This window comes from Sinohyriopsis cumingii, chromosome 9 (assembly GCF_028554795.1).
Source record: "Sinohyriopsis cumingii isolate HCF-2022 chromosome 9, ASM2855479v2, whole genome shotgun sequence".
Taxonomy (NCBI): Eukaryota; Metazoa; Mollusca; class Bivalvia; order Unionida; family Unionidae; genus Sinohyriopsis; species Sinohyriopsis cumingii.
In genome coordinates this window covers 23,315,940-23,460,118 of record NC_142969.1, presented here as the reverse complement: position 1 = coordinate 23,460,118, position 144,179 = coordinate 23,315,940, and the positions used below count along the sequence as shown (strand labels likewise).

At 37.6% G+C, this 144,179-nt stretch overlaps 2 protein-coding genes and 1 long non-coding RNA gene across 3 annotated transcripts; 1 reads left to right on the top strand and 2 right to left on the bottom strand.

The window, feature by feature from the left end:
- Positions 1-7,234: 7,234 nt before the first annotated feature.
- LOC149791394 (uncharacterized) lies at positions 7,235-31,107 on the bottom strand. The gene is made up of 8 exons (XM_089969943.1): positions 30,992-31,107; positions 23,713-23,792; positions 23,136-23,323; positions 21,011-21,175; positions 18,890-19,118; positions 13,644-13,810; positions 11,988-12,104; positions 7,235-11,786 (listed from the first exon to the last, which is right to left on the bottom strand). The coding sequence occupies exons 1-8, from the start codon at positions 31,085-31,087 to the stop codon at positions 11,716-11,718; spliced, it is 1,113 nt and encodes a 370-aa protein (XP_089826069.1). The 5' UTR covers positions 31,088-31,107; the 3' UTR covers positions 7,235-11,715.
- Positions 31,108-82,104: 50,997 nt separating this feature from the next.
- LOC149791393 (uncharacterized) lies at positions 82,105-86,294 on the bottom strand. The gene is made up of 2 exons (XR_016423350.1): positions 85,130-86,294; positions 82,105-84,086 (listed from the first exon to the last, which is right to left on the bottom strand). It is a non-coding gene; the product is annotated as an uncharacterized LOC149791393 (long non-coding RNA).
- Positions 86,295-94,987: 8,693 nt separating this feature from the next.
- LOC149791392 (metal cation symporter ZIP14-like) lies at positions 94,988-139,717 on the top strand. The gene is made up of 9 exons (XM_089969942.1): positions 94,988-95,166; positions 103,210-103,891; positions 104,531-104,729; positions 106,010-106,179; positions 112,271-112,468; positions 117,567-117,669; positions 123,534-123,860; positions 127,244-127,431; positions 128,540-139,717. The coding sequence occupies exons 2-9, from the start codon at positions 103,235-103,237 to the stop codon at positions 128,684-128,686; spliced, it is 1,989 nt and encodes a 662-aa protein (XP_089826068.1). The 5' UTR covers positions 94,988-95,166; positions 103,210-103,234; the 3' UTR covers positions 128,687-139,717.
- Positions 139,718-144,179: the final 4,462 nt, after the last annotated feature.

The window sequence follows — 144,179 nt, the reverse complement described above, 5'->3', positions numbered from 1 at the left end:
TGGGAGCCAAAGTCTCTCAGATAGGCCAGAAGCGACTTTGCGACGACCGGGTTGGAGACCACTACCACATAACAGGTGAATACCGTAGGACCGCAGACGCCAAACGTAACCTCCAGCTGCGTATCTCCTCGGAAAAGACTAAGACCCCATGATCCTCCAAAATCGGCGAGGCTACGACAGTCATTTGTTGCTGGAAGCCATTTACACCACCTCCAAGGCTGATACTAACATCATAAGCAACATTATGAAGAAACACATTTCCTTCTGGCGCAGTCTTTCTGCTAGTACCAGAGACCGTGGTCATGCAAGAGAACTGTCTCTCTGAGTACTAGACAGGCTTGTTGAAAAAGATGGTCCGGTGCAACACCAGTTGTATGGAGCTTGGAACCAATTTGAGTGGTACATATTTCATTACAGAGCTATCAACCTCTTACAGTACCGTGGCATGAGGGTCACCATAGTCCACAAAATGCTAGAGCTAGATCTTATTCACTAGATGACGTCCTCCATCCAAAAGAACACAAACCTGGGAGCCAAGTCCGCAAGCAAGGTTGACAAGCTGCTGAATAACTCAAGAGATTGGCAAGACTATTGAAAGCCAGCGGAAGCACATCATCATCGAACTGGCCCGGCCAGAGGGCCAAGAGGACAGGCTTCGATGCTTGATCGACGATCCAGCCTTCCAGATACGAAGGTGTTTGAGGGTAACTTCGTGGCCGTCGACTTCACCAAATTCCATCTCAAGCTCAACCGCCCTGTCTACACGGGCCAGGTCGTGTTGAACCATTCGATATATCTGAGGTATTACTTCTATTATTACATGTTATAGGCAAGTTACGGAACTAATGATGAGGTCCTGTGCGCAGACACAGACAGCCTGCTACTCCAGATTGTAAAGGATGACATCCACAAGAACATAGCTGAGATGGCCGATCTGAACGACATGAGCGTCTTCCTGAAATATCGATGCCAACATAAAGACGGCTGCAAATTCAGAGGCGAGCACATTGGCACCCACATGGCCGAACTTTTAGGAGTTGGACCCCAGATGAACTCCACCTTGCGAGCCGATCACATAGAGTTCCAACAAGTCAAGGCTATGGGAAAAACCAGTTAAGTCTGACCTGCACCACAAGCTTTCTCTTCATAGCTTGTAGTAAGACCGTGAGTTCCGTTACAGGTGCAACACTATCCGCAGCATAAGTAAACTAGATAGCTGCGCACAATGCGACAAAAGCCAGCCTCTCAGTGCTGGACATGAAACAATGGATCATGGCACTGCGACCAAAACTTATGACCATGCCCGGAGATACAAAAAGGCTAACAACGAGTATAATTTGTTATAGACCTATTCATTTAAGGTTACAGCCATGTCTGACAGCCATCTGACCCTCGAACCTCAAGGCCTCGCTTCATCACCTGGGTGTACTGAAATGAAACAATGGATCATGGCACTGCGACCAAAACTTAATGGATCATGGCACTGCGACCAAAACTTATGACCATGCCCGGAGATACAAAAAGGCTAACAACGAGTATAATTTGTTATAGACCTACTCATTTAAGGTTACAGCCATGTCTGACAGCCATCTGACCCTCGAACATCAAGGCCTCGCTTCATCACCTGGGTGTACTGAAATTAAACAATGGATAATGGCACTGCGACCAAAACTTATGACCATGCCCGGAGATACAAAAAGGCTAACGACGAGTATAATTTGTTATAGACCTACTCATTTAAGGTTACAGCCATGTCTGACAGCCATCTGACCCTCGAACCTCAAGGCCTCGCTTCATCACCTGGGTGTACTGATGGCCAAGCTGCCCCTCTGACAGGGTTCTGTTAAATCGCTCCAACATGTCCACCGTCTGGTGGAATCTGGCTTCATCCTGGTGAAAGCAAACATTGTGTGTCTTCAGCAGCCATGTCAGGTCTCCCACGAACTTCTTTTCTGTGTCAACCTGAAGCAGCTCGGCCTCTTGAGCAGGACCGTATTGTAGACGAGACCCACATCCCATGGAAACCTCTAATGCCCTCATGCTGGTCAGGGATTCGGCCATTTTAAAGCGGATAGCACATATTTGTACGTGCACCTTCCTGTCGTGTGGTAAAATAAAGCTGATGTCAACCTGATAAACATCGTTGGTGAACATCCACGTCAAAGCGAGACATAAAGACTGACTGGTAAATTTGCTACACACTTTGCCTTTAAAAAAAATGTTCAGCATCATCGCATGAGAACCTGGCAGCCTCGGCTATTCTGGCCATTGCCTGGGCCCCTTTCCAATAGCCTCGTGGGCTGTAGGTGATGGTTGGTAGTTGACGCTTACAGCTATCGTGGCCCGCGCACAAGTCTAACACAGCCTGCGAGAAAAATGCTCACATCCTGATAGGACAACTCAAGGCCTTCTTTGCGCTTGTGCTGATAGACTGTGTTTTTTTTGCAAGGCCTCCATGGCCTTGTCATGATGGGTTCTCTCTCTATCCTCCCCCATTTGTCAATTTGTGAGAAGTCGCAGATGGAGCTGAGAAAGGTGAGGGCATTAACCAGGGTGCCCCAGACCATCGTATTTAATGACAGCCCTCAGGTAACTCGAATAATATTAACAGGGACGACCCCCTGTATAATTAGCATATAGTAAGTTGACAGGAGTTAAAGGTAAGCCCTTTAGATCCACAACACAACCCCGAAAACCCAAAGAATTGTTCCTTTCTGCATGAAATAGAAGCAGAGAATCCTGGATACAATTTTGCTGGCTGGGCCTAGTTACCTCAACACTGCAGTCATAGAGGGGATGGCTGGTTCAATCAGTTTCTGATGGAAGAACTCACAATCAGTGGTCATAAAATCACAAACCTGTTTGTCACCATTGCTGGCTCAGAAGCGATCACAATGAGCTATCTTAAATGAGTCTTAAGAGTAACTGGTGGCAAGCTACTGTCTACTGGAAATATTAATATGATGATGGTGGCCTTTCCAGCTAACAAGCTGATCGAAACTGCAAAATCCATAGTTTAAACATGATGATGAATTAGGACTCTGGAAAATGGCTGTCTGCAGGCACCCCAGCCTCTGCAGCCAAGTGGCAGTTTATGCTTATTGATATGCTGGGCCCTTTCCTGCTTAACTTTTGTGCTTCCTATTCATATGCTGGGCCCTGGACATTCTTATTGATATGCTGGGCCCTGGACATGCTTACCTTTTGTGCTTCCTATTCATATGCTGGGCCCTGGACATTCTTATTGATATGCTGGGCCCTGGACATGCTTATTGATATGCTGGGCCCTGGACATGCTTACCTTTTGTGCTTCCTATTCATATGCTGGGCCCTGGACATTCTTATTGATATGCTGGGCCCTGGACATTCTTATTGATATGCTGGGCCCTGGACATGCTTATTGATATGCTGGGCCCTGGACATGCTTATTGATATGCTGGACCCTGGACATGAGACTTTAAGGTTACATACATAGAACTATTATGAGTTGAAGGAAGATGCTGGCCATACAATCCCATCATGCCCAAGCCATGCAATAGATCTACAACTTGGATCTTGTTCAGGCGAAAACTACGACCTTGCTGGCAACCAAAAGGGTTAAGTCTTTAGACGGCAGTTTTTCTTTATATCTGCCCTAGTCGTCTCCACTCACAGCTATGTTGACTTTATCCACATTGCACAAACAGCTGTAACGAGCAAGATCTATGTTAATGCCAATCTGCCTATTCAGGTAATTACATAGTTTAAATGCATGTAACTTGTTTCACATGACAATGCCTTGAGGTTGCTTTTCATTTTTTGAATGAGATCAACATGCTAGACTGTTGGAGGGTCCATTTGTTACTGTTCTAAATCGACCCTGTTGTTGCCTCCTTTTGTCTTACAAATGCTATGCAGTGATATGGGCACTAACATGCCAATTGGTGCATCTCATGGTAACCATGAGCACCTGATTCCAGGTGCATGGCTGGCATGTCCCAAGATGCCATGGATTCCCAGTTACCTTTGTTTTGGGGGAAAAAGGCATTGTTTTTCGTTTCACATGTGCATGTGGAATTGTGGCCTTTTACAAAAAGGGTTGGTTGAGATGGTGACATATCAGCACAGTTGAAAACTGTCATTTGTCACAAGAGAGCCTTCCTGCATGGATGCATTCTGCGACACCACAAGGCACTAAACAGTTCTGATCGTTGGCAAGTGTCATCTCAGTTCAAATTGGCCTGTATAATATTGCTTGTTTTGTATGTGATACTGATATTGGCAGTCAGATAGGTGATGAACATCGGGCTTGAAAAATTCAACCAGCTGTCTGTGTACTGTTAAGTCTGTTGATACTCACACCTTTGCTGCCAATGATATTGAAGAGCAGTTACATAGGTATTGACACATGTTAGGGTTTGAGTGAAATACAGCAAGATATTAAATAGATATTGGAATTCCCTACCAATTAAAATAGTTTAAAAAATACAATTGTTCTGCTGAAAGCTTTACTTGCTCCTGATTCACAATAAATCCAAATTATTTTCAAGAAAAAGAAATTTATAAATTTAACATTAATGTTTAATTCTATAGAGCAGTGAATTGCAAGAACACATTTAATGGAAGTATTGCTGATTTTTCTCTTTGCTGCTGTAGGGAAATAGAAAGTGCTGAAAAGTTTCTAATGTACTGTCAACTTTATCCTAAATCAGAGCCAGGGTGACCAAGTGGTCTAAAGTGCTCACCTTTACTGATCATTGCCCTCTCACATCTGTCTGCATGGGTTTGCTCAGCTATTGTGGGTATGTGAGAAAGCAGCTTCCTGTGAGTTGGTGGTTCTTACCAAGGTTTTCCTGGGTTCTTCTATCAGTTATACTGGCCCCCATATATAGCCTATCTTGCACAAAAAAATGGTATTAAACCCCAAAACAACATTATCCTAACATGGGCATAATGGGTCAGGAAATCTAAATCTTTGCAGTTTGTTAGGTGTAAGCAGTAGAACAAATAATATAGACCCTGATCTGCTGGTGCATAATGCTATGGCAGATCTGGATCTGGATCTCTGATATTTGCAGTTTGACTTAACTTATAAATAAGTATATATGCTACATTTATAATATGAATCCTATAATCCCAATAAAATTATAATAACTTTGTAAATTTTATAATTGTTTACAAATTCTTTCACTAATATGTATTTACTTTTCTTGAATGGATACAGTAATATGCACTTCTCTATTCATACTACATGTTACTTTATAATATACTCGTGTTTTGCTTCATTAACTTAACATTGTCAGAATTGTGCAGTATTTTTCCATACAGCACTGCTTCATACTGCATGACATGCGAGGCTAACACTATCATTATGTGTTATGAACTACTTTTTACTGTAAACAAGTAATGTAGGCTCATGTAGCAAATGCTGGAGCTATCAATTTATTAGATTTGTCTACTAAGCAAGCTGTTTTATCTATATGAAAGTATAGATGATAAATTTAATGATGTGGATGAGTTCAAAGAATCAAAAAAAGAAACTCACCACCATACACATAATATCTGCTATTTCTTGCAGTGGCATTATGATAATGAATACAATAACATGCAATATTGAAAATATTATGATCATGCAAACACTTAGTTAGGAGAAATGCTCACAATGACTGGCAAACTGAATAGTTTTGACTATGACTAATTGCTGAAATTGAAAACAAAATAATTAGTTGCATGATACTGATAATTCCTAAAAAAAACTTTCCAAATTCAATGTTATAGTATGCACTTTGAAATTTTTGAAATAAATATGGTTTAAACGTAAACTGAAGATAAAGGATAAACCATTTGAAAAGGAATGTTCATTTATTAATGTAAGAAAATGTATGTTCTTGATTCATAGAGAGACATTAAAATCGACTGAAACATGGTCAATGTTCATATGTGGGAGTACATGTAGCTTGATTTATCTAGTTTTGAAACAAGATTTTAACAGAAATTATTTTTACAATGCATAACATGTTGAATGAAAAATGACATGAATGAACAGAAATACTAGAAAGTACAGATATCCAACTTAGCAATAAAAGTATTACTTGAATTTTATGAATGGCATTTTTTTCTCTCAAGACAGTAGAGTTATATATCATTACATTCAACTGCACATTTCTACAGAGTAAAACTTGATTAAAACTGAAGATGTTTAGAAGAAAAATGTAAAATTGTTTATATTTGTATCCATAAAATCAATTTTTCCTTGTTACAGAACTTAGAAAGCAGGAGATTGCCACTGAAGAAGAAAGCAGCATAGTCTAAGGAACAGTTGGGATTCTTATAGCATACCCATCAATTTATCAAAAGATGACAGCAAAAGTTTAGACGAGATGTATGACATGACTACACTACCATGTTATTCACAAGAGTCATTTGGAATTAGACACCAAATCTTTGAATAGAAGGAAAAAGCCTGCAACAAAATGCAGAAAGAATAAAATGGGGCACTATTCAAATGTCAGCCACTTAACAATATCCATCGAGAGCTAGATGGACCATGCAAAGGTATGACCAAAAGTAAGACCACAATTAATATTACTTGTAAACTTATTATGTCAGGTTTATGGATAAAAAGAAACAACCTTTACAGGGAAATGAATTTGTTTTCAGAAAATCAATTATGGAACTCATCCACACATCACTCCCCCATACAATGCATGTATTATGTATACTACTTACTTGTCAGTTCTTCCTTTTACCTTTTGATAAAAATCATATCCTTCTGTGATAGAGAAAAGGTTCAGAAATCTCCAAGAATAATTTGGCCATCTTGTGATGGACAAAACTGATCCTAGATCAATTGAAATGAATATCTGTAAACAAGTGGTTCCAATGAAAATATCTGGATACAAATGATTCCAATGAAAATATCTGGATACAACTGGTTCCAATGAAAATATATGGATACAAGTGGTTCCGATGAAAATATATGGATACAAGTGGTTCCAATGAAAATATCTGGATACAAATGGTTCCAATGAAAATATCTGGATACAAGTGGTTCCAATGAAAATATCTGGATACAAGTGGATCCAATGAAAATATCTGGATACAAGTGGTTCCAATGAAAATATCTGGATACAAGTGATTCCAGTGAAAATATCTGGATACAAGTGATTCCAATGAAAATATCTGGATACAAGTGGATCTAATGAAAATATCTTCTGAGCAATTATTCCAAGTAGAAAAAAACACGGAGCCCTCAACATTTTTACATTTATTTATTGTATCTTTCATACAAGTGTGTAATGTATATTAATATAAAATGACATTTCACACAAAATCAGCTTCGTATACATATATATATATATATATATATATATATATATATATATATATATATATATATATATATATATATATGTGTGTGTGTGTGTGTGAACGCGCAGTGGCAGAACATACATACATCATACCTGTCAACTTTTCAAGAGCCAAGTTGGGAGACTGAATAAAAAAATAGGGAGATTGGGACCTAAAACTGGGAGGTTTTGCACTGCATTTTTTAAAGTTCTTGTTTCATTAAATATTGACTGATCTTCCATGTCCAGTATATGTGAAATTCTCAAAGCACCATTTCTCCCTGTGACATGCCTTATTTTCCCTTAGGATGTGCCCTCTTTTCATGTACTGGTCAGCTGTAGCCAAACTGGACAATAGTTAAAGGTTATCCTTAAGTAAACAAGCAAGAAAGTCAGTTTGACTAATTAACAGTTAATTCTTATCATTGTAATTATCTTGTGAAAAGGACTGGCCCTCCAACATAATTCAAAGAAACCATGTTCTACAGTGTGTGTGATATAAGAACTAGCAAATGATTGGCAAATAAACTATGCCCTATTTTGTTGTAACTAGTGATGCCTAAATATGCAGTCTTAAGCTACCATACATGTGGCAGCCATTTTTTCCCATTTTTATATCACACCTTGTTTTTTTATTGTCAACTTGGAAGGCATTTAACATTGTTTACTGAATAACATATTTATTCTGAATTAGTTTTTTGAGGGCACATAAGCTGCATGGCATGTTTCTTCATTTCTTCTTTTAATTTAATGATTAATATTTGTATATATGGTACAGTACTGACAGGTGTTCACTTGTGAAGTTTCTTTGGTGGGAATGGAGATTCTACAGCATTCACAGTGTAAATTCTGATCATTCTTGGGATTAAAACTAATTGCTGAAAATTTTACTGTTGTGGTTTATTTTAAGTTGTGGTTTATTTTCTGATTTTAGTATTGTTGTAGGGTTAAATTCATAAATTGACATGAATAATGTTTACACTTAACATTCCATTTATTGAAGACAAAAATTCTTTGTAGTGTGATAGTTATTTTGTCACAACAGTATTCACAGGTGATAAAACAGAACTTAGATTCTGTGGATTGCATAAGATATATCTATTTCTGTAGGATTGTTTTTTAGGAGAAATGAAAAAAGACAATTTTATAATCAGGAGTTCTCTGCAAAAATCAGGAGATATTATCAAATTGGGAGGTAGGTGTGGAGTTTCTCTGCAAAAATCACAAGATATTATGAAATTGGGAGGTAGGCATGGAGTTTCTTTCTCCTCGCATGAGAGCTGACAGCCATTACATACTTGCATGAATGCATGCATGCATACATACATACAGGGCCTTCCATTAGATTTAAAGTTGGAGGGTGAGTTGCCAAAGTTAGTGGGGGGTTTAGGGGACCTCTTTCAACAATTATACATTATTTTTTTTAAGTAGCCAGGTGTAAAGGAAAAGTAGCATGGTAAACCATCCAGCTCCCAACTGATAAAGAAAGCCCTCACACACACACACACACATATGTACAAAAGCAAAATACTTTATATAAAATAAAACAATTTGAAATGCATCCTATTCAAGCATATAATGTATGCAAAGGTAATATAAAGATATAAAGCAGTCTTTAAAAACAGTACCCATACCTCACCTATTAATGTGTGAATTAAACTTGTGATGAGTACTTATTCCAATATTAGGATACAGAAATATCAGTCAAGTAGTAAAATTGGGAGTTTTTTCTCCTGGTAAGAGAGTTCATAGGTATGCATACATGCATGCATGCATGCATATGTACATATATACAGGGCCTTCCATTAGATATTTAAAGTTGGAGGGTGAGTGGCTAAAGTAGGCAGGGGGGTTTAGGGGACCTCCTCCAACAGGGGTACAGGTATTTTTAAAAAGTAGCAAGGTGTAAAGTAAAAGTAGCAAGGTAAATCATCGAGCTCCCAGCTGATAAAGAAAGTTCTGACATGCATGCATACACACAAACATACATACATACATACATACATACATACATACATACATGTGTACAAAAAGCAAAAACTTTATAAAATAAAACCAGTAATTTGAAATGCATCCTATTCAAGCATATACTATACAAAAAGTTCATAAAAATATAAACATTTTAGTCTTGAAAAAAACAGTACCCATACCTCATGAATTAAACTTGCAATGGGTACATATTCTAATGTTAAAGTACATAAATATCACAGTCAAGTAGTCAAGGTCAACATAAAAAAAGCATTGACTGGTATTATCTTCAGTTTATAAGCATGGACTGGTATTATCTTTAATTTATATGCTTGGACTGGTATTATCTCCACATTATAAGCATGGACTGGTATTATCTTCACATTATAAGCATGGACTGTATTATTTTCACATTATAAGCATGAACTGATATTATCTTTACTTTCTAAACATGGACAGGTATTATCTTTACTTCATAGGCATTGACTGGTACTATCATTACTTTTTAAGCATGGATTGGTATTATCTTCACCTTTTAAGCATGGACTGGTATTATCTTTAATTTATAAGCTTGGACTTGTATTATCTCCATATTATAAGAATGGACTGGTATTATCTTCACATTATAAGCATGAACTGTATTATCTTTACATTATAAGCATGAACTGGTATTATCTTTACTTCATAAACAGTGACTGGTACTATCATTACTTTATAAGCATGGACTGGTATTATCTTCACTTTCTAAGCATGAACTTGTACTATCATTACTTTATAAGCATGGACTGGTATTATCTTCACTTTATAAGTGATATACAGCCAAAGCTTCTCCAAGGTCACCTCTATTAAGCAATGACCTTTCACATCATATTTGCATGATCCTTTACGTAAACTCATTACAGAAATAAACCTCATTTAATTGACCAGATCCATTATTCTTTTCATTTTTCTCACTTCTCAGAGGTGGATGGACATTCAGACAAAAGCTCATAGAAACAAGAAAATGTTTCATGCACACCAATTACCTTGGGTGCAAATGTCTGTTGAGGAAAACTGTGGAATTTCTTTCACCGATTTTTTTTTTACATAGTCTTACAAATTAATTAGTCACTGAATTTCCATCACAAACAGTATTTGACTTTGTACACCTATTGAAAATGAAACAATGAATACAGTACAGCAGTGGTTCCCACCCCCCAGGTCCCAACCCAAATCAGGGTCATGAAGACATTCTGGAGGGTCACAAGGATTTTTTTTAGGGTTGCAACGAAATATATATTTTTTAGGTTATGTTCCAAGAAGGTTGGGAACCACTGCAATACAGAATAATCATCATGCCTGAGGTATTCAGATGTGACAAAACTTTATAGCATATATTGTTTGTTGCCAGACTTGCACATCCTGCTATCTGGAAGCAAAATTATGTGATTCTTTCTAAAGAACTTCATTTCATTTAAGAGAGAATCAAACTAGCACAAATAAAAAATATATACTCGTAATTACATTTGACAGCCTTCCTCAGTGCTAAAACAATTCAAAAAAAGGACAAAATCGAACATAAACAGCAGTAAAGGACAAAATATATACTCAGACACTGAAGATCTACAAGAGATGGAATCATTATGACATGGATTAATTTTAAATTTATTAAGAGACATTTGGCAAAAGGAAATGTCTGCTTGATGGGTGCATACTCTATCACTGCAATGGTTTTCATAGAATAAAAGATTCCAAGTATCAAGTCAAATGCATAAACAAATCTAATATTTTTAACATAGCTCACAAAAATAAGGTTAAAATGTATAGTTTTATATTTTGTATAACATCAAAAATCTCACTGAAAATAAAATTGGGTTATGAAAGACATTTCTTATGGGAGTCTTGGGAGATGTGATCATGATTTGTGTTCCCTGTTATCTTACAGATTTCAGCTTATGTTTGTACTTTTGCCATAAAAATATAAGCTATCAAGTCAAATTAAAGAGCTAGGATTAAAAACATAATGCCACTGAAATTTGTTCAAAGTCATTCACAAGAAAAGTTGAAAAATTGCCATCCAAATGTGAAAACACAAATACTCAAGACTAATATCAAAATGGATTAAAATTGTGAACATAGAAATTTGCAAATTTTTAAATGCATAAAAATGGTATTGTGAACATGCCTATGAAACAATCTCATCTTACAATAAAATAATTCCTATTTATACTTATCAATTTGTCTATGGGACCAAAAACACTACAAACTCAAAACATTTTATCAAACTGATGAATAAAATGACTCATAAAATATTTCAAGACATTTCTTAAAATAGTGGTGAATGAGAATTGAAAAATAAAATCAAAAGATATTTAGTCAATTTTAAATCATAAATGCTTGTGCAATAACAAACAGCAGAATGCATCTTCCACAGGATGTCTTAATAGATCTCATGAACTTTGTTGTATGGTGGTGGTGGTGAAGCTGGTACCCTCAGTGGCTGGATGTTCTCTGTAAATAATATTAATAATAATAATAATAATAACAAACATGATGACAATGAAGATGACACTGATGGTAATGACATAAAATACAGTGATGACAATGATGATGGCAGTGATGATGATGATGATGATGATGATGCCAAAATCTGATTTGATCTGTTTTCTTTTTCACATTAGCAGGTATAACCAATATGCCAGAAGTACATACCATTAGTTGCTGAAGCCTGTTCATAAGTGGGAGGTTCTAGAATTTCCATTGGAAGGCTGTAGTCTCCTGGTGGACAGATTGTACTAGGGCCAGCCATGTTGTATGGAGAGTCCACAGCTTTAAAATAAATGTTAGTTATTCTCAAAATAATATCTTATTTTGTCTAAACATTTCCCCCATCTGTTTTTATTTTATTATTTTCTTGCTTGCTTGCTTTCTTTTTTATAAATTGTTATCTGCCAAATACACTGTTTAATCACAGTTACCATCACCTGTGCCAACCAGTCAGAATACTAGTAATTTAATTAAGCGGCCCTTGTACAGACTTGGACTTTATCCTATAGATCATTTGACTTTAGTGGTGAATAAAATATGTAAAAGTCCATGTTTTTGTTAGTATTTACTTATGCTTTAAGATGTTTTCATTTACTTCATTGAGATTTCGTAAAATTCAGTAACAATTTAAATACAGAATTTGACATTACAGCAAGTAAAAGACAGGAATAAAGATTCTTCAAGGTAAGTTATTTGTTAGCATTGCATGCAAACTGATTGCAACATATCTTATCATAAAAAATTATGCAAACAATTAATCATCTATTACTATAAACTGCTATTAAAATGATTTAGCACAGTATCCAACCTGGATATGGTTTAGGATCAAACACATGCATGCACTTACTTTTAATTTTGTATTTTCTTATTTCAATTTCATAATTATTCTTCTTTGTCTTTGTGCTTATATGGGTATTTTTTTTTTAAATTAAGTTCTGTGATACACAGTCAGATTTATAGTGACTGATTAAATAGACAATTGTTATATATACAACAAAATCAGACAAATGATGATACATGTACAGGTGTATTATCATGGCCACCAATCTCAGTCTCCCTCTCTCTCTCTCTCTCTCTCTCTCTCTGTGATCCACAAAATTATATAATGAAAACACAGTGAGACCTCACAGGTGTCTGGACTGGATCTAGAATGTAGGTGTCTGGACTGGATCTAACATTTAGACTTTCAACTAAACAACATATTCTCTTCACATTTGTAATCTTTGAAGATCTGAGAATGTCATTTGACATTTTAATCACTTTTCAACAAAATGTGCTAAATAGGTTTGATGTCAATATTTTTCTTTAAGTGAAATCATATCTTAGTGAACATGCATGAGTAATAACATGTCTGTCTATTTAATACCTCAACATGCATGAGTAATAACATGTCTGTCTATTTAATACCTCAACATGCAAGAGTAATAACATGTCTGTCTATTTAATACCTCAGCATTCATGCATTTCGGATCAGATGTCAATTAACTGTATCGGCATCAAAACTGTAGATTTAACAACCAGTTTCAGAGACCACATATTTAGATTCATGAACAAGTGGAACACATCATTAGATATTTGAAACTTGATATGAATAAAGCAAGATGGACATCTAAATATTTCATCTTGTTTTTAGATCCCACTCATGCATAAGTGCAGGGTCCCACTCAGGATTTTCTCATAATGTCAGCTGCAATGCAAGAGAGATTAGTGGCATTATATTTTGCTGGAGTTAAGCATATTTGTTATCATATATGTAAAATATATTGATTTCTGTTGTATGTACAAACATAAAACCTTTCTAAGGGTGGCATAAATGCTTACCAGAACCCTTGTAGAATATCTGGACATTTGCATTTGGTTCTGTGAGGCTGGCCATGACGTGAAGGGGGTACATCCGTCTATCAATGTTCTCAAAAGCGATTCCCCAAAAACATTCATCTGTACCAAAGGAGAGTTTGCCACTATCACAGTCCACATACATCAGAAACCTATAAAAACATTATTTCTATTATAATTTTTAGCACAGATATAGTTTTCTTTGTTTCAGAATTAATCATATTCACAACAACATTTTTAATTTCATTTCATTGAGAATAAACATTGTATATCTCCATATGTGAATAATATCTTTTTAGCTTTAGTAGCTGAATTCATGAAAATCTTTTTGAGACTGGGAGTTTTCAGGCAAAATAAAGAATTCATCCATCAATTTTATCATCAAAGATGTTCATGAAAGTTTTACCATATCTTACTTCTAACTAGCTAAAAATTAAATCATTGACCAATCCAATGTTTAAAAATTAAATCACTGACCAATCAGATATTTGAATATTAAATCAGTGACCAATCAGATGTTTAAATATTAAATCAATGACCAATCAGATTTTAGAATATTATGTTCATTCTGAGTCAATGTAAATTTTCTTTGAGAGTATCCCCTTTATTAGATTTGCTTTGTTAGATGCAGATATTTTTTAGCTGTTTTTTTTTATTTTCTTGAAGTTGAAAACTAATTTCTTGTTGAACTGTTTTTCTCAGCTTCATAAAAGAAAACTTCATTCTAGTAGGAGGATGGTGTAGAAAGAACAGTGTGCCCAACAATACTGGACTGTCTTTCCCATCTTCAGTCATGGGAAAGTTAGACAGAGACATAAGAAGGGTGTATCTGTCACTCAGGATTAAAGTTAGACAAAGACATAAGAAGGGTGTATCTGTCACTCAGGATTAAAGTTAGACAAAGACATAAGACGGGTGTATCTGTCACTCAGGATTAAAGTTAGACAAAGACATAAGAAGGGTGTATCTGTCACTCAGGATTAAAGTTAGACAAAGACATAAGAAGGGTGTATCTGTCACTCAGGATTAAAGTTAGACAAAGACATAAGAAGGGTGTATCTGTCACTCAGGATTAAAGGTAGACAAAGACATAAGAAGGGTGTATCTGTCACTCAGGATTAAAGTTAGACAAAGACATAAGAAGGGTGTATCTGTCACTCAGGATTAAAGTTAGACAAAGACATAAGAAGGGTGTATCTGTCACTCAGGTGTAAAGTTAGACAAAGACATAAGAAGGGTGTATCTGTCACTCAGGAGTAAAGAAAATAGTGTACACAATAAGAATAAATTTGTATCGATAATATCATGTCCCACTTCTGATTCCTGTGCATGGATAGTGGGTGGGGTCAATATAATTATGAATAACAGCAGTTTTCAAACAAAAAGCATGATATAAGAAGAAGGTACCAATAATTTCCTTAAAATAATTAATTTGATCTGCTATTTGAACATCTTTCTTAAGTCTGACATATATTTGATACTATCTGTACAAATGCATCAGACAGTGGTAGGGTTTATTTGGTGGTCTACTCAAAACAGATTTGTTCCAGTTTTATTTTATTAATGTTAGTGGAGACACTTAAGTTTTCAAACATACTCTGATTAGATACATCCATAACTACTTTGGCATGGTACAACAGACACTCTTTGGCATGGTACAACATAAACTCTTTGGCATGGTACAACAGACACTCTCTGGCATGGTACAACAGAAACTCTTTGGCATGGTACAACAGACACTCTCTGGCATGGTACAACAGAAACTCTTTGGCATGGTATGACAAACTCTTTGGCATGGTACAAAAGAAACTCTTTGGCATGGTACAACAGACACTCTTTGACATGGTACAACAGACACTCTTTGGCATGGTACAACAGACACTCTTTGGCATGGTACAACATACACTCTTTGGCATGGTACAACAGACACTCTCTGGCATGGTACAACAGACACTCTTTGGCATGGTACAACATACACTCTTTGGCATGGTACAACAGACACTCTCTGGCATGGTACAACAGAAACTCTTTGGCATTGTACGACAGACAATCCTTTTTGGCCAAATAGCTCAATTTCTCAGACAATGTCACATCTATGATCGTGAAATCTGATGCATGCATTCACTAAATCACCAAACACCAACAAAAAGCAAATTATGGCAATAATAACCTACTTTTCTTAATAAACTACCTATGCTAAGTTTGTGGATTATTTACAATACCTGCAAATTAGGTCAAACATAGCACTCTAAAAAAGTTACTGTTGGTTTATTCTAAGAACAGACCTTCAAAATTTATATCCATTCATAAACATGACAGAAAAGAAAAATCTGTAATTTTGATTGGTTTTATACATGGTAAACACATAAAAACTCCATTTCATGCAATATTTCACTTGAATTCTCTTTTTTAATAACTTTTCTAAGATACCAGATTTATTCTAGTAACATTCAAGATCGCACACTGAAATGTGTACACTGAAAATTACTTTGAACATTACATAGTAAAAAGAAATATTAACTTTTGTCTTTTTTACTTATATGTACATCTTGATCACACCTAAGTTACAAAGCTTTTACAAATTTTAGTTTACTTGAAAACAGATAAACTATTGATAAAAAATACCAACTTAAATTTCTTTCCCTGCATCCTGAATTCACTGATATTGTAAAACTTTTATAACTTATTATTGAACTTGAAAATATCAGTTCTAACATATTAACATAAATTGCAAGGCTGTTGATGAAAATTTTGAGTAACGTGGACACTTACATCTAGGTTTTATTTCAATTTCAGAATATTCTCCAGTAAATTTCATTAGTATTAGTATCAGTAAATTTCATTAGTATTAGTATCAGTAAATTTCATTAGTATTAGTATCAGTAAATTTCATTAGTATTAGAATCAGTAAATTTCATTAGTACTAGTATCAGTAAATTTCATTAGTATTAGTATCAGTAAATTTCATTAGTATTAGTATCAGTAAATTTCATTAGTATTAGTATCAGTAAATTTCATTAGTATTAGTATCAGTAAATTTCGTTAGTATTAGTATCAGTAAATTTCATTAGTATTAGTATAAGTAAATTTCATTAGTATTAGTATCAGTAAATTTCATTAGTATTAGTATCAGTAAATTTCGTTAGTATTAGTATCAGTAAATTTCATTAGTATTAGTATCAGTAAATTTCATTAGTATTAGTATCAGTAAATTTCGTTAGTATTAGTATCAGTAAATTTCATTAGTATTAGTATCAGTAAATTTCATTAGTATTAGTATAAGTAAGTTTCATTAGTATTAGTATAAGTAAGTTTCATTAGTATTAGTATCAGTAAATTTCATTAGTATTAGTATCAGTAAATTTCATTAGTATTAGTATCAGTATATTTCATTAGTATTAGTATCAGTAAATTTCATTAGTATTAGTATAAGTAAGTTTCATTAGTATTAGTATCAGTAAATTTCATTAGTATTAGTATCAGTAAATTTCATTAGTATTAGTATCAGTAAATTTCATTAGTATTAGAATCAGTAAATTTCATTAGTATTAGTATCAGTAAATTTCATTAGTATTAGTATCAGTAAATTTCATTAGTATTAGTATCAGTAAATTTCATTAGTATTAGTATCAGTAAATTTCATTAGTATTAGTATCAGTATATTTCATTAGTATTAGTATCAGTAAATTTCATTAGTATTAGTATAAGTAAGTTTCATTAGTATTAGTATCAGTAAATTTCATTAGTATTAGTATCAGTAAATTTCATTAGCATTAGTATCAGTATATTTCATTAGTATTAGTATCAGTAAATTTCATTAGTATTAGTATAAGTAAGTTATTCCCATCTTCACTTTCGAATCTTACATCAGCAAATGAAAGTTCAACACATCACATAATTTTGAGAGAATCAGTTATACTTCTACGACCATTTTATGTGTTAATAAGAAACCTTATGACAGCAAAACAACAACTTCAAAACTGTGTTATCCTGCAAAACACTGCTAGTTAATGTTTATGGTCTGGAAGCACATATAATCTTCAACATTGTGGCATCTTGCAATTAACCTGCCAGTTTGGCAACTGAGAGCATGTTCAAATGAATAAATAACTTTTCATATATTTTATTTGTGTTGTGTGCTTTATCTTTGTCCATAATTGAGGGTAAAGCAGTTTTGGACTGCATGATTTATGACATATTAACAAGCTATAAGTAAGCTGTTTACTAATATCTGAGTTTAAGTCCAAGCCATGATTATGACTTAGAAGGTTCTGGAGTGAACTTGTTTATAGTCTGGTGTATTTTTCCATTTAGATGACTGAATTTTTTCAGAAAATCCTACTGAGACATGGGACAGGTGGGGATGCATATAAAAGAAGGTCTTGTCAAAGGTTCATTTTGGTTTTTATTGCCAGTCATTAGAATATATAGTCAAAATTTTAAGCTGTGTTCAGATATAATTCGAGGGAGCAATTTATTTAAAAATGATTCATTATTCATTGGAATTACAAAGTACTCATTGACATCTGACTATTTAGGGATTATTGTGAGTTTATTCAAAGATATTCTGGACTATATAATTGTGATACATCAATCATGTTGGCCCACCACATGCAAACTTTGGACATACATAACTTGTGTGTCTGTCACATGCAAAGTTCAGACATACTCGAGTGTCTGTCATATGCAGAGTTCAGACATACTCGAGTGTCTGTCATATGCAAAGTTCAGACATACTTGTGTGTCTGTCATATGCAGAGTTTGGACATACATAACTTGTGTGTATGTCATATGCAAAGTTTGGACACAGGTTACTCAATGTCTGTCATATGCAAAGTTCAGACATACTCTGATCAGCACAAGCAAAATTTGCACATACATTATTCATATGTCTGTCACATGCAAAGTTCAGACATACTCGAGTGTCTGTCATATGCAAAGTTCAGACATACTTGTGTGTCTGTCATATGCAAAGTTTGGACATACATAACTTGTGTGTCTGTCATATGCAAAGTTTGGACACAGGTTACTCATGTGTCTGTTATATGCAAACTTTGGACATACATTAATCGTGTGACTGTCATATCCGAACTTTGGAAATATTGGTTCATTACTCAGTTTGCAACAGCTAATTTTACACATATACAATTCACCTGTCTGGCAAAAGAAAAATCTAGACATTCATAAGTCGACTGTCTTGCAGATGCTAAAATTAGACATGTATTGCTTACTTTTCTGGCACAAGGAAAAAAGTTGGATATGTTTTCTTTGGCTCTCCATTGTAGATGATCCTCTTTCGCACAATGTCCAATCCCACTGAAGTCTCAGTCATTCCAATAAGCGAGGTTTTGGGCTTTCGATGTAGTGGAGTGTGCAAGGACCCTACACCTATTGTGGCATATGTGCCCCTGGATGTGTCAGGCCACACAATTTCAAACACATGCTTCCCAAGCTCGAGTCCTACAGAAATATTCATAAATATTCAATTTTTTTAAAAGTAAGATTATTCAAAAACTTCATCAGATATTTAGAAGGTATTTCACAAATACTCACCTACAGTTTTAAAACTTAGATGTTGGAAGTAGATTAAGAATCTTAATGGCTCTCAACAGAATATCTGGTTTAAGAGTCCCGGCCTCTTGACTCCCAGAACATGGCAGCAGTCCCCCACCATTTACCAAGAATCTGAACATCAAGCTTGAAGGCCCTCACTCGATGTCAAGATTGAAGGCCTTTACTCGATGTCAAGATTGAAGGCCCTCACTCGATGTCAAGATTAAAGGCCCTCACTCGATGTCAAGATTGAAGGTCCCACTCAACATCAATATTGAAGAATTCCATCTTCACTCATGCCTTCTTGTTAACCCTTTATGATTTTTTTAATATTATTTTCTTATTTTGTACTGTGTTATTTACTTATTATTAATTTATGATAAATATGTAGACAGAAATATGCAGAACAATAGGTATTCTAGAAGAAGGGTCAATCTCACACATTAAAGCAATATAAACTTGATAGTTTAAGAGTTGTAAAGATAATTTGTCAGTAATTTAATGTTATATACACGTCCAAAATATTTGTTACTTTCATGATCGGTATAACTCACCTTTTTTAATATATTTGTGCATTTGGTTAAAATATAAATTCAAGTTATTTCCCATGCACAACAAAATCCTTTTTTAACAGGATGTTTTTACCTCACAAAGACAAAACAAACAGTACAATTTTTGATGGTGAACTCTCAAAGTTTTTTTTTTGTTGAACAACCATGCTCAGAAACGGAAATTAACTCACTATGTTTGCATACATTTCTTTCAAAATCTGAGGAAATCCACATCAAAATGTTCATTTTTTTTAAAGATAGAAAGTGAAGTTTTACTTTAATGAAATATACTAATCATAAAGTGTGTGTGTGTGTGTGTGTGTGTGTGTGATTTGGATTTTTAACGTAGCTTTAACAATTTTTCAGTCATATCGCTACGATGTCTGCACTGTGACAATTTAAAGTGATCTCTAGCACTGGGGCATCATGCCGCAGACATGTAGAATGATGTCCCGCCCAGTCACATTATCCTGACACCAGGCCGACCAGTCCTAACACTAACCTCTTAATGCTGAGTGCCAAGCAAGGCAGCTGTTAGTACCATTTTTGTAAGTCTTTGGTATGACTCGGCCGGGGATCAAACCCACGACCTCTCGCATCCGAGGCAGACGCTCTAACCACTAGGCCACCGGAGCAGTTTTCCGAATTGGCTTTCTATGATATTGGAACTCAGAAATGCCTTTTCCTGATTTCAGAGCTCAGAAGTGCCATTTATGTTAGAACTCGGAAGTGCCTTTCTTTGATGTTATAGTTCAGAAGTAAATTTTATGATGTTACACATGAGCTCTGAGGTGATGTCTCATGATGTTGGAGTTCAGAAATGTCTTTTTGATGTCTGAACTCAGAAGTGCCTTTTTGGCAAATAAGGAAACTTTATAGCAAATTATGTTTCTCCGTTACATTAACATTAGGAACTGCTTCTGCTCCAGCCAAAATACATCCATCCGATGGACAAAGGGAAACAACTCTTACAACTTACCTCCCCTTATCCCCCCCCCCCCTTCATGATCTACTATTTTAAGATTGAAATAATGTTAGAAGTTCAAGTTATATTTAGGAAAATTAAACCATAAATTCTGTTACTTTTAATAACTTGTCAAATCTTTGCACCCATCATACCAGAAGGACATATAACCTATAGGAGTTAACTCAAAAAATTGGGCTAAAAATGTTGCAAAGATAGACCACTGGTTTCTTGGGAGAGTAATCAGTGAAATAACGTTTATTTATTTTAACTGGAAAACCTACCAACTGACCAACGTGCACCGTCAGCTTCCTGGTTTCCTTCACGGAAGCGCATGACACTGTTAGGACCTGTGATAATGATGCCATCAGAGCATGCGCTAAAACCATGTACTTCCATGTTGCGATCAGATTGAATTGTTTGTACCCAGAGGGGGGTTGGTACTGGTACTGTGGAAAAGAAGGTGTTGATATGTCATGAATAAACAAGATAACTAAAACTGTTCCTTCAAATATAAACTAGCAACATTCATGGTGTGAAAACTAATAATATACTTATAGAAATATACAAGTATACCAACATCTTTGGTTCTCCGACAATGTGTCAAATAAAACTGCACTATTGGGCAGGTACCAGAGACCAAAGGCAAACACAGACCTGTCCCAAACCCCAATCCCACCCCATAAAGTTTACATTCCCTGTTTGTAACTTCTCATAGCTAGACACGTAAATCTCTGTAAATGGCCCATTGAAATTAAAAGTCTTTTCAAATTAAATTGACATAATTATTGTTGAAAAGTGTCACTAAGATTATTGAAAAGTGTCACTAAGATTATTGAAAAGTGTCACTATTATCGCAAATGACATTAAGAAAATAAGAGCTGGGTATGACGATGCCATTTTCTAACTAGTGGTCTTGTCTCCTATTATATATATATATATATATATATATATATATATATATATATATATATATATATATATATATATATATATATATATATATATATGAGTTTGACACATTTCATTATCAAGCTTGCATATGGTACCTATGATTACATATATGGATATATGGACTTCTATTATTTACAAATTAAATACTTTGCAATGCTTGTATCTTACTTTGTCTTGTTTCCTTTCATTTCATTTTCGTTTAGTTCAGTTTTGCAATGCCATTTTGCAAATTAAAAATAAAATCGGACACAAAGTTTTGATAATCCTTAGTTTGATAAGTTTTTTTAAGGTTCATATATTTCACATGAGTATATAAAAAAATGGTACAGAAACAGGTGCAGAATTCAGGTGAAAATTAAATTATTTAAAATGTAACATAAAGTTGTAAGAACTTGAAATGAAATTTGGTTGGAGATTTTGTTTTATTTTTAAATTTGTACTAACTTTCTCTTGGAACAATCATAAAACCCTTGAAACGAATATCATAATAGTAACTGACATTTAATTACATTCGATTATAAAATATTATATATAAAAAAATTAACGTTACACTTTAATGCATATGATTGCTAAAGAGGTTAGAAATACAATATCTGCTGAAATATTTAGTGTCTGTAAATACATTTCGTCCATTTCTTCTTCAGTGTAAGTTATGACTCCATTAGATTCTTAATATGGCAAGATTACATATGGAGTGACGAACATTTGCTACACTTAGAGAAAAAGATTTTCCACTGCAAACCTATTTTCTTTAATGTTTTTCGTCCCTCAAGATTTATCTCATTATTATTCTCTCCTCTTGTTTCTCTAAATACTTTGTACTGTCATGTTTTCATTAAAATAAAATGATACATGTTTTCATTATTTCCATGTACCTCTACTTTCGCAGATGTGAGGATGCTCTCTTCTTTGAGAATGGAAAAAGGGACTAAAAATTCATGCGAGATACTTTATGAAAGAACAAACACCTACATCTATATATATATATATATATATATATATATATATATATATATATATATATATATATATATATATATATATATATATATATAAGCCGCAATAGCACAATTGGTACACCGTTGAACTCATAATCCAAGGGTCACAGGTTCGATATCTGCTACACAGACCAAGCCTGGGTCGGCTGCCTCACGCACGTTTTATCAATAAAGTACGGCGAAATCTCTGACAACATGAAATCATCTTATCGGTAATATAAAAGATTACTTATATAACCGATAAGGTCAGAGATTTCGCCGTACTTTATTGATAAAAGGCCAGACTCCTGTGTCTCAACATGTCCTTGGAAAAAGCACAGCTCCCTATTCTTGAGCAGCTAATAATATGTTAAAAGTGTATGTTTTTATGCTTATATGTATGTATTATCTCTCTCTCTCTCTCTCTCTCTCTCTCTCTCTCTCTCTCTCTCTCTCTCATCCCATCAAAGTGTACCACCTGCTGGAGTGTTCCTCGGAAATATTCCATTCTTCCTGTCCCGTCGTTGCTTACACCAACAGATTAGGAAGGCACATAAACTGAAGATACCGGCGCACACAACGAAGACAACAATCAAAATCACGTACCAAAGCCCGGAAACTACTGATACTGCCACGACAACGTCGCTATTGCTGTCACCATCATCGCTGTCAAAATTACAAAATTAAATGTATCTATTGCATGGAATTAGTGACATTTAGAAAGACCAAAGGACAGATAAGCAAGAAAGAACAGATGCGTACATAAATTGAGATGAACAGAGGAAAGATAGCGGTGTACGCTAATGTATGATGTTACACTTGTGACACATTTATTTTCCAGATCATGTAAAATTCGAGGTTTTATAGTTAAACTGTTATTAAAACACTGGCACATTCTCATATTTATCATACGAGTATTTTATCAACTTATAGGGTACTACGAAATATCCTTTTCTCTGCCTGCCCCTGCCCCCCCCCCCATATCCCTCTCTCTCTCTCTCTCTCTCTCTCTCTCTCTCTCTCTCAAACGCACATACACACACAAAAACATGTACATATCTTGTTCCTGAATCTTCCATGATAATATAACCGTAATAGCACTCAACTGGAGGATGGTCTGCTTACCAAAGAACTCCTGAAATAATAATAATAATAATAATAATAATAATAATAATAATAATAATAATCATAATAATAAAACAAAGAAGAATCACCATCTGCTATGTTTATCATTATTGTTATCATCGCCATCCAAATACTAATCTTCCTCATCATAATCATCATCATTACAGCCACGAAGAACATCAAAAGCATCGTTGTCATTGTCGTCATCATTGCTTTTGAGTGACAGCAGATGTTGCGATAGATTCGCGTTAAGTCACTAAAATCTACCCTTTTCAATATTTTCTTCACAAATTAAACCGACGTTCAAAATGTAGAATTTCTTCAACGGAGGCGAAAAGAAGACAAATGAACGCAATTTCAGTCTACCCAGATGAACTAGATCTCTAAAGATCACGCTCGTGAGCGAGTGATGATGCAAATACAGCGCAAAACTAATATAAACTAGCCTTTTTTTCTGATAGACCTTAGAGAGAGAAGAGATTTTTGATCAAACTACAAAAAAAAAAAAACACAATAAAATGACGATACTATCGATAATGCAGCATAAAAGTTCAAACAAGTTCGAAATATCTGCTCAGATTATTTACTTTCACTAATAAGACAGGACTAATTTTAGCAATGTAGTTAATTCGTCTTTAATTTAGTTCCTAATTTCTTTAATTTTGACATTGTTATTGATTTCGTTAGCTTTGCGTCTCTCTGTTATGCTGTAAATATCTTTTGTCTGAAGATTGACTCTACTTTTTTGTGTGTGGGGGCCCCGGGTGGCCGAGCGTAAACCCACCCCCACCCCCAAAAAAGACGCTTGCCTTTACTGATCAATGCCATGCCACGTCTGTCCGTGTCAGTTCGAGTGTCGGGCTCGGCCTATGTGAGTATGCGAGAAAGCTTGACAGTAGCTTCCCGTGGGTCGGTGGCTTTTACCTGGTTTTTACTGGGATCTTCCTCCACCAGGTTTATTAGCCGCCATGTATTGCCTATAATGTGCTGATAAATGGCGTTAAGCCCACAGCAACAACTTGTGTGTGTGTGTGTGTTCTTTATTGTCATCTGATGGAAAACTTTGCTTAGTTCGAAAGTATAGGTAAACTTTGTTTTTCACCCAGAACCGTTTTCGAAATTTATGTCATACATACATACATACATACATACATGCATACATACATATTGTGTTTGCGTTTTCCTCATTGAAATTATAATTAGCATCACTTCCCATACATGCAGAAATATAGGGCATTTTTGTCAAGTTTAAATTTGTCAAAGTTGTGGTCCATTCCTGTTCAAGCATTATAAACGGAATTAGAATCACTCCTGGAGAATTTATTAAAGAAAATTCTCTCCCAGGCGACATAGTAAAGCATAATGCATTTATTGAATATTTCTTTAAACATGATAAGAAAGATCAGCGGCATAACATTTTACAGAATAAAGGAAAAGGTCGCTTTTGCGTATAATAGTTTACATGCTGTATACAAGTCTATTTATTTATGAGGCTACATTTGGAAGTTTGCCAAAAATAACGCGATTTTGATCCTTTGCTCGAGTGTATGAATTACATGTTTAATACGGACAATGGGAGATTCACCTTAATTTACGATGTCTTATATTGAACAGGTCGACACGTAGATAAAATAGATTTCAAACGTGCGGATTCGTCACATGTTGTTCGCTTGGATCAGATCACATGATCCTGTATTCACGTCATTTGACAAAATCAGGAATTTCCGACCATTATACTAATGTACTAGATTACGACGTGACTTTTACAGGCGTCTTATTAAAAAAATAAAAGACGACGTGCCAATAGATCATAAACTCATTTACAATCCGCTCCTCTATATACTTCAACACAGAGATCAATTTCGTACAATTATTTTGCAATGATGATATAGTATTCCCTAGGTGCTGAATCACTTTTTTCCATCTACTAGTACCTCGTTCTACAGTGCCAGCATAAAAGTGGTGATAAATGTCCTTAGGGCAGGCGTGCGACCACTCCGGTGGCCTAGTGGTTAAAGCGGCCGCCCCTTCGTGGGTTCGAACCCAGGCCGAGTCATACCAAAGACTTCTAAAAAATGGTACTAACAACTGTCTCGCTAGGCGCACAGCATTAAGAGGTTAGAGTTAGGACTGGTCGGCCTGGTGTCAGGATAATGTGACTGGGTGGGACATCATTTTACATGTCTGCGGCATAATGCCCCAGTGATAGACATCACTTTAAACTGCCACACTGCAGACATTGTAGCGATATGACTGGAAAATTGTTAAAGCTACGTTAAAAATCTAAATCACACACACACTCGCACAGGGCAGACGTGTCCAAACCGCGGCTTGCACGCGGCCCAGTCCTTCATGGTGTGGACCAGCGACCATGTAAGTTGTTCTTTTAAAAACACGCATATTAATTACCGGCAAGATACACAATTAGTGATAAGGAACTGTTCTTGTTCATGCGGTCCACGGCATGAAGCATTTGATCTGGTTTGGCCCTCAGCGAAAAACGGTTGGACGTTCCTGTCTTAGGGCATTCAAGATACCGTATGCTGTGTCTCTTTTAATATTAATAAAAAAAAATAATATTAGAAAGTTCTAAGAGGACACGAGAGAAATATTGCTTGAAACGGAATTTTTTAAAACCGTCTTATGAAATCAATCCAAATTAAAGACTTTTTCTTCATTCCCGCCTAAAATCTGATCCACGTTTAAACGTCCATGCTAAGAATAAACCGACGGGAAATTCTGCATAATTTATGTCTCTCTGCTTCAAGGTGCATGATCCATGTTACTGGAAGGGGTGCTAGCATATGTGATAACCGTGAATGCACAAATTAGAGTTCCACATTTTATGTCGATGTGGAACTAAATGGTCCTTATTTCTGCCTGTTGTGATTTTAAAGCCGAGCAAATTAATGATGATACAAAAAAGCGTCTGTGTTCACTTGACTTTGAAAAGGAGCTCACTGTTACTTGCTTTTGCCGATAGTACTATTTAGTGCAAATTCGATACAGTTGATTCACTCGGAATTCAAACATGCGATTCAAATCAGTCCCATGTATCTACTTTACAAAACTGAACAAGTGATGATACAGAATTGCAGTAACAATAAAAAAAATATACAATTTGTTGCCCAAAACTCTCAAAAGCTATACCACCATCTTCTTCATTATATTTAGTCCGATGAGAATTTATCCAGACGTTTCAGCTCGTTACGGTCATCTTCAGAATTACATAGCGTTACTGTAACTACAACCTGTCTCTGGTCCATTATGAATTGTACCCCATCCTCTGTCTTCGAAGCCATTAACCTGGCACAATTACAGTCTAGCTGATGATTATTTAATCCTAACAAATCCTACAAATTCAAAACCAAACCTTATCCAGTCAGCGTAAGCGTTTTTAATTTTGAGAATTGTTCGCTGCGAGAGCAGTGTTAAAGAAATGCCATGTTTAGAAGACGGAATCGTCCAATGTACTTCAATCAATGTACATTAACACTGCATTTACGTTTGTTTGTGTGCGTTTTTGTTTAGCCTGGATCGGGGGCCCGGACACCCTGGATGAGCCGGCCCCCCCCCCCCCCCCCATCCGACCCTGACGCGCTCGTTGTTTAAGACCCAAGGCCATACATTTTTTTTTCTTCCTCTTTCTTTTATAATTATTGAGCACATTTTTAAGTTTACATTCAAAATATTATTAATAAAGACTTGTTGAAAAAAAGCGATGCAGATGTCAGTTTAATGCAAGTGTATAATTTTTAATTTCTCTGTGTGCTACGCTGTATTTTCTTTGTACTCTACATGATTTGTGTAGGACTTTTTGCCGTCTCCCTACTTAATTGCATCTCCATGTTTCCCAAATAAACTCGCATTGTTGATATGGTACACCTCACATCCAAATAACTTCATAGGAGCAAAAAAAAAAAAAAAAAATGACCCTAAGGGAATATCTAGGCGTCTGAATACAACATGGTTCATCGAACGTGGGTGTGTCAAATGTACTCGAATCTCCACAATGCTGGTATCAGATATCCAAAGTTTACTAAAGGAAACTAAATGTTTTGTTCACTTAGACGTTCCATACGCCCCCCAAACTTGATGCTGACATCGATAAATTCTCTTTTATACCTGTTAAATAAACGGTGTAAGTGTTGTATAACATATGTGTTGCCCGTTTAAAATCTCTTTGACAGAAATGTTACGTACGTGTTTCTTATGGAATGTTAGCTTACGACATGTTATCACCAATAGGAAATAGAAATTGCTTCAGTGATTTTTTCCGTGTCGGCCTGAAACCTTCCCTTCTTTTCGAATCTCATTCTATGTGTGTTTTTCAATCATGTATTCGAAGGCAGCCGGCCTATATTTGCAAGCCAGAATCATATGCCGGCATATAACAAATCTCAATAGCATAATATTTGTCCTTTTCCATGAAGTTCAGAAAGAAACCTCAGATGTAATTCGCAGACATTGAGAACTACATTCGGAGCCACCTTTGTTCACGTGGCACAATATGATGGTGGCGGGAAACAAAGTCACGCCTAACACAAGCAGCCTTTTCTTTCGCAACACATGTGGAGCACTCCGCTAGAGGCACAATCACCAGAATCCATCAAATGTATGTGTATTCCTACAATTGCACCGGAGGTTATTCGTCGACTTGACGGAAATGGAAAAAGTACGGGCATTCATGGGCTCCCGATAAATCACCCTCCCCCCAAAAAAATCTGTGTTGATATTGACGGACAATATGTAGGTCTGATGTCACCTGTTGATTAAAATGCGCAATGTTGCTGCATGCAAATCATTCGGGAACAATCTGGTGTACACTTTAGACACATGCCGGTAATTGGTAACACATATCTAGCACGAAATTTAAAATGGCCACAGGACAAATGGTTGTGCCTTTCCACATGGGTTTACAAGTCACCAAACACATAATTTGCTCAGGAAAAATAATGTACATGTCATCAAAATAACCTTTCAGCCAACGGTAGCTCCACAGCCACGAGAAATACCGGTAAGTGTATAAAATGTACACCGATGCGTGCAGACAAAAGTGTCTGCGAATAATTGAAGCTTTCAGTGAATAGCAGGCCAATAAATCAGCTCCTCACCCGTGATGATGTTGATTTTCGGGTTATGGGCTGATATCATCTGCTCATTGAAAGCTGCAATCATTCGCAGCCACTTTTGTCTGTACACATGGGTGCACATTTTCTACATTTGCCGGTATTTCTCGTGGCTGTGGAGCTACCATCGGCTGAAGGGTTCTTATGGTAGCATGCACTTTATATTTCCAAAGCAAATGCTGTTTGGTGACTTGTAAATTCACGTGGAATAGTACAATCATATGTCCTGTGGCCATCTTAAATTTCAAGCTAGATACGGCTGTTAAAATACCAATTACCGGTATGTAACTAAACTGTACGCAGAATTGTTTTGGAATGATTTGCATTCAGCAAAATTACACATTTTAATGAACAGATGACATCAGACCAACATATCGTCCGTCAGTATCAACACAGATTTGGGGGTTGGGGTTGATTTATTGGACTAAGTGGATAGGTGATATCAGTCCCTAACCCGAAAATCAACACCATCACGGGTAAGGGCTGAATTATCGGTATAGGAGGGAACTTGCCTCCCCCTCCCTGCCCCGGATTTCACCTCTAAACAAATTTTGGCCTATATCCGTCAAACTTAATTGCTGACCACTACATGTTTGTCACACCCCAATAATTCTGCGAGTGCCCCTATGGACACTTAGTACTCTAAAGATGGGGGTGAGTGGAGGTGTGATTGTTATATGCTTATTCACCAGCACCGCCAAGTGTGATGCAGTTGTCAGCGAAAAGAATTTACTCAGGCCCGGTCCTAGGGAAAGGCGAACGAGGCAACCACCTTGGGCACAGTGCTTTCAGAAAATCAACTCCGCAATGCAATTTTGTTTTGCTTGGGGCCCCGCGTTCGTCGCTTGCTGCCTTGGGCCCCGCACATTCTAGGGCCGGGCCTGAATTTACTGGCATGCATTTTCAAATGTTTACATAGGTGATGCAGGAGATTTAAAAGTTTAAAATGTCACATGCTTAGTTAGTTACCTACCTACTCAAGAATGCTTTGCGCGTGGCGTTTTCATTTATTTTATTTTTTTAAATTTTATTTTCTGTGATAAAAGGTTATTCGGAAGAACAAAACTCAAATAATATCAGAACGTAATTCTTACATCTGTGAGTACAGAAGTGATTCGGCTGTCATATGGTTTATGAATAGTATACAAGTGTAAGCGTCAGTGTTGTGCAAAAAAAACCAAAAAACAATGAATCGATGAATAAGTTTAATTTATACTGTGGGATGTTTACATCAAATTATCGCTAAATGTTCCACTTTTATGACGGAAGGCAATGATTCAGAAATTCTGACGTTTCCTAAAATCATCGCAAATATCACATGTTGTTTAGTGACATTTAATCCGCTCACTACATGTTTCTCGTGTTTTAAAACAACACGTTAGACCATCTCTGCTAGCCAGGATTCTGATATGTTAAGCTGTAGACAGATTAACATGTCCGATCCTTGGCTAGCGAAGATGGTGCATGATGTTGACTGTATCAGACGGACGTTGACTAAAATGATAATCAGGTGATGTACCATGTGGTAATTAAACCCTGATTTCCAATTAAGGCAGTACAAATATAACGATATATATATATATATATATATATATATATATATATATATATATATATATATATATATATATATATATATAGAAAACAAAATTAACATAAAAATTCTGTAAAGATATTAATCATTTCATTTTCATTTCGTGAAAGAAATATGCACTTTCAGCAGTTCCTAAATTCCGTTGAGATACTAAATTTTAAAATTGTTAAACATCTTAACAGCTTTGCATACAATTTGTTCAGTCAATAATAAACAACTTTTTGTTCATTTTCAAATCAACAGCATTTACATAGGTAGCTCTATATATGGATATTGGTAACGCTCAAGTAAGCACATAATAATCAAGAGGTAATTGAATGTTTGTCTGGTATGACCTATATACATTATGCTGAATGAGTTTATGAGTGTATCGATTATATTTGTTTTTTTCTGTCAATATAACTATCCCACAAGATTTTGTGAAAAGATGAAATGTCCACTGCTTGAAAACAGACACATAACTGATAATATAAAAAGCTCACTTACCCGGTAAATATGAGAGAAATGCCAGAAAAAGAAGTAATACATGTTCCCTAGAAACGAGACGCCAACTCGAAGTAGCCATCTTAGAATCAGTTTCATGTCAAGGGAGGCAATCCCGGGTAAATTTCGTCTTGGTGTTGTTGTAATGGGTTGAAGGCCATTTTGCAGCACATGATACGTGGTGGCTAAAATATTTATTGGAAGAAGAACCAGGGAGAACCACAGGTCCACTGGAAGCTACTATCAAGCTTTCTCACAGAGACAGACTCCAACCCACGGGGACAGAGGTGACATAAAGTCGAGCGCCCTAGACCAATGGCCACACTGGGGCCCTTCACCTTCGTGCGTGTGTGTGTGCGCGTCATGTATATATATATATATATATATATATATATATATATATATATATATATATATATATATCAGCTGTGGTTCGTTTTTCATTTATATAATGAATCATCTACGGATTAAAAAATGACCCCTTTGAAAACTTACTCTCTATCATTACAGCTGTACCATCATACACAACAGAAGTCAATACATCTCAGATTATCAGTAGTCGCAATATATACATAAAAGAAAAAAATGTACCCATTATCATTATATTTATGTAAAACAAAATACGGTAAATTGTGGATTCTGAGATCGCGAGTTCGAGTCCCTAGGGCGCCACTTTTGTTTCGTCTTTTTTTTTCTTCAGCTGCATGTCGGGCATAAATATTATTGCTTAGCCTCGTCCTTGGGATAGGAACGAATACCAGGCAATCCCGTGTATCAGAGTCTATCCTCCGAGCACGTTAAAGAAACTTCAGAATCCTTTTGATAGTAATACTGTAGAAGGGTAATCCCAGATTTGTATAGGTGGACCCTTCCCCTTTGTCTGGGGCAAGTGTAGATAGCCTAAATATTTTGTTGCTGAGACGTAAAACGGCAGTTTAATTGCTTGAAACGAGATACATCCCTTTTTTAAAATTTAAATTGTATATTTCTTCCTTATGGATGCAACAGTACGCAGTTTCACGAGAAATATGTTTTAAATTGTTTTCAGCTCATCCAAAAAGCATTAGACTGACACAATCCCAAATGAATTTGAACACAAATAAACGAATCCCTATTACTACAATATAATAGTCCAGTCTGTTCATCCTAGCTTTATCTCACTTGGCAGGATAGAGACAAGAACAATCTGATTAAAATCAGATCTCCACTGTTATACATAAAGATCTGACAACGATCGCTTAGGGGTCATGTTTTGGTAACCTATGTTATTACCATAATCATTTATTTTATCAGCCAATCAGATGAAGTCTTATAGCTTCTTATTTGGAGACAGAGTAGTGTGGAAGAAGAGCATAAATGTGTACCGCGCGATCTGACTCACTTTCAGAGTTTTGTAAGCTGCATTTCCATTGGCTAATTCTAAGGTCACCAGGACATGATCCCTAAATATCTAACGTCAGATCTTCACGTAGGACGGCTGAGATCTGATTTTGAAAGACTTCTGGCGCCCGTTCCGCAGCCCCGTTTGTACTCTGCAGCCACTTGTTAATTTTGACAGTGTTAACACATAAGTGTATTTTGTGACAGAAAGCCAAGCCATTGTGTGCAATTTTAAGCCTTTTAAAGATAACAAAACGAAATCGAAAATATTTTAGTAGTTACGTCGCATTGTTGCGACAGAGAGACCAGTGCAGTCTTTTATAGGGACACTTAAAATAAAATGTACGGTTTTAGACGCCTTGAGAACTTTATTGCTGTTTTCAAGAGCCAATTTTAACGGCTAATTTTTAAACATAATGATAATTCTGTGACAACCAATGTTGACAAGTGTAACAACATTGTACGCTACAAGTAAACATAACAATTTGCAATAAATGAGGAGTCAAATACCCAATTATCAATTAAAACCATCGTTCGTTTCATTTTCTATTGTTAGGCTTATCTAGGAAACTATATCTGTGCAGAAACAGGAAACTATTTTGTTTTCTAAATAAATATGGACAACATAAACTAACGAATAAAAATACAATTATCTAACTAATGTCATTTGTTTTAGATATTGATAAAAGATACAAAATATTTTTAAAGATACATATTTAAACAATTACTACAATTTCCAAAGTTTTATGACCAAGATATATCTTGGAAACATGTATAGACTCACAATTTTTTCTTTCTTCTTCAGATTAAGCCACAAAAATTTATGGATTAAAAATTAAATATTAAAATTCTTCAAGTTCTGTTTATTTTAAGCTTAATATACACATGTAGCCGTAACGGAAGGTGTACGCATTCAGATGGATAAACTATCGAAATCAGCGTTAGGGAAAGTTACTGTAAGGTCTTATATTGTATCTACTTAAGATGGCGGTTGATACTGAAAAGCCGCCGACAATTACTTAAAGGATGAGAATCTAATCTAATTCATAAATATCATAATTAGCGATTAATGGGACAGAATTTGAATAAAACCAATGACTTCCGACAATTTTACTCAACGGTCTTCACTAAAATAGCAACAAATATAAAACCAGGGACGTCTTTTCTATAAAACCGAAGTAGAAGAACCGTACTTTTAACATTTAGATGGTCAAAGATCAATACAATGTTCCTGACCCAAGCAATCTGGAGTAACCACAACAGATAGTCATGTCGAATGCAGGTTGACAATACAGTTTATATTATTGTTTCACCGTCCTGCAACTCAAATGTTGCCTCTATCAACAGCGCATAAATGGTGAGAAAGTTATTAAAAAAAGTAAACCTACTCGCTAGTCAAGTCAGAAAACCCCATTAATTCAAAGTGAACAGTTGACAAATAAGTTTTTTTTCTTCTTTCTATTGACTGTTATGTACGTTGTTAAGGCACCGCACACAGTAATATTTGTTAATTAAACTCTCTTGTATTTCACTAACCCCAAACGTCACAGAGAAGTTTTGTTCAAACTCGGGACAGAGTTCGAAAAATGTGCACTATCAAAGATCAGAATGAGATTGTTAGCAGTGACAACTAAAAAGCAACAATTCAAATACTTCTCAGTAGCAGTCTTGTAAATGACAGGCAATTTGAATGTGACATCTTGTAAATGACAAGCAATTTGAATGTAACATCTTGTAAATGACAAGCAATTTGAATGTGACATCTTGTAAATGACAGGCAATTTGAATGTGACATCTTGTAAATGACAAGCAATTTGAATGTGACATCTTGTAAATGACAGGCAATTTGAATGTAACATCTTGTAAATGACAGGCAATTTGAATGTAACATCTTGTAAATAATAATCAAGGATTTGTACAATAAACTGATAACAATTGCAATAATGGCAATCATTTCAAGTAAAGATACAGTCAAACAACCCATGCAAGATTACCAACTGTACACGTGATATTGTCGGTTTTAACGGTAAATATAAATAAGTATTACACATTTGCAATTGACATTACAAACAAGCAGATTTTATTTCAAATCGATTTAGTTTGGTTAGAATTGCAATGCATTTCCAAAATTTATATCACACATGACTCTAGGAATTAATGAATGGGGTCTTACATCTAAGGTATCTTAGGACAGCAACCTCAAAGGGAGATGAGACTGATGAAATTCGCCTCAGACATGCCGTTACGGGGAATCGAACCGACGCTAGTTTGTTGCTCTAGAACTCAATACCTTATCCACTGAGTTAGCGAGGCCGCAACATGACGCTAGGGCAATTCTGCCATTACTTTCAAATACGGTCAAAACTGTTCTTCATGATAAATGTGCTTAACAAATGCGTAGATGGGGAGGGTTTCGTGGATTATGGTGTAGAGGATCGCAGATGAGAGAACGGTGTGGGGATGTGCAGTGATTTGGGATGAGCATATATTGTGCTTAAAATTATTAAACGTAGAAATGCCTTTAAAAAGAACATATTAAAAAGAAAATGGTAGAAACAAATCTTGACATTAGCGGGTGTTGAGATCAATTGATATTTTTAAAAATCCTCTCATATGACATCAAGTATTTAATCGAATGATAATGCTGTAATAAATATAGGGTATGCGCCATTTGTATTTACGTCTCCATTTTATAGAATTATTAGATTATAGTGATTAGTTGTTTGATTCGGGGAAGTCGGTATTGGGAGTAGTGAATGGGGGCACCCTACGGACAATGGGAATTAGCATTAAAAAACCCCTTGGGCAAATCTACGGACAATGGAAATTTAACATGGAGAAAAATCGTGGGCAAATCTACGGACAAGGGGAATTAACATGGGAATAAATCGTGGGCCACTTTACGGACAAGGGGAATTTAACATGGTGATAAATCGTGGGTCACTCTACGGACAAGGGGAATTGAACATGGGATTTTTTTTTAAAAATTTTTTTAAAAAAAGGGGTAGGCAATTCAAAGACTATCTCTTTTCGAGAAATATGGCTGGCCCTGAAAAGGGCCTTTGGGTTTTATGTTAATGTATTCATTAACATAAATGGCACCGCATTGGTCTTCTTCTTGTCCTTAGGCTGCGTCTTACTGTTGGTCCGTACATCAGCACTCTTTTCAGGCATCCTTGTCTTTCGACGTAGATCCTACGTATCCACAGGCTGGTGTTTGTCCTGTGGACAACGGTCCACTTCGATCGGACATACATGAGCAAGTCTGTCCGAAACATCATGGAAGACACAAGGGTGGATGACTCAACTGTAGTCCACATCTTGAAGCGACGAGAACAGGTGAATCAATGCATTGAACGGCGCTTATTTATAGGCGGAGGAAGGATTGAAACGGATTGAGTTCATTTACCAATCCGAACACGCGTTACAGAATTCAGTCAGCTCGCATCCAATCCGAAGAGAGCAGTCTGTGACGTCACGTAGTCAATATAGATTCGCTAGCACTTGTGTGCAGTCAATCTATGCGACAGTGATTCAACATGACGGAAACTCAGAAAACGATCCAGTGGGGTGCACCAGCAGGGGAGACTGCCCAAGGGAACCCGGACTTACTTTCAGAAGAGGTGAATTGGGATTTTGTGGATTTTCTCTCCTCGCAAGAATTTGTTCCGGAACCTTCGTTACTTTCTTCATTACCGCAAGTGGAGAATTTTAGACAGAGACAGAAAGAAGAATTGGAGAAATTTATACAACGACAAAAGGAAGCGGAACAGGCTTTTCTCCTACAGCAACAGCAACAAGAAGAAGAGGTAAGAAAAAAACAACAGCAACAACAGCAAGAAGAAGTAGCAGCAAAGAAACAAGAGGGTGAAAATCAAACGGTCACGGTACTGTTGGACATTTTAGCGGAGTTAAGAAGTCTGAAACAAATGTATCAGACTTCTTTATCACGACCGAAGAGAATACGACCTTCCCGAGCCAAACATGTCAACCCTGTGACTAAGCCTACCGTACCACCCTTAGTGATTTCAACCCAATCATTATCATCATCATCAACATTACGCAGTCCAGAAGTAGGCCTTGGCCGTGGCAAAGGCTTAAGGCAGTTAAAATTGATTGCTTAAACTCACCCCTACACCATGAAGAAAAAAGGCCCTTTTCAGGGCCACCCACATTTCTCGAAAAGAAATACAATTTCAATTTGCCAATAACTCAAAAAAAAAAAAAACTCACCCATGTTACCCTTTTAGTACGTGTCTGTGTATGAGTGCGTGAGTGTAGCTTCTTATTTTAAAATCACAACTCAAAGACACTTACCTTATATCATTCATTTATTCTTTTCTCCATTTTTTACAATCCAATTCACAATTTATAACACAACACTTTAATAAAAAGTTCATTAATTTCTTCTTTTCTCCTTTTTTAGTCTCTCTGTTTTTTGAATTTCTTCACCGTCACACTCTTTTCCTCTTCTTCCTCCTCGCTTTCTTCCCTTCTTCTTTTTTTCTCCTGTTTCTTTTTCTTCACCTGTCTTCTTTCTTCCTCAGAAGAATCCCTCTCTTCCTCTGAAGAATCCCTCTCTTCTTCTGAAGAATTCCTCTTTTCTTCTGACTCCTCTTGTTTCTTTTTTGGGCAATCTGGAGACCAATGTCCTTTTTCTTTACAATAATAACAGGTATCTTGACTTTTGTCTTTTTTATCCCCTGTTTTTTTTCTTTTTTGACGGTCTGGACACTCTGAAGACCAATGCCCTTTCTTCTGACAGATATAGCAAGTATCTTGACTTTTATCTCGAAAGGAAGGAGAGTAGTCCGTAGGCTGGTCTGAAGAGAATTTTCTAATGACCCCTCGCAAAGCTCTGACGAAACGTTCCATCTGGTCAGTCTCTTCCATCGTTGTGCTCGGCTTGAGAGTGAAATGAATAGTGAAAGGACAAGACACACACCCTTTTATATACGCTGGTCTGCTATGACTATAAAGTAGTTTATGGTGTTTGAACTTGAGTCATTTGACTTTTTGCTTTCAAGATGAAACGATCCCATTCATTCGAGAAGAAAGAAGAAGAAGAAAGTAAGAGGCAGAAACGTGATCTATCGCCTCGTACCAGGGCTGAAATCTTGGCACAAATTCATGCCAGTGATTTTGAAGAGGACATGAGTGAACCAGAATCCGAACCCTCTAAACCAAGTTCACCACCCTTAGTCAACCCTGAAAAGTACTATTCCATTCGAGAGACCGAAAAGCGCTCCTCTAGAAAATTTAGAACCACGGCTTACAAATACACGGTGAAGTTTAAAGATTTCAAGGCTGAAGTGCCGTTAGAGAAAGCAGAAGTGTTCATCACCGAGGTGTGGGATTCTTTGCTCACTGCACTCAAGCGACAATGTCAACCCAAAGAAGACGATCGCTTGAGACTTTCCATACAACACGACGGTTTGAAATCCCCTGTTTGGATCGAGTTTAGCACCCCTGCAGAATTAACTGCTTCCAAAGTCATGGACAAGATTCAACACGTACAACAATCTAATGATCAGTTTGACATCACCGATGGTAAAGCCACACTGGACATGACCCACGTCTCTCCTCCTCAAGGGACAGGACGCAAAAAGATGTTATTGGTGGACTACCTTCGCAACACCAAAACAAGTCTCGTCCGAATTGACAACCTTCATGACCAGATGTGCTTAGCCCGTGCCATCGTGGTGGGGCGAACCTATGCCAACAAGAACGACACGGTAGAATGGAAAAGAACCTGGGACACTATTCAACGTTCCGACCGAGCCAAACAACGAAATGAAGCAGAACTCCTGTTACAACAAGCCGGACTGCCCAAAGACACACCCTGCGGCATTCCTGAGATGCAAAAATTGCAAGATGTCCTAGCTCCACGATACACCTTGAAAGTGCACCCTCAAGAAGTGCGCGGACCTCTATTGTTTCGAGGGCAAGACTTTAAGGACGGAAAATACATTCATGTCTATTATCACGATGACCATTTCGATACGATTACCACTATCACTGGATTCCTGGGATACAGTTATTACTGTGAGAAATGTGACCATGGTTATAACAATCGAGAGCAACACAAGCATTGTGGATCGAAATGCACAGGATGTTTGGCCTCTTCACCCTGTCTGAGCGAAGGACCAGTGCCTTGTTCCACTTGTCTGCGCACGTTTGTCAGCCCTACCTGTTACCAACAACATTTGAAGACGCAAGGTTCACAGAAGAAATGCGCTTGTCAACTGCTGAGATTGTGCCCCGCGTGTGGACAAGGCATACGTACCAATAGTGTCAAGGCACACGTATGTTCAGGAAAGAAAAAATGTCTCATTTGTCACCACATCGTGGACTTGGAACACCAATGTTACGTGCAAAAATACCAACCCCCACCAGAGAAAGAGGACGGTCACAAGAAGAAAGGCAATTTCATCTTTTTCGATTTCGAATGCATGCAGGAGACTGGCATTCACATTCCTAATTTCTGCGTGGCTCATCGAGCGTGCGAGAAGTGTATTCAAGAACCTATCTTCAGTTATTGCCCTCACTGCAGCAAAATTCCTGGAGGGCGTGAAAAAATCTTTCAGGGACCGAACACGTTAGCCGATTTTGCCCAATGGGTCTTAGACCCCGTCGAAAAGACGTGGAGCCAAGAGGACATCGAACGTTACGGAGATTGTCATCGTCATGCCACGGTGATGGCTCACAATTTCTCCGGATACGATGGACAGTTTCTTCTCAGATACTATACGGAACAAGGCACCGAGCGTCCTAAAGTGACTTTGAACGGAGCCAAAATCATTTTCATGCAAGTGGGACAAGTGCAGTTTAAAGATTCGATGAGCTATTTGGCCATGCCTTTGAGTCGAATGCCTAAAACGTTTGGAATGACAGAAATGGCTAAAGGGTACTTTCCACACTTTTTCAATACGGAAGCCAATCAACACGCCGTTCTACCCCATTTACCTGAGGCTCACTATTACGACCCCGACAACATGCGTACCGAACAACGGAAAGCTTTCTACGCTTGGTACCAGGCTCACGCCTCGGACCCTTTCGACTTTCAGGAAGAAATGCTAAAGTATTGTCGTTCCGACGTGGACATTTTACGGCGTTGCTGTGGAAAATTTCGAGAACTGTTCATGGAACACGGAGGGGTCGATCCTTTGAAAGAAGCTTGCACCATTGCCAAAGCGTGTTCCTTAGTGTATCGACAACGATTCATGCCTGAAAAGACCGTGGCTGTCATCAGTCCTCAAACGACCCACTTTGTCAAACGTCAATACTCGGTCAAAGCCCTACGTTGGTTACATTACTTGTGCGACAAGGAAGACAAGTGGATTCAGCATGCCCGCAACGGAGGAGGCGAAAAGACCATCGGAACGTATTCGGTCGATGGCTGGGACTTAGAAAACCCCAAGATCGTGTACGAGTTTAACGGTTGTTTATTTCACGGATGTCCCGTCTGTTACCCTGACCGTGGCACTAAAAATCAGTTTTTGCAACGAACCATGGAAGACTTGTACCAGGACACTTGTCAGCGACGCCTAAAGTTAGAACAGCAAGGATACCAAGTGGTGGAAATGTGGGAACACGAGTACGATCACCGTATGAAAACCGATCCCGAGTTTAAACGCCTCGTGGAAAGTTACCAGTTCGTGGACCCGCTGAACCCGAGGGATAGTTTGTACGGAGGAAGGACCAATGCCACCTGTTTGTTGTACCAAGCCGACGAAGAGAAAGGAGAAGAAATCAAATACTTGGACGTGTGTTCGCTGTATCCCTACGTGTGCAAATATTGTCGCTTTCCCGTAGGGCACCCGCAATTGCTGACGGAACACATCGACCTGAAAAACATTCGACAATACGAAGGCTTGATCAAGTGTAAAGTTTTGCCTCCCACGAACCTCTACCATCCCGTCTTACCTCACCATTGTCAAGGCAAACTGATGTTTCCCTTGTGCCGTACTTGTGCCGAAACGTGCAACCAAGACCAAGCTTGTCAGCACACCCAGGAAGAACGGGCCTTGACGGGAACCTGGGTCAGCGTGGAATTGTTCAAAGCTCTGGACATGGGATACCAACTGTTAGAAGTGTACGAAATTTGCCACTTTCCCAAGACACAACAATACCACAAGGGTGATCCCAGTCAGAAAGGCATTTTCGCTGACTACGTGGATGCCTTTTTGAAACTGAAACAAGAAGCCAGCGGCTATCCGTCCTGGTGTCACACTCCCGAAGACCAAATACAATTCAAAGAGAAATACTACGAACAAGAAGGCATCTCTTTAGACCACATCGAGAAAAACGAAGGCAGGCGATCGTTTGCCAAAGTGATGTTAAATTGCTTGTGGGGTAAAATGGCACAACGACCGTGTTTACCCAAGACGGAATATTTGACAGAACCTTCCCGCTACTTCCAGATGATTCACGACAAAACCAAATACATGAAACACGTGGACGTCGTTCGAGAGAATTTGATCTTGGTCAATTACGAAGAAGATCTGGACTTTGTGCAAGACGACCCTTTTGGAAATGTCATCATTGCGGCTTACGTGACAGCTCATGCTCGCTTAAAATTGTACGAAGCTTTAGAACTGTTAGAAGAACGCGTCCTGTACTTTGACACGGACAGTTGCATTTACATCCATCACCCGATTCAACATCACCCTAACATCGAAGGAGACCGTTTAGGAGCCTGGACAGACGAGCATCCCGACGACAAGATTCTAAGTTTTGTCAGTGGCGGTCCCAAAAATTACGGCTACGAATACCGGGACAAACAAGGAGAAGTGCACACGACGTGCAAAGTGAAAGGACTGACTCTGAATTATCGTACCAGTCGAGTGGTCAACTTTTGGGTATTGAAAGAAGCCTTGCAATCGGGAGAGGATGGAAACTTTAAAGTGACCACTCACCAACCAAACAAGATTGTACGTTTACCCACTCACCACATCGTCAGTCGACCTTTGGAAAAAGTCTATCAAATCGTGTACCAGAAGCGAGTGAGACTTCCCAATCATTTCACCTTACCGTACGGTCACGTCGGTATTGGTCTGTATATAAAAAAGGAACCCTAGGCAAGATCTATAGTTCATTGTGACTACCAAGACCGAGCGAACAAGATGAATACTTTGAAAGAGACATCGTTCCAGTTTGGGGATTGTAAAAAAGTTGTATCTTCCTCTAGTGTGACTAATATTGGATGGATAAGACCCATGCATTGCGACGGGAAACTGCGATTGTCCATGTGGTTACCATTGTAATTGCGTAACGGAGTTTGCAGACGAGTGCGATTGTGAGCCTTGCGATGGGACCGATGCTGTACCTTGTGACCTGAGCGATGCCGTAAAGCATCATGGGAACTTTAGTGCCCCTACCCCTGTCATGGAAAGTGATGCTGTGCGTGTCAAACCTGTGGGATGCGAAAGCGATGCTGCTCGTCCTCTTGGACATTTTACTGGGTTTCGTTTTAAAGGGGAATGTCGACCTTCACGTTTACCTCCCTACGGATGTCATCCAGCCCTGAGCAAACTCCTACCCATTTCACTCAACCCTCATCGAAACGAACCTGTGAAAAACGAATATTCGTTTCCTGTGCGTTCGTCGGAATACTGCGACTTTGAAAATCGTCTTCAATCGTTCAAAGGAAAATGGCCAAAGTATCTGGGAGGACCGACCCCCGAAGAATTAGCCAGAGCCGGATTTTTCTACTTGGGCGAAGGAGATAAAGTCAAGTGCTTCAGTTGCGGTGTGTCACTTCACCACTGGGAACCGCAAGATTCGGCCTACGTAGAACATGCTCGATGGTCACCGAATTGTCATTACTTACCTTTAGTGGGACCGAGACATTGAAGTAACTTCTTACCATAATCATCTGTTCATGGATACTTTACAAGAGAACATTTGTGCTTTGCCTGTGGAGTTGAGAGAACGCATTTACCGAGAGCTGGTCAAAATACAAGTGAAACGTAAAGAACAATTGCATCCGATACGTCACCGGTGTTTGAACCACTGGTACCTGAAGGCTATACAAGGACTGATTCAATTGAAAGTGTTCCATTGGACAGACATTGATCAACGACCTCCTGGTTATAAAAAGGAATGGTTTGGTATTGACGATTCTATCTACTACATTGTAAACGTATTGCATCGAATTCCAGAGGAAGAGTTAACGAATTACCAACATCTTTCACACAATGTCAACTTGGTGAAAGAGGAAACTTCTGAACGAATTGTCATGTGTAGATTAGTGACTCAACGATTTAAATTCGACACTGAAGTGAAACCATGTTTGTGCAAAGAGTACATTTCTTGTGTCAGACCAAAGAGGATTTAGTATGACCTATTCATGGATACTTTACAAGAGAACATTCGTGCTTTGCCTGTGGAGTTGAGAGAACGCATTTACCGAGAGCTGGTGAAAATACAAGTGAAACGTAAAGAACAATTGCATCCGATACGTCACCAGATCTTTAACCACTGGTACTTGAATGGTATAAGAGAACTGATTCGTCAGAAATTCTTTCAATGGTCAGACATTGTTCAAAACTTTGAGGTCGCTAATGATCGACATGTTCATGATTATGGTTACTTCGAGATTCACCTACAGCAATACATTGAGGAAGACAAGTTAAAGGATTACCAACATATTTTACGTGGAATCTACTTAGAGGAAGAGGAAACACCTAAACGAACTCTGACGTTTCGGTTACAGTATGCAAGATTTAGATTCCCTACTGGAGAACGAAGATCTCTGGCTAGAAAGTACGTCTATTGCATCCGAAAAAAAGAGAATATAAAAACAGGCTGCCATGCCACGGTTTATGTCACATGTCATCCAACAGATTCCGTGGAAGGAACTCAATGACCATATTCAAACCGTGGATCATTACCATCAATTATTACAAGAACTGTATCCATTCAATTTTGGACGACAAGTGGTGTGTGTCTTAGTGACTTGTTTTCTGGGATTTCGTTTACCAGCCGATTCTTTGTGGACTCTTTACGATCAGTACTTACCACCTCCATGGCCTTAAATGGTCACGAAAAACTCCTTTTGCTCAAAACCTTGCGTTTTCATCTGGATACTTCTCGACCTCAACAGGAAAAAAAGATTCGTCAACTTTTAGCGACCCAAGACGTGTATGACGATGTGTGTGTAGCTTGTGACTTACACCCTCATTGGACAGATGTTCGTGATTGGAAAAAGGGGGGTTTTGAGGCTTGGACCCAAGAAGTGGCCCAGTATGCACAAGAGTTGTTCAAGGAAAAAAGTTACTTTTCAACCCGTGTTAGTGACGGTGCCAGAAGAACCCGTCACCGAGAACAACCACTCGCTTCAGGACAGGACTGTCATGGACATGCCTGAAAGGTCATTCCGGGAGGACACTTGTGTGACAATACCTCATGTAGAGACTGTAAGAACATTACACACTGTCCCTAGGACATCTTGGTTAACCAAAACATGTTGTACAGACACTTGTTTATATTCCACTTTGATCGCTTTGCTGTGTTTTATATTCCTGTACATCACTATTTGGGTTGTATGTATTTTTGTCTTTCGTGTTCATATTTGAAACATTCAATAAACGTGTTCTGAAAAAGTATATAAACTCTTGTCTTGTTTGTTTTTTCGTGTCACAAGTGACATTTCTCATACCATGGCTACCTCTGCTGTCTCTGCTCCCTCTTCCTCTACTGTCAAAGTCATCGACGAACACTTAGATCGTGCCAGTTGGGAGGCTTTGTATCTTCGCCATCCCTTTAACATGCTCATTGCTGGACCTAGCGGTTCAGGCAAAACCGAATTCGTCAAACGTTTGATCGAACATAAACATCATTTGATCGATCGGCCCCCTCAACGGATCGTGTGGTGTTACAAAGAGTGGCATCGGCGTACGCCTTGAGGAAAGTCAAGGCGATTCCCATCGTGTTGTGGAGGCTTTACAAACTACGTATGCGCATTGAACTGATGGGCTTGTCTCTGACTTCGTTAAACAAATTTGGTCATTTTCGACGGACATGCTTACGGTGAAGAAATTAAATTGTGGTTTACGCGCAAAGGGCATCACCGTAATGCCAGTGTCGTTTACATCACCCAAAATTTGTTTCAACAAAGTAAAGCCCATCGCACCATCAGTCTCAATGCGCATTACGTAGTCTTGTTTAAAAGCCCTCGAGATAAATCGCAAGTGCAAGTCTTAGCCAAACAGTTAGGAACGCCTTGGCTGACTCAGGCGTACGACGATGCCACTCAAACGCCACACGCCTATTTACTCGTCGATTTGAAACCTACGACCCCCGAGGATTTGCGATTTCGTACCCACTTGTTTCACCACTGGTGCCAAGACGGAGGACCTGTCCTGTACACGTCTCCGTCCTCGACTTCATTTCACTCCTCCCATGAAAAAAATCTATAAAAACCTCAGACCCTTTTTCGTCTGTCTCACACAGTGTGAACATGACGTCCCTTCAGTCACATCTTCCCGTCAAATTGATTCGTGCCTTGTATGGCATCAGCCGAGAAAAAGATCCACAAACACGAGCCCGTGTCTTAGAAGCTAGTCTCAAAGAAGTCTTACGATGGTTCACGGTGACGGCACGTCAATTACTCCAAGGAATCATTCAGATTCCTCATCAAACCCAACGCTTTTTCGATCGAAACAAAGTCGCTTTGGTCCAACTGGCCGATCCCCGCATCGACACTCAAACCAAAAAACAAATCATTTTGAAACCTGGAGGGAGCGGTACTCTAGGAGGGGTCATCATTCGCTCACTCTTAAGATGGGATCCTAATGCCCCCAAAGTTATCCCCAAGACAAAAGTTCAACGAATCCCCAAGAAGAAAAAGAAAAAGACCAAGTCCCCAAGAAGAATAACTTCTCCAGTGGCGGGACCCTCCTCTTACCAGACACCACCCCGGAAAAAGAAAAGAAGCCCCCAGAAAAAGAAACAGAGAAAAAGTCCTCAGAAAAAGAAAAGTCCACAGAAGAAAACTAGTCGCAAGAGAGGCACTTCGGCCAGGACGCAACCTTACACTCGCAAACCACGACCTGCCACATCGTCTCCGGCAGCCTCACGTTTGTCCACTTCTCCGTTGATGTCACCAGGAACTGAAGAGTACTTGGAGACGTTGATCACGCCAAGAACTTCTCCGTTGATGACCCCCAAAAGAACTTCCCCAGTGGCAGGACCTTCCAATTTAGCGGCAGTGGCTGCTGCTCACAAAGTACCTTCTCCCAAAATCAAAGTCCATGAAAGATCGGGCATGTTACAAAGTTTACTGGATTTGTCCAAGCAAGAACTGGCTCGATTTAGTCCGTTACGTACCCCTGCACGACGTGTCATGCCTGTCCTCAAACTGATAAAACGTAAAGACAATCAGTGGCGACGCGTTCCAGTATAAAAAAGGCCTGTGACCAAGTAGGGTATCAGTGTTTTTTAGGTGCTCCTAAAGACTCAAAGATGTCACCCTCCAGAAAACCCCAAGGAAAGAAAAGAAAAGGACTGCCACCACGTTTAGCCAAACATGGGGACCTGTTATCTGTCCTGTCCAAAGCTTCTCCACCCCTACGAAAAAAACTCATTCAAACAGCCTCCAAAGAGGTCATCGATACCGTGTGCGAATGTTGTTTGAACGTTTTGAAAGGCACGATCCCTTTGTCCAAACACCAGAAACAATGCTTAGGCAAACATCGTCACGTTCTTCGGAAAATGGTTCAAAAGAAAATTCCCATTCGTCAAAAAAAGAAGATGTTGGTCCAACGTGGAGGCATTTTACCTCTCTTGTTAGGCCCCATACTGAAAGGAGTCTTGGGAACCATGTTGGGAGGACTGATGGGAGCAAGATAAAAAGGCCTTCGGAAGTCCCAAGATCTCAGAATTCACCCCTGACAACCCCATGGAAGGACGAAAACTAGCTTTAGTGCCTTACAAACGATGGATGGAATACCATCGGTGGCAAGAACAACGCACCCCGCATTTACCTCCCAATCCCAATTTGAGCGAGATGTCCCAGTTACAACACGAATTGCAATCCTTGCTGGATCGCCAAGATTTGTCCGAAACAGAAAAATCGCAAAAGTACGGTCAACTCTTGCAACGACTGCAACTCTTTCACCAGAAAGCTTTAGACGAAACAGCTCTACCCACTTTGAAAGATTTTAAGACCTTGATGAAAAGTCCAGCACCATCACCAGTACCAGTACCAGTACCACCAGTACCCGTGACCAAGACAGAAAAAGGAAAAGAAGAAGAAGAAGAAGGGTTTCAAACTCCACCAGAAAAAGTACGCAAGTTAACAACACCACCTACCTCCAGAATTGGATGGATTAAAAAGATGATGGCCACCCCTTCTTCCTCACAAGAGAAAAAGAAAGTGAAGACAGAAGTGAAGACAGAAGTGAAACAAGAACCGATATCCCCCGCTCAGACATCCTCCTCTTCGACACCTATTGCTGGCCGCACACGCAAAGCCTTGCAATCCAAGAAAATACCCCAAGAGAAAAAGAGTAGCCTCTTCCAAGAGTGGGTGCCTTATTAACACACCAATCAACACAAAAAATGGAAAAAGTCTTAGCCAGCATTTACTACGATCCCTCCCATCCTGCAGGTTACGCAGGAGTTCAAAAATTGTTTCGTGCTGCCAAAACGCGACTGAAAAGTCTCCGTTTACCTCAAGTGCAACGATGGTTACAAGAACAAGTTACCTACACTTTACACAAACCCATTCGACGCAAGTTTGCCAGAAGTCGCACCCGAGTGGAAGGCATCGATCATCAATGGCAAGCCGATTTAGCCGATGTCTCTCATTTGGCCAGCTACAATCGTGGCTACAAATATTTGTTTTGTGTCATCGACGTCTTTTCCAAATTTGCCTGGGTCGTACCCTTGACTTCCAAATCGAGCAGTGAGTTAGTGCGAGCCCTGCAACGGGTGTTGAAACAAAGCGGTCGTCACCCTCTTCGATGGCAAACGGACAAAGGCACCGAATTTCTGAACCAAGCTTTCCAAAAAGAATTAAAGAAACGTGACATTCATTTTTTTACCACCGAGAATCCAGAAACCAAAGCCAGCATCGTGGAACGTTTTCAACGCACTTTGAAAGAACGCATGTGGAAATATTTTACGCATCACCACACTCTGAAGTACATCGACATCTTACCGCATCTGGTGCAAGCGTACAACCAATCTTACCATCGAAGCATCGGACGTGCCCCGCAAGACGTGACTCCCGACAACGAAGTGCTGGTGTTCGAGCGCCTGTTCGGTACGTCCCCGACGAGGGCTGTCCCCAAGAAAAGTGGAGAGTTGACCGTAGGAGATTGGGTGCGCATTGGCAAAACCAAACGCACTTTCGACAAAGGTTACTTACCTAACTGGACGACCGAACTGTTTCGCGTCACTGGACGAGTACATGGCCGTCATCCTGCCGTCTATAAATTGGAAGACATGAACGGAGAAGTACTCAAAGGAACGTTTTATTTGCCCGAGTTACAACGTGTCACCAAAAAAGAAGACGACGTGTACGACATCGAAAGCATTCTCGAACGCAGAACCCGTAAAGTGGGCAAACGACGTGTCAAAGAAGTCAAAGTACGTTGGAAAGGATATCCACCCAGTTTCGATTCTTGGATCGACGCTTCGCAAGTCATCGACTATAAAAAGAAGAAGTGACCATCATGCCCTTTCACACATCAGACGCAGCTACGTCGACCAGTCCTTCTTCCCCTAGTTCTTCTGTGCAAGATTTACAAAAACAACCCTTGTGGGTGTGGTGTGGAGAACGTGTGCCTAAAACGCAAATCGTCTTTTTCTGCCAAATCTTCGTGGTGTATTGTGTCATCGGGGCAGCCATCGCCAATTTGAGTTTGCAACAAGGAGACAAACAATTGTGGACCATTTTATTGAGCAGTTGCATCGGTTACCTACTTCCCAATCCCTCCCTGAAATTCTCCTCGAACGGGAACGTTGTGTCCAGTGCCAGTGCCAGTCACCACTCCAACAACAACCACAACCAGAACCCCATTTTGGGCGGAGACACGCCTCTGACATCCAGTAATATCCCCTCGGACAGCCACAGAACTCTGGAATTATGAGTCACCAAAACCAATTTTACTTAACCTTACCCAGTGACAGTTCCATGGAGGTGTTTCCCAACAACACGTTGTGCTGTTACACGGCCAAATTACCTCAAGCCATCCCCTTAGATCACGAAGCCCATTGGGAAGTGGCTTTAGTGGAAATGATTCACCCGACTCAAGTCCACAATGTCATTCCCAATCAAAATTATTTTAAGGTGGAAGTTCATGACAAACAATTGCAAGAGGAGTTGGATAAGATTGGCACATATACCAATAGAACCTATGATGAGAAAACTAAAACGTGGACCTACAACTTGTCCATTCTCCCAGGCTATTATTTCAGTGGTCATCATTTGGTCAGCGCCATAGCCTCCAGGTTTAATGGCGTGTTCCATAAAGCTTTGAGTAATGTCCAAAAAAGTGTCACCCTGGAATACCACAAAATAGCTCGTCGCTTTCTGATGAAATTTTCTGAGGGGTCCAAAAAATTCATGACTTTCTTATTTTGTCCTGAATTGTTTGACATATTGGGCGGTGACACGGAGCTGAGGAAGATAGGAGAACAAAAAAAAAGCCCCGAATTACCAGTCATTCATGACAACGACTCTTTTGCGAGGTATTTTCGTTTCCCGGTAGAACTGAACCAGGGACTGAATTTGATCTTCGTGTACTCCGATGTGGTGGAATACAACGTGGTGGGACACACCTCCGTGCCGTTACTGCGTGTCATTCCTTTCAAAGTGGATTCTGCCACAAACGCTGACGAGGAAGGTGGAAACACTTATCACGTCCACCGCGAATTTGTCCATCCTCACTATTTGCCGGTCAGCAAGTCGTACTTGGACACGGTCAACATTACTATAAAAGGAGATTTGGGACAAAATATTCCATTCACCAAAGGAAAAGTCACGGTGAAACTCCATTTTCGAAAACGGTTCTCTCACGACTCGTAAGTCATGTATCCAGTGTACCGAGGGGTGGCTCGACAGCGAGGACACGGTTTAGGAGACATGTTAAAATCGGCCTTTCGTTCGGTGGCCCCAGTGTTGAAACCGATGGTGACACGCGGATTGCACGCCTTGAAAGATGCGGCACTGACACAAGGCAAAGAATTTCTCCAAAATGTCATCATCGACAAACAAAACCCTAAAGAAGCCTTCATGAGGGCTGGCAAAAATGTCTTGCTGCAAACGGGCAAAGACATTTTAGGCCGACGAGACACACCTATAAATGCCCTGCACGCTACCGAGTCAAGCATTCAGCAAGGACAAGGCAGAAAGAGACGACGAAGAAAACACCCTTTCACCAGACTTCAAGCGAGAAAGGCCAAGAAAAGAAGAACCGTTCGAGACTTAGACGTTTTCGATTATTGAAACACAAAACAAAATGATGCACCGAGAGTCTTGCGCCTGTTCCAAGACGGAACTGGATCTGTTTGCCATGCCCCCCACCATGATGACCATGCAAGAATCCCAATGGGTGGAATTTCATCCCGTCTCCTCATTGACCGATTCCGCTCCCATCGAGTTTGAAATCAAAGGACAGCCCGAAGATTACATCGATCTGAATAGCAGTTACTTGTACTTGAAAGTCCAAGTTCTAAAAAAAGATGATAAAGGAGTAGAAGACGATGATAATATAGCTCCCGTCAACAATTTCATGCATTCCTTGTTCAGCTCAGTGGATTTGTACTTGAATAACAAACTGGTCAGCAGCAGCATGGATACATACCCTTACCGTGCCTACCTGGAAAATCTCTTGACGTACGGAACAGATGCCAAGACAAGTCATCTCAATGCCTGTGTGCTGTGGGTAGATGACACACCGGACAAGTTCGACGAAATAGATCCAAGCAATTCCGGCTTTGAGGCAAGAGAAAGCAAAATCTTAGACAAGAAAAGTTTAGAACTGATGGATCGTTTGCATTTGGACATGTGGTTGCAAGAGAAATATTTGCTGAACGGAGTCAATGTCCGCTTGAGACTGAATCGCAGCAGTACCACTTTCCATTTGCAGGCTGCTGATCTTACTAAGGCTCCTAAAAGCACAATTTTAGAGGCCAAACTCTACGTACGACGCGTGGAAGTGTTACCCAAAGTAGGTAACGACATCAGTCAAACGTTGAGCAGAACAACCGCCAAGTATCCCATAAGACGTGTGGAAGTGAAAACGTTCACCATTCCCGCTGGACAGCATTCCATGATCGAAGATCATCTGTTTCAAGGACAGCTACCCAAGCGTTTAATCCTTGGTATGGTCGAGAATTCAGCCTTCAACGGAGCTATCGCTAAAAATCCTTTTAACTTTCAACACTTCAACGTGAAGAAAATCGAAGTCAGTCGCGATGGCAAGACCTTGTGTACCCGACCTTTCGAACCTGACTTTACCAACAAAAATTACTTGAGATCGTACTTGTCCCTGTACGAAGCCACCGGCCAGTTAGGAACCAACACCAGTCACGGCATTGAGTACGACGAATATGACGGAGGCTATGCTTTGTGGGCTTTCGATTTCACTCCAGACCAAGGCAGCGACGAGGGACATTTCCACCCTATAAAATCTGGCCAGATTCGTGTGGAACTTCAGTTTGCAGCAGAACTGAAACAGACAGTGAACGTCATCCTGTATGCAGAATTCGATAATACCATAGAAATCAACAGTTTGAGAGAAGTCATTCTAGATTATTAGAAAGCCATGGAAGACTGTTATCCCTCTTTACCTAGTGGAGAAACTTTGGAGATGGAATGTAAGGAGACCGTGGAAGGAGAAGAATCTCAAGACAAAGACGAAGAAGATATCATGATGAAGTCGAGATGGCCAGAACAAGAAGCCCATTTAGTCTGCTGTTTTGCCAAACACTTGGTCGACAAAATGACGGAATTGATCAAGAAAAATTGCTATGGATGTCAAAACGATCATCCCAGTCAAATTCAACACGATAAATGCCTGATGTTAAGTCAAGAAGAAAAATTGGACGAGTATCTGGACGAAGCTTGGAGTCTCATCTCGAATAAAGACGTGTTGCACCAGTGGTATAAAGACTTGCGTGAACATTCTTGTCCAGCATTAACCACTCAAGAGATCCATCGTATCGAAGCTCTCCTGAATCAGAGTGAGGAAACAGAACGAATAACCGTTTATTCGTCAGACATTTTCAAGCAAAAAGTCAGGATCGAATTGACGACGTATTATTACCTGTGAAGAAGAAAACAAACACAAAAACAATGGATACCTGGGAACTTTATTACCTTTTGAACCACAGTTCGTATACGTCTTCTTGGAATCCTGTCGTCTGTGCTAAAGATGAACTCCCTCATCGCAAACCTAAAGACCATCAAGCTTACGTGATCAACACGGACGATAGTCATCTCCCAGGAACCCACTGGGTAGCCGTTTACTTTCCTCAAGAAGACTGTGTGGAATATTTCGATTCGTACGGATTGCCCCCTTTGGAAGACGATATCATCGACTTTATGAGAAGAAATGCTCAGACCACCCGATTCAATAACGTGAAATTACAAGGCACAGATTCCTTGGTGTGTGGACAATATTGTGTGTATTTTCTGCATCATCGCAGCCTGGGCTATTCCTTAGAACATTTAGTGACTCATTTTGATCCTCGTTCTTCTGCTAGAAACGATGTGAAAGTAGATAGATGGTTTTGTGACCATTATGCTTATCTTTTGTCTCAAGCTAGGAAACGTAGTGTCCATCAATGGCCTAATGATTTCCAACAGTGGAAATCACAATTTCATTCACAACGTTGTCAGCCTTGTTTAAAGTAGATTGTAATTGAAGAAAAAAATGTTTGTGATTTGAAAAAAAATTGTTTGATGTTATAGTGTTGGATTATTGTTAAAAATGTTGTTGTTTAGTGTTAAGTGATTTTTTGAATAAAAAATGTTGTGTTTAGAAAAAAATGCCTTTGTCTTTTGTTTAGCTATAAGAATGTTGGATTGATGCTCTTTCATTTCTTACTATCCCTCTCATGAACGTTGCGGCTCGAAAACCGTGTGGGGGATGTTTTCCTTCACGTCCGCGCTTTAACTTTAAGAACCGGGTTGTTCCCAGTCTAGCCATCCATTGTCGACTCATCCTCCTAAGAAGATGTGCTCCAAACTAGCTAAGCTCAACGAAGCCTACGTGAATTTGCATAGGGTCAGACACAGTCTGATACCGAAACCAGAAGAAATAGAGAATGTGAGAATGTTAAAAATCACTGAAGACCTGATAGAAGAGCTCTTCAGAGAAGAAATGAACAGGGAGAAAGAAGAATGGAAGAAGAATGGACAGAGAAGTACAGACTTCAGAGACAGCAGCAACAGCAGCAACAGCAGCAACAACAGCAACAGCAGCAACCTGAAGCTGACAGAGGCTTTGTCGATTGTCGTATCGACACCAAAGAATTCTTCTTCTCTTTCCGAAGAAGCAGACCTATCGCCAGAAAGTCTATCCTCAGAGGACATCGCATTCTTAGAAACTAAAAAGAATGCCATAACAAAAAAACAAAAAAAACAGCCCTTTTCAGGGCTACCCAATACTCTAGAAAAGAAATAACGATCGATTTGCCAATGTGTGAAGGTAGAGTAGTGTGAAAATAAACACTAACTCTTTCTTAAAAAATGTGAGGGTATGTGTTTGTGTGTTTGTGTGTTTGTGTTTGTGTTTGTAAGTGATAAAGTAGGTTGGTGTGGATAGTAGATTAAAATTATGTCTTTTTTTGGTGTTTGAGGTGTATATTTGGGGTTAGATTGGATTGCTTTGCTTATGTGGATAGTCTATTGAAGTGATTTATAAAAAATTTTAAAATAGTGATGGGTAGCATAAAAAAGTGAGTGAGTGTTTGTTTTAGGTCCGCGCGTTGTTGTTGTTTTTTTTTTTGGTCATGATCTAGGTAAGATGAATTTTATGTTTTAGGGGATGTTTTCCTTCACGTCCGCGCTTTCAGTATAAATTGAAACTCGCTGGGCAGTCCAGCTACCCTTGTTGATTGATCAACACCAAAAAATGAACACGAGACTTGAGAAACTGTTGGAGCTTCATGTGCATCTGGAATATGCCAGGCGCATATTAAATGAACTTGCCGCGGAAGCCATTGTCGAGGAGGGAAGGATAAGAGAGGAGGAAAGAAGAAACAAAGAAGAGGAGGAGAAAAGATATAAAGAAGAAGAAAGAAGATATAAAGAGGAAAGAAGAAACAAAGAAGAGGAGGAGGAAAAGGAGAGAAGAAATTTCAAAATCCCAGAGAGCGAAAATTGGGATTCTGAAGCAACATATCCTGCCTCTGCTCTCTCCCCCCAAAAGGTAAAAAGTAACTGGGGGATAAGATGTGTATGTGGCGCCAGGCCTGGAAGGTGCCACCATTAACCAGGTGTCCATGAAGTTCCAAACAAAACAGCCCTTTTCAGGGCTACCCAATACTCTAGAAAAGAAATAACCATCAATTTGCCAATGTGTGTAGGTAGAGTAGTGTGAATATAAACACTAACTCTTTATTAATAGTGGAAGTGTATGTGATTGTGTGTTTGTGTTTGTGTTTGTAAGTGATAAGGTAAGTTTGTGTGAATAGTAGATTATGGGTTTCTTTATTGTTTCTTAGCGTATGTGGAGAGTATAGTTTGGGTTTGATTATATGAAATGAGAAAGTTGGGGATGTTTTCCTTCACGTGCGCGCGATGTTGGGTCATCATCTAGGTAAGATCCATTTTATTTTTTAGGGGATGTTTTCCTTCACGTCCGCGCTTTTCGTATAAGAACCCACAGTATTCGTCGTTCAAACCATTCTGCACAGAATAAAAAAGAAGATGGCTTCGAACCACCTTGACAAAATGGAAAAATTGCAAAACGTCCTCGACAATTTAGGAATGATGGAGCAAATGTTGGTTAACCTAAACGAGGATCACTATTCATATAGTCCCCATCGAGTGAAGATGGAGATAAACAATTTACGAAAAATGAAGGTAATCATCAGTGATCTGTTGAAAGAAATAAAGGAGGAGAAGGAGGATGAAGAGGAAAAGATAAGAATAAGAACATGGAACGAAAAAATTGAAAAAGAAGAGGAAAATGAGAAGAGGAAGAAAGAAGAAGAGGAGGAAGAGAAGAAAGAAGAGAAGGAGAAAAAAAGAAGAGAAAGAGTGTTGGAGATAAAATAAGAAGTTGGTGGAGGAAAAGAAGAAATTAGAAGAAGAAGAAAACCCAAAGGCCCTTTTCAGGGCCCCATATTTCTCGAAAAGAGATAGTCTTTGAATTGCCTACCCCTTTTTTTAAAAAAATTTTTAAAAAAAAATCCCATGTTCAATTCCCCTTGTCCGTAGAGTGACCCACGATTTATCACCATGTTAAATTCCCCTTGTCCGTAAAGTGGCCCACGATTTATTCCCATGTTAATTCCCCTTGTCCGTAGATTTGCCCACGATTTTTCTCCATGTTAAATTTCCATTGTCCGTAGATTTGCCCAAGGGGTTTTTTAATGCTAATTCCCATTGTCCGTAGGGTGCCCCCATTCACTACTATTGGGAAATATTCCTTAGCCCGAGTAATTAGCAAATTTCATGAGGCAAAGGTCACATAGTACAATATTGATAATATTGATGATACTTTATATTGTCATTGGCATGGTATAGTTTCGTAGTTGAGTATAGGTCGGAGCCGGATAAATGGGCATTAAGCCAAGTCGTTCTATTTAAAGAGACAAAATGAGATCAGTTTCCATTATTTAGCACTCAGCTTGATATATCTTGATGAAAGGTCTAAAACCATTTCATGATAGATAGAGCAAAACAGAAAATTCTGAAGATTTTTCTATAAAAAAAAAGAATTATATTGAGTCATAAGGTTTTCTGAAACCAATAAGAACTAAAAGTGCCAGGATGTCATCTTCCTGTGTTTTTCAGTGAAATCAAAATAAGGCGTGTACAGTCACCATTACATCAACCATTTAAAAAAAAACTGATTGGTTTCACTATTATCTGTGGTAAAGCCTTCTTTATTCTTTGAGCAAGAGGCGATGATGCAAATTTTAGATCAATAGTCAAGAGACATGGGTTGCGACTTGTTTTAGATAAAATTTAGATTTTCCTTCTTTAGAAATATGTGTAATAACTTCTAGCTTTTGTGTAACTGAGAGAATATTGTTTACCTATGTATAATTTTGGGCTCTAACGAAACAAGAACCCAGGTGAATCCACAAAATAGAACTCAGCAGTAAAATCATGGAAGCTAGATGACTTGCCATTCTTCATGTTTTTTTTTTTGTGTGAGTATATACATTCTTGCAGTGATAGAGGCCCTTCAAGTGCTTCTTTCTCATCTGTAGAGAGTTTGCAAATAAAGGGATTTGTAAGTCAAAATCGGTATTAAAATGAGAGTTACTGACTTGGTGATTTCTAGTGGAATAATGGCTTTTGTAGCAGTTTTTCTGTTCGATCAAAATTTTATTCCGATCTGTTAATTCATTTGGAATCATCATCGAGGATGAGCTTTGGTGTCAGTTTTTTCAGTGTAATGCTTGTTTATCAAGGGTAAAAAAGAATTTTGAGTTTCTTCACCCCACCCCACCCTCAAATTTCCATTTTACTCTGCTCTTAAGATCATACCTTTTTTCTCTCTCGGAGAATTTTCAAAAAATGTGCCATTTTTGTTGAAATTTGTTGCATCATCAGTATTATTAACAGTATACTTACTGTATCGGTCAACAGTAGCATTTTTAAGGATATCTACAAATTCAGGATCACTTAGAAAGCTATTATTAAATTTCCACATATCGTTTCCGCTTATTTTGCCACTAAATGTAAAGGTGATGGAAACGTAAGAATGATCAGATTTGTAACTGATGTCAGTATTAAAAATATTGTCAGATATGTTCTAACGTCTGGCGATTTCAGAAAGTAATCCAGCTCCGCCTGTTTTTTTTCTTTCTTTCAAAAGGGCCTTTAAAGCTATATTTTCCTGGAATGGGGTTCTTCTATCTCCAGACGTCTGTAACGTAAAATTCTTTCATAACTGAGTATATTTGTTTGTGTGCGTTCTTGTCATTATTATTTAAACAGTTAATTTTGTCTAATTAATCTACTTAATTTGTGTCTATAGCATAGTATAGTGACAAAATCCAATTTCCTCCAATTAGTGTTGATGAATTATCTGATTTATCCATATGTGTAAAGAGATTGGTTTTTTAAAACAATTCTGAATTGTCCTCATTTGGTCCATAAATTGCTGGAAATATTATTCTTTGATCTTCAGAACAGCATCACAAAAAGTAATTTCCCACTTGGTCCTTTATTTCTTTCAATATTTCATATCTGCATGTAATGTTGAACGACATGGTCACTTCCCTGCTACTGCTTGAGTGACAGCGAAATTTTGCTTCAAAGCCCCATTCACTTCTCTAGAAATGTTCTATAATTTTTGTAGAATGAGTATATGCCAATAAGGTCATATTGTACTTGTCCCTGTATCTTGAGAAAATATCTCCAGAAATGTTCTATAATTTTGTAGAATGAGTATATGCCAATAAGGTCATATTGTACTTGTCCCTGCATCTTGAGAAAATATCTCCATAAATGTTCTATAATTTTGTAGAATGAGTATATTCCAATAAGGTCATATCGTACTTGTCCCTGCATCTTGAGAAAATATCTCCAGAAATGTTCTATAATTTTTGTAGAATGAGTATATTCCAATAAGGTCATATCGTACTTGTCCCTGCATCTTGAGAAAATATCCCCAGAAATGTTCTATAATTTTGTAGAATGAGTATATTCCAATAAGGTCATATCGTACTTGTCCCTGCATCTTGAGAAAATATCTCCAGAAATGTTCTGTAATTTTGTAGAATGAGTATATTCCAATAAGTTCATATCGTACTTGTCCCTGCAGCTTGAGAAAATGTCTCTTTTAATCTTGTTTGTAAACAGTCATCGACAATGAAGTCTTCCAATAACTAAATTACCCATAGATATGAGGGTGAAATCCAAAGATTACAGAAATATTTCCGAGCACCTCATCTAATTTGAAATTGTTAAGAAGGTTGACAATTATATTATCAAAATGTTGTTCCCCTTTAAACCCATTTCCTGAAATACAAAACCAAAATGGAAAATAACAAACTCAACCCAATATTTACAATTATGTCTCATGTGTCTGGCTCTAAAGAGCTTGAATCACAGAACAAATCTTGGCGACGTGCTGGAATTTGTTTTTATTGTTGTAGGGTTAAACACCATTTTTTTTAGCACACGATAGGTTATATATGGCGGCCAGTATTAAAGGTGGAGGAAGAACCCGGGAAAAACCCTGGAAAGAACTACCGACCACGAGAAGCTACTGGAAAGCTTTCTCACATACCAACGTTGGCTGAACCCGAGACTCGTACCCACGCATACAGAGGTGAGATGGCAGTGATCCGTAACGGAGAGCGTTTTAGACCACTCGGCCACTCGGGGCCGTGCTGGAATTTCTTAAAGGAATAATCATGATATTATTTATAATAGCTGCTATTCTAGTCATTACTGCTATCATTATTTATAACATGAAGAATGTTCTTACTTTCTAACATTAGATGAAGAAAAGGGAAGATTAAGCAATATTGGTGAAAAGATAGAGAGCGTTTCAGACTCGTCAGTCCCCTTGCATAGCTAAACTTTCGTCATTATTGGGCCTTGTTTATGACTGATATCAGACTTTTGGTCAGACCTAAATCATTGAGTACAATGATATATACCTACTGAATACTCGCAACATATGATCTGAGATCCGTACATCAGCCATAGAACCTCAAATGGGCCAAAGGACATCCCTAAATAGACATATGGTTTCCTGAGGTTACAGACCCGAAGGACAGAAATATCCGTTCGATCCGCCAAGGTGTAGTGTAAACACATCGGAACCTTGGTTTGCGAAGATGGACTATAGCCCGTCAACGAAATGTAGCAGAGGAAACATATTTTATGTTTGATTCTGTCTCGAACGAGCCAGTGAAGGTTACAGAGCGGAGGTGTGGTCGTGGGTGGGTGGGGGAGAGGTGTTCTCAGTTCTTCGAGCTCTTAAAATGAAGTTTCTGTAGTGATACTGATAGGAACCAGACAGAAGTGAATTATGATAGTCCAGTCTTGAAACTACTAAGGAATCCACAAGTGTTTTAGTGACATCAACCGAAAGAAAATTGCTAATCGAGCTGATGAGTCTCAGCTCCAGATATGCAGCCTTGCATATGTTCATGACATGTTAGTGTAATGAGAGTGCACTGTTAAGAATGACACCTAGGTTTCATACTGACTGTGCAAGTTTAATATTGTCATTGATGATACTCATTGTTTGAGGTAAAGGATATGAATGAGAAAGTGTTTGTGTGGTGATCACGATGGCTTCCGTGTTATCATCATTCATCTGCAGCTTTTTGCATGTCATCTATGACTTCACATCGACAGTGCACCTTTCTACGCCTTGTATGGTAGCCTCAGCTTCCGTTGGGCAGCACGATTTGTTTATTTAAGGCGTAAAAATGATGAGACACCGGATGCTGCTCTATGACAATTGAGGAAGGCTGAGTGGGGAGAATCAAGAGAGAACGATGCATTGTGGGTTCCAAAACAGATCAGTGAGATAGTGTGTTTTCCACTGACAGACACAATTTGTGTCCTGTTGACTAATTAGGACTTATACCATAGTAAAGCTGTATCGTTTGTGCCAAATACATGCTGGAGACGGTGAAGTAATATTATGGTCTATTGTGCCAATTCTTTTGCTCATGACCAAGTGTGTGTGTGTGTGGTGAGAGAGAGAGAGAGAGAGAGAGAGAGAGAGAAGCAATAAGAATGTCGGATCCATACCGATAAGTAAAACTGGAAGGGTCGGAAACTTTTTGTGGCTCTGCTTTGCATCTTTACAGGTGTTAATAGCTGGAGTTTGGATATTATATATTGTTATATATCTGTCTTGCGTTACTCTTATAACTTTAAACGTATATTAACATGTATATGCGTGTTGTATATCGTCAGCATCCGGTGAGACGGGTTACCATAGGTACTCCGTCTTTTTTTTTTAAATCAAATTATAAACGAACGGTTCCATTGCGGGCCTCACCATTGGTGCCATCAGACATTGTTTATTTGAGGTACAAGAGTTTGAAAATAAACTTCATACACAGAAATCGCTATGGTACATATTTATAACGACTCATCTTTAATTTCCATGTAATTTAATATAAAATTAAAAAACTAGGTAAATAAATGCAAGAATATGGCAAGATTACACAAACTAATCTAGAACTGTTACCTGATTATAAATTATACAGGAGCTTAAGGGATAACTGCCACTTATTTAAAAACAAAATGACGAGAAAATATTGAGTTCTAATTGGGTATGCCACAGTGATGATGTCGATTTTAAGATCATTGGTAGGGGAAGCATTGCGCTCTGGAACAAATACATTTGAAGAAATCTTTAAAAAAAAAATGCATTTTCATACCCTCCATTCTGGAGACCCGTTTGATATGTAATGAGAATCCAGTACTAGTTCACTCAACGTCTTGACAGTAAATGTATCAAAACTGATACATTCCCGGTCGGTGAAGTAATGAAGCCTTGCTTTATAAGTTCATATCGAACGAGTAACTCACACGCTGTAAAATTTACTGCTATTGTACTCTCTCTTTCTCTCTCTGTCTGTCTGTCTCTCTCTCTCTCTTAAATTGGTTGAAATATAAGTAGTGAATGGGGATACCCTAGCGACAATGGGAATTAGCATTACAGAGACCCCTGGGACACTCTGGCGACAATGGAAAATTAACACGGAGAAAAATCGTGGGACACTCTGGCGACAAGGGAAATTAACATGGAGAAAAAATTGTGGGACTGTTGAGCGACAAGGGGAAATTAACATGGGAAATAGATTTTGGGACTGTTGAGCGACAAGGGGAATTGAACATGGGAATAAATCGTGGGACTGTCTAGCGTCAAGGGAAATTGAATATGGGATTTTTTTTTTTTTTTAAATTTCAAAATAAAATTTTTTTTTTAAAAAAGGGGTAGGCAATTGAAAGTCATTCTCTTTTCGAGAAATATGGGTGGCCCTGAAAAGGGCCTTTGGGTTTATGTTAATGTATCCATTAACATAAAGGGCATCTGCGGCATCTTCTTGTCCTCAAGCTGCGTCTTACTCGAGGGCCATAAATCAGTGTCCTCTTGAGGCAACCTTGTCTTTCTACGTACACTCTTCGTATCCACAGACTGGTGTCTGACTTGTCGACAACGGTCCACTTGGACCGGACATACATGAGCATGTCCGTCCTAAACATCATTGAAGACACAAGGGTGGATGATTCGACTGTGGTCCACATCTTGAAGCGACGAGAACAGGTGAATCAATGCAGTGAACTGCGCTTATTTATAGGTAGAGGAAGGCTTGAAACGGATTGAGTTCATTCACCAATCCAAACACGCGTTACAAAATTCAGTCAGCCCGCATCCAATCCGAAGACAGCAGTCTGTGACGTCACGTGGTCTATATAGATTCGCTAGCGCTTGTGTGCAGTCAATCTATGCGACAGTGATTCAACATGACGGAAACTCAGAAAACGATCCATTGGGGTGCACCAGCAGGGGAGACCGCCCAAGGGAACCCGGACTTACTTTCAGAAGAGGTGAATTGGGATTTGTGGATTTTCTTACCTCGCAAGAATTTGTTCCGGAACCTTCGTTACCTTCTTCATTACCGCAAGTGGAGAATTTTAGAAAGAGACAGAAAGAAGAACTGGAGAAATTTATACAACGACAAAAGGAAGCGGAACAAGCTTTTCAGCAGCAAGAAGAAGAGGTAAGAAAAAAACAACAGCAACAACAGCAAGAAGAAGTAGCAGCAAAGAAAGAAGAGGGTGAAAATCAAACGGTCACGGTACTGTTGGACATTTTAGCGGAGTTAAGAAGTCTGAAACAAATGTATCAGACTTCTTTATTACGACCGAAGAGAATACGTCCTTCCCGAGCTAAACACGTCAACCCTGTGACTAAGCCTACCGTACCACCCTTAGTGATTTCAACCCAATCATCATCATCATCATCAACATTACGCAGTCCAGAAGTAGGCCTTGGCCGTGGCAAAGGCTTAAGGCAGTTAAAGTTGATTGCTTGAACTCACCCCTACACCAAAAAAAGGCCCTTTTCAGGGCCACCCACATTTCTCGAAAAGAGATAGCCTTTCAATTTGCCAATAACTCAAAAAAAATAAAAACCCATTTTACCCCCTATAGTACGTGTCTGTGTATAAGTGCGTGAGTGTACGTTATTATTTTAAAATCAAAACTCAAAGACACTTACCTTATATAATTAATTTATTCTTTTATCCATTGTTACAATCCAATTCACAATTCACAACAAAACACTTTAATAAAATGTTCATTGACTTCTTCTTTCTCCTTTTTAGTCTCTCTGTTTTTTGAATTTCTTCACCGTCACACTCTTTTTCTCTTCTTCCACCTCGCTTTCTTCTCTTCTTCTTTTCTTCTCCTGTTTCTTTTTCTTCACCTGTCCGCTTTCTTCCTCTGAAGAATCCCTCTCTTCTTCTGAAGAATTCCTCTTTTCTTCTGACTCCTCTTGTTTCTTTTTTGGGCAATCTGGAGACCAATGTCCTTTTTCTTGACAATAATAACAGGTATCTTTATTTTTGTCTTTTTTAGCCCCTGTTTTTTTTCTTTTTTGACGGTCTGGACACTCTGAAGACCAATCCCTTTCTTCTGACAGATATAGCAAGTATCTTGACTTTTATCTCGAAAGGAAGGAGAGTAGTCCGTGGGCTGGTCTGAAGAGAATTTTCTAATGACCCCTCGCAAAGCTCTGACGAAACGTTCGATTTGGCTAGTCTCTTCCATCGTTGTGCTCGGCTTGAGAGTGAAATGAATAGTGAAAGGACAAGACACACACCCTTTTATATACGCTGGTCTGCCATGACTATAAATTAGTCTATGGTGTTTAAACTTGAGTCATTTGACGTTTTTCACTCAAGATGAAACGATCCTATTCATTCGAGAAGAAAGAAGAAGAAAGTAAGAGGCAGAAACGTGATCTATCGCCTCGTACCAGGGCTGAAATCTTGGCACAAATTCATGCCAGTGATTTTGAAGAGGACATGAGTGAACCAGAATCCGAACCCTCTAAACCAAGTTCACCACCCTTAGTCAACCCTGAAAAATACTATTCCATTCGAGAGACGGAAAAGCGCTCCTCTAGAAAATTTAGAACCACGGCTTACAAATACACAGTGAAGTTTAAAGATTTCAAGGCTGAAGTGCCGTTAGAGAAAGCAGAAGTGTTTATCACTGGGGTGTGGGATTCTTTGCTCACCGCACTCAAGCGACAATGTCAACCCAAAGAAGACGATCGCTTGAGACTTTCCATACAACACGACGGTTTGAAATCCACTGTTTGGATCGAGTTTAGCACCCCAGCAGAATTGACCGCTTCCAAAGTCATGGACAAGATTCAACACGTACAACAATCTAATGATCAGTTTGACATCACCGATGGTAAAGCCACACTGAACATGACCCACGTCTCTCCTCCTCAAGGGACTGGACGCAAAAAGATGTTATTGGTGGACGACCTTCGCAACACCAAAACAAGTCTCGTCCGAATTAACAACCCTCAAGACCAGATGTGTCTAGCCCGTGCCATCGTGGTGGGACGAACCTATGCCAACAAGAACGACACGGTAGAATGGAAAAGAACCTGGTCCGATCGAGCCAAACAACGAAATGAAGCAGAACTCCTGTTACAACAAGCCGGACTGTCCAAAGACACACCCTGTGGCATTCCTGAGATGCAAATATTGCAAGATGCCCTAGCTCCACGATACACCTTGAAAGTGCACCCTCAAGAAATGCGCGGACCTCTGTTGTTTCGAGGCCAAGACTTTAAGGACGGAAAATACATTCATGTCTATTATCACGATGAACATTTCGATACCATTACCAGTATCACTGCATTCCTGAGATACGTTTATTACTGTGAGAAATGTGATTATGGTTATAATAATCGAGAGCAACACAAGCATTGTGGATGGAAATGCTCAGGATGTTTGGCCTCTCCACCCTGTCTGAGCGAAGAACCAGTGCCTTGTTCAACTTGTCTGCGTACGTTTGTCAGCCCTGCCTGTTACCAACAACATCTGAAGACGCAAGGTTCACAGCAGAAATGTGCTTGTCAACTCCTGAAATTGTGCCCTACGTGTAGACAAGGCATACGTACCAATAGTACCAATGCACACGTATGTCGAGGAAAGAAAAAATGTCACATTTGTCACCACATCGTGGACTTGGAACACCAATGCTACGTGCAAAAATACCAACCCCCACCAGAGAAAGAGGACGGTCACAAGAAGAAAGGCAATTTCATCTTTTTCGATTTCGAATGCATGCAAGAGACCGGCATTCACATTCCTAATTTCTGCGTGGCTCATCGAGCGTGCGAGAAGTGCATTCAAGAACCTATTTTCAGTCATTGCCCTCACTGCAGCAAGATTCCCGGAGGGCGTGAAAAAATCTTTCGGGGACCGAACACGTTAGCCGATTTTGCCCAATGGGTCTTAGACCCCATCGACAAGACGTGGAGCCAAGAGGACATCGAACGTTACGGAGATTGTCATCGTCATGCCACGGTGATGGCTCACAATTTCTCCGGATACGATGGACAGTTTCTTTTGAGATACTATACGGAACAAAGCACCGAGCGTCCTAAAGTCACTTTGAACGGAGCCGGAATCATTTTCATGCAAGTGGGACAAGTACAGTTTAAAGATTCGATGAGCTATTTGGCCATGCCTTTGAGCCGAATGCCTAAAACATTTGGAATGACAGAAATGGCTAAAGGGTACTTTCCACACTTTTTCAATACGGAAGCCAATCAACACGCCGTTCTACCCCATTTACCTGAGGCTCACTATTACGACCCCGACAACATGCGTACCGAACAACGAGAAGCTTTCTAAGCTTGGTACCAGGCTCACGCCTTCGACCCTTTCGACTTTCAGGAAGAAATGCTAAAGTATTGTCGTTCCGACGTGGACATTTTACGGCGTTGCTGTGGAAAATTTCGAGAACTGTTCATGGAACACGGAGGGGTCGATCCTTTGAAAGAAGCTTGCACCATTGCCAAAGCGTGTTCCTTAGTGTATCGACAACGATTCATGCCTGAAAACACCGTAGCTGTCATCAGCCCTCAAACGACCCACTATGTCAAACGTCAATACTCGGTCAAAGCCCTACGTTGGTTACATTACTTGTGCGACATGGAAGACAAGTGGATTCAGCATGCTCGCAACGGAGGGGGTGAAAAGACCATCGGAACGTATTCGGCAGATGGCTGGGACTTAGAAAACCCCAAGATCGTGTACGAGTTTAACGGTTGCTTATTTCACGGATGTCCCGTCTGTTACCCTGATCGTAGCACTAAAAATCAGTTTTTACAACGAACCATGGAAGACTTGTACAAGGACACTTGTCAGCGGCGCCTAAAGTTGGAACAGGAAGGATACCAAGTGGTGGAAATGTGGGAACACAAGTACGATCACCGTATGAAAACCGATCCCGAGTTTAAACGCCTCGTGGAAAGTTACCAGTTCATGGACCCACTGAACCCGAGGGATAGTTTGTACGGAGGAAGGACCAATGCCACCTGTTTGCTGTACCAAGCCGACGAAGAGAAAGGAGAAGAAATCAAATACTTGGACGTGTGTTCGCTGTATCCCTACGTGTGCAAATATTGTCGCTTTCCTGTAGGGCACCCGCAATTCTTAACGGAACACATCGACCTGAAAAACATTCGACAATACGAAGGCTTGATCAAGTGTAAAGTTTTGCCTCCCACGAACCTATACCATCCCGTCTTACCTCACCATTGTCAAGGCAAACTGATGTTTCCTTTGTGCCGTACTTGTGCCGAAACGTGCAACCAAGACCAACCTTGTCAGCACACCCAGGAAGAACGTGCCTTGACGGGAACCTGGGTCAGCGTGGAATTGTTCAAAGCTCTGGACATGGGATACCAACTGTTAGAAGTGTACGAAATTTGCCACTTTCCCAAGACACAACAATACCACAAGGGTGATCCCAGTCAGAAAGGCATTTTCGCCGACTACGTGGATGCCTTTTTGAAACTGAAACAAGAAGCCAGCGGCTATCCTTCCTGGTGTCACACTCCCGAAGACCAAATACAATTCAAAGAGCAATACTATGAACAAGAAGGCATCTCTTTAGATCACATCGAGAAAAACGAAGGCAGGCGATCGTTTGCCAAAGTGATGTTAAATTGCTTGTGGGGTAAAATGGCACAACGACCGTGTTTACCCAAGACGGAATATTTGACAGAACCTTCCCGCTACTTCCAGATGATTCACGACAAAACCAAATACATGAAACACGTGGACGTCGTTCGCGAGGATTTGATCTTGGTCAATTACGAAGAAGATCTGGACTTTGTACAAGACGACCCTTTTGGAAATGTCATCATTGCGGCTTGCGTGACAGCTCATGCTCGTTTAAAATTGTACGAAGCTTTAGAACTGTTAGGGGAACGCGTCCTGTACTTTGACACGGACAGTTGCATTTACATCCATCACCCGAGTCAACAGCACCCTGACATCGAAGGAGACCGTTTAGGAGCCTGGACAGACGAGCATCCCGACGACAAGATTCTAAGTTTCGTCAGTGGCGGTCCCAAAAATTACGGCTACGAATACCGGGACAAACAAGGAGAAGTGCACACGACGTGCAAAGTGAAAGGACTGACTCTGAATTATCGTACCAGTCGTGTGGTCAACTTTGGGGTATTGAAAGAAGCCTTGCAATCGGGAGAGGATGGAAACTTTAAAGTGACCACCTATCAACCGAACAAGATTGTACGTTTGCCCACTCATCACATCGTCAGTCGGCCCTTGGAAAAAGTCGATCAAATCGTGTACCAGAAGCAAGTTCGAATTTCCAATCATTTCACCTTACCGTATGGACACGTCGGTATTGGTCTGTATATAAAAAGAAACCCTAGGCAAGATCGATAGTTCATTGTGACTACCAAGACCGAGCGAACAAGATGAATACTTTCAGAGAAACACGAAACAAGTTGTTTAGAAAGGCACAATTCAAGTGTGAGACTTCGGAAGTGGAATGCGATTGTGAGCCTTGCGATGGGTACGATGCTGTACCTTGTGACCTTAGCGATGCCGTAAAGCATCATGGGAACTTTGTTCTCACTACCCCTATCATGGAAAGTGATGCTGTGCGTGTCAAACCTGAGGGATGCGAAAGTGATGCCGCTCGTCCTCTTGGACATTTTACTGGGTTTCGTTTTAAAGGGGAATGTTCACCTTCACGTCTACCCCCTTACGGATGTCATCCAGCCCTGAGCAAACTGCTGTTCATGTCACCCAACCCTCATCGAAACGAACCTGTGAAAGACGAATATTCGTTTCCTGTGCGTTTGTCGGAATACTGCGACTTTGAAAATCGTCTTCAATCGTTCAAAGGAAAATGGCCTAAGTATCTGGGAGGCCCGACCCCCGAAGAATTAGCCAGAGCCGGATTTTTCTACTTGGGCGAAGGAGATAAAGTCAAGTGCTTCAGTTGCGGTGTGTCACTTCACCACTGGGAACCGCAAGATTCGGCCTACATAGAACATGCTCGATGGTCACCGAATTGTCATTACTTACCCTTAGTGGGACCGAGACATTGAAGTAACTTACCATAATCTGTTCATGGATACTTTACACGAGAACATTCGTGCTTTGCCTGTGGAGTTGAGAGAACGCATTTACCGAGAGCTGGTCAAAATACAAGTGAAACGTAAAGAACAATTGCATCCGTTACGTCACCGGTGTTTGAACCACTGGTACCATTGGACAGACATTGATCAACGACCCCTGGTTTTAAAAAGGAATGGTTTGCTCTGGATGATTCTATCTACTACATTGTAATCGTACTGCATCGAATTCAAGAGGAAGAGTTAACGAATTACCAACATCTTTTACGCAATGTCGACTTAGTGAAAGAGGAAACTTCTGAACGAATTGTAACGTGTAAATTAGTAACTAAACGATTTAGATTCGACAATGAATTAAAACCATGTCTGTGTAAACAGTACATGTCTTGTGTCAGACAAAAGAGGATTTAGTATGACCTATTCATCGATACTTTGCTAGAGAACATTCGTGCTTTGCCTGTGGAGTTGAGAGAACGCATTTACCGAGAACTGATCAAAATACAAGTGAAACGCAAACGCAAAGTTATTGAACCGTTTTTAAATTATGCTCTGTTCCAAAGTATAAGAAGACTGATTATGAGTGGATATTACATCAGGCACAAAGGTAAACGAGGCTATTGGCCACCACCCAAGGATTCCAAAAACAGTGTATATACTTATGGATACTTTACAAGAGAACATTTTGGGCTTGCCTGAGGAGTTGAGAGAAAGGATTTACCGAGAGCTGGTGAAAATACAAGTCAAACATAAAGAACAATTGCATCCGTTACGTCACCAGATCTTTAACCACTGGTACCTGAATGGTATAAGAGAACTGATTCGTCAGAAATTGTTTCAATGGTCAGACATTGTTCAAAACTTTGAGGTCGCCAAAGATCGACATGTTCATAATTTTGGTTACTTCGACATTCACCTAGTGCAACGCATTGAGGAAGACAAGTTAAAGGATTACCAACATTTGTTACGTGGAATCTGCTTAGCGGAAGACGAAACATCTAGACAAACTCTGACGTTTCGGTTACAGTATGCAAGATTTAGATTCCCTTCTGGAGAACGAAGATCTCTGGCCAGAAAGTACGTGTATTTCATCCGATAAAAAGAGAATATAAAAAAAGGCTGCCATGCCACGACTTATGTCACATGTCATTGAACAGATTCCGTGGAAGGAACTCAGTGACCATATTCAAACCGTGGATCATTACCATCGATTATTACAAGAACTGTATCCATTCAATTTGGGTCGACAAGTGGTGTGTGTCTTAGTGACTTGTTTTCTGGGATTTCGTTTACCAGCCGATTCTTTGTGGACTCTTTACGATCAGTACTTACCACCTCAATGGCCTTAAATGGTCACGAAAAACTCCTTTTGCTCAAAGCCTTGCGGTTTCATCTGGATACTTCTCGACCTCAACAGGAAAAAAAGATTCGTCAACTTTTAGCTACCCAAGACGTGTATGACGATGTGTGTGTAGCTTGTGACTTACATCCCCACTGGACAGATGTCCGTGCCTGGAAAGAATGGGATTTTGAGGCTTGGTCCCAAGAAGTGGCCCAGTATGCACGAGAGATGTTCAAGGAAAAAAGTTACTTTTCAATCCGTGTTGTGACGGTGCCAGAAGAACCCGTCACCCAGGACGGGACTGTCGTGGACAGGCCTGAAAGACCCTTTCGGGAGGACACTTGTGTGACCTTACCCCCTACTATAGAACTGGTTAGAACATTACCCAAAACATGTTGTACAGACACTTGTGTTTATTCCACGTTAATGGTTATCATGTGCCTTTTATCCTTGTACTTAAGCCTTTGGCTTTTATGTATTTTTGTCTTTCGTATTCATATTTGAAACATTCAATAAACGTGTTCTGAAAAAAGTATATAAACTCTTGTCTTGTTTGTTTTAGTGTCACAAGTGACATTTCTCATACTATGACTACCTCTGCTGTCTCTGCTCCCTCTTCCTCCACTGTCAAAGTCATCGACCAACACTTAGATCGTGCCAGTTGGGAGGCTTTGTATCTTCGCCATCCCTTTAACATGCTCATTGCTGGACCTAGCGGTTCAGGCAAAACCGAATTCGTCAAACGTTTGATCGAACATAAACATCATTTGATCGATCGGCCACCTCAAAGGATCGTGTGGTGTTACAAAGAGTGGCAATCGGCGTACAGCCTCTTGCGAGAAAGTCAAGGCGATTCCATCGTGTTTGTGGAAGGCATTCCTAAAGAAGACGACGGCATCGTCTCTGACTCCCGTCAAACCCATTTGGTCATTTTCGACGACATGTTAGGAGAAGACGAAGAAGAAATTAAACTGTGGTTCACGCGTAAAGGGCATCACCGTAATGCCAGTGTCGTTTACATCACCCAAAATTTGTTTCAACAAAGTAAAGCCCATCGCACCATCAGTCTCAATGCGCATTACGTGGTCTTGTTTAAAAGCCCTCGAGATAAATCGCAAGTGCAAGTCTTAGCCAAACAGTTAGGAACGCCTTGGCTGACTCAAGCGTACGACGATGCCACTCAAACGCCACACGCCTATTTACTCGTCGATTTGAAACCTACAACCCCCGAGGATTTGCGATTTCGTACCCACTTGTTTCACCACTGGTGCCAAGACGGAGGGCCTGTCCAGTACACGTCTCCGTCCTCTACTTAATTTCACTCCACATAAAAAAATCTATAAAAACCTCAGACCCTTTTTCGTCTGTCTCACACAACGTCAACATGACATCCCTTCAGTCGCATCTTCCCGTCAAATTGATTCGTGCCTTGTATGGCATCAGTCGAGAAAAAAATCCACAAATACGAGCTCGTGTCTTAGAAGCTAGTCTCAAAGAAGTCTTACGATGGTTCACGGTGACGGCACGTCAAATACTCCAAGGAATCATTCAGATTCCTCATCAAACCAAACGCTTTTTCGATCGAAACAAAGTCGCTTTGGTCCAACTGGCCGATCCCCGCATCGACACTCAAACCAAAAAACAAATCATTTTGAAACCTGGAGGGAGCGGTACTCTAGGAGGGGTCATCATTCGCTCTCTCTTAAGATGGGATCATAATGCCCCCAAAGTTATACCCAAGAAAAAAGTCCAACGAAGCCCCAAGAAGAAAAAGAAAAAGACCAGGTCCCCAAGGAGAACTTCTCCAGTGGCGGGACCCTCCTCTTACCAGACACCACCCCGGAAAAAGAAAAGAAGCCCCCAGAAAAAGAAACAGAGAAAAAGTCCCCAGAAAAAGAAAAGTCCACAGAAGAAAACTCGTCGCAAGAGAGGCACTTCGGCCAGGACGCAACTTTACACTCGCAAACCACGACCTGCCACGGCAGTGACTGCGTCTTCGGCATCCTCACGTTCATCCACTTCTCCGTTGATGACACCAAGAACTGAAGAGTACTTGGAGACGTTGATCACACCAAGAACTTCTCCGTTATTGACCCCAAAAAGAACTTCCCCAGTGGCAGGACCGTCCAATTTAGCGGCAGTGGCTGCTGCTCACAAAGTACCTTCTCCCAAAATCAAAGTCCAAGAAAGATCGGGCATGTTACAAAGTTTACTGGATTTGTCCAAGCAAGAACTGGCTCGATTTAGTCCGTTGCGTACCCCTGCACGACGTGTCATGCCTGTCCTCAAACTAATACGACGTAAAGACAATCAGTGGCGACGCGTTCCAGTATAAAAAAGGTGTGTGACCAAGTAGGGTATCAGTGTTTTTTTGGTGCTCCTGAAGACTCAAAGATGTCACCCTCCAGAAAACCCCAAGGAAAGAAAAGGAAAGGACTGCCACCACGTTTAGCCAAACATGGGGACATGTTATCTGTCCTGTCCAAAGCTTCTCCACCCCTACGAAAAAAACTCATTCAAACAGCCTCCAAAGAGGTCATCGATACCGTGTGCGAATGTTGTTTGAACGTTTTGAAAGGCACGATCCCTTTGTCCAAACACCAGAAACAATGCTTAAGCAAGCATCGTCACGTTCTTCGCCAAATGGTTCAAAAGAAAATTCCCATTCGTCAAAAGAAGAAGATGTTGGTTCAACGTGGAGGCATTTTACCCCTCTTGTTAGGCCCCATACTGAAAGGAGTCTTGGGAACCATGTTGGGAGGACTGGTGGGAGCAAGATAAAAAGGCCCTCGGAAGTCCCAAGATCTCAGAATCGACCCCTGACAACCCATGGAAGGGCGAAAACTAGCTTCAGTGCCTTACAAACGATGGATGGAATACCATCGTTGGCAAGAACAACGCACCCCGCATTTACCTCCCAATCCCAATTTGAGCGAAATGTCCCAGTTACAACACGAATTGCAGTCCTTGATGGAGCGCCAAGATTTGTCCGAAACAGAAAAATCGCAAAAGTACGGTCAACTCTTGCAACGACTGCAACTCTTTCACCAAAAAGCTTTAGACGAAACAGCTCTACCCACTCTAAAAGATTTTAAGACCTTGATGAAAAGTCCAGCACCACCACCACCACCACCACCACTACTACCATCCCCAGGGTCGCCAGAGATGCTACCCCACGAAGACCTGAGGAAGAAGAGATGCGAGAAGTGTTTCAAACACGGTCAGCAGCTCCTATTTCGAGTAAGATTGCAGCATCCTTGTTGACCCCGTCCCCCACACCCCAACGAGAAGAAATGAAAGCTTGGGTTAAAAAGATGATGTTCACTCCTCCTTCGACAGAAGTGAAAAAGAAAGAAGGGAAACCAGAAGTGAAAAAAGATAAGAAAACCAAAGCCATTCCATTGCCACCTCCACCACCACTACCTTCGACTTCTACTCCCGTAGCCCATCGGACAAGTAAATCCGTTTCTAAACCACCCTTTCGACCCACCCAAAGTAGCATCAGGGAAGAGTGGGTGACTTATTAACACACAAACAAACACAAAAAAATAAAAAATGGAAAAAGTCTTAGCCAGCATTTACTACAATCCCTCCCATCCTGCAGGTTACGCAGGAGTTCAAAAATTGTATCGTGCTGCCAAAAGTCGACTGAAAAGTCTCCGTTTACCTCAAGTGCAACGATAGTTACAAGAACAAGCTACCTACACTTTACACAAACCCATTCGACGCAAGTTTGCCAGAAGTCGCACCCGAGTGGAAAGCATCGATCATCAATGGCAAGCCGATTTAGCCGATGTCTCTCATTTGGCCAGCTACAATCGTGGCTACAAATATTTGTTTTGTGTCATCGACGTCTTTTCCAAATTTGCCTGGGTCGTACCCTTGATTTCCAAATCGAGCAGCGAGTTAGTGCGAGCCCTGCAACGGGTGCTGAAGCAAAGTGGCCGTCACCCTCTTCGATGGCAAACGGACAAAGGCACCGAATTTCTGAACCAAGCTTTCCAAAAAGAATTAAAGAAACGTGACATTCATTTTTTTTACCACCGAGAATCCCGAAACCAAAGCCAGCATCGTGGAACGTTTTCAACGCACTTTGAAAGAACGCATGTGGAAATATTTTACGCATCACCACACTCTGAAGTACATCGACATCTTACCTCACCTGGTGCAAGCGTACAACCAATCTTACCGTCGAAGCATCGGACGTGCCCCGCAAGAAGTGACTCCCGAGAACGAAGTGTTGGTGTTTGAGCGCCTGTTTGGTACGTCCCCAACGAGGGCTGTCCCCAAGAAAAGTGGAGAGTTGGTCGTAGGAGATTGGGTGCGCATTGGCAAAACCAAACGCACTTTCGACAAAGGTTACTTACCTAACTGGACGACCGAATTGTTTCGCGTCACTGGACGAGTGCATGGCCTCATCCTGCCGTCTATAAATTGGAAGACATGAACGGAGAAGTGCTCAAAGGAACGTTTTATTTGCCCGAGTTACAACGTGTCACCAAAAAAGAAGACGACGTGTACGACATCGAAAGCATTCTCGAACGCAGAACCCGTAAAGTGGGCAAACGACGTATCAAAGAAGTCAAAGTACGTTGAAAAGGATATCCACCCAGTTTTGATTCTTGGATCGACGCTTCGCAAGTCATCGACTATAAAAAGAAGTGACCATCATGCCGTTTCACACAGACTCAGCTACGTCAACCACTCCTCTTTCACCTAGTTCTTCTGTGCAAGATTTACTAAAACAACCCTTGTGGGTGTGGTGTGGAGAACGTGTGCCTAAAACGCAAATCGTCTTTTTCTGCCAAATCTTCGTGATGTATTGTGTCATCGGGGCAGCCATTGCCAATTTGAGTTTGCAACAAGGAGACAAACAATTGTGGACCATTTTATTGAGCAGTTGCATCGGTTACCTGCTTCCCAATCCCTCCCTGAAATTCTCTTCCAACGGGAACCTTGTGTCCAGTGCCAGTGTCAGTCACCACTCCAACAACAACCACAACCAGAACCCCATTTTGGGCGGAGACACGCCTCTTACGTCCAGTAACCCCTCGGACAGCCACAGAACTCTGGAATTATGAGTCACCAAAACCAATTTTACTTAACCTTACCCAGTGACAGTTCCATGGAGGTGTTTCCCCACAACACGTTGTGCTGTTACACGGCCAAATTACCTCAGGCCATCCCCTTAGATCACGAAGCCCATTGGGAAGTGGCTTTAGTGGAAATGATTCACCCAACACAAATCAAAAACATCACTGAAGAGCAAAACACTTTTGAGGTTGAAATCCTGAACCAACAATTACAAAACAACATGAATGACATCGGGTTATCAGGCGACATAAGACCAGCCAGCAATCCAGCCTTCAGTATCTACACCTTGAAAATTCCGGCAGAGTTTTATTTTAGTGGCCAACATTTGGTGGACACTATTGCGGACAGGTTCGAGTTAGCCTTTGGCAAAGCCCTGAACAAACAAAGTAAACGTGTCACCCTGGAGTACCATAAAGTGGCTCGTCGCTTACTGACGAAATTTCCGGATACCCAAACGTTGTCCTTCAGGTTCAATGGTAGTTTGTTTGAAATTTTGGGTGGACATCCAACAATGGTCGCAAACAATTGGAGCCCCAAGATCAACAGTAATATGGATTTTTACAGAGCTTTTGGAAAACCGGTAGAACTGAACCAAGGACTGAATTTGATGTTTGTGTACTCCGATGTGGTGGAGTACAACGTGGTGGGACACACCTCTGTTCCGTTACTGCGTGTCATTCCTTTCAAAGTTGATAGTACCACAACCAGTGACCAGGAAGGTGGAAACACCTATCACGTCCACCGGGAATTTGTCCATCCTCATTATTTGCCGGTCAGCAAGTCGTATTTGGACACGGTCAACATTGCTATAAAAGGAGATTTGGGACAAAATATTCCATTCACCAAAGGAAAAGTCACGGTGAAACTCCATTTTCGAAAACGGTTCTCTCACGATTCGTAAGTCATATATCCAGTGTACCGAGGGGTTGCTCGACAGCGAGGACACGGTTTAGGAGACATGTTAAAATCGGCCTTTCGTTCGGTGGCTCCGGTGTTGAAACCGATGGTGACACGCGGATTGCACGCCTTGAAAGATGCGGCACTGACACAAGGCAAAGAATTTCTCCAAAATGTCATCGTCGACAAACAAAACCCTAAAGAAGCCTTCATGAGGGCAGGCAAAAATGTCTTGCTGCAAACGGGCAAAGACCTTTTGGGCCGCCGAGAGACACCTATAAATGCCCTGCACGCTACCGAGTCAGGCATTCAGCAAGGACAAGGCAGAAAGAGACGACGAAGAAAACACCCTAAAGCGAGAAAGATCAAGAAAAGAAGAGCCGTTCGAGACTTAGACGTTTTCGATTTTTGAGACACAGCAACAAAAAAATGATGCACCGAGAGTCTTGCGCTTGTTCCAAGACGGAACTGGATCTGTTTGCCATGCCACCCACCATGATGACCATGCAAGAATCCCAATGGGTGGAATTTCATCCCGTCTCCTCATTGACCGATTCCGCTCCCATCGAGTTTGAAATCAAAGGACAGCCCGAAGATTACATAGATCTGAATAGCAGTTACTTGTACTTGAAAGTCAAAGTTCAAGATAAGGATGGAAATGCTATAGACACTGAGCCAGTAGCTCCCGTCAACAATTTCATGCATTCCTTGTTTAGCGGAGTGGACTTGTACTTGAATAACAAACTAGTCAGCAGCAGCATGGATACTTACCCTTATCGAGCATACCTGGAAAATTTCTTGACGTACGGAATAGACGTCAAGAACACTCATCTCAATGCCTGTGTGGTATGGGAAGCTGACGATGCAGGTGAATTTGAAACATTCAAAACTGATACAGCCAAGGACCACAATGCGGGATTTGTAGAACGAAGAGACAGAATCAAAGACGGACACAGTTTAGAACTGATGGATCGTTTGCATTTGGACATGTGGTTGCAAGAAAAATATTTGCTGAACGGGGTGGATGTCCGCCTGAGACTGAATCGTAGCAGTACCGCTTTCCATTTAATAGCTGATAGTGACGATAATTACAAAACCAAAATCCAAGAAGCCAGACTCTACGTACGCCGTGTGGAAGTGTTACCCAAAGTGGGAAACGACATCAGTCAGACGTTGAGCAGAACGACCGCCAAGTACCCGATCCGACGCGTGGAAGTGAAAACCTTCACCATTCCTAGGGGACAGCGATCCATGATCGAAGATCATCTGTTCCAAGGACAGCTACCCAAGCGTTTAATCCTTGGTATGGTCGAGAATGAAGCCTTCAACGGAGCTATCGCTTAAAATCCTTTCTACTTTTGATACTTTGGCGTGTCCAAGATCGAAGTCAGTCGCGATGGCAAGACCTTGTGTACCCGACCTTTCGAACCCGACTTTGAGAAGAAGAATTACTTGAGATCGTACTTGTCCCTGTACGAAGCCACTGGACAGTTAGGAACCAACACCAGTCACGGCATTACGTACGAGGATTATGCAAATGGCTATGCTTTGTGGGCTTTCGATTTCACTCCAGACCAAGGCAGCGACGAGGGACATTTCCATCCTATAAAATCCGGCCAGATTCGTGTGGAAATTCAGTTTGCAAAACGAGACCCTGATGTAACGGTGAACGCCATCCTGTGTGCAGAATTCGATAATACGATAGAAATCAACAGTTTGAGAGAAGTCATTCTAGATTACTAGAAACCACGGAAGACTGTTATCCCTTTTTACCTAGTGGAGAAGCTTTGAAGATGGAATGTGAGGAGACCGTGGAAGGAGAATCCCAAGACAAAGACGAAGAAGTTGTCATGATGAAGTCGAGATGGCCAGAACAAGAAGCCCATTTAGTCTCCTGTTTTGCCAAACACTTGGTCAAAAAAATGACGGAATTGATCAAGAAGGAGCGTTATGGATGTCAAAACGATCATCCCAGTCAAATTCAACACGATAAATGCCTAATGTTAAGTCAAGAAGAAAAATTGGACAAGTATCTGGACGAAGCTTGGAGTCTCAGCTCGGACGAAGACGTGTGGCACCAGTGGTATAAAGACTTGCGTGAACATTCTTGTCCACCATTAACCACTCAAGAGATCCATCGTATCGAAGCTCTCCTGAATCAGAGTGAGGAGACGAAACGAAGAAACGGTTATTTGTCAGACATTTTCAAGCAAAAAGTCAGGATCGAATTGATTACTTATTATTACCTGTGAAGAAGAAAAAAACACACAAATGGATACCTGGGAACTTTATTACCTTTTGAACCACAGTTCATATAAGGCTTCTTGGAATCCTGTCGTCTGTGCTAAAGATGAACTCCCTCATCGCAAACCTCAAGACCATCTAGCTTACGTGATCAACACGGACGACAGTCATCTCCCAGGAACCCACTGGGTAGTCGTCTACTTTCCTCAAGAAGGATGTGTGGAATATTTTGATTCGTACGGATTGCCCCCTTTGGAAGACGATATCATTGACTTTATGAGAAGAAATGCTCAAACCACCCAATTCAATAATGTGAAATTACAAGGCACAGATTCCTTGGTGTGTGGACAATATTGCGTGTATTTTCTGCATCATCGCAGCCTGGGCTATTCCTTAGAACATTTAGTGACTCATTTTGATCCTCGTTCTTCTTCAAGAAATGATGTGAAAGCAGATCGATGGTTCTCTGACCATTATGCTTATCTTTTGTCTCAAGCTAGGAAACGTAGTGTCCATCAATGGCCTAATGACTTCCAACAGTGGAAATCACAATTTCATTCACAACGTTGTCAGCCCTGTTTAAAGTAGACTGTAAATTGAAAAATGTTTGTCATTTTTGAAAAAAATGTTTGATGTTATAACGTTGGATTATTGTTAAAATATGTTAGAGTTGTTGTTGGTTAGTGTTAAGTGATTTTTGAATAAAAAATGTTGTGTTCTGAAAAAAAAATGCCTTTGTCTTTTGTTTGGCTATAAGAATGTTTGATTCATGCTCTTTGACTTCTTACTATCCCTCTCATGACGCTCATTGAACGTTGCGGTTCGAAAACCGTGGAGGGATGATTTCCTTCACGTCCGCGCTTTGACTTTGAGAACCGGGTTGTTTCCAGTCTAACCATCCATTGTCGACTCATCCTCCTACGAAGATGTGCTCCAAACTAGCTAAGCTAAACGAAGCCTACGTGAATTTGCATAGGGTCAGACACAGTCTGATACCGAAGCCAGAAGAAATAGAGAATGTGAGAATGTTAAAAGTCACTGAAGACCTGATAGAAGAGCTCTTCAGAGAAGAAGTGAACAGTTAGTTAGTTAGTTGGATTATAGTGGTTTTCGTTCTTTTGAACATGTACCACTTTTTTATTCACGCACTGCGTGATTTTTAATTACTCCTGGGGGAAGGAAAAGGACCCTCATCCCCCAGGCTTTTATGTACTCAAAGAGTACTTTTTAATTTAGCCACTCAGGTGTAGGACTAACTAGTCCTTAACAACCTGACTGAAAGGCTAATAGACATGAGTGGGAATAGTCACACCACACACTCGTGTTTCTTAGTTGGATTGAAATGCCCCAGGTGTCAAACCAAGCAGTATGTGACTCCCGTCACGATTGGTCGGCAGCGATGACGTCACATTAGGACACCCGGTCTTGTGGCATTGACGAAGTGGCCCGCTTTTTTGATATCATCAATTGCCTTTCCCAGTCCGATATTCCGGTAGACAGAGCCTTCCTTTTTTCCACTCTGTTTAGGTGGTGCAGGTTCATCAGCTTCATCGCCGCTGGATGATGATACTTCCTGGGCCGCTGCCAGCGTGGAAGTTTCAAATTCTTCAGTATCGTCTGCCAACATTGCCTGGATTTGGCTGAGTATGTTAGTAGAAATAGCTGTGGAAGCTTGATTTAAAAGTTCAGCCAGATGTTGTTTAAGAGACAAGGAGACGGTTAGGAGTATTTTTTTTTTTTTTTTTTTTTTTTTTTTTTTTTTTTTTTTTATTTTTTTTTCGTTTTCTTTTTTTTTTTTATTCATCAATTCCTTATTTATTTTGATTCCCTATCTTATTGGTTTGGAATGAAAACTTGTTTTTATGGTTGTTTGTATGTTATTATGGAGTCCTGTTTTAATTAATTCCTATTTTTCTATTTTAATTTTTTGTGGCCTTAATTGGTTTTTATTATTCGGGGTATGAACGGCTGTGTCAGTTTGTGAACCTACGAGACCTAGCAGGCTGTCATAATTCCCAAACAGTGATTTTGTAATATTCGTCCTTAACTGGTTTTTATTATTCGGGCTATGAACGGCTGTGTCAGTCTGTGAACCCACGAGACCGAGCCGGCCGTCATAATTCGCAAACAGTGATTTGTTATATTTTTATCTGGTCTTTGATTTACTTTCTTAGATTTTTTTGAGTAGATTGGATTCGTGTATAAAACTTATGATATTTTTGAATGTTAGATTAATATTGGGGTTTGTGTTCATCAAGAATTCTGGGTATGTTGTAGGGGATCCAATTTTATGCTGTTTAAAGAAGTGAACAGGGAGAAAGAAGAATGGACAGAGAAGTACAGACTTCAGAGACAGCAGCAACAGCAGCAACAGCAACAACAACAACAGCAGCAGCAACAACCTGAACCTGAGAGAGGCTTTGTCGATTGTCGTATCGACACCAAAGAGTTCTTCTTCTCTTTCCGAAGAAGCAGACCTATTGCCAGAAAGTCTGTCCTCAGAGGACATCGCATTCTTAGAAACTAAAATATTGCCATAGCAAACAAAAAAAAAACAAAACCCAAAAAACCAGCCCTTTTAAGGGCTACCCAATACTCAAGAAAAGAAATAACCATCAATTTGCCAATGTGTATAGGTAGAGTAGTGTGAATATAAACACTAACTCTTTTTTAATAGTACGAGTGTATGTGTTTGTGTATAAGATTGTGTATTTGTAAGTGCTCACGTACGTTGGTATGGATAGTAGATTAAGATAATATTCTTTTTGGTGTTTGAGGTGTGGGGAGAGTAGATTTGGGGTTTGATTGGATTGCTTTGCGTATGTGAATAGTCTATTGAAGTGATTAATGAAAAAATTTTTTTAGAATAGGAATGGGAAGTATAAAAAAAGTGAGTGAGTGTTTCTTTTAGGTCCGCGCGTTGTTTTTGGTCATGATCTAGGTAAGATCAATTTTATGTTTTTAGGGGGATGTTTTCCTTCACGTCCGCGCTTTCACTATAAATTGAAACTCGCTGGACAGTCTAGCTACCCTGTTCATTCGTTGACAAAATAATGAATACCAGAACTGTGAAACTGCTAGAACTCCAGATGCACCTGGAATATGCCAGGCGCATACTAAATGAACTGGCCGCGGAGGCCATTGTCGAAGAAACAAGAATGAAAGAGGAGGAGGAAAGAAGAAGAAGAAAAGAAGAGGAGGAGAGAAGAAACAAAGAAGAGGAGAGAGGAAATTTCAGAATCCCAGAGACAGAAAATTGGGATTCTGAAGCCACATATCCCGCCTCTGCACTCCCAAGAAGAAAGGTGAAAGGAGACTGGGGAAGAAGATGCGTGTGTGGCGCCAGGCCAGGAAGGTGCCATCATTAGATAGGTGCATCTGGAGTTCAAAAAAAAAACCAACAGCCCTTTTCAGGGTTACCCAATACTCTAGAAAAGAAATAACAATCAATTTGCCAATGTGTGAAGGTAGAGTAGTGTGAATATAAACACTGACTCTTTTTAGTGTGAGGGTATGTGTTTGTGTGTTCGTGTTTGTAAGAGCTCAGGTATGTTTGTGTGAATAGTAGATTATGGGTTTCTTAATTGTTTCTTAGCGTATGTGGAGAGTATAGTTCGGGTTTTATTATATGAAATGAGAAAGTAGGTGAATGTTTTCATTCACGTCCGCGCGTTGTTTGGTCATGATCTAGGTAAGATCAATTTTATGTTTTTAGGGGGATGTTTTCCATCACGTCCGCGCTTTCACTATAAGAACCCACCACGTTCGTCGTTCGAACCATTCTACGGAATAACAGATACAAGATGGAAGTGTCGGCGTTGTTTAATGACTTAAGAAATGTTTACTTTTGGATGATGGATGGAGAATATACTATTGAAAGGATAGAAAGAGAATGGAGGTTGAGAAAAAGTCTTGACTATGTCAATGAACTACAATTAGCGAGGAAGATGATAGAGGAGATGATAGAGGAAGAAGTTAAGAGATTGAGAGGATTGATTCAACCAGAGTATGTAAGAGTGGGGACTATAAAAGAGTCTATGGACAAGGTAAAAGGAGTGAGATGTTATTTAGAAGAGCTAGAGAAATGGTCAGAGTGGAAGTTCGTGAAAAGGGGCAGTGAACAACTAAAGAAAGCGGAAGAAAAGATGAAAAAGATAATAGAGGAAGAAGTGCAGAAAATTAAGGACAGGTGGGCAAAAGATAGAAAAGAACAAGAGAATAGAAAGAAAAAAGAAGAATATGAGAGACTGAACAATAACTGGATAAAAATCCAACAGAAGTTCCGAGTCATGGGTCACCCGGACTGGATACCGGAAAATGAAAAGAAGAAGAACAAAGGAATTTGGGGAAAGATTAGGGGCTGGATGAGGAAATGGAGAAAATAGAAGAAAGCCAAAGGCCCTTTTCAGGGCCACCCATATTTCTCGAAAAGAGAATGACTTTCAATTGCCTACCCCTTTTTTAAAAAAAAAAAATTTTATTTTAAAAATTTTAAAAAAAAAAATAAAAAAATCCCATATTCAATTTCCCTTGACGCTAGACAGTCCCACGATTTATTCCCATGTTCAATTCCCCTTGTCGCTCAACAGTCCCAAAATCTATTTCCCATGTTAATTTCCCCTTGTCGCTCAACAGTCCCACAATTTTTTATCCATGTTAATTTCCCTTGTCGCCAGAGTGTCCCACGATTTTTCTCCATGTTAATTTTCCATTGTCGCCAGAGTGTCCCAGGGGTCTCTGTAATGCTAATTCCCATTGTCGCTAGGGTATCCCCATTCACTACTAATATATCATATTTTAGGATCAGCCATCATCATATGGAATCTTTTTTTTTGAATTACATAAACTAAACTTTTCTCCCGAAAGATGCATAAACAAATTAGCTTTCGTCGCTGACGAACAAATTTAGTTATTTACGATTCTTTACCTACATTTGGCTATTATTAATTTACAAAGTGTAGGCACTAACATTTTTTTGACAGAAATTATCAACAAATACATAAATTGCCCGTTCTGGGGCGATTCTGGCAAGAATACGACTGAAAGTAAGAGCTCAAGATTTTTTGCATAAAAACGAAAATAGCTGTCAGAGGTAATAAACCGAAACTAATGGAACTATATACATCATTTATACACTGTTACAAAATAAAAATGAAATTTTATAAGTACTGTCATTGACTTTTATGCACACTGCGTGCAAATGCACAATTAAGGATATATGTGTTTCCGCAATATGCGTGACAGGATATTTTTAGCCTGCATATAAAATATACTTCATGTATATAATCCACGAATGTAGGCACCACAACTAAGAAGAAAACTATACGCAATTTCGTTCTAAATTTCCTTTATTAAACACGGTCCTGGAAAAAAATCAAACGCATATTTAAGGAATATATACATATATGACTGTAATGACTCTTACAGTACTTATCCTAAAAATATGGCACAAGTATGGCAAAGCTCACTTTTCCTAAATTAACCATCAGATTTCCATCGCTGATTCGATAGAAGAATTTCTAAATGGTTTCCAAGTGAGCCTTTCAGGTATCACGCGTCACAATTATCAAGACCAGAAGTTATCATATTCATTAAACGCTGGAATGTTTACGGAAAATTTGTCATACCAAATAGCATCTGTTTATGCAGATAAAGTCCATCTGAAATTGCAATACCGAGCCCTTGTTTCGAACCCACGCGGACAGAGGTGAGATGGCCGTAAACGGCCAAGGCGAGCGCTTTAGACCACTCGGCCACTCTGTGAAACTGTGAAGGTGGCAGTCGTTTGTAGCCTGGAAAAACAACTGGAACATATTAATTAAATACCGTATTTCATTAACCACGTGAGTTGAAATATGCGAAATTGGTTGCATTTATTTAACATGAACTTATCTGCTGATTTCAATAATGATAATAATGACTTCCGAACTCAGACCTCAACAGTGCCAAATATCATAAAATATTAGAATGAAAAGTTTAGGAAAAACAAAAATCACAAAACAGTCTTGTCACCTCCCTACTTTATGGATCAGCAGTGTTGTAATTGTAGAAGCAAGACTGAAATTGCACTACAGATCATATACGAAATGGTGCCACAAGCACAGTCTCACTTGCAAGAACATTATAATAGATACGATTTAAAGTAATTCATTTTTAATGGTCATTCTGTATGACCCATTCAAATATGGCACTTGTTTTGCTTCGCAAGTACTGTTCAAAGATACAGGGATCGTACAATTTTCTTGATTATGCCGAAAATGTTCGAATATGTCAATGTTTCATTTTAATAATTTTCCATTATTAAATTATGTTAATGGGTCACTGGTTTTCTTGGCTTGAAAGACCACTTGTGTCTAAACTGTAAAACTGTGCAACTTCAAAGAATGAAGACGGCAGGCTTCACCCGTTTCAAAAGAAGTCTGCGTTGATAATGCCAGGATGAAAGAAATCCGAGATAAATATCTCTTTCATCTGCGATACCTGGCATAGTAGATAAAACACTTATCCCGTGTTTCTTGGTGTCTATTTGTAATGAGAATGTATGTTTTGTTCAGTGAAGTGCATATCTTGCATGATTCTCGCGGTATGTCTTTCGATATTTCATTCAACAGTTCACCCGACGGGGAAATGTGATGAATGCTATTAGATGAGTGTCCAAGAACAAAGATACTGCCATCTATGTTAACACAAACTCCATGAGGTTTGTCCATTAATTCTATACTGAACTTGAGGTCTCCTTCTATTCCAAAGCATTGGATAACCCTTCTATTCGACCATGTGACATAAACTTGTGTTTTTGTTGAATTCAAAGCGACATAACTCTGATCTCTAGAACTGTCACCTTGCAGTTCATGATAAAACTTCTCTTCTCCATTTTTATCAATTATTCCCCAGCAATCTCTCCACTCTTCAGTATTGTAACCAGAAAAAACCAAACGATCTTCATCCAAGGAGCTTAAGCCATAGCAGGCACGTTTTGTGTTGGCAGTTAACAGAGATTCGAACGTACCCTTAGCAGCAAGAAATTCTACCTTGTTCTTATGAGGAAATGATATTGCAATGATGTTACCCGTTATATGACACACGTCCCACGGAGTTGCTGAGAAAGAAATTTCGGACACAAAATTGCAGGCGGAATCATATAAGCAGCATCTGCTGTTGCAGTAGTCCACAAGTACAAAGCTGTCTCCTGGTAGAAAAGTGGCGCCTGTATACCATGACTTTTTTCCCCCATGGAGCCTTTGTGTTTCAAATTCCTTAATCAGGTCCATCTTAGAAAGACACTCTCATATTTGTGTATGCACCATGTTGCCTGGAAGAAATTTAAAAAAAAACCCATATCGTTTGCTGCTTGACTAAGACACATGTAGCTAATATTTTATCACGGCAGACATTAGAACTTTTTTTGGAATCGTTTTATAACTCTGGTTTAAAAAAAAATATCTGCATGTGAAATAGTGATACGTAGGGTCATGCGGGTTTTGGTGGACATTTAAAAACCACAAAAATAGAAAGCAGCAGATACAAAAGCTGTCTTCCGTGGCTTGTTTGAATTTTAACAACTATTGAGACAGGACTTCAATAAAATATTCTGCGATTTGATTGGCTAAAATCCAAGTTTGAATTAAAATTGACCAGCCGAATGTCTTAAATGAACTCAATGGTCAGAGCTATTACTCCAACAATGGATGTTGACACGGCATTGATATTAACGATGAATGTGAATGAGTTTTTTTTATTATTGTGATTTTGCGATTTCCATCCTTGAATTTTTTAGTGCAAGAATTGCATTCCATTTCAAACATTTTATTGTAAAACTTTTAACAATTAAACTGCTCTGGTGGCCTAGTGGTTAGAGCGTCCGCCTCGGATGCGGGAGGTCGCGGGCTGGAATCCCGGCCGAGTCATACCAAAGACTTACAAAAATTGTACTAACAGCTGCCTCGCTTGGCGCTCAGCATTAAGAGGTTAGTGTTAGGACTGATCGGCCTGGTGTCAGGATAATGTGACTGTCACACTGCAGACATCGTAGCGATATGACTGAAAAATTGTTTAAGGTACGTTAAAAATCTAAATCACACACACACTTAACAATTAAATTACTTCTCCTCAGTGTTTGTAAATGTTAGTTGTAACTTAATGGACCTGGTTTTGTCCTGTTGCTTGAATAGTTTGGGATGTTTGGTTCTCTGAAAACAAAGAATATTTATCGAAACAAAGAGCGTATTATGTTAGAATGAGTTTGAGTTCAACTTTATTCAGGAACTCAGTTTCACCTGAGAGAGAGAGAGAGAGAGGGAGAGAGAGAGAGAGAGATCATACATGATTGGTAAATGTATAAGTAGTAATATGTACCGCGCAAACCGGTAGATCCCGAGTCCAGGCTTCTTTCGTCACCTGATTTCCTACCACTTCTAATGCCAATTGTTTTCCAGCCGTGTTACAACAACCGAGGCGATTCGATTGTTTGACCAGTGAAGCATATGCATGTCAAAAGCGTCATCAACATAAAAAGCAAAAACAATCAACCATCCCCTAACTGAAACCACTCCCTGTTCAAGCCCTATCAAACCACCTGTCTATGCACGCTCGATTTTGCCAGTCCAAATCGATATGTTTTACTGTAGAAAACCTGGCTATTCAACCCCGGTTTATTTTCTGTGTGCTCTTTTCTTTTCTGTACCTAGAATTACGCTTTGCTGGTAATATTGGTTATGATGGAACGAAAACGATTCAAAATTAGAAATCCGCTTTACCAATGTCATTAAAGCATTTCACTGATGATGTTTATCTCCAGTCACACGCATCAAAATGCACCCCTTTAAGTCACGTAAAGTCAAGTATCTTTGGTCGAGGAAAAGCTCGTCTAAACACATCTGCATACTAAGTTGTGTCCACCCAAGTCCATCGACGGTCTCTGTATTACGATATCACGAAGGAGGCGTTTCATCTTCGAGCACAAAGAACGTGCATGCTTCAATATCCGCTCGAAAAGACGAATGAGGTATCCTTTTGTAAATTTGGAGAGTGTCAGTAAAGACTGTAAAGTCAAACTAGTGTCGATAACATGGGCAGTCGAGCATTAATACAATGAGATGGCATGTATTCGCTCCGTTGGGATATCAAACAAGTCAGAAAGATGTAACAAGTAAGCAGTTGTTATTTACCTGGAATAGCGGGGACAATGAATATCATTTCCAATCAATAGACGTAAAATGTAGTGCATATTTGTTTAGTCTGTTGGTTTTTTTGTGTTTTGTTGTTTTGTGTTGTATTTTTAATTTTTTTTTAAATTTTGTTGTTGTTGTTGAGAAATTGTACAGGCATATAATAATAATAATAATAATAATAATAATAATAATAATAATAATAATAATAATAATTATTATTATTATTATTATTATTATTATTATTCTCCAGGTAAATGTTGACCATTCTATCAATGAATTATAGATATGCCTGAATCCATAATGTTGACATGCAGGTACACATGACCTGGGTCCCATTTCCGGTAGGTGAAAACCTTTGGATCACTTGGGTCTTTCCGTCCCTTAGATTGTCAAATTACGTAATCATATAATTTATCAAAATATGTCATAGAAACTTTTGAGAAGAAATTTAAACAATGTTATCAGCATTGTGGCGTGACAGGTTTTGTTATGCCGACACTGTGGTAGTGCTGTTATGGCTGGGGTGGGGTGCTCCCAATATTTTATTTAAATTATTATAAAAGTCCCACCCAGGCTCGATTTTGGTTGAAAGTTAAATTAGTGAAAGATATATATAAAGATCAAGCCCCCAGTCAGCAATGTCGACGGTTGAATGATTGAACCAAAAAAGTGAAATTCAACGAGAAACAATTTAATGACAATTCGATAGTTAAATGATTAAAATTTCCCAAGTACTCTCCTTCCACTCGACCCTGTTATAGTCTATTGCATCATAAGATTAGTAGCGTGAGATAGCTTTCCACCTGTCCCTGTATTCTACTCACCTGAGTATTCTTCTATTTTATTCCTCCAATCTCTTCTCTTCCTCTCGACTTTCTCCTAATTCCTTCTCTACCTCGAGTTCTCTATACTCCTCCCCCTTCTCCACTTTCTCCTCCTCGACTCCTTTTCCTCCTCCTCCTCGACTCTCTCCACCGACTAGACTTGTCGACTCCCAACTACTCTGCTAGTCTCACTTCCGACTCCTCCCCTCTTACAGACTCGGGACTTAACTGAACCGGAAGTTCTGTCCCACAAAAAGCTTCCTTTACGAAGCTTTGACTTTCCTTAGAATCTCCTCTCTACGTTTTACTGCCAAAGTACGATTGTTTTCCTCGAAGTAACCCTATATTGCTCAGCAGTCTTCCTAGGCTTCCTACATTTTCGCTTGCTAGTTAGAATTTATTTATATAATGGAGTAATGTCACATTACTCCAAGCACTGGCCTAAAGAGAATTACTCTTAAGACTATATACTTATATATATTATTATACGAAGATGTATATTAAATCCCTATGGTTGACGAATCTAGGGACCTAGAAGTTATAATTGGATCGAAATTGTTATCACAATTCCCGTTGGGTGTCGCTTTGACCCGATCCAATCAAACTTAGCGGACAATGTCTTTCTCGCTGCCTGTCCACGTAGGGATGGATTTAGAATACGCTCTGATCTTAGGACAAAGTTGTAACACACGGGTGGGAAGCCGCGCTATCTAACGCCTGTGCCGATTCAAGATATCGGATCTTCTCTCTGGTCACGGTAACCTTGCGTAAGAGATTAATTCTAGCCTGCGGAAATGTTAATACTTCAAACCATGCTTGTAATAATACCTTAGTTTATACTTACTAACTGGGGCTCGAGCAATCGAGACACGCATTAGATATTTAGCTCTTAAACAAAACAAAACTGACAAGATGGAAGGATTGTCTTCACTATTAAAGTCAACGACATACACGGATAAAAACTGAGTCAATCACCTACCGGATTGAGTCGGATTGCGGTTATTCATTGGTTGAATGCCCATGACGAAATCACAGTAATTGTTCATATCGCTTTAGTAGTAAAAAAAAACCGTTTACTTTGTACCTAGCGATCCCTGGTGCGACTTCTATGTAGCGATATGTATCCTGGTCAGTCGTCAAATCGTCAAACAACGAGAAGCTTTCTACGCTTGGTACCAGGCTCACGCCTCGGACCCCATCGGCTTTCAGGAAGAAATGTTAAAATATTGTCGTTCGGACGTGGACATTTTACGGCGTTGCTATGGAACATTTCGAGAACTGTTCATGGAACACGGAGGGATCGATCGTTTGAAAGAAGCCTGCACCATTGCCAAAGCATGTTCCTTAGTGTACCACCAACGTTACATGCCCGAAAACACCCTGGCTGTCATTAGCCCTCAAACGACAAACTTTGTCAAACGTCATTACACGGTAAAAGCCCTACGCTGGTTACATTACTTGTACGACAAGGAAGACAAATGGATTCAGCATGCCCGCAACGAAGGGGGAGAAAAGACCGTCGGAACGTATTCGGTGGATGGCTGGGACCTAGAAAATCCCAAGATCTTGTACGAGTTTAACAGTTGCTTATTTCACGGATGTCGCGTCAGCTACCCTGAACGTGGCACTAAAAATCAGTTTTTACAACGAACCATGGAAGACTTGTACCAGGACACTTGTCAGCGACGCTTGAAGTTAGAACAGCAAGGATACCAAGTGGTGGAAATGTGGGAACACGAGTACACCGTTTGAAAACCGATCCCGAGTTTAAACGCATCGTAGAAAGTTAAAAGTTGATGGACCCACTGAACCCGAGGGACAGTCTGTACGGAGGAACGATAAATGCCACCTGTTTGCTGTACCAAGTCGACGAGGAGAAAGGAGAAGAAATCAAATACTTCGACAGGTGTTCGCTGTATCCTTACGTGTGCAAATGGTGTTACTTGAACGCAGGGCACACGCATTTGCTGACGGAACACATCGATCTTGACAACATTCGACAGTACGAAGAGTTGATCAAGGGCAAAGTCTTGCCTCCCACCGACTTGTAACATCCAGTTTTATCTCACCATTGCCAAGGAAAACTGATGTTTATCTTGTTCCGTTCTTGTGCCGAAGCGTGCAACCAAGATGGACCTTGTCAGCACACCCAGGAAGAACACGCCTTGACGTGACTCAGGTCAGCGTGGAATTGTTCAAAGCTCTGCACTTTGGATACCAGCTGTTAGAAGTGTACGAAATTGACCACTTTTCCAAGACAGAACAGTATCACAAGGGCGACAAAGGCATTTTCGCAGACTACGTTGATGCCTTTTTGAAACTGAAACAAGAAGCCAGCGGCTATCCTTTCTGGTGCCACACTCCCGGGGACCAAACAATAATTCAAAGAGAAATATTGAGAACAGGAAGGCATCACTTTAGACCACAATGAGAAAAACGAAGGAAGGCGATCGTTTGCCAAAGTGATGTTAAATTGCTTGTGGGGCAAAATGGCACAACGACCGTGTTTCCCAAAGACAGGATATTTTACAGAACCTTCCCATTACCTTCAGATGATGCACGACAAAACCAAATAAACGAAACACGTGGACGTCGTTCGTGAGGACTTGATCTTAGTCAATTACGAAGAAGAGCTGGACTTTGTAGAAGCCGACGAATTTGGAAAGTGAAAGGATTTACTCTCAATTATCGCAACAGTCGAGTGGTGAACTTTGGTATATTGAAAGAAGCCTTGCAATCTGGACAGGATGGAAACTTTAAAGTGACCACCTATGAACCGAACAAGATTGTACGTTTACCCACTCACCAGATCGTCAGTCGACCCTTGGAAAAACAGTATCAAATCTTGTACCAGAAGCGAGTGAGGCTTCCCAACCATTTCACTTTGCGGTACGGTCACGTCGATATTGGTCAGCATAAAAAAGGGACAACGTCCAAGACCGATAGTTCATCGTCACTGCCAACGTCAATCGAGAAAAATTAATCCATTCAAACAGCAAGTATAGAGCGTAAGACTCAAGTCCAACGAGAAACTCAGGTGTGATTATATGCATCACGATCACATCACCAATCACTAACACATCTTAGTTGTTTATGTACTAATGCCATGGCAAAATGCGTGCAACCAGTGCAACTTCCAGACCCCAAAACGTTACTTTATGGACATGCTGATATCACCCAGTATAAAAAGGGACGACTTCCAAGAACGACACTTCATTGCGAGGACAAGCGACGAGAAAGATAAATCACTCTACGCAGATGAAAAAAGTTAAGGAACAAACATCATTGACCTCTTTCACCACAATACCGTCACAGCAAAGTGCGTCAAAGAAAGAAAAGGATTCAGTAGACCTAAAGGAGTATTTTAGCATCCAAATGACTCAGACAGCGACCTCGAGAAAATGTATAACGACAACTTACACCTACACTGTGAAATTTAAAGACTTCGCGCCTGACGTTCTAGCGGAGGAATTAGCAGGTTTCATTACGGACCGCGTCTGACGTTCCAGCTGAGGAAGTAGCAAGTTTCATTACGGACGTACTTGACTCACTGTGAGAGGAACTCAAATGCCATTGCCAAGTCAAAGATCGAGGTCGTTTGAGCCTATCACGACAGTTTGGACTCGCCTGTATGTCTCGGGTTTAGCACACGTGTGGAACTATCATCTTCCAAACTTTTGAGGGCTAAAGAAGACTTTCAGACGATGAGAGAAAAAGTTGACATCACCGACGGAAAAGTGACCATTCATATGTTGTACCTCCATGGGAAGAAGACTATGACTGCACTTAATCTGCTTACCGATAAGTGTACCTAGCACGACGGACATAACAGCAGATTTACGAATGAAAGGGTGTACGTGATGGGAAACGTCTACGCTGGGACACAAATCGTAGCTGACCAGATTTTTAACTACGTATGTGACGGATATAGAGGGAAACATTAACGTTTTCCTATTTGATTGGTTATTCTTTGTTTTGTTTTAGCTTTTTCTTATAAATGAACATTAAATGCAAATACGTTGCATATGAAGTGATTTTAGAAAGGAGTGAACTTTAATTTTAAACAGTAGTTTACTAGAACCAAGAACTAAATAACTCGTAACTAGGTTTGTTTCATGTCCAAATGTTTATGTATTAAATGGATAGTGCTTAGACCAAAGCGCAGGCCAGAGAGGCCGTATATATACTTGAATAAATGTTTTGAACCCATACAATATACTTTACTTTTTCGAGTCTCTATTCTATCTGTGAGTCTTTCTTTAGAACATTTCTGTCCTCTTTTTCTGTGTGTTTGGATGTGTATTCGTTTGTTTCTGTATGTCTATGTTTGTCTCTTTCAATCCTTTGTCCCTACAAATACATTTCACCCTATAAAAAGTTTTGATCCTATAAACCCCATGAGGCCACCCAGTGTTCAATTCCCATTGATCTCCAGGTGACATTCTCATGTTAAATTCCCACTGACGCCAGATTGCAAACCCCATATTCTAACGTTAAAGTCCCGTTGACGCTAAAGTGCCCTACTATACTACTTACAACCCATTCTTTGGGACAACCGCACATTACTCGAGAAAGAGAAGTCGAAGAAGTACAAAATTAAGCTGCCAGAATTGTGATGGGTGCAAAAAAGTATTATCTATTGAAGCGATATACCCAGAAAGAGGATGAAAAAGTCTTGAATCCAGACCACAATAACAAAAACTTACACTCTTGTATAAAATTAACTGGTTCAAGCCCCCCCCCCCTCCGCCCCCATTCCACCAGTTGTTAGCGATATTACTCACTATGACTTAACGTGATTCCAATTATTACATGCTAGACCAAATATTCTTTTTAAAGAAAAAATATGTTACAGGTAGCTACATATTTGAAAAGTGAGGATAAATTTTGTACATATATTTATTTTCAGCAATAACTTATACAAAATTAAAAGCAAACAGTTTTAGGTCACGTACGTTATCTGTGGCTTTGTCTGAAGAAAGTCAAAGTTTTCTTCCATATCCCCTACGCAGAACCCCATACACACTTGAACTTAAATAAGCGATGAGTCATGCGAGCGAGCCTTCTAGAAGTAGTTGTATGCCTTATTTATAATTTCTCGAACACAGAAAAGTGCTGTTTAACCCGTCTACGTGTCGTCCCATTTTTCTGCGGACCTGCCTTTAGGTGGAACAATAAACGTGAAGATCACAGCCTTCACATTTTGCAAGTGGAAACTTTGGGAGCTTCTTATTGTAATGTATGGTTTAGCATTATCTCTTCTTTAGTAATGTATTGTCAGTTCAGCCCGTAACATCGAATACAGTATTATATACAGTATTTAAAATGTGAATCCTCATTTCAAACTATATCATATATTTATTCTTAGATCTGATTTAATTGTTAGAAATGAAAATTAACAATATTAGTGATTTTAAAATTCTAATAAATTTATCTTGTGGATTTTAGTATCAACATAGAAGGAAATAACATTAGAAAATATGTATGATGCAACCATTACGAGATGTGACCTTTTAACCCCCAACCCGGATTCAGAATAAAGCATACAAGCCATAACGTATAGCCTCTTTTTCTCTTTTTTATAATGCTTATTTTCCTATGGATCGTTGGTTACTCGATTAACTGTAGGGAAGATCAAATCAGACTATACGACGCTTTAAGTAACAAAAAAAAAGGATGTGATAAAAAAAGGGAGGATTTTTAAAACGATGTATTCAGTCGTTCGCATATTATTCCAAATTCTAAAACGTCATAATGACGAAATTCTGTCCAAAAAGCCAAAAGATATCTGAAATAATAATCGCAACTTTGATTCGACGAGTAAGAAACAGGACACATTAGAAGATGATAACCTTTACAATAAACTTAGTTCCAATATACTTGAAAGTGAGTTGACTAATATGTATGTATGTATGTATGTATGTATGTATGTATGTATGTATGTATGTATGTATGTCATTTTCAGCATTCAGAGGCTGCAGTTCTGTACGAGTAGGGGCACCGAGTGGCCGAGTGGTCTAAAACGCTCTCCGTTACGATCACTGCCATCTCACCTCTGTCTGCGCTGGTTCGAGTCTCAGATTCAGCCAATGCGGGTATGTGAGAAAGCTTGCCAATAGCTTCTCGAGGGTCGGTGGCTCTTTCCGGGGGGGGGGGGGGTTCCCCTGGTTCTTCCTCCACAATTAATACTGGCCGCCTATCGTGTGCTGAAATACGGCGTGAAATCCTACAGCAACAACAACAACTGTACGAGTACGCATCACGTTACTAATCAATAGCGAATTGTTTTTGGGTGTCTGTCCGTGGCTTCGATCGTTTGTCTATATGACAGTCTGTCATACTTTTTGTTGTTTTTATCGTTTGTAGTTTATTCTTGTTCCCTTTTCAGGATTTTGGTTATTGAAACTCATTACAGTTCTTTATTTAATGAATAAATAATACAATTTTTCTTCAGCTTCAGCTGTGCGTCGTTTAATTTCTACAGTTTAAACTTGAGTGATTGTTGTCTGTACACTATTAAAGAAACAACTACACCAGGAAATTTGAAAAAACAAAAATTACTCACTTTTGATACAGTGATTAATAAACAATTGTAATTCACCTTGGCCTGCGACGTATGTGAATATTGCTTTTCTGGGGCTCAGGAGATACCAGCTTCAAGATGGTCATAACATGTAACTAATATTATCGTTTTGTATACTGTCCGAGTTTAATTGTTGTTGTTGTTGTTTTGGGTTTAATGTCCTTTTCAGCACAATAGGCTATACATGGCGGCCAGTATGACTAGTGGAGGAACAACCATGGTAAGAAACACCGACCTACGGGAAGCTACTGGCAGCTTTCTCGCATACCCACATTGTCCGAACTCGAGACTCGTTCCCACGCGAACAGAAGTGTGATGGCAGTGATCGGTAAAGGCGAGCGCTTTTGACCACTCGGCCAACCTGGAATATTAAAGTACACTGGTGTACAACGGCATCGTGGGTCTTAAAGTTAGTTATCGGCAAATAACCAAACAGAGACATTGACCTTCAAGATATTACATATACCTATTTTGTGTTCTTTGCACTATATTAACATACATTTAATTTCTAGTTTAAACCAGATGATTGTTGGAAACTATCCAATAACACATGCCATGTATCTTTTAAGTTATGCAAGGGGCGTTATTATGATACCGCGGTAATACCCCAAAAATAATTTTACAATGGCATATTCTTGTCCTAATGTTAGGATCTTGATGTACATTCTGCACAAATTGTAAGTGATTTTGAAAATTGGATGCTACTTCAATGGCTCTCGGTCTGACATCTATGCCCTTCAACAACAGAACATTATCTGAGAGAATTAAAACAATGCGTATGTAACCACTTGTGACACGGGATGGAGGTGATGGGGGTGGCGCCAGGATTGTCGGAGAGAACATTAGCATGAAAGTACATGTCGACCACAGATTGTCTAAACAAAATCAGGTGTTACAAGGAAAAGTAATAAATCATATACAACAAAGTTATAAGTCAACACCTGTCAATTGATAAAGCCATCAGAAAAGAACAACATAACATCCTTCATATTTTGACCCTTATTTGATACAATTAGTTCGATCTCTTGCTTCTTGAAAAATATGGTAATCCTGTTTTCTGATTCTTGCATAAAATCACTGGACATTATCAGACGACAAATGATTAACCGATTCGCTACGGTAATATCGATCTCAAGATTTTATTTTATTAAAGAATATAAGGTATGGCCATGTTTTGAAAAAGTGAAATTCGTGGGTGCAGTTTTAAAATAGTGTACTCGCAAGCATTTCCAACATTTCCCAAAATAAAACAGGTGATGCAGAGCTTGTAACTTGTGGCCATCAACTGTATATAAGAGAAGCACAGGATAGGTGTTGCTATGCAGAAAATTACCGAAAACCTTGATTACCGCAATACCAAAGAACCCGTGGTATCGAAAGAAGCTGCTTCAACATACCAGCTGACTGAAAATGCTGCTCACTCCATTTTTGTTTGTTGCAAGTTATGTTCCAAATTGCCTTTTTATCGTCGTTCTCGCAGTTTTTGTCAGCGGTGTTGTATTTATTTATTTCTTATACTCTCTTAGTGGAATAAATAGTATTTATATATTTCGATTCATTTGTGTTGGTTAAGAATATTTTTCCCTTTAGGAGCCTCACAGTTACAGCATAGTTGTTTATTGGTCAAAATCCAATTCTGACGCAGTGAGATCGATACGGGACAGTAAATGGGAAAAGAACGGGAAGGCAGTCTGTGCGCACGGCACCAAAGTATAATTGTGAAGACTCGCACGTTTTAATTCCTAAAATAGTATCTTGAATCTTGGGACCGACGAACACTACTGCTTCACTGTTTTCATACAAGAGGAGGAAGGTGTCAGTAATACAGTAAATGTGAATGCATGCATTGTTGTCACTGTATATGGTAGTAAAACAAATGTCGACCATCACCATATTTTGATTCACGTGGTGGATACACATAACAAAGAGATCGTAAGGACTTTACAATATATATACTGCATGGATTTTTCATGGGACTTAAGGAATTGAAAACGGGACCCTGCCCCCCAGTGCGATTTCAGAATCATGCAGAATTCAAGTTTTAGCTTCCCAGTTGCTATAATTATTTTCTTAAAAGATGGGTCCAATACATTTCCAACTTATCAAAGATAAATGTCGGTACTATACTGGTGTTCAACTATTTACGATATTACGTCCACATACATTTGGACGGTCAGGCTGATGTACTCCGCCGCTGAAATAAGGTAGGGGTACGTTACTGTCGTTAGTATTCTTAGTTCGTTCCGCACAGCATCCGCGTCTGTTTCTCGCTAAATTTTCTCGTCACTGTCTCGAAATGTAGGATAAATTACCGAATTCGTTTCGTGCACGAATGATTTAAACATAATTCGTATTGACATATAGCGCAACACCATTCACTCGATATATATATATATATATTGAAAATGGGCGGTCAGCTTACAAATAATCCACCATGTTTGTTCTTTACTTCGGAAGAGTCCATGTTTGATACAGGTCTTGCACTGAGCATTATCAAAGGCCTTATAGGAACCGTTGCGTGGCACATGTAAACAAACTATTGTCTTTAATTAGGCTAGCAGATAACTTAACGTGTCGGCAACACAAAACCAACCAAAGATAAAATTTACGCGAAAATGAATATAATCAGCTGAAATGCACAGCCGACAGCTTTGGATAATATTAAAAAATAATAATAATAATGGACATTTTGCAGCTGAACAATTTAATTTGTTCGAAATGTTATGTTAAAATAGTTGTCATAATTGTTGAATAGCTTTACTGCAGTGTATTATTTGTGATTTTTTTGGTTATAATCCTTGCATTTATTTTCAAGTCCCAAATTTTAGTACCAAACTAAGATTACATCACTAATTGCACTCATCCCAAGTTTTGAACGTTTCCTTCAGTGTACCATACACATCTAGACTGATTTTATAGACCAAAAGTAACTATTGGAGTTTACTCATGTACATCCATAGTCAACACTGATCATCACCCACATTAAGTGTTATTTCAAGATTTTACCATGTGTTGACCTAATGTAGGATTAATAAATAAAAATATATGATATTTTCTTGCAGATACAGAGTTAATATGACTTAGAGTGTTCAGTCTAATCCTTTACTCTAGCATACCAAAATACTTATTCACTAATATGAGAGAGTATTCAGTCTAATTCTTTACTTAGCATACCAAAATACTTAGTCCCTAATATGAGAGAGTATTCAGTCTAATTCTTTACTTAGCATACCAAAATACTTAGTCACTAATATGAGTGTTCAGTCTAATCCTTTACTCTAGCATACCAAAATACTTAGTCACTAATATGAGTGAGAGTGTTCAGTCTAATCCTTTACTCTAGCATACCAAAATACTTAGTCACTAATATGAGTGAGTGTTCAGTCTAATCCTTTACTCTAGCATACCAACATACTTAGTCACTAATATGAGTGAGTGTTCAGTCTAATCCTTTACTTTAGCATACCAACATACTTAGTCACTAATATGAGTGAGAGTGTTCAGTCTAATCCTTTACTTAGCATACCAAAATACTTAGTCACTAATATGAGTGAGAGTATTCAGTCTATTCCTTTACTTAGCATACCAAAATACTTAGTCACTAATATGAGTGAGAGTATTCAGTCTATTCCTTTACTTAGCATACCAAAATACTTAGTCACTAATATGAGTGAGAGTATTCAGTCTATTCCTTTACGTAGCATACCAAAATACTTAGTCACTAATATGAGTGAGAGTATTCAGTCTATTCCTTTACGTAGCATACCAAAATACTTAGTCACTAATATGAGTGAGAGTATTCAGTCTATTCCTTTACTTAGCTTACCAAAATACTTAGTCACTAATATGAGTGAGAGTATTCAGTCTATTCCTTTACGTAGCATACCAAAATACTCAGTCACAGTGGACTAATTAAATGTAAAGGATATTTTTTTTTTTGTATTTTGTATTACATGCTACATGTATAAATGTCATGACCATTCACTTATTGATGAGGTGACCAGTATAATCTTTTCCTAACCTAGCAAGCACAATGCAGAGAAAAAGGACATTGAGCTTTTTTATTTTGTATCAAATATAAAACATAGTCATGTTGTTAGAGTAATTTAATTAAATTAAATAATTTCTGCTAGATCAAGCAAGATTGGTAATTGTCAGCACCTGCTCAATGAATGACAATGCTTTGCTTACAAAGATTTCATAGTAATTTCAAATAATTAAGCAGCAATGAGATTAAGACTTCTTGATACTTATTATAGTTGCAGTGGTATTATGGGTAACATTTATGGATATCATTTATATTGTATTTTATCATATGGGTAACATTTATGGATATCATTTATATTGTGTTTATCATGAACTTTATCAGGGACAATCAATGTATAACAACTAATTGGATTTTCATTTTAAATCTAAAATTAAGAACACTTAATTCCCATTTGACTGGACAAAAACAGAGAAGGATGATTCTTTCTGACCTGCAAGTCAGCTACCGGTACATAGCTTGTAGCTATTCTGCTGGCTAGTCAATTAAATGGACACTTAATGAGATGATGCTCATTTGACCAGCAAACTGGTAGAACAACTGTTAACTATTTCTCCACATTCACCTAGCTGGTTTACCACATTCACCTGGTGGGAAGAATGGCTGAAACATACTGTTTTTGGTAACTAGCTAGAGAAGTAACTGCATGACCTTATTGTAATATCACTTTGACCGTCTGACTTTAGTTGTAACCCTTTTAATCAAATTCCGACTGTAACTAGCTAGAGAAGTAACTGCATGACCTTATTGTAATATCACTTTGACCGTCTGACTTTAGTTGTAACCCTTTTAATCAAATTCCAACTGTAACTAGAAGTAACTGCATGACCTTATTGTAATATCACTTTGACCGTCTGACTTTAGTTGTAACCCTTTTAATCAAATTCCGACTGTAACTAGCTAGAGAAGTAACTGCATGACCTTATTGTAATATCACTTTGACCGTCTGACTTTAGTTGTAACCCTTTTAATCAAATTCCGACTGTAACTAGCTAGAGAAGTAACTGCATGACCTTATTGTAATATCACTTTGACCGTCTGACTTTTTAGTTGTAACCCGTTTAATCAAATTCCGACTGTAACTAGCTAGAGAAGTAACTGCATGACCTTACTGTAATATCACTTTAACCATCTGACTTTAGTTGTAACCCTTTTAATCAAATTCCGACTATAACTAACTTTAACTCTGTCACTACATTCTTCTCCCCAAATGCTTGGTCTAGCTAATAACCTTTAGAAAACCTTCACTATTAAACTCCAGAGGGAGGTGGGAGTAAAGTCTACCAACACGTCAAAAAATGTTCTTGAAAATATAAATAGCATAAAACTCCTATTAAACACGTATGTCATTTAAAAGCTCAGAATTCCTACATATAGATACATCGCAATATTCCTACATATAGATATGTCACAATATTGAATGTAAATGCTAAGGGCAGGGCTGGATTGGGTCAGGTTTGGGGGAAGTTTCAATTTTTTTAATAATACCCAATAAACATATGCAAGAATAAAGGCATAGGCAAATTGAAAGTGACAAGTGACTGTATGTTTGTGTTTTTAGCTGGGGGGAGGGTTACCCAGGTCCCACACCACCCCTGATTCAGCTCTGAAGAGTGAGACAATTCATTGACATATTGATGCATAAAATATTTTGCTACAAATTAAACATCTAAATGATTGGTTACATTTGTTACTTTTGTTCTAGGCAACATGTCAAATATCTTACTGTTATTTTGATGGCTAGTACGTGAAATAGACACATACTTAAAAGACCCCCCACCTCCCCTATCTTTCAGCAATAGAAGAAGTTAGGAATCTTTATTTGTTTACATTCTTAATGACTATGTGATACTTCCTGCTGTTGCACCTTTGTAGAATTTGTTATAGCATAACCAGTTAAGTCAGGTTCATTCAAGGATATATTTTGTTATTGATTTATCTACCAGTAAATATTGGTTGTACTAATTATTACCAAGGTTAAAAATAGACCACTGTGTAATTGAATAGCCAGCAGGCTATATCTGCTGTGCTCTTTTTTGGACAAGGGCTTTTCTGAAGTCTAGAGATTAATAACACCGTAGGGTAAACACATTATCATTGAAATATAATTTTGAGCTTAACAAATACAGTTACTAGCATATACATTGATCATAGTTTGGGAATAAATAAATTTTTTCACATGAAATTTTGCATATTGTGTATTAAGTTTTAGAATGCATAATGAAATGATTTCACTGCTGTTCAAACAAAATCAATGACAGTTTTTATTGTCTATTGTCACTGTATCAGCTGTGTAAAGTATTGTTTTATAGTGTATGAATATGGTACAACAACCATTCAAACCACTGAAAATAAAGTCTAAAATCCTTTCAGGAGTTTATTTATTGATTTTTATCTCATTAGAGTCAAAGTTCAAATCTATAATAGTTTGTATGTGTTCAACAGAGATATTGTACACTTGTGATAATAATAATACATATTAGTAGAAAATTGTATAAATAATATTTAATATTATTGTTGTTGCTATCATCAACTTTATCTTAAGCTGTATTGTTGATTTTGCTGGTCCCATTTTATCTACCTTCACTATGTATGTATGTAAGTATGTATGTATGTATGTATGTATGTATGTAAATGCTGATATGTTCATATATATGTTATTAACTTGTAAATACCTTGTGTATGGGGGTGGGGTTGGGTGGGGGATGCCACAACTGTGCACAACTTAGCTATTTTAGGTTGCTTATTGTATGGAAAAATTGTTTCAAATATAGTTTTACTTGATATACAGTGTATTATTCAAATATATATTTTCCTATCATTGTCATAAAGCATATTGCTGTCAATTTGTAATAAGTAATGTTATTGCTGTATGATGTAGCATGCAGGTAATTTGTACAAAAGCTATTCTGCCATTTTTGAGGTATGGATAAAAAATTAATAAATTTTACCCACTGGTTTGCAACTAACTGCATTTGAAAAAACTTAATGGACAGGTTTTTTGTGAACAAAACACAGTGCTTGCACTCTGAGACAGAGTTCAAATCAGGATCCTAGTCAGGGCTGCATCAAGTTACTGTGTGACATTGACTGCTTCAAGGTGTATTTGATCATACATTCATGGTTCTGTTTGAGTGATTGTTCCCACAGGCAATTAAGTACATGTGCTATCATTTTAAATGTGCACAAACATTATGAACTTGAATAAAATGATAATCAAATGTGCCATCATATAACATGGATTGTACTTTTGGGTGGAGCACTTCGCTGACAGCTTTGGAATAAATGCTTAAAATAAAATTGTTTTGCACAATTTGAATAAATTTATAAATTTCTTTATGCATATTTAGAGAGTCTACATGAAATAAATAAATAGGATACTTATCTACATATTCATTGTAACTGATCTTCACATTCCCTTGTGGTCAAGGTTACAGTCATTGAAAATTTAAGTTTTAGTTTTCATTACACTTTCTTCATTTGCTTATATTTCCTAAACCTCTTGCTAGGTTTTTTTCGTACATGTTTCCTCAATCTTTTTACCATGAAGTCAAGGTCACACATTTGACAGTATTTTATGTATTGTGGGGCTCCACTTACACATACTGTGCTTCTTCTTTGTTCTGTTACTTGAATATAAATGACACCTATCTGTTGCAACTATTTCCTCTTAAATGCATATAAAATTTGTCAGATGGAAAAAGCTTATTTTCTTTTCCCAGTTCTTGAATTGTATTACTACATCTTTTTGGCATTCTTTTGCAAAACATTCTGTTTTCTCAAAATCAATATCAGTTTGTATGTCCTTGGAAAGGAGGTAGAATGTTGATTGGCACTTAAAGATAACATTGTATATTGCGTTTACTTCCTCACAGGTACAGTATAGAACAGATAAAAGTGCTCATTTTTGTACATTTGAAATTTTTTTTATCATATATTGTGAACATTTTTTCTATCTACTGTGCATGAAAGTCTATCTTTTTCCAGAGTCCTAACTGTTATTCCTGAAAGGTAAAATAGGGTCATAATAAAACAACCTAATTCTGTATTCGGTGTACCTGATAATGCACAGTAATTGCATCTGGGATGATATGTACATTTCATGAACTACTTTGGCCCTAAATATTTTTTCATTTTAGCATCCTTGATAATAATTTACTATTTAAGAACATCAAATAAATTTTTAGAATTTTGGAATGGCTTGTAATACCAACAAAGATGGTTTGTCTCACAAGTAATTAAAACTTTAATACTTAAAAAATAATAATAATAATAATAATAATAATAATAATAATAATAATACAGTTAGTATTTAATTATTGAATAAAATTGGTGGAAGTTCGACACAGTGATGAGTTTGGCATCCATGTGTATCCATTCATCCGTCTATCATTATATCTCTATATCAGTCCACAACTTAGATGCAGGTCATTTTTAAAGTTATTTCAGTAGTGCTCCGTGGTAAAAAAATTGTACTTTCTGGTTAAAGGAAAGGTGAAGTCAATCAACAAAAAGGGGACCATTGCTACATGATATTTTCATTGTTGACTTTAATTTTAAAGTGATGTATCTCAGAGGTCTAATTAGCATCGGTGGAGTCACAAAGCTTCTTTAGCAGCACTGTCTATACTCGTGCATTGTATGTACTCATGTGCTGTATGTACTCATGCACTGTATATACTCATGCACTTTATATCAACGGGCACATTGTATGTATGTGATGTTTGTAACTGGATCCAATGTCAGAGCAAGCAGATGAGGTCAATTTTGATGTCATATTATTCATAGATAATGATTCCTTTATTTGTAACTGTACACGGTAATGATTCCTTTAGTTTTAGTTGTACACGGTAATGATTCATTATTTTTAACTGTACACGGTAATGATTCCTTTATTTTTAGTTGTACACGGTAATGATTCATTATTTTTAACTGTACACGGTAATGATTCCTTTCTTTTTAGTTGTACACAGTAATGATTCCTTTATTTTTAGTTGTACATGGTAATGATTCCTTTAGTTTTAGTTGTACATGGTAATGATTCCTTTATTTTTATTTGTACACGGTAATGATTCCTTTATTTTTAGTTGTACATGGTAATGATTCCTTTATTTTTAGTTGTACATGGTAATGATTCCTTTATTTTTAACTGTACACGGTAATGATTCCTTTATTTTTAGTTGTACACGGTAAAGATTCCTTTATTTTTAGTTGTACATGGTAATGATTCCTTTACTTTTAGTTGTAGACAGTAATGATTCCATTATTTTTAGCTGTACATGGTAATGATTCCTTTTTTTAGTTGTACACTGTAATGATTCCTTTATTTTTAGTTGTACACAGTAATTCCTTTTTTGTTCTTATACACTGTAAGATGTTGGACTATGTGGCTATTGCAGATCATTTTTTTCTGTTGGTTTTAACCACTTCTAACACTTTATTGGCTACATCATGGTGAGGAAAAGAAAGCTAAGTGTCTTTTCCAGGGACACACCAAGGCAGCTGACCTGGGCAGGGGTCAGTCTTGCAACCCTTGGATTAGGAGTCCAGTGCTGTTAAATGAGTTACCATGGATTTAATTTAAACACAGATAAAATGAGACTTCACGTTGGAGCAGCATGATGATGGGGTTTGACTTTCTCAAATAGCTTAAGATCATTGCTTCACCGATATCAAGAAAATTTATCTCATAGATAATTATGAGAAGATTTGATTCAATACTTTAATAGTGTAAATTTTAATTTAGGTCACATCGATAACATGTTGGATTTTATTAGCCATCTGACTAACTTCCAATGTTTTCTTTATTTCAGAAACAAGGTGACAAGTTAAATCAAGATGATTATTCAAGTTAACAAAATTTTCATACATTGCCTTACGATGACCTTTTGGTGTACATTCCTTTATTATCATACACATACACATGCAGCAGAACTTGAGCCAGGAAATGGCTTCAATTCAAGTCTAAAGAATTTAACAAAAGATTTATTGGAGCAGACTTCCATACCTCAGAAGAGAAGAGATATGTTTTTATCAGAGATATTTACTAAACATGGTCAAGGCAATAAGATGACCCTTGAAGAGTTTAGAGAATTTGTAGAGCATATCAGTGCAGTTTTGCAAAGAGGTGGTTGTTTCAGTTCAAAATTCAATCGTTCCGATTATGATAACAGCCATGGAGATGACCTTGACTCTGAAGGTCACAATCATAACAGTATATCACATACAGAGAAAGGTCATGACAGTCATATTAAGGAATCTCATTCAGAAAGTGAAAAAAATGCATACTTCAGTGCAGCTTTAAAACTAAATAACACTCTGACCAAGAACAGTGATTTGACAAATAGCAGTCATCATGGGAATCATGGGAACCAAAGTCAGAACAACCATACACATGCAGATCGTTCTGTAGATCAGCACTCCGGTCACAATCACAATCACAAGAGTGTGACTGAATTCAATCATTTGCATGCAGATGGTATTGAAATCCACAAGGTTAGTATGCTTAGTTGAGAGACTTTGCTCAGAATCTATGGAGATAACAATGCTAGACTCAGACTTTATGGAGATAACAATGCTAGACTCAGACTTTATGGAGATAACAATGCTAGGCTCCAAATCTGTAGAGATAACAGAATGCTAGGCTCAGAATGTACAGAGATAAAAGAAAAATATACAAATATTATCACAATTGATTTGCATGAGATGCTGGCAGTTGTAGAATCTTTACAAATATTCTAGATAATATTACCTCCTGCTATATAAAGGAAGGATTTGTTTTAATTACAGTTTCATCATTCTCAAGTCAGTGTCTGTCTATAGATATACATGTCTATCCATACCTTGCTGTTAAACATTTTTACTTGCCCTTATTATTGAAGCCTGGGGACAGACTTGGCAGGCCTCAGTCAGCCTACTGTCTTCAATTAATGAAGTAGTATCTGAGGAAAAATCATTTTAAAGCTTGGGGACAGACTTGGTATGCAGGCCACAGTCAGCTTTTTGTCTTCAATTAATGATGTAGTATCTGAGGAAAAATCAATTTAAAGCTTTTGATATTATTAATTTTTAGTCTGAACATTTCCACTTTTTTGATATCCATGAAAATAATTTTTTGTCTTGTTTCTTTTACAGTGTTTGACACCTGAAGAGATTCTCAAAATTTTCCATTTTAAAGACCCTGAAATCAGTCATGCACACTTTATCAACATCTGTCCTGCTTTAATATACCAGTTGGATTCTGGTTACTGTACAGGTGTGGCTGATGGGTTACCTGATCATGATCATGACATGGTGACCTCCACTCGGAATGCTAATATTATTGCTGGAAAAGGTGTGTTTTAGTCTGTTAGTACACATAACCTTATAAACTATACATTGCAACTTTTGCAGCAGCTGTCATGAGTGTATGCATGTATACATATATATAGTTTATCTATTCTTCCAGTTATCTGTCTCTCCTGTGGCAACTTGTGTTTTAAACCCATTGAAATGTGTAGTTTTATCTCCAGCTTGCATCAGGACTGTATTAAACCTAATGTTTTTGCCCATTGAAATGTGTATAGTATGGACTTCAGTCTTGCATTATAGTCTGTTGTAGAACTGAAGATACAGAGCAAAATGTTCCCCAAGCATTTAAAAAAAAAGAAAATTGAATTTTGTAAATACATAGGAGATTTAACAAAAGTAGGTGTTTGCCAATATAATATGCTTGAGCGGTCATTAATGAGCGTCCCTGCTTCCATGGCCTTTTTCAAAATGCTTAGTTTTCATAATATCTAGTTTTCTATATACTGGAATCTCCTTTTTAGGAGAAATGTGGTTCTGGACATTGATTTTCAGGATCTTACAGAGAGCTATATGCACAATTTTTGTGCATTTATTTGATATCGTTTGTGAGAAATTCATGTGAATCCTGCAATCACTCATTCCAGAATAGTCACAGGCTTTAGATAGATATCTGGCAGCTAGGAGATCAGAGTCTCTACTGTCTTTGTCAGGTGTGCATTTGTATAAGAAAATTTGTGTCAGTTGAAAATTCACTCACCCAACTCAAAAGCAGATGTAAACTAGACCTACTTCATGAAGCCATGGCCCCACCCTAAAAGTGACAAAAGCGAGAAGAAAAAATTTCAGTTGTTTTGTTTTCTTGGTTGTCATTTATTCTTAGTAGACATGGAAAAATATATTGTAACTGTGATCATTCTAATTTGGGCAAATTAACCAATTTCGATTTCGTTTTTTCATTTTTAGCCAAAAGAGGTATCTAGCATAAACTGATGATTTTTCAACTTTCACCTTTGATAGGATCTGTAGGTTTAAGATGTTTACATTGTTGCATACCCACAATGTTAGTTAATTATAATGTTTGAACAGAGGATTAGTCGTCGGCCAGAAGGACTGACATTTTTCCAAATGCATGGGTAAGTACTGGCAGATCTGGAAATGTGCAGTTTTGTAGGATTAATCGGGAACAAATGGTGTAGACCATGATCTGCTGGTACATTGTATGATGGTATATCAGGGTTTATGTTGTTTGCAGTTGGACTTACATATTAGCAAGTATATACTTTTCATTTTGACAGTTACTGTAAAAATTTCTTCTAATTTCAGTGTGGGGATTCAGTGTGTTAACGGTCCTGGTAATATCCCTCATTAGTGTGCTTGGCATTGCAATTGTTCCATTCATGCAGAAGGTTTTCTATAACCACTTACAGCAGTTTCTTGTGGCACTCGCTGTTGGAGCACTCTCAGGCGATGCCCTGTTACATCTTTTACCACATGTAAGTTTTGATTCATCGTGTACAGTAAATTATGTTTATAATGAACCCCCATTAATTGCTTTGTAATGTCCATACTTTGTTAGTTTGCTGTGATAATATACACTGTATTGGTTGAAATGAATGATTGATGATTGGTTCTTACCAATCAAGCATTGATTTTAATAAATTAGCAATAGTATTTTTTATACTTTTATATTTTCCTGGGAAAATATTTTTATTGCATACTTGAAAACAATGCTTTGTTTCCCTGAATTCAAGGAATTGTCACGGTCATCAGGTTATCTTGAAACATAATGATTGTCTAATATTGGTGTTAGATGGTAAGTATTGATATTGGTGTCAAATGGTGTTTCATATGGGTGTCAGTGACCTACAAAATGGGCTGGGATGCACAAAAGAAGTTAGAATTAAAAGTGTAAGAACACAATTTTCCAAAGAAGAAAACTTAAGTTTATAATCAGTTATTGAAAATCATAATCAAATGAGTGATCATGTGACTTTTCTGACCAGTCTTGGATCATTTTATGTGCCATGATCATACAATCAGGTATGAGATTTGACATATTGTGAATTTGCCAAATCCATGTAGCTACTGTCCAGTTTTTTTCTTCTTTAAATACATGACCTGGTCAGATTACTTAAAATAATACTGCTTCAAAAAATCTGGTCATTTGAAGTTGAAGAATGAGCTTAATAGTGTCTTTTGACTTGTTTTAGCAACAAGAATGCCATATTTGCTTGCCACTTTTGACTTGTTTTAGCAACAGTAATGCCAAATTTGCTTGCCAAGATTGAGGTCTTACCACAGTGGTCTCCCCTTGTTTTGAGTAATTTGCCCCAGGCCCCAGATCCTGTAAGTCATCTGTGTTCAGCACACTCTCGTGATGGGCCTTTCCGTACATACCAACTAATATGCTTTTGGCATAATCATTACTTTTTCCCCCCATCAAATTATGTCTTACACCAGATTGTATATAGATTACAGAATTTTGTACAGTAAAAAGTAAAATAAAAATAATTCAGTAAAATTTTGTTTTTGTAATTTTTATTATCTCTTTAATTCCACTCATATAAATTTGAGAATATTCTTAAAAATGTGACTGATGTGTATGAATAGCATAAGAGTATTTTCCTTGTTTGATATTATAGCAACTGTGTATGACCCATTTCCAAGAAAACAGATGGGTTTCTTCAAATGTGAACTTTGACTCACAGATTCATTTCACTGATAAGCAAGTTAGTGAATCAGCCTGTACTTTTAAAGAAAATGGCACCAGATGTTAAGTGAAATGCTTGACGGTATGAGTTGTTAATGTTATCTGATGGAAAATGTTACAGCAGATGGATCTTTTCAAACTTCAAAACATGTCAGATCTGGGAAAAAAAGGACAAATCAACACCACTTTACAAATTTTAAAAGAAAAATATGAGACTAATGTGATACAGCACTCTGAGCACCAGACTATGTTCTTTCCAGATTGTGATCATTCAGCAAAAGTTACACAGGTAGACTAGTTAAAATGAGTAATGAATATAAATAATTTTTTGATATATTTTGTGTTTGTATTCTGATTCAAATCCATATCGATTTCGTCCCTTGTGACAAGAATTTTGACCAGGCGCAGATCTTATTTATACTTGCTGTGAATTGTAATTCTGGCATGTAATACAGTGGTCCCTTTTATACCGTCACCCCTTGTGCATTGGGAAAGTGGCCTTATCAGATGGGTGGCTTTTCCAGGGGGGTACTACATTTTTTGTGAGAAGTGTATGTAATGTACAAATTAAGAAAGCTACATACTTCAAAGCATTTAATATCTTCATTTGAAAGTAACATTAATTATTAAAATTATTATTCTTCTTCTTCTTGTATGAATAGACCTGTTTCAACTGAATATACATTAATCTTATTCTTGGAGTAAGCATGATATGCGAGCGGGTAATGTTGTCATACACATAGCAAAACCATTCAAAAACGTCATTTATTTAAATCTTGGTACATATGTAATTCTCTTTCCATTTGCTCCATTTTCCCACTGCTGGTAAATAACATGCCTATCAGTTATGACATTCTTTGAGTCCTTTCTATGTAAAATTGTTCTGCAAGTCCCCCTCTCCACTTCCCAATGTTGTTGAATAGAATAACCGACTTTCTTCTAAAGTAATACGCCTCCATTTACGTGATGACACTGTTTGGTAATGATTTATTTGGATGTTGCTAACTGTATGCAATTTAATTATGCAGACAAATCTTTTGTCGAGTGGATGAAATAGATGTATTGTCACATAATTTTCGGTCTTTGTCTGGTACCATGTGAACCTCTGCAATGAGGTGGAATGTCAAGATCCCAATTTTTCATCCCCTCAATTCCAGATCAGAAAGCTGTAGAAACCTTTCACTGTACTTGAATTGTCTTCATGTGCATATTTTTCTCCTAAGGTCATGCAGAAAGCAAGGGAATCTGAGTGCAGACAAATGATAATTGCTTTCTTCAAGTTGAAAAATCATGGATCAGTGGCTTCTAGAATCCAAGTGGAGATGACTTGAGTCTGACTTTTATCTCTGCAAGCAGACAACTTTTTGTCTCCTCTCCACTGTCTTTCACACTTTTCCAGGGACGCAGATAGTGTATGCTGGCAGTCATGACAAATAACTGTTCATATTCTTTCACGAAGAATGTGTTATTGTTGAATTTTTAAAAATTAAATGTAAATAGTCCAGCTGCCACTCAGCTGTGTTTTCATTGTGTAGTTTTGAATCACATTACATATTTCCTGCATGTCATGTTCTAAATTCTGATTGGTTACAAAAAGTTAGGAGGGCACATGTTTGATGCTGAGGCTAGTGGTGATAACTGAGACTAGTGGTGATAACTGAGACCAGTGGTGGGATGCGGAGGCTGGTGGCTAGACAGTATCTTTAATGACAATGTCTGTTAAAACTTCTAAACCTTTCCATCATATCAACAATAATACTTCTAATAACAGTCAGAGTGCAAATGTTTCTGTCTGTATTCACAAAAACAGCGAAGCAACAAATCCTCAGGATAATCAGTTCATTCTAGTGATTTGACTAAAGATGGTGTCAGTGAAACTGAGGTCTGCCAGCATTAAAAAAAAAACAATTGAAATTGGAAACAAATCAATAAAGGAGAGTACTAATTTCAGGACAAAAGCTGATCTTGTGACAGACACGTTTAAACAGGTGATTCAGGATTTGAAACTAAGTGAAAATCCTAAAACTATATGCATGACAGCTGTCAAATGACACACAAGAAATACCTGACACTGTTTTTTTAAGATCTAAAATGGAACAGAGGAGCGTAGCTCACAAAGACATATCACAAGACCATCAAACTGAAGGCTTAAACTTTGCATATAGGGAAACAAAATTTGAGTAAAGTCTAAAGTTTTATCCCTTTCCCTTTTGTATCGCTAAATCATAGGCTGCAAATTGCTTCACTCCTCTGTTCCTTTTTATATGTATTAAAAAGCAGTGTCAGGTATTTCTTGTGTGTCATTTGAATTCTGTCATGCATATCGTGCTGGTTTCTATGTATAGGTGATCTAGCCATGCTGAAATTGAAGGCATTCACTCACAATCAGGCTCATAAATGTGGTGTTTGGAAAAACTATTTGCTTATTAAGTGAAATCTGAACCAGAGTTGTTCATTTTGTGTGGATTACATTTGTGCCTGACAGTGATGATATTGGAATAGGATTACACTATAGTTTGTTCCAGAGAGCATCACAAATTTTATCCTATCTGTAAGTCAGTAAAGTTCCATGTCAGCATCCTTTAATGTAGCTGTATGTGCCTGATTTGTTTTAAATGGTTCATGTGAAATGAATTAGGTGCTTTTAGCTACAATTTACTGACTTATAGAATGATAAGATAAAAGTTACGATGCTGTGCGGAATGAAAAATGTCATGGTGTTGACTTGTGATGTTGTCCATTATGAACGCAGCTCTTGTAAAGGTCAGAAACTCCTTCATTTCATTTTCTTCCTCAAACGTATTGTTTACAACTTAATTTTCTCTACTCAGTGCAAGTGATAAACCATACATCGATGAGATTGGTTGATTAGCATTTGTACTGGTAAAATTTGGCCTTGTATTGACTTTTTTCCATCCTTGCCAGCTTGAGATATGGTAGTAGTGCAACTCTAGTGAAAATGCTGTTTGTAGGTATAATCTCTTTAAACACCTGTGATAAAGAGTACAAAAGAACAAAACTGCCAACAACAAACAGAGGTAGTTTCAATTATTTAAAAAAATACTACCACCCTTACATGCACCAATGAAATACCTATCAAGATGAATCACTCACATACAACATCAAAGGTAGACAACACAGCTAACAACACTAAGCTAATTGGTTATTAAAGTTAATATATATGATCTCTTCCTTAAACATTGGTCATAAAATTGCACCATCAATTACCTTCTGATGACCATGGCATTAAGAGAGTGGTAACCATAGCATTAACAGAGTCTGTCCATTCAGGTTATTTCATTATCCCATGTGAACCAAACATGTAACCAGCTATCCCATGCTCAGTGCAGTTTGCAAGCAGTGTCAAGATTTTTGTATTCAAAGTCAAGCAGTGTCAAGATTTTTGTGTTCAGAGTCGAGCAAGGAAGCAGTGTCAATATTATTGTGTTCAGAAGCAAGCAAGCAGAGTCAACATTTTTTTGTTCAGAGGCAAGCAAGCAAGCAAGCAGTGTCAATATTTTGTGTTCAGAAAGCAAACAAGCAGTGTCAACATTTTTGTGTTCAGAGGCAAGCAAGCAGTGCCAACATTGTTGTGTTCAGTCAGTCAAAGTGCAGAGATGATACAAAGATGTAACTGAACAGAAAGTCAGTGGAATCACATCCTTATCTGAGCTTGCCTCATGTACAAACCAACTTAAACAACTTAAAGCTGATTTATGCTGAATAAAAAATTACAGCTTACATGAAAATGTGTGAAAGATCTGTTTTAATTATCTTTGGCTCTGTTCTAGTTATCTGTGGCTCTGTTCTAATTATCTGTGGCTCTGAGAAAGCTGGACATGTTTAATTCAACAATATCAGGATTATTTACCTGACAAACTTTTTTTGACCTGCAGACTAGATTGACACAATATTTTTTCATTGATTTTATCTGAAAAACAGTGGGGGGTGTGCTTCAGTATTCTGTTGTAACTGGTGTACATACCTTATATTTCATGAGTAATTGTGCTTCAGGCAATAATTCTAGTTTTTCACTTTTCTTGTTCACTGGGATTAAGCATCCATGGATAAAATGAGACATGTTTTCATGAGGATTTAGACTTTTCAACAAATGTTTCACTTGAATGAAGAATCGATTTTGAAAAAGTATTAAATCTAATATTCATGTATTAATGGTGGTGTCGGTATTTATTCTTTCTTTCATTTTTAGTAACACTAGTGTTTGATTGCTTTCTCATTTCTCTCTATCTATCAGTTTAGTAGAGTAAGTGGAAATTACAGCTGACATATAGTGTATATATGTGTACATTCATTGCTTAAGGGTTAAAATGAAGCATACACATGTAAAAGCTAATATTTTATTACCATATTACAAAAATGACATTGATTTATCAAACAGCTTGATTTATTGATCTTAAGAATGAAACACAGTAAGAAAATGTGTAAGTGGGTGGGGGGGACTTCTTTATTATGTGGGGCAAAATTTCATTGAGTCTGTAAATTCTTGGTTCAGGGAAACAATGAAATCCATGAAAATTAGTGATACAGTACTATCTGAATCAACTAAGCTTTCAGTATTTTCAATACTTTGATTAATATAAAGTCTGGAAATTGGTCATATAGACAATAAACCAAGAGCATTGATTTTCTTCAGTTTTGGTATATACCCTTCTTCCTATTGCTGTTACTTTGCTATTCTTCCACCTTGGTAAATTTCTAAATAACTAGTTATGTGACCTTGTTTAACTTTTTGTAAAAGAGACCATATATGGCATGAAAGCATTCAATAAAATATTTATATTTGGATTGATGTTTTTCATTGCGGTCATAATATTTCATTCATAGCTTAATACATTGTTTGATGTCAATCACAGGCCCTTGAAGAAGGACATGACAACAGCCATCATGGTGACCATGGATATGAGGGGTCAGGTGGTCAAGAGGAGCATGCACATGGTAGCAATGGGGTTCTGAAGGGGCTATGTGCTCTGGCAGGGATTATTATCTTCTTCCTGCTTGAAAGAATCCTGACAATTTTAACTGATGTCAAAAGGAAAAGGAAAAGGAAATCGGTTTGTTTGATCACATCTTTTTATGTCTTACATTGATAATAGTAGTGAGGTAGAATTTACTAAAACAATCTGATGATCAGCATTTTCTTTCTGTATTTAATACAAATGTCAGCTTGGTAATATTTTCAGTTTTGGTTTTACAGAAGACATATGATCACATCTTTTTAATTTTAAATGTATGCTTGGTATGAAGGATGTTTTTGACACATTAGGTTCTCTAAAACTGCTCACCAGGTTTTGTCTCCATGTGCCGGATTACAATTTTCAGAACTGTTCTAAGTGATGCTGTTGCTTTTCTCCATATGCCACTGCCACCACAACTTTTTTGCAGAAGTACCTGCTGTTGTTTTTACTTCATTTTTTCATAGGATTTACAATTATTTTTGGAAAATACTTAATTTTATCATTTGGATATGCTATTAATTAGTAGATTTTCCCTTCAAGAGAATTAATTTTGAGAATTCATTGGAGAGAACTATCAGTTTTATGTTTTCACTCAATAAATTGTTGCAGTAAACATCAGTACCAATATGTCCAAAGAATTTAATTTGCCATGTATCAATAACATGGTGCAGTAAACATCAGTACCAATATGTCCAAAGAATTTCATTTGCCTTATGTCAATAACATGGTGCAGTAAACATCAGTACCAATATGTCCAAAGAATTTCATTGCCATATGTCAATAACATGGTGCAGTAAACATCAGTACCAATATGTCCAAAGAATTTCATTTGCCATGTGTCAAAAACATGGTGCAGTAAACATCAATACCATTATGTCCAAAGAATTTCATTTACATGTGTCAAAAACATGGGGCATTAAACATCAATACCAATATGTCCAAAGAATTTCATTTGCCATGTGTCAAAAACATGGTGCAGTAAACATCAGTACCAATATGTCCAAAGAATTTCATTTGCCATGTGTCAAAAACATGGTGCATTAAACATCAATACCAATATGTCCAAAGAATTTCATTTGCCATGTGTCAAAAACATGGTGCATTAAACATCAATACCAATATGTCCAAAGAATTTCATTTGCCATGTGTCAAAAACATGGTGCATTAAACATCAGTACCAATATGTCCAAAGAATTTCATTTACCATGTGTCAATAACATAGTGCAGTTAACATCAGTACCATTATGTCCAAAGAATTTCATTTGCCATGTGTCAAAAACATGGTGCAGTAAACATCAGTGCCAATATGCCCAAAGAATTTCATTTGCCATGTGTCAATAACATGTTGCAGTAAACATCAATACCATTATGTCCAAAGAATTTCATTTGCCATGTGTCAGTAACATGGTGCAGTAAACATCAATACCATTATGTCCAAAGAATTTCAATGCCATGTGTCAATAACATTGTGCAGTACGAACATATCGACCTGTAACACAGAAAAGCCATGTTTGAATCGCACTGAACTTAATTTTAAATTTTTTTCTCTAAGAATATGCTTGCTTTTGAATTAGGAAAGAGAATTATATCATCATTTATATTTTTTATGAATGTACATGAAACACAGCAAAAGATGAGTAATAAACAGCTACCGTAATAAACTTGCTACGTCTGTCTGTTCTACACTTTAGTTAGCCAATATGCTTGAGCATAAATAAACAAATTTGCTTGTTCCCAGTGAATAATGGATACATATCTTCTTACAAAATCAGTGATATATGTATCTATTATTCACTCGATACAAGCAGATATTCTTTGTGTAAGTTTTAAGGCAGGAATTCTACCAGTGTTATTAAAATATCAGTGCAAAATTGACATATAATAACTGAGAATGGGTGGTCCTGAGGTCATTTGGTACGTGTGGTCAATGGCACTGTTCACCTCCATCAATGGAGAGCAGTTTGAGGTCATATTATGCATAAATAAATGAGGCTGCTGCACAACTACTTGGCTCAATTTTTCTTTCAGGAGCAAATGTTTTCAAATTTGAATGCAAAATTACTTGAATGGATTACTTGAATGGTATTTATGATATTTGTTATTTTGAAATGTGGACATGCATATTGCATAAGAGTTTATCTAAATGAAATATATTTTTTACTTTAAGATATTCGTGCATTAAATATTATTCAGTTAATAATCTTTTAATAAGTAAAAACTGATAAAGATATATGTTGCTTTCCTTCAACTCACATAGTTGTATTTTTTTGGGGCTAATTCAAGGGTTTAATTATGGTAATGGGTTCCATAATGGTACAACATTGAAGGAAATGAAAATGAGGGAATGCTGTATTGTGTTCTTTTTAACCTCACTTATTTTTTGTTTCACCCAAAATATTTTGTTCGAAAGAACAGATTGATAAATGGTACAGTTAGCAGCCTTTAGCTTCTAGGGTGATTTTCAAGTTAACATCTCAAGGTATAATTCAGGACAATATAAATCTGTCATGCGAGTAAATCTGTCATGTGAGTAAATCTATCATGTGTGTCTCAAGTTAGGACCCTTTAGTCACTCCCTATTGAGTGTGAGACATGTCAAGGATCTAAAATAATACTGTGTCAGAATTGTGCAATACATAGCGATAAGGAATTTGCTGTTGTGAGCTATTGAAGTTACTCTGGTTTATTACTTGTTGCACAGTCAAGGATAATAAGTAATGGTTCGGTTTATCTTTCAGATCTTTGGTGCCAATATTATTCAGTTCAGCACTATACATGTTGTCTGCTATCGTGTTTTCCTTTTTTCAAAAGTTAAGTGTTTAACTATGCACCAGTCTTGCTCATCTGTGATCTGCATAAACTAAGATCTGCCATCAAATTTTATGACAACTGATAGGGCTTTGAATGTATATTCTTTGTATGGAACAAAATTGCAAAGATGAGTCGGTATTGTGCCAGTAATGTACAGGTCACACATATTTGACTTGTGCATACATCCCAAAGATGAATCTCAAATCTCAGCCAGAATGCATACCCTGAAAGGGGTACATATTCTTGTCAAGTGTATTGACTTCCATCTTTTGAGATGGAAAGGTTTAATGAACTTCATGATAGTGTACCACCAGAGAAAATAAGGGACTTTCGGAGTGATTGTATAAAGAAGTGTTGACTGTATATTTTGAAGATTTCATATTTTGTATGTTTATTTACAATTTTATGTACATGTTACAAGATTTTAAGGGGCCCCGAGTGGCCGAGTGGTCTAAAGCACTTTCCATCACAGATCACTGCCATCTCACCTCTGTCTGCATGGGTTCGAGTCTTGGGCTTGGCCAATATGGATATGTGAGAAAGCTTGCCAGTAGCTTCTCATGGGTCGGTGGTTCTTTCCTGGGTTTTCCCGGGTTCTTCCTCCACCATTAATACTGGCCGCCATGTATAGCCTATCTTGTGCTGAAAAATGGCGTTAAACCCTATAACAACAATAACAAAAACAGGATTTTAACATCTTTACTTTTTATCTACATTTATTTGCAACTTATCTGCATATACAGCAAGTTGACAATCTTTGGCTTTGTTAATGCACCTAATCTCTTGTTGAGAACTTTATGCCATGAGAGGGGTCCTGAAGAAAACCGAGTATCTAATTATTTAAGATTACAGGAGTGGTATTAAATGTGGAAAAAGAAGTTAGCATTTATGCCAGATGTTACCAACAAATAACTTGATTAATCAACCTAATAACTGTAGTATGGATAGATTTGTTTGCTGGCAAGTACTTGGAAATGTCTGTATAATCTATAATGGAAATGTATGCCCTGATTGTTTTTTTTTTTTGTTGCTTCTTTTTTAAATGATAGATCCATGAAATTAGGTACCCATACATATGTATTTTTTACCCAATCCACAAAATTGAAAACCTATAAAATAGTGTTTCATAGTATACAGATTTACAGAGTAGCTGATTTTATGGTATACACTGTACATCAGAGGTTATCAGTGAGGTAATATTCAGTCTGTAAATGTGAAGTAGTATTCGGTCTGTAATTGTGAGGTATTATTCAGTCTGTAATTGTGAGGGAACATTCACTGTGTAATTGTGAGCTAGTATTCACTCTGTAATTGTGATATATTATTTAATCTGTAAATGTGAGGTAGTATTTAGTCTGTAATTGTAATTCAGTCTGTAAATGTGAGATAGTATTCAGTCTGTAATTGTGAGGTAGTATTCAGTCTGTAATTGTGAGGTAGTATTCACTCTGTAATTGTAAGCTTGTATTCACTCTGTAATTGTGAGCTAGTATTCACTCTGTAATTGTGAGGTAGTATTCAGTCTGTAATTGTGAGGTAGTATTCACTCTGTAATTGTAAGCTTGTATTCACTCTGTAATTGTGAGGTAGTATTCAGTCTGTAATTGTGAGGTAGTATTCACTCTGTAATTGTGATGTATTATTTAATCTGTAAATGTGAGGTAGTATTTAGTCTGTAATTGTAATTCAGTCTGTAAATGTGAGATAGTATTCAGTCTGTAATTGTGAGGTAGTATTCAGTCTGTAATTGTGAGGTAGTATTCACTCTGTAATTGTAAGCTTGTATTCACTCTGTAATTGTGAGCTAGTATTCACTCTGTAATTGTGAGGTAGTATTCAGTCTGTAATTGTGAGGTAGTATTCACTCTGTAATTGTAAGCTTGTATTCACTCTGTAATTGTGAGCTAGTATTCACTCTGTAATTTTGAGGTAGTATTTAGTCTGTAATTGTAATTCAGTCTGTGAATGTTGTTGTTGTTGTTGTTCTAGGGTTTAACGCCATTTTTCAGCACAAGATAGGCTATACATGGCGGCCATTATAACTGGTGGAGGAAGAAACCTGGCAAACCCAGGGAAGAACCACCGACCCACAAGAAGCTACTGGCAGGCTTTCACACATACCCACGCTAGCCGAGCCTTGGACTCGAACCCACGCAGACAGAGGTGAGATGGCAGTGATCCGGAACGGTGAGCGCTTGAGACCACTCGGCCACTCGGGGCCCCCCAGTCTGTAAATGTGAGATAGTATTCAGTATGTAATTGTGAGGTAGTATTCAGTCTGTAATTGTGAGGTAGTATTCACTCTGTAATTGTAAGCTTGTATTCACTCTGTAATTGTGAGGTAGTATTCACTCTGTAATTGTGATCATTATTCATATTTCAGAAACCCAAGTTTTCTGCTCATTGCAGTAAACACTCGGATTGCATTGGTGAAAAGTTGTCTCAAAATGATTGTGATGATGCAGTGATGGAAATTCATGGAAAATGTAAGAACCATTTCAGGTCTGCAATATATGCAATACATTTAGCATTTTTCAGTAATATGGTTGCATGCATTCATTATGCATGGTTAGGAGCCATTATTGAACCTAGAATCCTGAAGGCAGGAATCATTGGCTTCCTCTATCATCCAATATTGCACGTGGACACACACATACTTGATGCACAGATAGTGCTAAAGTAGAGAGATAAACATTTTTGCTTTGAGTTTTGCCACCCTAACTTTTGTTTTCTGCACTGTATTATCATTTTTTCCATGGACACCAATATTATTTATATAGATGTTTTATCAAGTGCTCAAGTAACTCATACATTTACATGTTTGAATATCTTGTGGACTTGAAAAGAGCTGTAGTATGGAATTTTCCTTTCAGGACCATGCTCTCATTTAACTGTAGTGTTCACTTATTATTAACCAGCATTTATTATAATAACAATTCTTTTTTCCCCATATTATTTGTATTTTCCAACTAAAAATTGAGATATTGTCATTTATTTTGTTTAGAAAATATATTAAGGTAGAAACCCTTTGTGACTTTGCATTGCAATTTAGCAGACAGTAACATACCTTAAATGTTTTGATTAATAAAAACATTTTACAATGAAAATTAGCTGCCATCTTAAAGTCTGCATTGCCTTTATCATTATTGGCCATTACTAGAGTAAAAATAGACATAGACAGATGTGCCCAAAAGAAATTAGTAGAGCCGTATAAAATTACTGGTGTTGAATTCAACGCTTCATGGTGCATTAATGACCAATGAAATAACTGCATGCTTAATGTTCAGCTCAACTCGTCATAAGGACAAGAGAACCTTTGGTTCTGTCATCTTTCATACATTGTCCTTCGCAAAGGCTAATCAGTGGAATTTGACCAAATTTGTAAGCATCTTGGCATGAAGGTCATCTTTGTTAAGATGATCAGTGGAATTTGACCAAATTTGTAAGCATCCAGGCATGAAAGTCATGTTTGTTAAGATGATCAGTGGAATTTGACCAAATTTGTAAGCATCCTGGCATGAAGGTCATGTTTGTTAAGATGATCAGTGGAATTTGACCAAATTTGTAAGCATCCAGGCATGAAAGTCATGTTTGTTAAGATGATCAGTGGAATTTGACCAAATTTGTAAGCATCCTGGCATGACGGTCATGTTTGTTCAGTTGTGCTCGTGCACCATAAAAATACAAAAAAATACCCCACAAATTTTCGTACAACTTAAACTCAGTGACCAATCAACAGAATTTCATCAAATTTTACTGAAAAGTACATGGCAGGGAAGGGCATTTAAATTTATACAAATAACGCTAATTTGCCATGAAATATGACTGTTGTTATTTAAAAAAAATAAAAAACCTTGAACAGCATCTGGAACACTACTAAACAGACTTGGGTCTGAATTAACAAAGAGCGTCTAAGATTTTCACAGATGATGCCATTCTGTCATCAAAAATGGCTGCCTTTAATAAAATCTGAAAAAACATTTACACACCTTCATCCAGGAAACCCTGTTATTTATGTATGTTAAGACTTATGGTTTTAAACTAAGTAAAAGAAAGAATGAAAACCATTAAGTTCTGTAAATTTCAACAAATAATTTATTTTCGTAGAATAAAAAGTGAAACTTTAACAAGTATTGTGAATTAAATCCCAAATAGTCTTAAAAGTTCCATCACAAGTTCTAGTATATGAGTTCCAAATGAATTCCAGTGGTGTTCTGAATAAATTCCAATATTGAACATTTTGGTGTGTCAAAAGCCTCAGATGTGCTGATGTGCCAACAGTCTTGATGTATCACAATGATATAAAGTCAATGAATGAATTCACAGTAATCCCAAAATTCTGATTTAGTTTGAAAATCAAAGAGCACTTTCTAATTCCAGTGAATAATTTAAATAAATAAATCCTCTCAAATATTAACTGAAACACAACTAAAACTGACTCCTCTAAAGACTGATGTTAAAATAGGAATATGTAATTTTTTGAAGTAAACAAAATTAATATAAAAAGCATTGACAATAACAGAACCAGGATGATACTCAGCTTCCTTTCTGAAACATTTAAGTTGTCAGCATGGTCAGGAATTTCCAAGTAAAAAACTAATGCCCTAAACTCAGATGCAAGTAAATATATTTACCTCCAATATTAGAAATATTAGCTACATCAATTATGTTTACAAAATGACAAGATTTTTGTCAGGTAGGCCCTTAATTCAGTTATCAACCAAGGTAAGTCACACAATATAGATATACATATATTATCACAAATACTGTGCATTATTTAATATATTCAGTATGATTACTCAAAATATATTTTTAATGTATATTTTGTCATTTATGACTTTATTACAAAAAATATAATCACTCAACATGGATTCCTCCTGAAACACTCAGAATTTAATTACTAAGAGTGAAGAAACCCATGATCTAAAAAAAAAGGGGGATAGCCAAAATTTGGTAGTTGATTTAGGCTAATTGGATTTGGAGACTTAAATCTACAACCTTCTAGTCACATGTCCTACTTAAACCTACAACCTTCTGGTCACATGTCACATGTTCAATCCCCTAACCACAGAGCTACTGCAATCCTTTGGGTGCTGATATTAGTGGTTCCAAGTTATGACTCCAGGGCAGGCCCCATGCAGAGGTAAGACAGACCCAGGAATGAATTTACGCTGTACTGTGTAACTCCCCTCATACTGACAAGTAAGTGTATGTACTCTAATGGTAGGGACTATAAACAGTTTCTAAGATCTTAAATGTGTCAAAGTCTTCTTGTGTTTGGAGACATCAACGAAACAATGCTGGTTGTATAAAGACATTTATAAGATAAATCACTCCAATATTAATATACAATTTAGCATGTATGTACTCGAAGGTTATCTTTTGGTCTTCAGTTTCATTACGTGAATTTGCAATCGCAAGCTGACATGTCAGCCACCCAGGTGAGTAATATTAGGTCTGCTTGGGCCTCTTTTCTAATATTTCTACTTTCTGATGAAAATATTCAAGAAATTATTGGGTTTAAATAGCCTCAAACAACTGCTTATGTTGTTACTATTAAAGATACCTCATTAAGTTGATGTGATATTGATGAAGGTATTATGAGATAAAATAACAACTATGGGCTTTAGGGAAGTTCAGACAAGCTGCTATTTACATTTGAGGTCTTCTTGTAGCATGCAGTGGAAAAGGTGGAGGATGTTCTGGTTGCTTTTGGTGGCAATCAACTACATGCCCTGAAATGGGTAATGTTACCAAATTTGCATTTTGTTCGAATTTATTTTGTGCTATGTTTGCATTCCATTTGCATCCAGTTCAGTTTGCATTTCCTCTGCTGTCTCATAATTATCCACTCATAGTCTCAAAAATGCATTCAGATTTTGTTTTTATTGCCTTCTTGCAAGGTATCCTTTAATTTGTGCATATTTGGAACAAAATGGAAATGCATATACCAAAGTTAAGTTTTCTGTTTTCAAGAGGGTTCAAGGAAGAAAACTATTGTTTGTCTTATTAAAAGTTTGCTTTTTTGAAATAGCAAAAGCATTAAATGAAAAATAACAGCATTGAATTTATGATAAAGTATAACTGCAATTACAGAAGTGTACAAATGTGGTAGCATAGTATTTGTCTGCAAATTTTTTGCCTTATTTAATTGTGTTCAAATAATGATTGTAAAGATGTCTTTGTTGCTTATTTTTATATGTCTGCCTAGAATAATGTTTCTGCCCATAAGGTGTGACAAACTGTCTGTCAGTATGCAATTCAGTATAAAAAATCTGTTCTGGGATTATCATGTGGAATGGCTTTCGGTCATGCAAATTTAGCAGCAGTTTGAAAACAATAAAATGCCTTATTTAGTTATGTTTTCATTGGTCATTAATTTTGTGTTTCTTGCATTTTCATCTCTCCATAGTCTTAAAAATGCATTGGTTATCTAATTTTATATTCATTTTGCATTTCAGTTTGTATGTGTTCATTTAATTTTGTAAGTGTTCATTCTGGATTTCATTTGCATTCTTTCTGCGTTCAATTTGTGTTCATTCTCTATTGGTGTTCTTTATGCTTTAAAGTTGCATTCTGTTTGTTTCACTGCTAATATTACTTGTTTCAGGGTCCGTACCAAATATGGATGCTGTTGCAAAAAATAGCTTTTGAAATGCTGGAGTATTTAATTGCTTGGAAACTTTATATTTTTATAGAATGTGACATCCAAGGAATCTAAGCTCACAAAAAAATGTATACTTTTGTAGAACTAAGGCTCCAACGAATCAAAAAACACAAAATATTGTATAGAATAGTGTGCTACTTTTAGTTGAATATCTTTCCACAAGCATGGCTCTTTACAGAGAATATTATGGGACAAAGTACCATAGTATTGATTGTTCATGAGTGAGTTTTCTCATTAAATATGCAGAGGATTTTAAATTCACACTGGTATTCAGCAACAGAAAGCTAGCACTCCTGACTAATGGCAGGTCGTAAATTGCTAAAAATGTCCAAAGGTTTCATATACTTTTTCTTGACTTTTTTTCTTTCTTCAGAATACTGTTACTGCAATTACTCATTGTAAATAATATTTCATTCTCATTATGCAGTAAGAGATAGCATGTTGTTTTAACCTGAGTCTCTGCCAGGATTCATAAAATTACATTAATACATCATTATATATTGATCATGTGATTTCAAGCCATTCTGTAAGCAGTAATTTTACTAAAGTGGACTACCTTAAATGAAACCTTAGACAGTCACTGAATTAGTTTTGTATAAAAATGAGATCTTTTGTTGCTATATATATACTCACTAATAAGTCGAGTCCAACTGCAACCAACATAGACTCTGATCTGCTGTCACATAATGTGCTGACAGATATAGCTTTATGTTTTTTTTTCTGCTCATCTATTTACCAGGTTGTTTGTTCTATTGATTACTCCAAACAAACTGCATTGAACCAGATATGCCGGTGCATTATGCATTGTAAGATCTGGGCTTTTGTATTTTGCACTTGGGCTTGACTTGTAAGCAGATGTATATGGTAATTCAAGGCTACCATCAGATATGAGTATTGGTACCCAAAACTGTAAGAACTTAAAACAGCTTCTTAAAAAAAAATAGACATGATTTTGATTGACATGTAGATGGAGTTGTCTGGCATCAAGGCCTTTCAAATTCATACAGATACTAGCCCTGTGGATAATGTAGGTAAAACTTATAAAGTTTAAAAAGTATTTGTTATCATTGATTGAAAGAAAGTTTTAAATCAAATTGGATATGAGGCTGGTGGCAATACCATATATATATATATATATATATATATATATATATATATATATATATATATATATATATATATATATATATATATATATATATATATATATATATATATATATATATATATGACTGTTATAGCTACAGTTACTTAAGATTGAAAATTTAGAAGAAAAAAAAACTTGCTTAATTAATTTTGGTCACATATGACCAGTACCCATATTTTCCAAAACCTTTTGAACAAGACACTTGCTCAAGCTCAGAACCCCAAAATTGATATGATACCAGTGTCATCAAAACTTGCATCTCAAGCATTTTAGTGAAACTTTATAGAATGTCAGTGGTTTAGGACTTGAAGCTTGAGTGTGAGTGTCTGTCCTTGCTCTAAAATTTAATTGGATGTCAGGAAGGGAGTCAAACTTTATAGAATGTCAGTGGTTTAGGACTTGAAGTTTGAGTGTGATTGTCTTTTCTTGTGCTGAAAGTTTTGATTCTATGGGGCTTGGGCTGATTAGAGGTAGTATTTGTCTTGTTATTGTTAGATGATGATGATGATGATGATGATGATGAATTTATCTTACAGCTGTGAAAGGCTATGCTGCTGACACTCATCAAGAAGTCTGCATGAAAAGTCTGGAAAATTCAAGGGAGGTCACTCACAAGCACTGCAGCAGCAGCAGTCATGAAGAGGAAGAACATTCCATGTTATCCCACCCTCATCATGGCCATTCTCATGACATTGATGGAGCTCCAAAGTCAGTCTCCTCATTTGCATGGATGATTATTCTGGGCGATGGGTTTCACAATTTTAGTGACGGTCTGGCTATAGGAGCAGCCTATGCCAACAGCATTACAGGGGGATTTAGTACCTCCGTGGCAGTATTGTGCCATGAGCTTCCTCATGAACTAGGTGAGACTGTTCTTTCCTTGTATATTTTGGGCCTCGGAATGAGGATTATGTAAATGCATAATCCTGAAAGCTTCCTTGTAAAATGAATACAAATGTTACACCATATTTCAGTGTGGTAGTTTGTTTTGTTGTGCAGCTAAATTATTTTATTTGTTTATCTTGGTTTTGTTAAATTAATTAAAATATCAATTTATGCAGAAATAGAAGCTTGTCATATTTTTCACTCTGTGTAACAATGCATGAGATATGCCAAGCTGTTTCCTGCTAATATTTCAGTACCTTCTGTTGTGAATTGCTCCAAAATATGGGCTACATATTTATTTATTATTTTTCATGGACTTTGTCTTTTTCTGCAAAGATGCCCTGTGCCTGAGTTCTGTTCCTTTATTAGGCTGTTCAGATCTATCACTAAAGCGCTTGAGAATGTTGTTAGTACTGCAGACAATTTAAGCCTTCGTGTGATTATGAATAAGGGCATTTTATGTCCAGCCCATGCATTTGAGATGGCGATGCACTGTAAAGTTAGTGTATATGGTGGACATTGTTCCAGGTGAACAGTCACATCATGAAGGGTGAATTACTAAGCTGTGGTTTAACTTTTTTCCTGGATTACCAGTTTTTTTGGATTTGGATTTCATAGTTGATCTGAACCACAAATTTACCGACCTGTCCAAAAGGAACCATATGTAAGTGCCAAAGCACTAACCCCACTCCCATTTTTTTTACTGATTCATTCTTAACTGTCAACAGAGCTCAGCTATTTGATAATTCAACTTCATTACTGTTATAAAATGTTTGCATTTTAAATGTTTGTTTTACTGAATACACTTTGTTAAAAAATAATTATGAAGAATTTAAAGTTATTTCAGTGCATATATGTGTAAGAAGTATCTGTTGGTTCCACTCACTGATTGAAATTGATAGGCAAGAGCTTCAGTTTAAAAATTATTAGTATTAAAAGTTAAATAAAAGATAATGAAATGATTTTGGAAAATTAGATTCATTTTTTTTCTTACACTGATCAATTTCATTTATTTGAAACTGCTGTTAAAACTTTTGGTATGAAAATTTTTGCAGATTATTCTCTGCAATTCTCTGTGATTTAAGATTTGCCTACAGTTCTAATCCGTCTGAACTAATAATCTACACAAAGCATACATAATTGCAAAAATATATACTTCTAATTGTGGGTAGGAAAGTTTCCTGCTAAAATCTAAATCCTCCTGAAAGCATGTCATATTTCATCCATGGAATTTTAATCCCAAAAAACAGCAAGACTCTTTAATACTAAATACAATGCTTGTAGCACAAGTGCCAATTAATTATCTATATACATTAATTATGGATGTATGTGTTTGTATATTATATATATATATATATATATATATATATATATATATATATATATATATATATATATATATATATATAATTTGTAAACCTCACACATCACTGATTTTCAGATAGAATCAATAAATTAACTCATGCCAATCAAGACTCCTGGAACATGTAAAATGGCAGAACTACATCAAAGCAACAGATAACTAGGTCTGGTTTGTCAGACATTTTCTTATTGGGGATATCACTTGAATGTTACAACACTTGACACCATAATTGTTCAAACGTAATGGTAATGATGTTGCAACTTTATGGACAGCATTTTATGTGGTTGAAGTAAAAGGTGTGATTGGCTGTGTTGAATCTGTTTGACGTTGAGCACTTGGACAACAAAATAATGTAAGGGATTGATTTTGACAGGTGTTCAATTTGTACTCATTCTGAATGTCATATTTTTTAACCATTCGGATGACAAACCTTTTTTTTGTTGTTAGCATATTGTTTTATTTTGTGTTCTTTATTTTTGGTACCTATAGAGTTTAATCCACAAAATTAAAAGTCTATAAATATGCAAACTTTGACGGAGAATTTAAGTACCATTTTGTTTTCTTTTTGTAAATACATAAAAATTGATACCTGTGAAAATAAAGAAACCACAGTTTCCTTTTTGTACCTGGTATCTGAATGGTTTTAAGGTGATTGCTTTATTGTGCATCTCACCTCTGTCCAGGTTCTTCAACTACCAAATATCCTGGCTGCCATCCAAATAGCCTATCATGTGCTGAAAATGGTGTTAAATCCCCCTCTCCTCCCTAAAAAAACCTTTTTGTACCCTAGTACCCTGATGAAATTGCCTTATCTTATGGTTGATTAGGTTTACCTTCTCATTTGTCACACCAAGGTGTTAAGAGATTTCTAAGGTCAGATTGTGTGGGAGGGGTCTAATGATTATGTAATATAACTTGATCCCAGAAAATTACACACTAATAATAAAAATTGGCATTTAACAAACCTTTCATGATGAAAAATTCATGTTTTTTTTTTTGAATGATAGAAGTTCTTAAATGAATTAAAATCGCAATATAACAGGAGTTATTTTATTGTATATGCATGTTTGAACAGTCAACATTTTTATATCATCACTCACGTTAATACCCAGTATAACTCAGAAGGTTTAAGAGACTGTTGTGACAGTAACATCAATGCATGTACCTGCACAAATGCACTGTATAGTCATTTCATGGTTAATATTTATTTTATTTGAAACATGTAATACAAACTTGTACATGTCATGTGATCTGTAAAAGATATTTAAGCCATTTCTCCAATTTCCACAAGTTATCACATTACGTTGCTGAAGCCTTTTTACTGAAATGTTTATAGAGTCTTCACCTAAATGCCTCATTTAGAGAAACTGTGTATATTATACAATATTTTTATTTAAAATTCTTTATATCTTTTACCGTCTGTGGTTGTTTTAAACTTTAAAGTAATTTGGATGTGATTTATTTAGAAGAAAATATTTGACATTGACCTTTATTTTATCAAATTAGGAAAATACAGCAAATCAGTTTAGGGTTCCACTATCATCAATACAGATAAAGGACTTGTTTGTAATGGTGTTATAATGATCAGTACAAATCAAGGACTTGTTTATAATGGTGTTAAAATCATCAATACAGATAAAGGACATGTTTTTAGTGGTGTTAAAATCATCAATATAGATAAAGGGCATGCTTGTAATGGTGTTAAAATGATCAATACAGATCAAGAACTTGTTTGTAATGGTATTAAAATGATCAAAAGTGATCAAGGACTTGTTTGTAATGGTGTTAAGATGATCAGTTGATCAATACAGATCAAGGACTTGTTATGGTGATAATATGATCAATACAGATCAAGGACTTGTTGTTATGGTGATAATATGTTTGTGCCAGATTTGATATGATCATTTAAAGATGCAGCCGTGATACTGTCAACACGTAAAGGAGAAAAAGACACTTTGGTTGAAAATCTATGCATAATTAATTACATTTCTTTTCCAGGTGACTTTGCAGTCTTGTTGAGAGCAGGTATGTCTGCCAAGCAAGCCTTGTTTTATAACATCATGGGTGCAGTTCCATCATTTCTTGGCATGCTGATTGGTGTTTTGATTGGGAATGTTAACTCTGCTAGTATGTGGATTTTTGCAGCTATTGGCGGCATGTTCCTGTACATTGCTCTGATGGACATGGTGAGTTTTTATCACACCTGTATTTAATCCTTAAAATAAATTGTTTAGTAAAATTCTGAAATTTTTCTTGTTTTAGTATCCACATAGTTTGTAGTAGCTAGAAACCTATCTTCCTGGAGTTTTATTCTATGTTGCCTTGGTTATATTTTCAGTAATACATAATACAGTTCATTTGTTGGCTTGGTTATATTTTCAGTAATACATAATACAGTTCATTTGTTCATGTGATCATTTGGGATTGTAACACCCTATGATATGAATAAATGGATGCTGTGTTGGCTAGGCTGTTAAGGCCAATGAAAAATATTAATCAAGTTGTCTGCAATGGGAAGAGTATTTTCAAACAAGTTTGTCACGTGTTGTACAGACTATATATTTAGAAAAAGCTGGGTGATAAACAAAGTCGTGTGTTGTGTTTGTTGAAAGATGTTGGATCATTTGGCTGATGACAACTTAAGTCATGCAGGTAGTGGGATCATTACGATTGACTTTTATCCTGTTCACAGTAATCAAAAATTGAAGTCGCAAAATGGTATGTGTCTGGTTATGTTTCTTCTAAAATTGCTTGATATTAGTGAAAAATTGCTTGTTGAATACAATAATATTTATTCTATTTATATCTGATGGAATATAGAACATGTGCTTGGTGCAAAATTGCTGGGGTTTGGCAATTCTGTTGAAATTAACTTTGTATTTGACTTAGCTCTTCACTCACCACCATCAGTATAACTAGGGACTTGTACAGCTAAAGTAAGCTCCAGTGGAGCAATTAGTGAAAGTACTTTGAAATCTGGGGGGCCCCGAGTGACCAAGTGGTTTAAAGCACTCACCGTTATGGATCATTGCCATCTCACCTCAGTCTGTATTGGTTCAATGTCTCAGGTTCGGACAATGTGGGTATGTGAGAAAGATGCAGAGACCATACATTACAAATTTTCTTCAATATATGGTATCTCAATGTGTTACATCAAGGTGTGCCATAAGTTTGTACATAATCACAAATTTACGGTATTATTATGTGATGCGAGTTATTATTGTAACAAATATATTGAGTCCTAACCAGCTGTGGGCATTAAATATGGTTTCATCTCATTTGTTCTCTTTTCAGTTGCCTGAGATGACTAATATGGGAACTAAGAAGGGAGAGAACCCCTTCTACCATCTTGCTATTCAGTTAACTGGCATGCTTATAGGATCTGGTATAATGTTTCTGATAGCTATCTATGAGCAAGAAATAATGCATGTGCTGGGTTGAATTTTTTTATTTTTCATCCCTTGTTAAACATAATGGATGAACAAATAGTACTGTACAATTTTTTTAAGTTTTAAATTTACATTGATTAAATTCTTTTGATATGAATTTTACTGTGAAACACCATTGCGGATAGTACACATCTTTGCTAGCACAGTGTTCTGCCACCTCTATAGGAATCTTTGGCATACACAGAGCAGGTTCCTGTGCCTGTCACCAAGCCAGTTACAAAGCTATGGTTGCTTTCACCATGGTTGTTCAGAAAATATCACATTATGTCTGACCATTAAAAGGACTGGTGACGTCGGAATGTATCTGACTTGGTAATGTATCAGACTGACTTAGGAATGTACCTGACAGACTTATGAATGTGACTGAATTATGAATGTACCTGACTTTTGAATGTATCTGACTGACTTGTGAATGTATCTGACTGACTTGTGAATGTATCTGACTTGTGAATGTACCTGACTAACTTTTGAATGTATGTGACTGACTTGTAAATGTACCCGACTTGTGAATGTATCTGACTGACTTGTGAATGTATCTGAATTATGAATGTATCTGAATGCTCTATCTAACAGTAACTCAGTATGCCAAGGGTTTATTTGGATGTTGCAAGGTTCATGGAATCAATGCCAAATAAAGATGAACAAAATCATAATGATTTACTGCCTATACTGAGTTAGCAGATAATGAGACTTCTGTACATTTTCCAACATCACTGGCAGCAGATCTGCATTTTCTGTTATCTATTTCATATCTGCACAATGATATGATTTGTCATCCATCTGCCTGTACCAAACCTTATGGATGCCTTGCACTTGGGTTAAGGAAAAAAAACCTATCAATTTTAGAGTCAAAAGCTTGAAGATCAAGGTCATTGTGACTGAATGAAGATAATTTTTTCTGCACAATAACTCGTATGCCAACAACAGTTACCAAACTTTGTGGATAGCTTGCACTTGGGGCAAGAATGATTAGTATGAATTTCAAGGTCAAAGGGTAAGAGATCAAGGGCATTGCAGTTGAGATCAGGAAAAATGTTTCTGCACATTAACTTGTGTTATTCACAATCAAACTGTTTCCAAACTTTGTGGATGATGTCTGCATGGGTTATGGAAGAACCCTATTAATTGGTGGCTTAAAATATCAAGGGTTATGTTCACTTTGAGTGAATGGCGGAAAAAATGGTTTCTGTATAGTAACTCGAGTCCTCCATCATCCATAGTTAATTCAACATTAATTTCAGACCTGGACCTAATTTTGTGGATGGCTTATGCTTAGAGTAAGGAAGAAACCTGTCATTTTTAGGGATAAAATATCAGGGCATGGTCACCATGACTGAAAGAAGAAAAATTGTTTATGCACAAAAATTTCTGTTAAATTTGTACAGGATATTATACACAGACAGGCATATCATGTGCACTGTACTCAGTGTTGTGAATACTTACAATATCATGAACATGGACAATGTTATGAACACTGGCCAACAATATCATGAACATTGGCAATATTATGAACATTGGCCAACAATATCATGAACATTGACAATGATATGAATGCTAGTAATATTATGAACACTGGCCAACAATATCATGAACATTGGCAATATTATGAACACTGGCCAACAATATCATGAACATTGGCAATATTATGAACACTGGCCAACAATATCATGAACATTGGCAATATTATGAACACTGGCCAATAATATGAACATTGGCAATATTATGAACATTGGCCAACAATATCATGAACATTGGCAATATTATGAACATTGGCCAACAATATCATGAACATTGACAATGATATGAATGCTAGTAATATTATGAACACTGGCCAACAATATCATGAACATTGGCAATATTATGAACACTGGCCAACAATATCATGAACATTGGCAATATTATGAACACTAGCAGTATTACCAACACTGGCCAACAATATGAACATGGACAATGATATAAACAATATATATATACTGTAACATTAATCTAGGTATGGTCACTGATCTTATACACTTAGTCAATAAACACAAACATTGTTATGAAAAATCTGCTAGAAGGAGCATTGTAGACGTAAAAAAGGTTGTAGACATAAAAATGACTTCTCCTTAAGCATCCGGTTTAATTTTAACAATTTTTAAATGTACAGCGAACATCACAAAGTACATGTAGCAAATCAGCTGAATTAATTATGTAAGAATACTGGTGCATATTCTTGCCCTTTTAAAATTTGTCTCATTTACAAATTGTAAAAATATTATTGCAAAAGTACTTTGTTTTTATGTACGATATGTTAGTCATATGATCAGAATTTTTCCATGAAAAATCCACAAAGTACATATTGTACTTGATTATTTTTTACACGACTTATTTCCATGTCTTTGATTTTATTTCAAGTCGGATTTTGTTACGAGTCAGATTTTGTTATGAGTCGTATTTTGTTACTAGTCGGATATTATGTAATTGTGCCATAAAATGCTTGAGACTGATTGACAGACATTAGATACTGCATCAATAGGATGTTTCCGTGTCACAGTTTTGTGTGAATGTTTCTGCTTGTATTGTTTCCTTGTGGTAAATATTATGGTTTCTTTTACACATCGTAAATATTATCCACATCTTCTGTTCAGTGAATTTTCAAATTACCTTCGTTTAATGTAGCTAAAAGTAATTAAATCATTTCGCACACATAGTATTTAAACACCTTTCAAATCAACATAGAGTGTAACACATTTCATTAAATACATACTAAAACAGGGCAGCCTGTTTGCATCAATTTTTCGATGCTGCCATGACCTGTGGAAAAGTCAGTTTTTTTAGTAATGAGTAAAGTTTTCTTATTTATCTATATTTGACCATGATGTAGTTAACTCCCTTTGATTTCTTTGTAATAGCAAAATGGACTCTTTAAGAAATCTGGATGAACATGGTGGGTTACATGAACCCAAACCAGTCTTTATCTGCATGTATCTAATGAATGGTGTTGTATTGAATGTCAGTATGAATTATACTTAAATCATTCATGCATGAAACAAATTCGGTAATTTTAGCTACATTTCAAGATACATTCGATGAGAAACAGCTGCAGATATCATTCGCTATACTGTGGGGAAAGAACTGTAATCTAGTTCACACTAGAGATATCAGATTTTGTATTTGATTTTTGTATTATAATTTCTACAAGTCACATACCCTTGGGGATTTTTGTGTTAGAATTTCTACAAGTCGCATACCCTTTGGGTAAATAATAGTCCAGTTCACAAAAGAGATGTCCAATTCTATAAGTTTTGTATTCAAATTTCTACAAGTCAAAATACATTTGGGATACAGTTTTCAGAGGAGATAACACATTCTGTGTTGATGTTTTGTGTTCAAGGTTTTGCAAGTCAGATAAGATTCATGGTGGAGATACCACATTATGTGTACACATGACACATATCATATTTTAATATTTTCTGATGTGCATTCATGTGTATAGTTAATGATCACATCATCAGTTGGTAGTGACATGACTTAAGTACAAATGTGCCTATGTTTAATTAAAATGTCCTTTTTTCTTTAAATGTGCCATGGTACCTAATGTGCAGTGTGAACAAATGTTTTTGTATGTCATTTGCTTCTGCATACATTCCAACACATTTTGTATTTTGTGGAGAGTATATAAACATTTTCGTAACTATTTGTAGATATTTCATATTTCATTTGTGAATGACTCCATTCATGCAACCACTTGTTCATTGGTCTCTCCTCATATCAAACCACAGTTGTTTAATTTTTTTAATTGTAGGACCAATTTACGTATCAGAAATAATTGAACCTTCATCAGGTGGGAGCCATAATTTTTAGTACACTTATTCAGGTTCTGTACCTTGTGAGACACTTTGCTTTAATAGATATTATGTATTTGGTATGATACCATCATCTACAGACTGACAACAGCTGTCATTGTTAGATTAGAATTGCATCCTGACAATGTTTATCTTGATATCCCTTAAGCAAGGCAGAAAATAGTTTTGATCAGAACTATGCGTAAGGACCAAAATCTATTTATATACAGGTTTGGTCTTTACTGAATGCAGATCAAACTTGGGTCTAGACTCTTTTTGTATACATGCCATCATTTTTTGGATCATACAGTGATCCTTGACTACCATATTCATTTGCTTATGAGTCCATGTGCAAACTGCACAGACCTAGATCTGCCGACATGTTATGCACTGGCAGATCTGGTTCTGTGCAGTTTGTTAAGAGTGATTGGTAGAATAAACAATATAGACCCTGATCGCAGGTGCATTATGTCTTGGCAGGTCAGAATCTTTGTTGTTTGCAGTTTGAATTGACTTGTGAGTATATACGGTATAGCGCTGTTTAAAGAAACCATAAAAGTGCAGGTTGTTATTTGTGAGGTGATCTTGTACTGGAATATATTATGAATATTATTGACTGTTACCTAATGTAATGGGGTATGTGAGCATATCTATCGATAATAGTGTGTGTTAGGTTACTTTATACTGGGTTACCTTATAAAATATAAGATTACCTTTGACTGGGGTACCCTATATTACACAGTATAAAGGGATCCAAACCCCTCAAATAAATGAGATTGTGTTATACTGGGGTGTCTTATAGTAAAAGATGACTGTATATGTACTTTCATATTTACATGAACCACTTTGTTTTCAGTACTACATTACTACGTTACAGTTACCTGGTCTAAAGCGCTTTCCGTTACGGATCACTGCCATCTCACCTCTGCGTGGGTTCGAGTTGCGGATTCAGCTAATGTGGGTATGTGAGAAAGCTTGCCAGTAGCTTCTTGTGGGTCGGTGGTTCTTTCCGGGGTTTTCCCGGGTTCTTCCTCCACCATTAATACTGGCCGCCATGTATAGCCTATCAAGTGCTGACAAATGGCGTTAAACCCTACAACAATAACAATGTTACAGTTACCAGTGTATGACACAATAACAAACAGTACAGGCTTGACTCTGACCTTTACACAGTGGCAAACACTAGAGACCCAGCTCTGGCAACTCGTATTACATAGCATTGCATTGAATGTTATCATTTCTAAACTATTCTTCTAAGATTTAAAAATGAACTTTACTTGGCCTTAAGAAAATATATATTTAATCACTATCATTGAGTAAATAGATAAAAAATACTCACAAGGTACAGGACATTCAAGATGAAATAACTGTGCAGTTTTGTTTTTCAAGTATCTGTTTACATGTCTCATTTGGCTGGCTCTTCTGTAAGTGAATCAAAATTTGCATGTATTGTTCACAGCAAGTAACCTCTCCCTACAGTTAGCTTCTGTCTGTCAGTGTCAATCACTGAAGACATTGCATTAGATTCTTAACCTAGCTCATCCATAATGTTATCTCATACAAGCCTAATTGACTACAGCCTGCCAAATACAAGCCTAATTGACTACAGCCTGCCTAATGTTAGCCAAATTGAATACAGCATGACTAATACAAGTCTAATTGAATGCAGCCTGCCTAATGCTAGCCTAATTGACTACAGCCGGCCTAATGTTAGCCTAATTGAATACAGCATGCCTAATTGAATGCAGCCTGCCTAATGCTAGCCTAATTGACTACAGCCTGCCTAATGTTAGCCTAATTGAATACAGCATGCCTAATACAAGACTAATTGAATGCAGCCTGCCTAATGCTAGCCTAATTGACTACAGCCTGCCTAATGTTAGCCTAATTGAATACAGCATGCCTAATACAAGCCTAATTTAATGCAGCCTGCCTAATGCTAGTCTAATTGAATGCAGCCTGCCCCTAATGCTAGCCTGATGGAATACAGTCTGCCTAATGCTAGCCTGATTGAATGCAGCCTGCATAATGCTAGCCCAATTGAATACAGCCTGTCTAATGCTAGCCTAATTTAATGCAGCCTGCCTAATGCTAGCCTAATTGACTACAGCCTGCCTAATATTAGCCTAATTGAATACAGCATGCCTAATACAAGCCTAATTGAATGCAGCCTGCCTAATGCTAGTCTAATTGAATACAGCCTGCCTAATGCTAGCCTAATTGAATACAGCCTGCCTAATGCTAGCCTAATTGAATGCAGCCTGCCCCTAATGCTAGCCTGATGGAATACAGCCTGCCTAATGCTAGCCTGATTGAATGCAGCCTGCATAATGCTAGCCAAATTGAATATGGCCTGTCTAATGCTAGCCTAAATGAATGCAGCCTGCCTAATGCTAGCCTGATTGAATGCAGCCTGCCTAATACTAGCCTAATTGAATACAACTCTGTCAAATGCTAGCCTAATTGAATACAACCCTGTCAGATGCTAGCCTAATTGAATACAACCCTGTTAAATGCTTGCCTGATTGAATGCAATCCTGTCTAATGCTAGCCAAAGTAAATGCATTCCAGCCTAATGCAAGCAGATGGAATGTGCAATCCTTGTACGGAGATGCTGGCTTTTTACCAAAATCCATTCGCATAGTTGAGGTCTATTATAGCACATTTGAAACAGTAACTATAGTCTGTTGTTAAAGGACTTGCTCTGATTTCTGATGTTGAATTATTAAATTGAAAAGCACAAGATTTTGTTTGGTACTATCATTTCCAATGTCCAAAATTGGCAGGAATGCTTGTTAAAGGTGTCCACTGACATAGTTTGAGCCAGTCATGGATATGTTTTCAAGCAGAGAGTAGCATTGTACATTCTGGGAACAACTTTATGTACCAGTGTTGTAATGTTATAATTTCATCAGGCATTTGCTTGTTTACAGTAACTGCTATACAAAGAAGAATGTTGAATTCAGTACCAAGACAATACAGGACTGTAGAATGATCAATACAGTTGTAAACATCTGAATTGATATATAATTATAATATTACACCATGACAGTGAAAGTGGCATATAGTCCATCTGTGACATCTTGATAAGGTTTTGAGTTTAGTTCAGTTTTCAGGCACTGTGGAATTTCATGAAGACATTTCTGGTTGCCCAATTTTATATTTACTAATGTGTCAATTTACATTGAATCTGTCATATTAATTGTGTCTACTTAAATATTATTTGTATAGACTTGTACTTAAATATGAATTGTGTGCACTTGAATAATAAATATGTGGACTTGAAGATTTTATCATATTGATTCATTCTAAGATTATTATATCAACATCTAGAATTTAACAATACATTGTTGAATTGATAGAAATGTTTTAAATCTTGCAGTCAAAGTACAAGTCTTATTGTCCAGTCCTGTGCTTACTGAAAGTCTAAATGTTTTGTGAAGTACCGGTGCTTGTTTTACATTTGTAACTTGTATTACATTGACAGCAACTAACGTATTCATATTACCATGTTAGCTATTAAAATTGAATTAAGAATGGGACATTCAAGGATTATTTCAAATTGCATCATTGAAACAGCAGCATTCAAAGTTGCAGCTTGCACATCAGCCAGAATCCACTTAAAATCACATCAGACCAGTATAATTGAAAAGTGGGGGTCCTAAGGACAACTATATTCCTCTCTTTGACTGGCATATTTTATTAATTTACTAGAAGGTAAAACAGTCTTGTTTTACTTCATGACTTGCAGAACTAGTGAACCCGGTAGTCGAGAACATACATGCCAAGATACTTGATTGGTTATCTTTTTTTACTTTTCACTAAGACCAGTAATAGTCAGCTTTGATGCTTTATGTTTATTTATGAAATCCAAAGCATTCATCAGACCATGATGAAATGCATGTGCTTTTCAGGGATACTTCATTATGTGGCAATATTTGGCAAGTGTAAACCCACTTAATCCCATAATAATGAAGCATGGACAAAGAGAGAAAAACAAACCAATAATCAGTTCATATTTTATTTGTTTTCAATTTTTAATTTACTTAAGTTAGTGAGTATATTAACTTTGCCATTATCTTCCCTTTGAAATCATTTAATTTTTTCACAGAAAAATATGTGTTTACAGGTTTTCTGGTGGACCACCTTTTAAATGTAACTTGTCCCTTTGGTCAATAAATTTAATAACTTCAAACACTGGAAAGATAATTGTTTAAGTGAATGCCTCATTTCAAGTCATTATTTGAGTTCTAAATTGAATCATAATCAAGATTTGGTCTTTTTACGAGCATCTCACACATAGGCTGTGAATTCTGTGGATGACTTGAGTGTTAATGTTTGTGACATGTATAAATATGATATCTATTATGCAAGATAAGTACATTTTTTTTCTTCATGTGTCATTTTGAGAGATGAATAAAGTAACTTTTACAATTGATTTAACCCCGAAATTGTGTTGACCCAGATCTACTGCTGTTGTATAATAAGCATATCATATCATGGTTTACTTTTACAATTTATATTAACTATGAATCATGTTGACCCAGTTCTGCTGTAATATAATAAATCCAGCACATCTAGGTCAACTTACAATCAATCTGACTAAATGTTGTATAATGAGTCCAGCACATCAAGGTCAACTTCTACAACTGATTTTACTGTGAACCATGTTGACCCAGATCCACCGTTGTATTATGAGTACATCTACTTTATGCTTATCATACAACAGTAGATCTGGGTCAACACAGTTTCAGGGTTAAATCAATTGTAAAAGTTACCTTGATGTGCTATTAAAGACAACAGATCTGGTTCATTGTGATTCACTTATATTAATTATAAAAGTTGGCCGTGATGTTCTGGGCTTAGTTGGTGTGTTATTTACTGTTAGATTTATTGTAAAAATAGACCTTGACATGTTGGGCTTATGGTGCACAACAGATCTCTGTCAGCATAGTTAACAGTTAATTGAATTGGAAATGTAGACCTTGATGTACTGCGCTTTGTATATGAGAACATATCTGGGTTGATATGATTCACTGTTAAACTTGGTTTATATGATTTACTTTTAAATCCATTGTAAAAGTAGATTGTGATGTGCTGGGCTGAATTTGCGATATAGATCTGCATCAGTGAGATTCATTGTTGACTGATTGTATGCAAAGTTTATTTGGTACTTTTAGTAATTCATCTTGTTATTAAATTGGTATATTATACTTTTAAAAGAGCGAGGACTTGAGTCAGTTGTTTCTTTTCTTATAAAGTTTTAGATAATTGCCACTATATACAAACAAGTATTACGCATTTATTTTGCTGGACAGTTTTATTCCATAACATTCATTTTGTAGACAATCTTTTTAATGTTGTAGCAAGTTTTTATCTGATGAGATTCAACATGTGGAAATGAGACAAAATTTACAAGAAGAACGTTGTATTAGAATGATCTCTCAAATTCTTAATATAAACAAGTTTTGTTATACTGTACTTGCATTTATTGCTTTTTGTGGGGTTTTTTTCTTCAGTTTCATGGATGATTTTAATTGACAACATCCAAATGTAGATGTTCTAGTTTTTATTTCATGAATCTTCAGCGTATTATGATACATTTTTTTTATGGTTTTTTAGCTTAGTACATTTGTGGAAGATATACTAGATACTCTGTTACTATATATAGTTTATAGTAGTGATAATAGTAACAATATAGTTTACCTAAAATTGGTAGAAGAGTGTGCATCTGCCATCTTTTCAGGTCAGTTGTTTTATCAAGGAAGATAACTCAAATTTAGGCCAATCATTTGATCTGATAGCAGTTACCTCCCTTATTATCCCCCCTTGAAACAATTAGAGGATATGCTTATAAAATTTAATTATGACAATAATTCCTCCATTAATATTTCATATATTAATATAAATATTATTGTGACATAAAACAATATAAAGAATGTTTAGAGCAGTCTGTTTATGATAGTAAGACAATCAATGGACAACAATATCTCAAGAATTTTGTTCTTCTTGTTCTTTTGTAAACTAATTAATATAATTTGGAAATGCTGAAATCCATCAGCATTTCCCATACTTTCATTTCAGTTACTGATGCAAATTGATTTTTTCTCACCTAATGTTTGTTTTTGGCCAGTGAGAACCAATTACTTGACTTTATGTCATTAAATACTCAGTTACCTTATATGCCAGTTGATAAGTTTAGTACAGCTATAAACAACATAGAACCTGACCTGCAGTCATATAATGTAGCAGAAGAGAAGATAAGGGTCTGTGTTACATTTTTCTACTGATTACTCTTAATCATGTGTAGATCCAGATCTGCCAGTGCATTTATGCAAATTGTAGACCTGGATCTGTGCAGTTTAGTGTGAGTATATACAATATTTGTAGTTTGTTTGTGACACAAATTGAAACACCCCTTAGTTTAAGGTGCCCTCACTCGTAATGCGGCTTCCATAGAGATTATAATGACAGATCACTGTTGGTACCTTGCTTTGTTATTGATTAAAATAATCCTGTGTTATTAACATTAATATGCCAGATCATAATTTTTGTATATGTGACACCTCTCATGATGTCCCAGATGGTGGCATACTGTCATGCAGAGGAAAGGCAAAGTGACTGCCAAGACTCGCAATGATTTGAAATGAGCACTCATTAAGATATTGTCAATCTACTATGAATATCAATATTATTAGGATGATATCGTATGATAAAAATATCAGAAAACCATACAAAAAGAATGTGTACAAACTGTACAAGGTTAATATGCTGTAGCAACTCTTTTTGTCCCATGAAGACAAGTGCTGTCTCACTCCATTTTTTTATGGATAGTTTATGGTTATTTATTCCATTTTTTTGGTACTAAGTCTGTATGGTTTATTGTTAGATGTTGTATTGTTTGTATTAAGTCATACTTACTAATTTTGCCCATACCAAAGATTGCTGATCATGATTAAACAGTTTTGTTCTCATATATTAATGTTACCTTCCTTTACAAATTTTTTGCTAGACTATATTATTAGTGTGTAGAGGAAGGTATTTAATGTTGCTTTTTTATTGGTGGGTTTTTTCTTTCAAATATTAATTTGGGTTGAAAAGTTGGTGTTCTGTTGTTTTTTTTCATTGTGCACTTATCATTGCAATTTTGACATCATAGTACAAAAAGGTTTTGCTTTTGTAATAAAAAGACAAAATTATTTTGTGGCTTTCAGTTTCTACATATTAACTCTCTCTTTCTCTTTCTCTCTCTCTCTCTCATTTGCCAAGAGGTTAAATTTTGTTCATTGAGAAATTTGTACAAAACTCGTATCAGTCTCATCAGTGCAAGATTCAAAGATGGCTGATATTTTGCTCAAATAAACAATGACATTGGATACAGTGTATTAGCACCATCATGAAAACTTGTTTCCACTTGGTCAGTGGTACAATGAAACAATATTTAGTTGTCACACATTCACTCTGTACTTTCCATCGCTGTTGGGGCACCTGCTTGACCAAGTCAGCTGAGTCCTGTAGTAAGCATTGTCCACATGCTGGTGAATGAGTTTGATTTCCAGCATTCCACATTTTCATTTACAGGAGTTAGGGTGCTTGATTTGTCTTTCCTCTAACTTTGGTTTCTACGGCAGAACTTGATTACGGTTTGTTGGATTTCACAACAGATTTTGCATGCAGCTACATATTAATGCGATAATATACAAGTCTGCTTCCTTCATTATACATTTACAGGAGTTATGGTTCCTGACTGCCTGTTCTCCTAACTTTGGTTTCCATGGAATTTAAACCAAATTTGCCTTGCACATTTCTATTGGCAAGACAGCTTTATAAGAGATTGTTAACAAGAGTTATAACCCTTGATTTTATATTCTTGTAATTTTGATTTCTATGGCATGACATTAAGGATTGCTAAATTGAAACAAATATGGCCATCAGTTTTTATTGGTGAGACAATGTAAGAAATTAATTTCTATCATTCTGCAGCATCATGTAAAGGAGTTATGGCCCTTAATTGACCAATTGCTTAATAATTTTATTTCTGCAGCATGACTTTACAAATTATATTTGGATTTCAAGTAAATTTGATCAACAACTTTATATTAATGGTACTCCCCATATGTTTAATTTCTATGTCATGCTTTACAAAAGTTATGGCCCCTGAATTCCTGTCTCTTGTCTTTTCACCCATATTTGTTGTGCAGCCTTATAGCTTATTTCTTCTTATATGATTAATTTAAAGCTACAAGTTAATTATTTGCTAGAATGGTGGCCTTTTTTATTAGGTCTTCTGGACCAGAAGATCTTATATAACAACCTTATGTCTGCCATAAATACAAGCTTTTTAAAACTGCTTTTCCTAAACTACAGGAATAATTGTCTCAAAATATTAAAACATTCATCCAAATGATCAGTTTGATCCTAAATGAAAGCAATGCAGATCTGGCATCCAATATTGACACCTTAAGACTTCTTATGATGTCTAGTTGTTCCTAAATGAAAGCAATGCAGATCTGGCATCCAATATTGACACCTTAAGACTTCTTATGATGTCTAGTTGTTCTTAAATGAAGGCAATGCAGATCTGGCATCCAATATTGACACCTTAAGACTTCTTATGATGTCTAGTTGTTCCTAAATGAAAATGGTGCCAATCATCCACTATATCTACCATCATATTAATATTTCAAGCCTTGTTATCTCTTCATCTCATGCACTGATGATCATTTCAACATGGGATTTTCATCAAAAGGCTTCTTCTTATTTTTTATTGATCTTTGGTGAAAATAATACCTGTGTTATCATTATTCATCTGGACATGTTGATATGGAAGTTTCACTAAAAGATTTTATATGATTTCTCAATTTTCCTAAATAAAAATAGTACTGATCTGATATTCAATATGGCCACCACAGCAGCCATCTTGAACATCTTGTTGCTGCTCTTGAACAGTTGTACATATTGACAACAATGCATACCTAGTTCTAATGAAAATGGTGCTCATCTTACTAACAATATTACTGTCTCAAAATATCTTATCTTTACTTCACTCCTTTGAATGTGTGCACTTATGTTATTTGTTTATTAGAAGACTTTTTTCATGAATACGGTGTATATATGACATACACATCTACACTTTTGTAAAAAACTTTTAAAAACAAGACCTTGTTGACACTGTGGACAAGAGAGAAATATTGATTGAATTTTGTTTTTCTTAACTGAGCTAATGAACTTGGATTCCAAACAACAAATTGATATTCAATGCTCTTATACTGATCATCAGGACCATGGTCTGGACTTAGCTTTTAGCAATGCTGGCTTGTAAACATGATCACACATGCAAATGGGAATGAATTTTACAATTTAATTCAGTTTGCGGATATATCATAAGAATTAAATGAAAGATGCACTTCAATAACTTTATTTTGTTTCCTAAAACTATTATATTAAACTAACTTATGCTTGTGAGGGATGAGTACAGTGATCTCTCTATCCATAAGGAGTCACAGTGGCTCAGTGGTAGTGTGCCACACTTGCAACTGAAATGGTGAAAGTTCACATCCAGCAACTGAAATGGTGAAAGTTCACATCCAGCAACTGAAATGGTAAAGGTTCACATCCAGCAACTGAAATGGTAAAGGTTCACATCCAGCAACTGAAATGGTAAAGGTTCACATCCAGCAACTGAAATGGTAATGGTTAATATCCAGCAACTGAAATGGTAAATGTTAATATCCACCAACTGAAATGGTAAAGGTTCACATCCAGCAACTGAAATGGTAAAGGTTCACATCCAGCAACTGAAATGGTAAATGTTAATATGCAGCAATTGAAATGGTAAAAAGTCACATCCAGCAACTGAAATGGTAAAGGTTAATATCCAGCAACTGAAATGGTAACGGTTCACATCCAGCAACTGAAATGGTAAATGTTAATATCCAGCAACTGAAATGGTAAATGTTAATATCCAGCAACTGAAATGGTAAAGGTTACATCCAGCAACTGAAATGGTAAAGGTTACATCCAGCAATTGAAATGGTAAATGTTAATATCCAGCAACTGAAATGGTAAAGGTTCCCATCCAGCAACTGAAATGGTAAAGGTTCCCATCCAGCAACTGAAATGGTAAATGTTCCCATCCAGCAACTGAAATGGTAAAGGTTCACATCCAGCAACTGAAATGGTAAAGGTTACATCCAGCAACTGAAATGGTAAAGGTTAATATCCAGCAACTGAAATGGTAAAGGTTCCCATCCAGCAACTGAAATGGTAAAGGTTCCCATCCAGCAACTGAAATGGTAAATGTTCCCATCCAGCAACTGAAATGGTAAATGTTAATATCCAGCAACTGAAATGGTAAATGTTAATATCCAGCAACTGAAATGGTAAAGGTTCACATCCAGCAACTGAAATGGTAAAGGTTACATCCAGCAACTGAAATGGTAAAGGTTAATATCCAGCAACTGAAATGGTAAAGGTTCCCATCCAGCAACTGAAATAGTAAAGGTTCCCATCCAGCAACTGAAATGGTAAATGTTCCCATCCAGCAACTGAAATGGTAAATGTTAATATCCAGCAACTGAAATGGTAAAGGTTCCCATCCAGCAACTGAAATGGTAAATGTTAATATCCAGCAACTGAAATGGTAAATGTTAATATCCAGCAACTGAAATGGTAAAGGTTCCCATCCAGCAACTGAAATGGTAAAGGCTCCCATCCAGCAACTGAAATGGTAAATGTTAATATCCAGCAACTGAAATGGTAAAGGTTACATCCAGCAATTGAAATGATAAAGGTTCACATCCAGCAACTGAAATGGTAAAGGTTCACATCCAGCAACTGAAATGGTAAAGGTTTATATCCAGCAACTGAAATGGTAAAGGTTCACATCCAGCAACTGAAATAGTAAAGGTTTGAATCCATCCATTGGAACATCCCAGATGAGCTACTGTGGAGTGTCATTGGGCAAGGCATTTTAGACATTGGACACGGCATTTTAGCCATTGGGCAAAGCATTTTAGTCACTGGGCAAGGCATTTTAGTCCAAATGCCTTGGCACTAAATAACCTGCTTGTGCTGCTCTGCTGTAAAATAAGTAAACAAAGGAAAATCTTCCCTCCATTAAAGAAGGTTCAAGGTCAAAGAATTTGTATTGCACTCATATGTATCTTGTGAACATGGAAGATGTAACTCAAAAAACATACTTGCTTATAAGTTCAGTGAAACTGCAAGCAACAAGGATTTTGATCTGCCATAACATAATGCACCTGCAGAGCAGGGTCTATGCTGTTTGTTCTACTGATTGCTCTGAACAAGCTGTGAAGAGCCAGATCTGCCAGCACATTATGCAACAGCAGATCTGGGTCTATGCAGTTTGCAGTTGGACTTTACTTATTAGGGAGTGCATATGGTATCAAATTTGGTACATTGAATTTCTGAAGAATATCAGGATGGTTTCAATACTCACTAGTAGTAAATAAGAAATTGTCTATTCCTGGATTCATGCAAATTCTTTTCAACCAGTTGAGTTTTATCCCTTTTATGACTTTTATGGATTCTTTGCTTCAAACTTTGGTTTCAGCTCCATAACGACACAAATAATCATTGGCTTTACAACTGAATTTCATTTGAAGCTTTACATTGTGTAACTTTTTGCTCAAGTTT

What these genes read in the sequence shown, in the direction of transcription:
- LOC149791392 (XM_089969942.1), top strand. Translation starts at nt 103,235, where the DNA reads ATGATTATTCAAGTTAACAAAATTTTCATACATTGCCTTACGATGACC. An exon ending in TAATATTATTGCTGGAAAAG is followed by an intron (nt 104,730 to 106,009) that starts GTGTGTTTTAGT and finishes TTCTAATTTCAG; the next exon opens with TGTGGGGATTCAGTGTGTTA. An exon ending in TGAGCTTCCTCATGAACTAG is followed by an intron (nt 123,861 to 127,243) that starts GTGAGACTGTTC and finishes TTTCTTTTCCAG; the next exon opens with GTGACTTTGCAGTCTTGTTG.
- LOC149791394 (XM_089969943.1), bottom strand. Translation starts at nt 31,087, where the DNA reads ATGAAACTGATTCTAAGATGGCTACTTCGAGTTGGCGTCTCGTTTCTA. An exon ending in AAGATTCAGGAACAAGATAT is followed by an intron (nt 23,324 to 23,712) that starts GTACATGTTTTT and finishes TAATTTTGACAG; the next exon opens with CGATGATGGTGACAGCAATA. An exon ending in CGGTGCACGTTGGTCAGTTG is followed by an intron (nt 19,119 to 21,010) that starts GTAGGTTTTCCA and finishes ATATTTCTGTAG; the next exon opens with GACTCGAGCTTGGGAAGCAT.